Source organism: Scomber scombrus, chromosome 1 (assembly GCF_963691925.1).
Source record: "Scomber scombrus chromosome 1, fScoSco1.1, whole genome shotgun sequence".
In the NCBI taxonomy this organism is placed as follows: domain Eukaryota; kingdom Metazoa; phylum Chordata; class Actinopteri; order Scombriformes; family Scombridae; genus Scomber; species Scomber scombrus.
Genome location: NC_084970.1, coordinates 12,276,036 through 12,420,214, shown reverse-complemented (window position 1 = coordinate 12,420,214; position 144,179 = coordinate 12,276,036). Strand labels below are relative to the sequence as shown.

Below are 144,179 nucleotides of genomic sequence, written 5' to 3'. Positions count from 1 at the left end.
GTAGGAAGGCAGGCGGTGCAGTATTCATCAGAGTGTTTGGGCTCTTATCAGGATTAAAGCATGACAGTGAAAGAGCAATGTATTGGATTTAAACATGTCTTTGATGTGTGGATGTAAGTGTCTTGTATCTTCTAGAAAGTGCGTGAATGCTGTATTTATATTCTTATTTCTGCTTACCATTTAGAAGCACCTGCAGTAAAATAGAAAAAAAATTCTCCTTTAAATTCTTCTTCATTCCTGTTTTAGACCTAGTATATTGTGTCCAGATAAATTATAGCCAGATTTTGTCACCATTAATTTCTCAGTTCACACATGGTATAATAGAATATGTCTCAAATGTGTCTCAAGTGACCGTTTAAAATCAGATGTAGCTCCTCACATTTTATCCGTGGAAAACTGGAATAGCTGCTAAACTAAAAAAACTGATATCAGTACTCCGCCACAGAGAAAATTATTGCATGCCTATTTGCATAATGAATAAAAACTAGGCAGACAAACTCAAAATGAGACAAGGTTGCACACAAAAGTGAAACAAGACAATGCACAGTCACAGAGACGAAGACACACACACACACACACACACACACACACACACACACACACACACACACACACACACACACACACACACACACACACACACACACACAACACACACACACACACACACACACACACACACACACACACACACACAGGAAGCAGTGGAGTGAGATGGGGAGCTGGAGATCATGGCAGCTTGCCTCAGGTTAGGAGGGTGGTTTGCCATGGAATGTATAAACAGCATTTAGAAGGTGATTGTTCACTGTAATTTAGGAAGCCTTTGTTTTCACACAGCACTATAATGTAAGCAAATACATGATCATTCTGAATGTGAGCTGAGTGATCAACAACCAAATCTCTGGATAAGGTTTGCTTAAGTTTAGACAGCTAAACTACTTGTTAAATGTCAGGGAAAGACAGTGAGCATGATTCTGCTAACCCGACATTTACTGTTGGCAGGAGATGGGATTAGTCTCCTGTGGTTTAAGTTTCTGAACAAACTCCTTCATGATATCAGCACGGCTCAGTGGATGGCCAGTCCACTAGTTTGGTCTCAGCTAGAGCTACAACTAATGATTATTTTCATATTTGACTAATCTGTCAATTAGTTTATCAGTTAACCAATTAGTGGTTTGGTCTTTTGTGTAACACGCCAATAACTACTTTCCAAAGCTTAAGTTGCAACCTAAAATGTCACGATCAACAGTCTACAATCCAAATATTAATATTATATATTTTACTATCATAGAGGACTAATGGAACCAGGAAATATTCACATTTAAGTAGCTGGAAGCATAGTATGTGAGCATTTGAAACACAATTATTATCATCAGTCAGATTAATTATTTATTGATTGACTGATTGATTAATCATTTGATCCTTGAAGCTCTAGTCTCGACTGAAATACCTCACAAACTATTTGATGGAATGCTGTCAAATTTTGTCAGGATAAAAGAAACGATGTTCTACTCAGCTGTACTGTTTAGGTCAGATGGTTAAAATATTAATATATAATAGCTGCATTTACCCACCTAGTATTGTTATTGTGAGCATGTAGCATACTGATGTTAGAATTTAGCTCAAAGCACCATATCTGAAAGGAGAACCTCTTCTCAGAAAGCTGCTTTTTTCAGTTGTCCATCTCATGCACATATGATGGAACAGATACAATTTTATTTTAATCAATACAACTTTCTGCACCCATCATGTATCGGCACGCGTTTTCACTCCTGCTTTACCTTTGATTGTGTTTTGAGCTCTGATTGCCACTTTTACCATGCAGGTTGTGCAGACATTGTTTGTTTTGTTTGGGTGAGGACAAACTGGAACAAAGCTTTTGCTCTGCTCTCCTGTTAGGTTTAATCTTTATTGTATGACATGTTAACATGCCCACTGGTCTTCATCTATCTCTCTGTGTTGCAATTTATTTTTCATGATACAACAAATGTTCCTCTAAGCTGCCATGATATTTCCATGATTTATTTTTTCAGTCTCTTCCTTTGTGCAATTGCCTCATCTGATGGAATGTAATAAACACAATTCAGTTGACTCACCAATGCAGTAGCAAAATACTTTTTTTTATCTTATTTGTCTTTCTCCCATGGTCTCCTCCTTTTCGTCTCATTTCCTTGTCACTGTTTCTACTTCACTGGTTTCTTTTTCTCTTCTCTTCTTTCTTCACTCTCTCTCTTGTGCCATCACCATCCATCGCTCTTCCGGGGGATCCCATGGAAATGTTTAATTGTTCTGAAATGTCTGCAGTGAGCTGGACTAAATGACTCAGCAGCCATGTCAGCTGACACGAAAGTCTTAATCATTTTTTAGCTTCAGTTTGTTTGCAGCCATTCATGGGCTTTCTTTGTTTTGAAGGGGACTGAATGCATTCACAGGCTGGGTTTTATTTTCTGCTTCTTCCATAGCTCAAGGCTGTACATAATTGAGCCCGTTAAGATGTCAGATTAAAAGCAACCACTGCTACCCAGGTCTTTTCTATGCTTATTAAGATGTTTGCACATCCATAGTGTGTGTGTGTGTGTGTGTGTGTGTGTGTGTGTGTGTGTGTGTGTGTGTGTGTGTGCCTGTCTGTCTGTCTGTCTGTCTGTCTGTCTGTCTGTCTGTCTGTCTGTCTGTCTGTCTGTCTGTCTGTCTGTCTGTCTGTCTGTTCTCTGTCTGTCTGTCCGTCCGTCTGCCTGTCTGTCTGCCTGCCTGTACTTTTTTGAAAAAGCAGTACAAAGGAACGGGTCAGTCTGTTCTTCAAAGCACATTGAGCACTTTTACTGTTTCATATTACTGTATGCTGCAGTGCTGACCCACAATTGTTATGCTCTCTAATCAGTCCAGAGGTGTTCATATGTGTGAGACTCCTAAGAATTACAGTTTAGGTTTCTCTTGTCTTGTGAGTCAAGTGGATATACTGTATATGCTAACATGTTCCCTTCTCATGTTTTAATTTGCATTACAGAGCATGACAAGCACCGCCTATGCAAAAGTACTGAATACATGAATCTTCACTTCAAAGTCAAATGGTTCCATAATGAGTACGTCCGTGACCTGCCGGCCTTCAAAGGTGTTTCGCCCGAGTATTCTTTGTAAGTGACCTCTCTTTTCACACATGTACTGTACATGTAGAGACACACAAACATGCATACACACATACTGTATATACATACACATTCTGTATGAGGAAAAGTATGCAGACATTACACTGGAGGCCTAATTGGAAACTGCAGAAAGGATAGAATTTAATCTTAAAACAAGCCAGGTTACAAAACACTAAAATGATGATAAGACTGACTGACGTAGAGCAGAGAGAAACATAGCAAAATAATTGTTCAGTTGCTTCAGGATGAAATTTCATTGCAGTTCAGTTTTCATTTCTTAACGTAATTATTGCCGGTCCTTACCAGCTAAGAAATTGTTGGTGTCAGCAAAACAAAATGTTAACAAGACCAAGAGTCTACAGCCATGCTAGCGGCTCTGTTAGGTGCCACTTATGCTCAGTGGTATGGGGGAAGTAAATGCTAAGAAATCTGAGTTTAGCACGTTAGAGTAGCATGCTAGCATTTGCTGATTAGCACTAAACATGAACTACGCTGAGGCTGACGGTATTATGTCATTAGTTTTACAGGTATTTAGTCTTCAACCTCACTGCTAGACGCCAATAAATCTTACACAATGGTCCTTTAAGACTGAATCTGTAAACCTGTCATATTCCGATAATCTGCGGTGGCATTTTATTACACCAAGCCTCTAAACAAGCTGATCATAAATTGTTTTGGATGAGGAGACAAATTTATAGCATAAAAGCAGGTTTTTGTTCTTCTTTTCACATATCCCTGTTTTCCATTATGCATGCATAATCATGTGCAGCAAAGCAGGAATAGCTGCAATATAACACGTGTAATGCAAGCAGGGAATGCAATGCCCTCACCCATCCTGCCAGTCTTTCAGAGTAATGACTCACCCTCCCCCTTTCCAGCACTGTCACTCAAACACCATCCCTAGCAGGATTGATTCTTCCAGAGGCACACACACACACACACACACACACACACACACACACATACACACACACACACACACACACACACACACACACACACACACACACACACACACACACACACACACACTCCTTCTCTTTTACCACACCCACATTTATTGGCTCTCCCTCCTGTGGCATATGCCCTTAGCCAGAGTACAAAGCTGTTTTGGGGGGACATCCGTGGCCTCTGAGGACAAGCTCAGGCATTATATAAAACAAGGAAATGGCAAAGTGAAACAGACAGAACAACATTATTATTCCTATAACAAATGTACTTCCTTACCCGACGTATCCGTCCTGGCCTGTCCTGTCCTTTGCTGTCCTCTGTCTCAGCCTTGCAGTCTAATCTGTTGACACAAACTGAAACCTGATATCAATGCATGCATAAATTGCAGCTTTAGCCAAAACAACACCGAAATCTGCTAGGTCTTTTCGATATACCTTTTTGAGTAAAGTGTAATCAGTTTTCAGTCCAGACCACCTGGGACCGTGGTCAGGGTGTGTGATGTCAGGGTGTATGCCAATTTTTTTTCGTGTGGTCCCTGCTTTCCTGCCTGTAATGCCACTGCCTAAAGTTCATTATATTTTACTACACTGTATGACTACTGCAAACATTACATTTCATTTGAAATTAAAATTTTAATAGTAATGTTAATTGCTCTGGACAAAATGGACATCTGCAGGCCAACCTGGCACCAATGTTTAATTGCTACTTTTCTTTTTTATTCTGTTTTACATCTGTTTTTACATAGCTATAATTGAAACACTTGTTTATTTGTACAATCATTTCGGGAATATCGGGTGCTTTGACCATCTCACCTTTCCCCACATTGAGTTTCCAACTGCCCAAGTATCCCATATCCTTTAACTCATGTCATCTATGCCTACGTGACAAAATGCTGTTACCCTACACTAATTAGCTTATTGACATGTACCACTGATGCTAGTTTAGCCACGTTCTTTGGCAAAAATGTCAGAATGCAAGGGCAATAGATAATACAGATATGTCATAGGGTAGGGTTTGTTTGGCTACAATAGTCAGTAAACCAGTGGTTCTCAAAGGCTTTTGTTTGTTAGCACATTTATGGTGTAGTGTGTTTGCTGTATAAGCCTGACAGCTGAAACACAGCATGAAGCAGAATTGCACACCTTGCGTCCATGCCATGGTGCAGGTGAAGGTATGAGCACATACACTAGGGCTGCAGATGGACTGAGAGCATTATCCAGCCCCACCCACTCCCTCAGCCCCTTCTACATCCACACACAGGCAGCAGCAAGGGTTGGGGTGGTCCAGAATTAAATGAATTGCATTTCCTGATGAGATTTTTTTCCTCTGTCAGAAAGAGTCGGGGCTAGTCAAATAACCCGGGAGCCTAATGTTGACAACGCCAATGTGCATTGGTTTCCGTATGAGTTTTAAATGATAAAAAGCCCTGGCCTTAGAATCATCTTCTCATAGTATACCGTGATACATCTGGTGCTTGAATTGAGCCAAAATCTAGACTTCAAACAATGATTTTTTTTTTGTTTTGTTTTGTTTTGTTAGGTGGTTCGAGCCATTTGTCATTCAGTGGCTTGCTGAGAATGAGGATGTTGCCATGGATTTCGTCAATGGAGCGCTGGAAAGGGACAAGAAAGATGGAGTGAGTACTGCCTTAAATTATTTATTAATATAAAACTTTACATTTAACCAGCTGAGAAACTTAAGACTGCTTCCTTATTCACAAGGAAAACAAATGAAATTCACCTCTTGATGAAGAGGATATGGGGGTTAAAATAAATTTCACACAGTCAAAAACCCTCTTTGCCTAGAGGCATTGTAAGATAAGAATATGAATGAAATGCAAATTAAAAATGGATAAAAAACAGGATATTTTGTTTCAGGGCAGGAAAAGGCACCGAAGGATATTAAGCAATATTAAAACAAAAAGGGGAAAAGATTCACAAAACATTTGGCACAGAAATTGTTGACCCACCTGAAACACTAGTTTTTGTACATATGTGTTCATATGTATCTGAATGAAGGGGTCTGTATGTATTTTTTTTGTATATAATTTCATGAAGAAACACTTACAGTTACTTCTAATAAATGCTCCAAAAGGCATTTTATAGGGACTCCATATATTTTATGTGTCTACGTGAATTTACAAGTCGTGGAGTATCTAATCTGTATTGATTTTGACCATGTCTTTTTTATTTGTCCTTTACAAGTTTTTCTGACTTGTAGTGAAGTGAAAGAGATATTAAATGGCTGCAGTACTCCTCTAAATGTTCCACAGCCTGATTATGAAGTCTCATAAGTTCCTTTAGCTGATAAAGAAAAAGATAACTAAGCTATTGGTTTCCTTCTCAATCATGCTTCATGTCTATTGACTCCATAAAGCTCACATACCTCCTGGCTTTCATTTTTCATTAGCATGAACTTGAAATGTAATCCAGGATTTCCACCGGATACAATTAAAAGTGAAAACCATGAACCATCTTTACTTAGATATATGGAATATGTGATTAAATATGATTTTAATGTCAATCATGAATACATTTTTCATTTATTGTAAGGCCCAACTACACATTTGAGAGATTTAAGTTTCAGAGAGTTAAGTGGCATGTTATTAGTATCAGCTAATCGTACAGACTGTGCCTCCTCGCAGCAGTGCATGGTGAGCAATATACGGTCATTACAGAGTAATTGTTACAACAATTGATTGTTCTCTTAAAGATCTGAGATTTTACATCTGTCATCTCTCTTTTCCTTCTCTCAACCCCTACATCACCCTCTCTACACGCCTGCCTCTGTGTCAAACTCTCTTTCCTGCTACAGTTCCAGCAGACCTCAGAGCACGCCCTATTTTCCTGTTCAGTGGTGGATGTGTTCACTCAACTAAACCAGAGTTTTGAGATTATCAAAAAGCTGGAGTGTCCAAACCCACAGGCTCTGGCTCACTTCATGTGCCGCTTTGCGAAGGTCAGGCTCTTTTGAAAGCTTACAGTGAAACCTGAATACTCCTGTAGGGAGTAATAACTCACAGTTATAGACTATCTAAGAAGACTCTTTGGCATATTTATTCTGTTTTATATAATATTGTTATTAAGTTTTGACTGCTTAAAGTTTCTCAGTATTATCTAGTGCTTCAATAATAGAACAGCAAACAAATTATAATTATAATGCTGTCTCTCTACTTCCCTGCAGACTATCAACAAGGTTCTTCTGCAATATGCTGCAATCATATCCAAGGACTTTCCTTTGTATCTGAGTAAGGAGAATGTGGTAAGTGCCCACTCAAAGTCTGCAAATGTTTATAGAAAGGAATACTTTGAGTTGGATTTTTCTTTTCTTTTTTTTGTTGGTATAAATACAAATATGTTAAGCCAGATGATGGTGCATCCATGATGACTGTCTCTATCTGCAGTTGGCATGGGGACCATATGGCAAATGTTTCAGATAGCAGCCTAGTCTGTTGTATGCTTAGCCCTACCCTGTCTTCCGTAATGCACTTAACAAAGTGTCTCTATTAACCCAGATGCATTTATTCACCCTGTAGCCCATAGCTGATGGGGTAAAGTCATTGGTATTTTCTGAGCTCTCTGTCCATTGTTTAATGTGATGGATGGCTAAACACAGAGCCTTTTGAGTGGCCTAATTATCCACACTGGTTTTTGAAGTTGAAGTGAAAGATAACACATGGGGTACTAGCAGGGGAGGCAGATGTTTCTTAACAGTTCTGACAAGCTCATTACAATTGTTCCACAGAAAACATGAAATGTCTCTCCTTGAGACAGGACTGAAGGGACAGATGATGGAAAAAAGGAAATAAAAGTGGCACATGGAGTTATACAGTGGCAGGGTTACATCAAATTTAAGCTAAACTCTGTAACAGAGGTCTTTAATTGGCAACCGCAGTCCAATGCCTGACCTGTAACTGATGAAAAGTTGAGGATTGCTAAATTTTTTCCAAGCGCTTTATTTTAACAGGCACGGCTTCTCCAGCTATTACGGCAAAAGTGGAGCAGCGCTCAGAAACTCACAGACCACTGTGCATAGCGAGTCTTCTCATGTGATGCTAATCAGCCAATCAAATCTGTGCATTCAGACAGGAGAGCGACTTGTCTGTCAGTGAGATACACACAGAGAAAAGAGGAGAGACAGAGAGGTGGCAGATAAGAGCCAAAACTAAGCACTTTATTTAAGAAGCACGATCAAGCTTTCTGCAATGCACTTTATTGTAAAATGCCATGTTTATTTCATATAAGAAAAGAAAATGTATTTATCTTATCCTTTTTTTAGTCCTATTTTAATTATTTATTTGAATCCCACAAGTTCAGTGTAAATCCTAATAAATGAATTCTACTGTATTTCTATGACAGTCTACAATCTACCCACTAGACACAGATGCTGATGTAACTACAATGCTAATTCAAGGTACTGAAAAAGAACACAGACATTATGATGTTCAGCACCTTCACTTGAGGAAATTTTCACAAATTGGACCTCAATGAATTTTAATTGAATACCCCTGCTTTATAATGTTTTTTCTTAATGATTTAAAAGAAATACAGTGCATGCAGTCATACAAAGAATATGCTTTGTGACCCAAACAATTACTGTAATTCACTTAGTCTGACATGTGGAACAATACTTCTAGTTGCACTCAGAACATTTTGGCAGTGCATTGCTTAGCTATAGCATGCTTGTATGCTTGTCAGCTTAGCCAAGATAGCCTGGTTACTCTGTAGTGTGGCTGCTGTCAGAATGACAAAGTAGAGACCCATATCACTGACCAAATGCATCACTATTATTAAAATATGCTCTGTTATCTCTGCAGTGAAACAATCAACCTTATCTCCGTACCCCTCCCCTCTCTGTGATGATCAGCTTTTCACTCTGCCTTTGAGTGAAGCTGTTCAGAACAACAATAAAAACAATCGACTTTCACATAGTCAAACAGCATGTTGTAAGAACCAGTTCTGAGAGAAAAATGTAGTTGCTGTAACAGAAGTGGTTTGGTTCCTTAACTGATATATTATTATGACATCGTCTGATTATTAATACTGGAGCATCAGTGTGAAAGCAGCATGCTACTGTTGTATCTTATTTGAACTAGGCCTACTTTATATACTGTTAGACCATAAATCAGCATAACACAGTTGTCAGAAGGTGTCCTGACGCCTTACAAGAAATACAAACAAATATATTTTTGGATATTTACAATTTTTAATGATGAACCAAAATGTTATTATACAGCTGGGCCTATTCTGCCCTATTTTTTTCTGCTGTACCAAAATCGTGGTAAACCATAACCTCAAAACTGAAGTACATACTGAACCGTGGATTTTGTGAACTGTTACACCCCTACATATTTTCTCCAAAGTGAAAGTACCAGCAAGGCTAGATTGTAATGTATTCAGTCCAGTTGCTCAATCCACTACTCTATATTTTTTAATCGCTCTCAAGCTAGAAACATGTAGCTGAAATCTATGTTGCTTTTATTCAGATTTGGAATATTTAATCACTCCCATACAAATATGCTCATAAATCTAATAGAGAGCAAGCCATTATGCTGTCGCAGAGACACTATTGGTTGCTTTGTGGATTGAAAACACCAATCATCCTATTTCTGTGGGGCACAGAATTGTCATGTTACTGCTATCCATTACCACTGTCATAATTTTTGGGGTGTTGTATTTTTGTCAGTTGTTTTTTGGACAGATAATGTACATAATATGTGACTGACTGAAAACGCTGAAGAATTACTCACATTCTCTATAAAAAGCAGTGTGATTAATGTCTGTCATCTGTTAAACTTGTTGTGGAGCTGAGAATCAATAATGCCTGACATATTCAGTGCAGACATTTCTCTCCCCATTGTATTATGTATTGCGTTTCCCTGCTGACTGTCAGTGTCACGCAGAAACCTTGCATCTCTGTATTGATGATGTGTCAGGAAATCAAAACCGATGGATTTTACTGTTGTTACCCTTTTGATTTTTCTGATGTCTTTGAATGTGTTTTCAATTAAATGGGCTATTCTCAAGCTCACAAACTGTTACAGTATTGTACCAAGAACTGTAAAATAAAAAATAAAATAAAAAACCCAACAATTTTTTATGTACTTTTTGAGGAATGTCAGCATCATATATACTATATGATATATAATATATCTGACATTCTTCTGGCACATTCATTCAACACTTTAGTTACATTTATTCTTGTATTTTTACAGCCCTGCATCATTCTCAACAACATCCAGCAGCTCCGTGTCCAACTGGAGAAGATGTTCGAGTCTATGGGTGGCAAACAGGTCTGTACCTACATAAGTGTATCTGCCTGCTATATCTGCGTCCAGTTTTGGGACAATTCATTTTCAATTCTATTTTTTACCCTATATAAATAAAATATATATTTTACACCATATATAAATTATTAGAATGCAAATCTGCATTGATCCATGCAGACAAATTCCCTTTACATCTGTGCCCTTCCACTGGAAGGGCAAACCACAAGGTTAGATACAATACAACGTCCCTCAGCTGGAGACTGTCTTGCTCAATGGCACTTCTGCAGGACTGATACCAGTTATATATATGAAGGCTTAAACTTACATCCTCAGATCAGCACTCTGTTGAGAAATAAATGTCATGATTATGTGAACAATAATTTTAGATTACATTTATTTGAAGTGAAAGTGAATTGACCCCATGGGTGTTGTGATGTAATCCCTCCCTCAGTTCTGTACGTTACCATCTAATAGACTAATGTGACATGTACTTCAGTTTGCTAATATCACATTTATGATTACTACGTCGATAAGTATTCTTACCCCATTACTGTTTCCTCACCTCTAACCCCCCCTGTGTATAACATGTGTTGCTTTAACATTTTTGTAAATATTGAGTTAAACACTTTGAATCTGTGTGCTGGGTTTGAAACACCATTGAATATTTCCCCTGTCAACCTGTCAGTCTGTCAGTCTAACGTGAGAAGCAGCCCCCACGACTTCTTATGACTTACACGCATGTTTCTCTCCAGTATCTAACGCCTGTCTTGCCTTGCATTTTGTCTCCTGTCGTTGTGTCTTCTGTTTCCCCCATTTCCTTTTTGTGCTCTCTCTCTCTGTCTCCAGGAGGAGGGGGTTGTGTCCTTCTGTAAGGTGTGTGCAATAGGACTAGTCAACACCCCTTCCCACCATTTACTGAATGATACGAAAAAGCACGCCCCCTCCCCCCTCCCTCCCACCCCTTACGCTCCTACGCTTCTCACCCCACCCCCAACCCTTCCAGCAGCATGTGCCACAGAGCATACGGAATCTGAATTACCCATCACCCCTCTAGACAGGCTGCTGAAGCTCACCATCCCCACATACTGGGGATAGTAGCTCAACCCAAAGGATCCCGTCTTTATTTTTAGCTTGCTTTTTTTCTGTCCGCTGATACTCTGTCCATGGCTAATTTAGAGTTGTGATATTTATTTTAGTTTATTGTCTCCCCTCCTCATTTTTTCCCCTGGCCGTTAAGAGGGGAGTCAGAGACTAACCAAGTTGCTGGCTGTGGTTTTGATCATCTCTATCTATTCCCCAGGCTGCGGTCACAAAATGCTTAAGAAATAATTTTTCAGACCGTGTTTAATGAGCTTCTCAAAAACTTACAAATCTCTCCAGCTGTGCCCTCAGCTGAGCTGATGCTACCTCCTCATAAGCTGTTTTCTAAGATGAACTCCTGACAATGTCCAGAGAATCAGGTCTGGACATTGTCTAGAGTAGCCCTTTCACACATGTAGCACACAACAGGAGACTGTCCGTGTCAGACATGTTCTCGCCTACTGGAAATACTCCATTTGGTTTAGGTGAGGGATGGTGCCTCGGTAGAGCATGCAAAAGGCAGGACATGATGCCAAAAGTGAGCTTCGGTTATAATGTGGCTTTTTTAAGCCTTTCACCAGAAATAAAACAGCTTTCATTTTATGAGAAATCACAAGAAGTCCCATCCTCCATTAGCATTCATCCAACACCAGCTGCATTATAGAAATGTCAATCAAAATCCCCACTCGCTTACTCTGAATTCTCTGACAAATGACCTGCTGTATTCACACATGGGCTCAATCGGACATTAAACAGACTTTGTAATAGGGAGGTGGCCTGGTAAAATCTGTTGAATTTCCTGTCCAACTGAGCTGGACATTTACATTCTCACATACAGCTCCTTCAGCTAATGTCTGGATAACTTCAGGGTTGCAGTACATGTTTGAAAGAAGTTAGCAGATCCCGCCATTATTGTCTGATGAATAATGACTCCCAAAGTCTTTACTGTACATCCCTTCAAAAAGTCAAACTGTGAATATCCACTGTTAGTGGACAATCATGTATATATTTAAGAATGCCTCTGTGTGACTTAAGTAATTTCTCTTGAATGCTAATTAAACATCCAAGGTGTTTTTAAGGTGAAAGTTTTCCATTAGGTTCCTCTCTGCACAGCAGCCTATTCATTACAGAATAGTTCCCTATCAGCAATTAACTCCCAGAGAGCCAATGTAATTACCAAGAGCTGTTATCATAGTGTTACCAATAACTGAGATTAGCAATAATCTCTTACAGTGCCCGCATTTAAAGAACGATCACGGACTGATCTCCCCAGATCGGTATCAGGCTTTATTTTGGTTGTCACCCTGTTTGCTAATATGCTTTTCTCACTTTAGAGATGGTGGTTTATTAAACCTTTATTTACTTGGCATTGTTAGTAATTTAGGACAAACTGTGTTTCAGAGTAACAAACTGCCAGTGAGTAGATATTGTTGAAACAGGCAAAGAGAAGCAAAGCTGGGCTGCTGTTGATAGGCTGTCAGCCAGGGTAGAGTTTGTACATTCTGCAAGACTGGATAACAGTCAGTGTTGAGTGGAACTAGCTGCCATATTGGAGCCACGTGCTTCATAGATTGTAAACTTAATGTTTCCTTTGCATTAAGTTTAATTCCTTGAATAAAAAATGGCTTCAGTTGCTAAGTGCAATAAATGTATAAGAATTTCTTGTGTGTGACATACGGACAGCTTAAACTAGTTTCTGCAAATGGTGAGTGCAAAACATTAATACAGGATCTATTCATTGTACCCCATATATATTTATATAAATGGCATTTATCATTCGATTCTCAGCATCATATCCCATTTCCAGGCTAATCCTCGACTTTATCTCTAACATGACATTTAGAGAGATTAATCTTTGATATTTTCCCTTTAAAAAACAACCTCACTTTGCAAGACATAGAAATGACTTGCCAGTGACATAGAAATGTCTGCACATGCCTTTGAATGAAGGCCCTTCTGATGGTATTGCAGTCTTCAGGTAGACATTTGACTGGCGCATCAGTAACCATACAGAGTCACAACGTAATGTTCTCCTCTCAGTTGGTGACATGTGCCTTGGTTTATCTAACAGCATGTTGATGTCCTTCTCCAGCATTCCCATTAATACACACTGTTCTTGAAAAAACGAGAATCTCAATTTCAGGGACTGCTGGGCTACAGATTAGAGGCCAGTCTAAAACTTTCCTCAGGCCAACAGGACTGATAAAAGACCACGGCCTGCAGTATTTTTCTGCTATCACTTGAAAAGATGTTATCCGTTACTTGAACAGTGAAATAACATCTCCAACCTTTATGGGCAATTTTCTCTGTGACAGAAAAATCTTGCATGCTGCAATCATGTCTATTGAAGTGACAGCAGTGTGAAACATTGGTGCAAGTGAACACACACACACATATATATATATATGGAGGATATATATATATATATATATATATATATATATATATATATATATATATACACACACACACACACACACATAGATCTATTCTGTTTGTGCTGCAGATACAGGCATGTCTGCAGAATCACAATGTCTATAAAAGGTTTAGTTTACACATCCTCTCCCCAGCTGAGCCATCCGCCATTAGCATGTGTGAGATGATGTCTTAGCTTATCAGGTCTAATGCGATGATATGTCATGCATGTGGTACAGTGCCTGGCCCCACACATCCATCTCAGGCACTCAGCCTTAGCAGCGTGTGTTCTCCACCCCCATCCAAAACATCAATATTTGGACATGTTACATGGCAAACATAATTCATATGCACTGAGACAAACAGTAACGCAGATACACTCATACATGCAGGTAATGACACAAATATACACATATGTCTGCTCAGATATTCAATATTCACCCATGCATCTTCTCAGAATCTCACCAAAATCACAGATGAGTACAAACATGAATGCAAACATGACCCAACATACGCATCCATCACATGCACATCCATAAATATGGTGCTCCGGAAAGCCAACACATGCCATGCATGTTTTTATAGAAATTGTGCATTGGAGATTGTGTCTGATTTGTCACTATATCATAGATTTTTAGGCACACAGTACATGAATTTAAGAAAGCATTATACTGCCATCTCGTAAATTAAAACAACATTGAATAGCTGCATACTTAAATGAATTCAGTAATGAAACAAACAAGACCAAAGTTTTCCCCTGCAGCAACAATTTTGTTACTGAACATAAAAAGGCAGCATGAACATCTGTAGATTCTAGGCTTTATGAATATATATGACAGTATGCTTTATTCTCCTGAGATGTTACAATGTTAAGGCTGGCTGACAGCACACTCTTATTGCTGAAACTGTGTAGTAGTGCACAGAAATCTTTCCTTTTGAGAGACCACAAGCTGGCTGTTTCTTTGCTGACACCATGTTTCATGACTCGGCAAACAGTCATGATCGCAGAGCTCAGAGGTGATCCGTCCATTTGTATTCAGAACGTTGCTCGGCACAGATGGCAGGCAGGATGAGTGGGAGGCCACCAGCGAGGCAGGTTACCTCTCTTCTGTGACTGTCGTCCTTCCCAACACCCCCACCCCAGTTGAGGCATCCTCCAGAGTTCTAGTCAGTGTGGGCCAGTGTATGGAGTTTAAAGATTTAGTAACTGTCTTTCTCCCACTGACAGCTGGATGCAGAGGCCAGTGATCTGCTCAAGGAGCTGCAGAATAAACTCAACACGGTGCTTGATGAGCTCAGCGGAGTGTTCGGCTCCAGGTGAGCATTAGTGTGTGCATGCGTGTCTGTGTGGGATCATGTTCATTAAGGCGAAGGTCTCCATCAAACAAATTGTACCACAAGATTGCTTAGGTATTGACAGACATGCACTCAAAATATAATTGACTCCAGCTCTTGCTGTGCGCACAGCAAGTTTTTAAACATCTCAGCTTGAACAAAAGACAACCCTGCTATAATACCACTTCAATAACCTAATAGGACCAACAGGAGCAAGCTTGCAATTCCTCAAAATTGCTACCTGTGACTGCTACATCCTAACATACAAAATGTGTTAAATGATGGTTATGTTTTCCATCACCCAGTTTCAAACCTGTGATCGAGGACTGTGTGAAGCAGATGAACCAGGAGTTGGTCCAGATGAAAGGTTCAGCTAAAGGGAGCAACGCTGCCATGGATGCAGAAACTGTTCTCCGGCCTCTTATGGATCTTCTGGATAAAAAGTGGGTATCTGCTGAATGCAAGGTTTGAGTTTAACCTCTGACATGCAAGACAGTTTTACACTTTGGTCTACATTAAGTACCACCCTCTGTTGAAAGTGTTTGATACAAATATTAGAGTAAAAAGGCTCAGTCATCTATTGCTGTCATGTTTGAGTGTTTTGTTCTCAAAGCTGATGAATAGTTTGAACAGTAATCTATGACACTTGCCAGTACAGCACCCTCTCAGATGATGTTGCTGGGGGGGAGGGGGGGGGGGGGGGGGACCATAGTGATAATATGGTTCAGCTGAGCTCTGGAAATCGCTCTCAGCAATTTGTCAAAGCAACATTGAGGCCAATGGGGTATTACAGGGAATCCTCTTAATGATATGGAAATACCAAATCCTTCCTCCTGTCTCTGAGACCCTACTTGTACAATAGGGTGAGATTAAAGCATAAAGCTGCTGCATTTATTCTGTGACCCACAGGTGTTGTTCATTACTGAATAATATTATTTATAAAGACGTCATCACATGGAGCCGTAAGCCATGTTGGCTTACTTTAAAACATATGCTTCAAGTGTTTATTTGACAAATGCCCTTCTTTTGATGCTTTGCAGTTTGATGTTATTTGCCAAGATTTGTGAGAAGACTGTGCTGAAACGAGTCCTCAAAGAGCTATGGAAGATTGTGCTGAACACCATCGAGAGAACCATTGTTCTGCCTCCTCTGAGTGACCAGAGTGTGAGTTTGATCATTTATCTGTTTCTTTCCCTTCCTGTAACTCTTTCTGAGTGGCCTCTACTTCCCTCATGTTGTTCACCTGTCTGTCTCTGTTGTCCTCCATCGGTTCAGCTCTTTCCTGCTCCCTCATAGCATAACATTTTACAGTGCAGGACATAAAACAACATCTCGAAATACTCACACACTAACAGCACATTTTTTCAAACTTCCTTCTGTAAGAGGCCGGTATCCATTTTTTACTTCAGGAATATCTCATTTACACATTTTGTTGTTATTGTTTGAAACACATTTGCAATTTAATGGCATAATTTCCAGCAGTTTTCAAACACTTCCCTCTCTCTTTTACTTAGAGTTTCCAAAATAACCGTGGCAGCTAAACACTATTACAGATATGAATTCATATTTTGGTCACTTTGTAATCATGCAATGTAATAATTTTTCTATTCATATACTTATCTGTTGAGTCTTTATGCTATAATGGAAAAAATATGTGTTTCTCCAACAGCAAGGGGCTCAGATGATCTTCAATGCAGCAAAGGACTTGGGACAGCTGTCCAAACTGAAGGTAATTTTTAGATAAGCCTGGGGTGGGTGCTCATCACTACACATAGCCTCTACAGTCTGAACAGGGATTTCTAACAACATAGTTGTCATCTCAGTAAAATTTGTATTATGGCTGCAGTCCACATGCACGCTGATCTCTATTTGTACTGAACATGGATTATGCATTGTATAATTAACTGTCTATCACTGACATTATAGATAACTACAGCCCCAACAAGAAATTCACTAGAGCCTGTTAACATGTATGCCTATTCAGATAAAAAAGGAAATATCAGAATTTTACAGTCTGTTATTGGCTAGTCAGATATATAGATAAATATCAATATGAAAACACCATGACAAGTTACCAAAAATATAGATATTTTTCTGTCATACATAATATACAAGTTAAGGGATCTAATCATGCAGTCCAATACATCTCCCATGACTCCCACATTCTTCCATATCTCTAGAGGGATTTGGATCGAATTCAACCAATCTGCTCTCATCTGAGCAGTAAAACATGCAGCATGTTTACAATATTCTGCACTTAGATTTACATTATGTGCAAATTTGGATAGATGAATTATGTCATTTGGAAGCCTACAGAAGAGGAGCTGCTATGCACCTAATATGCTGGTAGCCAGCTGCGGTTAAAAAACGAAAAGAAGAAGAAGAAGCATGTAAGCTATTGTATGCTCTGACATTATACAGTGAAGCTCAGTGTAACACTAGGCCAAGCTGGTATCTAATTGTTGATGTGACCTGAGGATGTTTAATCCCTCGGGTTTTGTGTAGTGAGGCATTGGAATGGATCAATGGTTACACTGTGGTTTTACTAACAACCGTGATATGACAGTACCTCAGAGAGGTACTTTACCTCTGAGTCATAGAGACGATGTGAGCTGAATGTGAGTTTATCTGCATTCATAGCAGCGTGTTTACCAGTTGGTTTGTCCATACTCATGTTTGTGGTGTTTGTGAGGCTCAGATGTCCTTTGAGGCAACATCTGGGTACTACTACACAGATGGGTGTGTTTGTGTCTCCTTCCCAGAGCATTAAGGTGGTTTATCATCCTCTTGTTAGCTCTGATCCTGAATGATCTTCATCTCATTTTAATGAATTATTCTATTCATGTCGTCCAATATGTTTATTTTTATCACTAATGCATTTACTTCAGGGGTTATCATGCAAAATGAATTCCTGTTATTTATTACATTACATTATTTATTATTCAAGTGCGGACCTTTAACCCAAGTAATGGCATAGGTTCATAGAACAGAAGAGCTACTCAGGCTATTATCCGAAGGAAATAATGCTGTGTGCAGGTCCACTTTGAATATCACAAAATTTGACCTCCATAAATCCCATCTGCATATAACAATATGTTACAGAGGGGGATGGCATTGTGTAATCTCCTTCTGACAATTCATTCCTGAATTCATCTGGAGGAGAATAATCTCTTTAAAAAAGAGTTTTCGATTTGCACCATCAAAATTAATTGAGAAAAATTAGTAAGTATTTTCATCAGAGAAGAAGCCCAGTGTCTGCACATGTTTTCACTGGATGAGGAGATTACTGGAACCCATTCAATAAAAATTAAGTGGGCCCATTGCAGTTTTCCGAATAAAACAGATGTCATCTTTGCATAAATCTTGAAGTGTCTCCCTCTAGCTTTCTAAAATCTTTAAAACAGACTTGTTGTTGATTAAATCTACATTGTAGAAAATATGTGCAGCCCCTAATTTTAGGGATGTGAATTTTCACAGCACGGCAGCCATATATGCCTCCTCTAAAGTGGGTATATTATTGGATCTTTTCAACCAGCACAAAGCTTTTCCAAAATGCGGTTACTTTTCAGAACATTTGTAGCAATTCTTGCAATGGTGATTTGGTTCATGGTATCTTGTCTATAATTTATTAAATACACATATGGAAAATAAGGCTGTGTCAGAAGTTGTTCAATGTCATCAATTCAAAAATAAAGAAAACTTCAATTAGAATTGAGAAAACATTTCTCATGGTTAGAATAAAACCTTTAGCTGTGTGAGACAGCAAGGTTCAAATTAGGCAGACACACTCTTACTTGTGCTGCTTTGTGAACAGTAAATGTTCAATCTCATAACTCATGACTCACCTAAGGCAATTACCATAATGCTGAAAAAAACATCTGTGACTTGTCGACCAGCTGTAGTATTTGACTTTATCTGGTATCCTTCCAGGAACACGTCACTCGAGAGGAAGCCAGAAGTCTGACTCCACGACAGTGTGCAGCCATGGACCTTGTGCTCCCCACCATCAAGGTGAGTTTTATGTTGATTATACTGTTCGCTGTAAGAGAGACAGCTGGATGGGTAAATTTATCATATACCTTTATCAACTACAGCACAGCCACACAAATCAAATCAGAGCGGAACTATGCAAATTTACTTAAATGAGCAGTTGATTAATCAAGGACAAAGAAAACCTGTGGGTTTCAGTGTAGGATGTTGTGGCTCATGTAATGTGCGTAGAACATCACACGTTGAGGTTTTATTACCCCAACTCTTCTATTTCCCTCTGTTTCTCTGGTGCATATACATTAAAAAGCAGAGTAAGCATTAATACTGGAAGTTAAGTAGACTTGGAGTGTATTCATGTTTATGTCCAGATATTCATGTTCTGGAAAAAGGTGTACTTTGAGAGAAATTATATTCTTAATGATCACTTTACAAACTACACAGGAGACTTTTAACAAGGGCTGGTACGATTTTTTTTTTTTAATCTATGTACTGTTATAAAATTAATATCTCTTTGATGTGTCTTGATGAGACATTCAGTGGCTGCAAGAAAATGATGCATCCAAAAAACCTTTCAACATTCTCTGAAATAATACCATAATGATTTTAGAATTAATGAAATTATGCTAGGCCCATCTGAGGATATGTAATTGATATCAACAACGAAAGAAAGACGACTGTTTGTTGTGAAGGGATATGAGACAATTTCGAGACCAAACCTCTGTTCTACAGAGACACGAGGAGAGTTATAGTGAGGTACCACTGGGGTGAACACTACATCATAAAGTGCAGAGCAAACTAATTGATACTGCTGTCTCCAAGGAAACTACCTGCATGTTTCAGATCAATCATGTCGCCAGAATTCCAATGAGGATATTCAATTAACACAGTTCAGTAATGCCTTAGGAGAGTTGGGCAATCAGCTCAAAAAACAGTATGCAGAGAGTTATGCACATTATATTTTTCATATTACTGGCACAACATCCTAAAACATTTCATACTGTATGTATGAAGTAGCCAACACACACACACACACACACACACACACACATATATATATATAGACACACATAGACATATATGTGTTCAGATGAATATCAGCAAAGATTATTATTTGTGTTAATACCTCAATGCCTGTTTTCCCTCTGAAAACATTTGATCCAGACTGAACTTTGAACCTGTGAAAGCTAATGGTTAGGATAATTAATAAATGCACTGGCCTATGTAGGGGTCCATATGGGACAAAGTTGCATGCAGTTCATTGGACTGATTCCCAATAATGCACAGTTTGCATCTTTCTTTCAACTCTGACCTATAAGTGATTGTAGAATAAAAACAACTGTTCCATCTGTCCCTCCAAATCCAGCTTTGATATACTAAATACATTTTTACAGATTACATATACAGATATATATGAGAGTATGTGTTACTTACTCATCACATAGACTAAAATCTAGAGAAGAGTGTAGCCCCACATTGTTCACCACAAGATGCAAGCCCCTGTAAAGCCCTGTGAAAAGAGAGGAATAAAAGAAAAAAGTAATCAATGAAAGGAACAAGGAAAAAAGAAAGTAAACAAGAACAAAAAACAGAAATGAAAAAAATGAAGGCTAGGAGGAGGGAAGAAAAGAAGATAACAGTGAAAAAAATAAAGAAGGCTATAAGGACAGAACAGAAGGAAAGTGAGAACAGAAAGAGTAAAGAAGACAAAGAAAGAAGTCTGGCAGGTAATTTTGCCAGAGGCAGTGTGACTTGGTCGACTTGTCCGAGGGAGTGCAGCACTGCAGGCTTGCAGCAACACAGGGCTTCTGACACAATGCAATGCTTTCTCCGACTAATAACACTGTCTTGTCGGTTGTGATGCCATGCCAAATTGAATAAAATGGCATTTGTTATTTGAATAAATGTCATTATAACCACACCTTCTGAGTTTAAAGATGAAAGCAGCAAGATAGTGGGGAAAAAACTATTGAATATACATAAATACTGGACTCATAATTCTTCCTGTATCATGTTGGGAAATCCTGAGTCTGGGAAACCTTGAACATCAGAATGCAGCTTCTACTTACCCAACTCATAATTTCATCCAATGCCACCATCATCAATGGTTTAGAAGAATTACAGTTTTATAACTGTGAGCTTAGCTTTGGTTTATTGCCCATTTGTGCCGAAAAACTATTGTTGTAGTCAAGACCACCTAACCCAAGACCAAGACCAGAGCATACTAAGACCAAGACAAGACCAAGACTTTAAGGGGCGAGACCGAGTCAACATTGTCAAAAAAGTGAGAATTCTACTTTATGTTTATTACTGAGGTTGTACTAAGTGTTGGTGTACTGGGGTGCATTATATTGACTGGTGTTCCTAGTATTTTGCCTCATGTATGTTAATGGAGTGGACAAAATATTAGGAACACCATTCAATATAATGTAATAATACACCACCATCACCCACTATGACCTAAATAATAAACATACAGTAGAATTATCACTTTTTGACAATGTTTACAAAAACTGAACATGTATAAACTTCATAAAAGTAGAATTTAAAGCAGAGATGCTGTATTGGATTGAATTAGACTGCACAGGCGGTGTACCTATTGAAGTGGCCGGTGAGAGTATATAGCATGATGAGAGAAAAACGTTTACCGTTTCATATTTTGCTGTATCGCTTATATCCTGAAATCATACTCCTTACGGCAGTATTTTTCATCATTTGGAATCTTTTTTCATGCAGATTATGTTGTTAACTTTGTGAGTTATATTATGACAACTCTTCACCTTGTCTGTCTCTGCTGCACGGAGGGCTCAGCTCCGGCCCGCTGAGACACAGGAGCGAGCGAGTGAATGAAGAGAGGGAGCGGTGACAGTAAGAAAGCCAGTGAATCAGATCAGTAAAGCGTTATTTTCTGGTTGTTACACAGCGGTTATGTTCAACAGTACAATCAAATTCCCCACACACCTCCACCCAACCCTGCAGCTCTGCCTTTAACCTCTCTTATAGCCTTCTGTCATGTCGAAGTCTGTTCAACAAATAAAAAAATTAAAGATGTAATGCAGCTGTGGTCTCGACTGGTCTTGAGAAAAAATCCCGAGTCCAGCTAGTCCAAAACCAAATAAAAATGTGGTGGATTCCGAGACAAAACCGAAAAAACATGTGGTCAATTCCGAGACAAGACCAAGACCGATCTCGAGTACTACAACACTACAAAAATCATAAAATGTACTTATTGTTTTCAGTCCGCTAGTTCTTATATTATTATGCGCAGTTTCTCTTTGACTGTGTGCTATATTTTTTCCTCTTGATGAACTCCAGCCATGACTCACCCCCTGCATGCCAGATTACATACAGTTCATAAAAGGCACATGTCGTCAAATTTTGTGACTCATAAGTCACTTGTGAGGCAGAAAACTCTGCCGAGTCAGTGCCCAAGTACTGACCTGACACGAGTCAGAAACACGGATACAGTGAGGTTTTTTTAAAACTCAGATCATGACTTGACAAACTCTGCCAAAACCCCAATAACAACCCTCTGTTGTTGTAATGATGTGTTATAGAGGAGAGATAGCTAAACACATAAGAAGCACAAATGAATAAAAGATTTCAAGTTTTTAGAAGAGTGTCTCCAAGAACTTCTTTTCAGTAACACCTCTGTTGTTAGTAAGATCTGTTCATGGCCAGCCTCCTACCTTCCACATGTGGGGGTAGTGACAGCACTTGAAAAGAAAGCAGAGCCTTGTTTGTCCTGAGCTATCAGGCTTATCAGCACAAATGTACATTAACCATCCAAGCATCTGATTTAAATGCACGGTAATTAGCCACAAAAGTGGCTATTACTGCTGTCTCTTGTCTGGTCTCTTTATGTGTTTGCTCCTCCTTGTAAAATACATACTGTCCATATAATCGTAGGCTGTTTCTCAGACAACTGCCTCCTGCTGTTATGTGTAAGTTCAGAGGAGTTTGCCATTATGATCCAAAGTTTTTTTTGTCCTTGTGAAATCATAAATGTGAGTGGGTCTGTCCTCTCTCTTTTTCCTTTTTTTGTAGCAATACTTCCATGCCGGAGGCAACGGGCTGAAGAAAACTTTCCTCGAAAAGAGCCCCGATATGAAGTCCCTCAAATATGCTCTCAGCCTTTACACTCAACCTACAGATGCCTTGATCAAGAAATATATATGCACCCAAACCTCTCAAGGTAAGTCGGCATTACTGTTAGCTGAAAGCAGGCTCAATTACATTTCATTTTAGGAAGTAGTACTACCACAGCATACACAATTGTGAAAAACCGTTGGCTTATTTTCTGTGTCCATAAAAAAAAGTGATGCGAAAAGATGCTTATATGGTGAAAGCACAATTAAAGACACAAACCTGATTCAGGATAATTGTACTTGATAAACTATGGTAGTGAGTTGGTTTATCCACAATGTATTTTTTGCTACTGTTGTTCACCATGTCTGCAGCCTTTCACTCTTATAAGCATATACCTTTTTAAGTGATAAATGAAAAGCCCTCTTACTTCCAGATCGATTGAAAATTAATATGTGACTCCAGTCCTGGCTTGTTTTGACATCAGCGATGTGCTGTTTTCCCATTAGTCGTAGCTCACTTTACAGTATGTGTTTCCTGAGGATCAGGGTGGAATCGCTCTGTGTCACTTCATTTTCTTTAGGCTTATGTGTGCAGTGGACTTTGCAGAGATTGCATGTGTCCCCTCAATGTGTAAGTCGTTTGTCTCTTTCACTGTAAATGGATAAAAAAAAAACAAATGAGCAAAGTTATCTTTGGCCTCCTCATCCCTTACCCTGAAGGGCTTGAATGTTCCCATGGTCCTTTGCCCTCTCTCTGGCTCTCTCTCATTAGCAACACATAAAAACCACATCATGACAAATTTATAAGATGTGTAGTATAAATCTGTAAGGTCCCTCTTACGCTCTCTTTCTCCCTCTCTTTCTCTCTCTCTCTCTCTCTCTCTCTCTCTCTCTCTCTCTCTCTCTCTCTCTCTCTCTCTCTCTCTCTCTCTCTCTCTCTCTCTCTCTCTCTCTCTCTCTTCTCTCTCTCTCTCCCTCTCTCTCCCTCTCTCCGTCATCACTGACCCACTTTTATGTGTTGTTGTCTCATTCATCTGCCTCTATATGAAACTTTTTTTCCCCCCTCGTCTCTTTCTGTAACAAGGCGGAAACACCTCCAGGTGTCCAGAGAGATTGAAGAGGGAATTCAGCCCAGTGTGGCGTTGAAGCTTTAAGCTCCTGGTTGCCTTAGTTTGTTCAGCCTTGCAGAACGCTGCATATAGGCATGCGGCAGGAAGCAGAATGGGAATGGGAGAAAGCTAGTCAGTCAGTCAGCCAGCAGGCCAACCAGCGTTGCCATTCTCACTAACTGACAGATGGGCCTAGACGTGCAATGTTTCCTTCTGTGCTATTTTGAGATTGCTCGATGTGATTCTCTTTCCCGCCCTTCTCTAAATGTCTGGTAGTTTTCGCTGGAAGAGTCATGAGCCGTCCCACACAAGAATCAAACCCAGCATTTTTAAATACCGGCAGCAGCATTACAACCATAGTTACAGCCATACGGCTCAATTTTCTTGCTTTGTGTGTGACAAAAAGCCAAATACAGCAGCAAGTACACCACTGCCTCAATGTCCTCCATTGTTTATGTGTTTTGTGTCGCGTATAAAACGAAGTCACGGCAGTTTCGCGGAGCCGTGCTATGACGACCCCGCCCACGTTGAGTAGGTACTTTTTTGTAATGGAAAAGTAACCGTGCCGAGTCGAGGCGAGGCGAGGCGAGGCGAGGCGAGGCGAGGCGAGGCGAGGCGAAGCGAGGCGAGTTTTGCTGAAACTGTGTAGTGGAAAAGCGCCATAAGTAGAGGTAGTGAGGTGGTTGATGTGCATTAGGTCAGTTAAGAGTGGGGGGATGTGTTGATGCTTGATGTAGCACAATGGAGACTGTTTCATTAATCACCAACCCTAGTGCTCTGACAGAGACCCCGGCATGCACTAGTTTATTCTTTCCAATAGTGCGCTTGGAAGCATATATGTGTCTCTCTGCTTGTTAAGGAGCAGGCTGAGCTCATATTCTGCTCTATGCTTCAATGGAAAAACAGTACTAGAACAAATGTAGCACATAATCATTCATTCAGTCATTTTACATGATCATTTCACAACATCAAAGTAACCCTCTGCCATTTGTCACTTTGTGTGGGCTTTGGGTAACATCTTTATCGTTTGACACAGCAAAAGGGAAATTTTCAGTGAATTAAAGCACAGCTCTGCAGCAATTAATGGCTACAGCTCACCCTTCTTATCTGTTAGTTCATTTTGTTAGCATTTTTCTCTCTTAATCTCCTGACCCTCCTCCCCACCACCTTTGTTTTATCTATGTCTGCTTTCCTTTATCTTCTTTATGCACCATTCATCTTATTAACACCCTGCTGTACGTCCCTCAAACGCTCAATTCTGGTGTCTGCTGTGTGTATGGATGCTCATCATTTCACAAAGGTTCTAAACTTGCTGTTTAGTGTACCAGCAGCAAAATATATTTCTGAAAACAAAGAGACTATATATATTTACAACATCATTTCACTAGATAGCTGGAATAAATGAGCTCACATGTCCAGGGCTTAATTATGCAGCAGCACTCTTTTGCTCAGGGTATCATTACAATAAATCACAAGGCTTGTTTTTTCATTACCAGCCATAATGGGCATTGCATGTTTGGCACATATTGATTAGCTTTTGGATCAACATGCCCCTTCATCAACCACACCAGCAATTGCCTTTCAGTGTTCAACATCTGTTTGTCCTGGTTTGGGTGAAACATAGGGCTTTTTTTTACAAGCAGCTGAAGTGGGTAGGACTGCCTGTATCAGGCAAAGTGAGACACATGGTCAGCAATCAATTTAATTGTTTCCTGGCAACAGCACGTCCTGGTGTGATTGAAACTGTAATGCTGCCGTAAGTGCACAGGCTGTGTTGCCCTGGGTGTGTACCCCTTTACGTTATCTGTCCCCGGTCTACCTTTTTTCTGATAAGTTGTTTTACTTTGATTTCTACTCAAGCTGTCTGCATGCAGTCAAACCCAGTATTCTGTTTGTTTTCCTAGCGCTCAAGAGTTGAGCAGTTTGATGATTTCATGCATAGTACATTATTTATTTAATGCATCCTCCACACCATCTGCCTCTTCCGTGGCCTTCAAACCAGGCAGATTATTTCATGTCCCTTGTTTCATGTGTTTTTTCTTGTTGTTACTGTTGTGCTTGTTCAGCCTGAAGCTAAAGGAACTCTGGATCTGATTGCTACTGGTCTGCCATGGGGGTGAAATGGAGTGTTCTTCCCTTATGTTTTTTCTTGGGTTTAGTTTTTTTAGCTTTGACACACAGAGAGGTGTTTATGCAAAGCTTTTTGGATCAATACCATGGATACCTCATCTACAAAAAAAAGAAAAGAAAAAAGAAAAAGCTGCACCCTCAATTTTCGATTCCATCCTCTCTTAACAATCTCACTATTTCTCTCACTGGCTCCTTTTCTTCCACTCCTCCATTCCCTCTGATTTTCATACCTCTTTCCAATTCTCCTGTTGCTGTTTTGGTGTGTCTCCAGGTCAGTCATCCAACGGATCAGTGGGGGAGGTGTCGATGCAAGTGAATCTCATCTCTCACCCTGGCACTGGAGAGCACAAAGTCAGCGTGAAGGGTGAGCTTTCCTTATAATCTGACTCTGTATTCGTCATTTCTATTCAAATGTATTCACACCTGCAAATGTTCAAAGACTCATCGTGGACAGCTCATGATGATAATCTCATTTGTGCAGTAATCCTGCTGGGGCCACGAGAAGCAGCATTGTTGTGTGTATTGTGGGAACTCCCTTTAGAGACAAAAAAAAGGAAATTAACATCTGTAAGATTGCTGATGACATAATTAAAGTAATTATGCAGACAATCAAGACCATAACCACAATGTGGGTTGTACTGTTTTCATTACAGGCGGTCACTTTATGATTTATATATTTGAAATATCTGTAGTTCTTCACCAACTGAGAGTATGATATGAATGAAACACTCGCCTCATTTATATTAAAGCACAAGTGTATTTTACTTGTTCAGATTCCTGCTGTCTTTTGTATTTACAGATGCTTGTTATTCATTTTTAATGCTTTATTCTGTGTTTGTGTCTCATTGCAAGCTGGAGAGCAATATACAGAGTATTGTGTAATTTCTTTGTTTAAATAAGCAGCCCTGTATTTTAGAAGTCTATTTCTATAATCACACACTTTGTCAGCAACAAAAAACTGACTCAGCTGAAAACATCACCTGCATTACTGCAATAATATCTGTTCCACCTCCTACAGCTGCACCATATGCACTACAGCTGGCAATCAGCTGTAATCAGCCGACAGCAGTGACACGTCAGTGTGAGTGCCAGTTAGGTTACTATGGCAATCACATATCATAATGATAGATATTTAAGGAAAATCCATCCACAGACACTGTGACATGTCGTCAGTCTGGTCAGTCCGCTGCAACCATTGCGCCCATCAGTATCTCTGATGCACATGAAGGAAATGGTGCCTTTTTGAAGTCAGTGCAAAATGGTGAACCTTGAAAAAAATCCTTGCAGTTTGATGCACAGGCACTGACACCAACATATGCTTACCCTAAATGTTCCAGATAACGTGAAAGGTTATTGGTATCACACTCTATTGTACAGGCTCTGACAGTATCTCAGCTTTATCTACATATAGCCAGTTATGTTGAAACAAGATAAATGTATTCTGAAAAAAATGGGGCCAGTTTTTTACACTGCATTGCAAATAGTCAACATTTGACTTGGATTTTCCTTTACTTTCTCCCAAACTATACCTACAATTATGTTGATATTTCCTTCTGCATCTCTCAGTGGTCGCAGTGAACAACCTCATCTGGCAGACCAATGCCATGTTCCGGCCCTTTGTAGAGGTCAACGCCGTGGGACCCCACCTGGCTGACAAGAAGCGCAAATTCAGCACCAAGACCAAGAATAACAATTGGTCACCAAAGTACAATGAAACATTCCAATAGTGAGTAATCCACACACATCCATATTATAATAAAGTAACTTTACCTGCCTGCATACAACCTACAAAACAGTGTGCAACATTAACCTATATGCTACTTTATTCAGTATGCTATTTCCAGACTACAAAAGCAGGGACCTACTGTATATACTACATAATACCAATAATGTCAAAATCCTTCTCATTGTGAGTAGAAGGTGACTGCTTGACCGGCATTTCTGTTCTTTATATTGAAGCAGTTCAAGGAAGTCAAGTGACTGCTTTAGCAAGCTATAGGCTTGCCCCCTCTTAGAGCACTGTAATTCTCTGAGCCAGGCAAGTTGCTGCAACACCAGTGTGATTAGTACAGGCCCACTGCTGCAAGCATATAAATTTACTCCTGGCATTGTCATTTGAATTTTAAGAAGCCGTTAAGTTGCAGAGGATAATTAGAAAACAGCCTAAAGAAAAAGCTGGCTCAGAGTAATGACTCATTTGAATAGAAACATCAATTTCACGCGCAAAACATGATTGAATCGTCTCGTCACAGTCAAACACACAATAAGGCGGCTTTTCTTTGGAGAAATGTCACCCAGCCAGACTCTTTTACTGACACATTATATTCAACTGCGAACAAAGCCCAACATCAGAGTCCAAATTGGTTTGAAATTGGTTTGCTCTCATGCACTATTCTTTTAGAATGAGACTTTGGGCTTCTCATCAAATTTGAACAATTAGAAAAGTACATCAAAGTCAATTTAGTACACCTTTAAGTGACTTACATCTTACTTGATACTTGCTGAAATGTTATGAAGACATTTTCTGGCATTTTTATTTTTAATTCAGGGTAAATCTAAAAAATTCCCTTTTTTAAATACAGATGCACCACTGTCTAGTGAAACATTTCTTATTTTTCATGTTTGAAGTCTTGGAAATCACCTTTCTGACCACTCCCCCTGTCATTTCTCTCAGTGTTCTGAGTAATGAACATGGTCCGGAGGCCTACGAGCTGCATGTCTCAGTGAAGGACTACTGCTTTGCCCGTGAGGACCGCATCATTGGCATGACGGTCATCCAACTCAGAGAACTGGCGGACAAGGGGAGCTGCTCCGCCTGCTACCCCCTGGTGAAGAGCGTCTGCATGGACGAAACGGGCCTCACCATCATGAGGATACTCTCTCAAAGGACCAACGACGAGGTAGCCAAGGAGTTTGTGCGTCTCAAGACAGACACACGCTCGACGGAGGAAGTATCATAATGTGAAGAAAAAATGCAGTATTAAAAGAGTTGTGTTGTCTTAAGTGAGAGAGAGCTAGAGAATGGAGGAGAAGAGAAAGAGTTGTTCTTTCGAGATAGAAGCTGGAAACGGCAGGAGGAGGAGATTGTCCAAAGAGAACGGGAGGAGGCCCACATGGGCAAGGCAGAGAAAGAGAGACAGAGAGAGCGAGAGAGAGTTGTGTTTGTTTGTTTTTGTGCATGTGCGTAAAACATCTGTTGGAATGTTCATTTTAAACTACAGTATGTACAAGTGTTTACTTACCGTATGCTTACTATTAAGTACTATATTCTACGAGTTATGTTAACGAGACATGAAATACCTTTTGTACAACATTTAGTCTTTTTGAACAGAGATTTGTTCCAATAAAGTGCCAAACCAGTGGAAAAAAAGAACAAAACCAACGTATATGAATTATGGTGAACTTAGTACGTTTGAAATTTGCTTGATTATTTTGTCCGGTGTAAGTCATTTTCTGACCGTGTGGCGTTTTGATTGTTGCAAAGTCTTTCATTTTGCACCCTCGTTTTTGCTTCACGTTCTTCCACACAGCACTGTTGTGCATTTCCTGTTCTCGGTCATGTCTCTCCCATGATTCCACAGTGGCCACAGAGCAGGGTCCTGTCCCCTTGCCTTCAAACTGTTTGTATTTTAAGTCGACCTGAAAATAGACCATGTTTTTTTAAATGGCGATGACTGCTATGTAAACCTTCATAGGTGTTTGTAATTTTATAACCATGACAACAATGACGACAGCCTCCAGTGCTAACAGTCTTAGCAGAAAGGATGGAAATGTTTTGTTTTCTTTGGTTTTTGATTTTTTCTTTTTGACCATCAGCTTCCAGCCTTTCTGAATGACCACTGTGAACATGAGCTTTGGAAGGCAAGCTTACATGACATTGCTGACAGTTTGATATTATTGTTTCATATTTTCCGATAACTTTGTTCCTGACAAACTGCCAAAGTTATATAAAATATTTGTACAAAAGCAATCCATTACATGTATGAAGATATGTATGTACGTGATCTATTACTTTTTCAATGCTTAATATTTGATTGTTGATAGGGTGGTAATAAGATTTTATTTTTTTTATTTCCTGTGAAGCTGTTAACCGATATGAAAGTTGCACATGTTACTTTACACATTAGTTAAATCAGCTTCTGTCATTTAAATTATTTTTCTTCATAGAGGAAAGAGTCTAACATTTGGTAAATATGCAACATTCCTATGTATTGCACTGATGGCGAATTGTATGTCATGTAAATATATTTAGTGAGATATTGTACAAAAGTCTACTTTTCTTCAATGTGCATAAAGTATGTGCAAACGTGTTAAAATATCTGGGTCATTTTGAGCAATTTTCCAGTAGGCTTCCCTTTAACACAAAATGTATTATTATCTCCGCCAGGCGAAAGCCTGAAAGGGATCATGCGTTTGGTCGTGTGTGTGTATGTGTGCGTGTGTCCATGTGTGTGTCTGTCTGGAGCTAATCTTGCATACTACTGGACCCATAAGCCTAATATTTTTTGTGCACATTTATGACTGTGTGCTCAAGGATGTCTTGTGGTTGCAGTGATTCACAATTTTTGAAAAACCTTTTTTATAACACCATTTTTTACGAGCCTATAGTAAAGTTTAGACTTTTGTTCTTTCAGCAGTCCTCGCCATTTTACATTAGGCCACATTTTGGCTTTTGTCATTCCTCAAAAACAGAAAAGTTTGGTCTCATCTTGAATCAGAACATTTGCTGATTAATTCCATACCCAATATGTTATGATCCACTTAAGTTATGGATGATACGAGATGAATGAATCCCCCTTTTTTATTATCTTCACCGCCATCTTGACTGTACAAACCTGGTGGAGATCTGCACTAAAATACTAACATATAAATTGAATATTCATACAAATGTATTGCACTTAAATTCTTGCATTTATGTTGGGATACAAAATTATCCAAAATCATAAGAACTGATCTACTTTCAGGGAGTGAGAGTGTGACAAATTTTGCATTTAGGACCATAATGTTTAATCACACAACAAACATGGAAAGTTTTAGCCAGATTGGCTGTCTCAGAGACAATCAGACACCAGTCCGATTGCCCATATTTAAAAGGAAAAAAATTTAAAAAAAATACTCCTGTGTTTAATGTAAAACAGTTTTTAATTTGCAGATTCATGTCCTTGCATGTTAGGTGTGTGATAACCAGTACAACCACCATAAACACAATATTACTTCAGTGTCACAAACATCCCTAAATACACCCGAAGTACATTTGCACCATGAAAAATATTAAAATGTTCTATTCCAATATTGCTATTTAACTTAGAAATGGTAGGAATGTGATGTAAACATTTTTGAATTTATCTAAAACACTCACCTCAGAGACCCCAGAGATACCGTATTCCAAATTCTAATTAAATTCGCTCTTAATTCAGTTTGGGTAAAGACTTGCAGTATGTTTTTTCACTACGATAATGCGCCAAAAAGGGTTAAAGATATAACTTCCATTACTTCTCATTGAATATATTAAATAATGGTGGGTTACAAGATAAGAGACACTGTGCTGCTGGGGAAAAAAGGTTTTGAAGAGTGATTTTCCTATTCATGTACTGTATAGAATACTCCTACGATGTCTGCAAATGACATCAGAGACTAAACTGCATAAATTCTTGTGTTTTGATGCTTATTCTTTTGAAAACCTCTTCTACATCTTCAGATGCTTACACAAGATACTGTAACATGCACAAAAAGAGGCTTTACCTAGACAAGGTTTCTCTTTTTTATGATTTTATGGTGCCTGAAAAGAATACTTCAATCTTCAATCAATTATGTTCTGCTGTCAATCACTCAGCAACCACAGGAAGAAATGCTCATCAATGGCAGGAAATAATCCCACTAAAACATGTCACCTGGCAACATTTTAATGCCATGTTCATGTCATTTTATTTGGTGCATCTGTCGAACTTTGGAGAGGCTACATGGAAGACTTTAGCACAACACTGTAAAGCTGAGATTTATGAGTTGAACGCTAGAAAGTATAATATATAACATGGATAATATTATAGGGAAATGCAAACTCTATAAATGTACACAAACACCCATGATACAAAATGACACATTTTCTCTTTAAAATAACACAACCTGTTTTTCAGATTAGACTAAAAAACTACTTAAACCAGTTCCTTGATCAAAAGCCCACACAGTGTATCTAATCAGCTAGAACCAGGACATAAGAAGGCCAGACAAAGTAAGACCATTTATCAGTGTCACCCTTTTGTCTTTTCTTTACAGCTGTAGTCCAATTGTGGAGTAGAGAAGGACAGAAAAAAATGAGCAAAATCAAGAGAAAAAACTGGGGGGGAAAAACGAAAAGAAGATATGGAGCCATTAAAAATAAGGTAAAGAGATAATGACAAAAAAAACTCTATAGAAAGAGGAAAAGAAGCAAGGGAGATATTTTTAGTCCTGAGCTGTGAAGCGTATGGTTGACAATTAAATCTTCACACAGACATGATGACACTGCTTGCATTCAAAAGACTTAATATTTTTTCCTGCAGGGAATTTCATTACTGACTCATAATGATACATGTATGTATTTCTGTGTGTTACAGTGTTAACTGCAATTCCATGTATGAACATTTTACAGAATAATTCATCCCATGTTATTACCCTGTAAATTATATTTATTTGACAACCTCTCCTCAAGTCAACAGATGTCACTGCAGTCCAGTTTATTTCCCCTTACATCAGTCACAGGACATAATCAGCAACAAAAAGAAAAAGATAAAGCACCCTAAAAACGTCAACACAAAGCCTCTTTTTTACACTAATTCATACAAGAACTATGAGACACAAAACAGCTTTAGAAGTTCAAATACCTAAAAGCAACCATTTAGGAAGGTATCTGCTTTTTTGCCTAGAGACGGTACAATATATCTAGCGGCCACTTAGCTTAGCATAAAGTGTGGAAAGAGGGAGAAAGATAGCATGGCTCTGTTAGAAGTAAACACAATTCAGTTTTGTACACATTTAAAACAAAGTTTAATTAGTGAGCTTTAGAGCTGGTAGATACATTTTCTTATTTTTTGACAGCAGCTCATGCCCCTGTTTCCAGTCTTTAAACTAAGCTATGCTAACTGTCTCCTTGCTGTAGCTTTCATATTTAGAGTACAGAAACTATATATCAATCTTCTCATCTAACTCTCCATAAGAAAGAAAAGTGAAACACTCATAACTGAGATTGCAATTGTTTTGTTCATAAACATCATTTTGGCACATTATTTTGCCTTTATGGATAAAACCCCCAGTTGATGTTTAATTGAATGTGTAGCTTATTGGACAGATGATTCAAATCGATTAATTATTCAAAGCGGTGTTGGCATCAGGACACATTTAAGTGGGTGGCAATATGTTTTCAAAGGGTGGGAAGGACAAGTTAGCGCACAACCATTTAATTGAAATAACTCAAGTCATTATCCAACATCCATAGCTCATCGCTGTATTAGACTACCAGCGCTGATATCAAAGCACACCCATAGTCTACTTCCACTGATTTCAGCACTTTCAAGTTAGACCCCTTCTCAAAGGCCAGCTGTACCAACTGGATGGAACCATGGGATGCATGGCACATTTGGGGTCTGTGAAAACATTTTTCAACACTGAAAAGGAGTTTTCACATGTGTCAATAGAGGCACTATTATCGTTTTCCTCTGATTTTGTGTTTGAAAAAGTGCCATGCTCCAAATAGAGAGCAGCAAGCGCCTTTGCAAACACTGTGTTACAACATTTTTGGCACGGATGAGAGACTGTGGCGTCAGCTTTGACTTAATATTCTAGCAAGTCATTGCCATGAAACCACAAGCTCATGAATAAATGCTTTTTCCCTGTGTGAAACACACGGCATGGACATCTTTCTAATTTAACACGTGCAGGGTTGTCTGTGCCAAGGTCATCTGGTGGTTCAGTTGGGAGTTGGAGGTCCTACCAAAGTCCTCGCCATGCTAGCCTCCTCTCGTCATCAAAATTGCAGTGCATTGTCACACATTATTATTTTGTTTTTTTTAGTTACACAGAATTTTACTAGGATATTTCTTAAACTGTCATAGATAATAACATTTGTTTGTATGAAAATATATACGTATACAACTATATATTTTTTTAATAATCTGTTAGGAGCAAACTAATCTGCATTGGGAGGGGGGCTGGTCCTTTTGTTCCCCCTGTGACACCAGCACTGAAAGTCATGATATATAAATGGCTAATATAATTTAGATATGTATGAATGTTAGAGGCCTTTTTATAATGATGAAATAGAGGGGTAGTATAAGATTTTTTAACAGCAGTGAACAGAGAAACAAGAGAAGAGCTGAGGACTAATTAGAATAGGCTAAACATTCATACGGTTGTTATACAAAAGCACATACCACCATGTGTCATTTTAAATAAACATCTAAAAATAAATGCAATTATATTATATTAAATTACATCACAAACTTCCAGACACCTGAGTCACTTATGCCAAGCACGCCAGTTTGTGTCATCAACGTATAATCTGAGATTTTGGAGAAAACATGCACACATGAGCCAAATGTAAAAGGGAGAGGAAAATACTGTCATTCTCACTTATGTAGTCCCAGAGGGATGAGAAAACTGAGAAAAACACTTACCTGACTGACTCATCCTACGGTAGAGCTGCCAAGATGCCAAATTACATCAACTCTGACTTATACAACCTTGACCTTTAATTAGCATACTGTGAACTCCTCCAGGATTATTTTGTCATCATCTGCAGCACATTTTAAAGGACAAACCAATGGTAGGGAACATGATCTCGGAGGATGACCTGGTAGATATGACTTATTGTTGAATGATGGTCTTGTGTGTGGTGAGTAAAGCATACGTGTGTGTGTGTGTGTGTGTGTGTGTGTGTGTGTGTGTGTGTGTGTGTGTGTGTGTGTGTGTGTGTGTGTGTGTGTGTGTGTGTGTGTGTGTGAGAGAGAGAGAGAGAGAGAGTGAGGGGGCGGGGGGATGATTTCCCTTACTGCTGATTTACTTTGCTTTGATTTAAATGATTAAAATAAAGCCTAGATGAATTCCAGGGGCAACTAATTGAGCATATGACAGGAGAATAAAACACTATTGAAGCTCAACAAGAGGAGGATACATTATCTAGAAGTTATGGGGCACAGGAACATGTCCATCTGTGTGATAATGACATGCAGCCAGCTGTTATGTATGAGTAACAACCCAGCAGACATGAAGCATCCAACCTGGATTTTTCCTCTTGTCCTTCAAAGCAGAGAGCTGTTTATTCTTCGGGGGAAGATTGATGGAGCTCACCTCCATTTTTTTTAAAGCCAAGCCAAAGATCCAAACTGCAGGATTTCAAACCATTGGTAAAACGGTGCATCTACAAAGTGGATATATAAGTTGTAAACAAGGTGTAAAAAGTTAGCAATGCATTTGACTCCTTCAAGCAGTCGGATAAAATAGAGGATGAAAGCAAATTCCCTACAGAGAGGAAGTCATTCAACTGGCCGTCCTTCAACGAGAAATATTTATTCATGTATGAGTCAATTTTGCAGTAATGCAGACTAGACTGAATATGTTAATATAGATGGTATGCGTGTAAATGTTATTTTGATCATCGTGTGGACTTGGATTTAAAAACATTTTAATATTTCAAGCATTTTATGACCTTCAGAGTAAACATGACTTACCTGTATTTTATCAGCAGCTCTTACACCCAGAGCATCAAAAGTGTTTACTTGTTGGAAATGTTTGAGAATACTTTATTTCAGAGCTGTCGTGTATATGATTGTATATTTGTCAGTACTGCAGTAAGTGGGAGGCCCCAAACACCACCACACGTCTTTAGTTATTATTGAAAAGATACTTTTTCACAGCAGGAGTTTTCACTTGTCAGATGCATGAATAACATGAATAATAGCTGCATGTCTTTTAGGTGTTCAAAAGCCAGATTCACTGCCTCTGTTGGAAATAATGGCTGTGCTGAAGGTGTCAATGGTCCTAATCTGGTACAAGGAGGAGGTTCAGGTACATGTCAGTCAATTCTGTACACTTGTACTCAGCCCTGTTAAGAGTCTAATCAGGTAGAGTAATTGAAACACATGTGTGGGTGGATCATAGGTCTGTAGTAGGACCTTTAACATTTACAGTGGTTTCATTTCCATTTAGGTCTGCCAGTAAACCAGACCTGTAGAAACTCATAATGTAATAACTGTGCACAATTTAATTAAAAAAATAACAAAATCTAATAATGTAACAAAATAGTAAGCACAAAATGTAATCACTTTTTGTATATAATGTAATAAGTTATTACATATAGTGGCTACATTCTGGTTAAAAATCAAATAACTCAACATATATTGTAATAACAAATTAAAATCTAGTACTTTCAGGTCCAGTGTGTACAGTGTTTCATACAAAGCACCTTTTCCATCCCAAACATCACATCATGAACTGCAAGATCCAGATTGAATTTGTGCCCCATGTGTTTTCAAGTATAGGGTGACCATTCAAATGCAAACCACACACAATTGTTCCTTTGTGTGCTTTTTTAGGTGTTTCATATACTGAAATAATGAACACTGTCTCAGAATCCACCATAGAAATAGGCCAAAGTCAAAAACATAAACAAGATATTGGCAAACCTAGTTCTATGAATTCAAAGATTGGCAGAACTTGTAATATTGTTCATAAATGGCAGTGCATAATCCTATTATGTAGGTTTCACTGTATGCGTCTTTTCCTCTGGAACAACAACAACAAACTTTAGAAAGTAAACAACTAAAAAGTGAATTCATGTGAACTTGTCAATACAAGAAAAAAGGTTGTTTTGAGAAGACAAACCTCTTATAAATGCTTAGCTTTGATTTGCACAGATGTACACATACATAAATGAATGCTCTTAACAACAGACAGATGGTAGATTCTCGAAAAGGAAAACCTGGTAGAAAATCTTGTATTTTTCAATAAAAAGTAGAAGAATAAAGAAAACATTTCAGATAATTTTAAACATGGAATCAAAATCTTTATTTGTATCATTTTTGTTGAAGCATCAACTATCTCCTAACATGTGGATCTATTCAAATGAATATCTTATCTGTACCATATGTAAATATATGCAGTATGGCTTTAATGAGGACCACCCCAGGAAAGGAAGACCGAGAGTTACCTCTGCTGCAGAGGATAAATTCAGTAGAGTTACCAGCCTCAGAAATCGCTAATTAACGGCACCTCGGATTAAAGCCCACATCAATGCTTCCCAAAGTTCAAATACAAGACACATCAAAACATCAACTGTTCAGAGGGGGCTGCATGAATCAGGCATTCGTGGTCAAAGTGCTGCAAATAAATCACTACTGAGGGAGACCAATAATAATAAGAGAGTGGCTTGGGCCATTAAATACAAGGGATAGAAATCTTTACTTTGGTCTGATGTGTCAGAATTGGAGATATTTGGTTCCAAACATTGTGTCTTTGTGAGATGCAGAGAAGGTGAACAGATGGAATCTGCAAGTGCAGCAACGAACCATCCCATCTGGTTAGCGCTAAGTGAGACCATCATTTGTTTTTTTAACAGGACAATGGCCCAAAACACATCTTCAGGCTATGTTTGCTTAGCACATAATTCCAAATGTTTTATTTCATAGTTTTGATGTCCTCAGTTTTGTTCTACAATATTGAAAATAGTAAAAAAAAATAAATAAATAAATAAATAAATGAGTTGCTGTGTCTAAACTTCTAACTGGTACTGTATGGGTTTTTCATAGTTTTATAAAACGTTATATTTTTCAAATATTCAAAACTCTGTGCTAGTAGTGCAACAGTGTATCTTGTTTTGGTAATAGTAGATCAATAAAGATGCATGTAGACATTTCATAACTACTATTCATCCACCAATATTTATGGACAGAATTACTGGTTAAAGATTCTGATTTCTGACAAACAGTTTGCAGCATCCTGCATAGATTACTTAAAATCATCTGCTCTAAAACAGATTAAACTTTCAATAAATAAGACATTTCCTGGGATTCAAGAAGGTGCTGATGATATATGTTGCTTAGCAGCTGTTTACTACTGTACATTTTACAGTAGTCTTCAGATATGTGCAGAAAACCTAAAAATGCTGCAGATTAGATTAAAGTAATTACCTTTCAACCGAGGTAACTCATACTTTACTTTTTTACTGTGGTGTGGAGATTCCCATCTGGATCCACTCACACATTGTCCAGTATCACTATGACAAGTTGTGAAGGTCTCCGCCCCACTTCCTTTCCCCACGACTTTCCCCCTCTCTCTCCATCACTGGTGCAAGGTGCTTCCCCTACTCTCCTCCAGCTGCTTTAATAAATCATAAGGCCCATGTGTCTGGGGAGGTGTGTGAGTGTGCACCATATACAGTATGTGCTGTAGGAAAGATAACATTGTGTGACCTGCATGTAGGTATATCGTGTGTATTAATGCATGTCCCCATGAACTATATACATAGTATGTGCTTAAATGTGTTTTGTGTGTCTCCTATGGGTGTATGCCTGCCCTGCCCTCTCTCCCTAACCAATCTAGCTGAGTGTAATTACAGCTCTACGTGTCTCAGTGGGCGCAGGTAGCCTGCTCCTCCTCTTGCCATTAAGCATAGAAAAAAAGCAGGTCTACAGCCACAATGGGGACGTAAGAGCCAGCCATTAAAGCCCAGAGGTGGACACTATGCTTGTTGAGCAATGAGTAACACGCTGTCATAGTGGCACAAGATGGGATCTTATGGTCATTAGACACAGCGAGGGATTGCTGTAGCAACTTCTGTACTGGCATGCAGGACAACAGCACAGTGTTTTGACCCTGATCGATGAGATGTTGAAATGAACCGTGACACCGAGAGGCCAACCACTAGTGTGTAGTTGGTGCAAACAATGCCGTAATTGCTTCAGCTGCTTGACAGTTTTATAGCAAACACACATGACAACAAAGGAGGGGGGAACATAATTTATTTCCCTCTGTGATACAGTCATCTGGGTGTAGTTTTCACTTGAGTGCACACAGTTTCATTTCGCAGTTTTTGATTAAAATGAAAGTGCCCACATCTAAAATCTGGTCACCAGATTGCTCAATGCTCAATTACAGTACTTTAATATGAAAAATCATTGCATTTTAAAGCCTGGAGCCGTCCTATCTCTAAAAAATCTGGGGCACTTGAAAACAGGTCAGTTGGGATCCTGAGACAGTAAATATCTAAAATCTCTTGTTTGATCCAGAGCTCCCTTAGTCATCTGTGTAGCTTCCTTCAGTTCTTTTCATGACCCTTTATTTAAAAGGTACATACATTCTCTAAGAGTGTCTCCTTTCTCTTCTATTTACATTGTCCTCACCTGACAAATCGCCAGAGCTGGACTACAACATTTTAAGTCTCTGCCTGTTTAAGTCTCTGCCTGCACTGAGCCACTGAAACACAGATAAACAAAACCGAGGCATAATTTATATTTCTCACTCATAAATCACCTGCATGATTTCAAAGAGAGAAAAAAGGACATAGCACTGCAAGCATTCACTCCATCTTTATCTCGTGCGAGTCCACAAAAAGACTACACAGTACTGCACACCTTTTTTAAATTACTGCTGCAGCCGGTGGATGCAGTGTTCAATTTAATCTAAGAAAAACATTTCACATGTTTTACCCAATAAATGTCTGCCCTCGCAATATCATGAAGTGCTATCAAAGTGAGGAGTCAACAAACTGTATATTCAGGTTCAGGAAAGCATTTTCTAATGGGATTTCTCAGCAAAAGGATATAATACAATGAGTAATTTTGTTGTTTTTTTCTGTACAGCTCCAAGACTCATATTAATTGATATATAGAAGCCAACCTGTCGGCCACCGCTTCAGTGTGGATAATAAGTGCAACAATGCTTTAAGGGTAGCGAGTGCTCAGTATGCTACAGGTAGTAGGTATCAGTGAAGGAGGGATTGAGGGAGGAGAGTCCTGCAGCAAGGCCATCTGTTCATGTATAATTACAGCTTTGGGTCTCAGTTCGATTTCTCTCTGCTCAGCCTGAATCCGGGGCCCCCTGACCAACCTATAGCCTGGCTCTGTCTCCTGTACTGCAGCTTACATGGCTTCAAGTCAAGAGCGAGCCGTTAAATACTGACAGGATTTGAGCATGAAGGATCTAACAGTCCAACAAAGGAAAACCTTATCATGTAAGAGGATCTATAACGTCTTTAAAAGTTGGTTTATTGAGTATTTTTCCTGCAATTGTACACGACAAACTGCTTATTTACTCGGTCAATTATTTCAATACACCAATCATTACAGTGATATCTATGTTAAATGTAAATGACGTGAAGATGTTGCATGTGTATGCATGCTCTGCCTTGCAAATCCACCACCAGTGTGACATAGCTTCATAGAGTGGAACATATTTCTTGTATGAGGGCACTCAGCCAAAGCTGTTATACAGGGACAGTTTTGCTATTAATCATAATCACTGGAGCAATGCCACCTTTTACACTTCATACTCACTCTGTGTTCCCCCATTTGCTCAGTGACATGTAATACAATGTTGTTGTTGTTTTTTGCATATTTTGTGTACAGGATTAAGTGTGTGCGTGTGCGTGTGCAGGGGCGGACTGGGACAAAAAATCGGCCATGGCATTTTGGACCAGACCGGCCCACTACATTTGATAACGCACACCTTTTCGCTCTTTTCGGTCTCTTGAATGTGTATACCAACTGTGCAACTCCAGAGGTGTTCACAAGTCATTCTTTGCAAGTCCAAGTCAAGTCTGAAGTCTCTCGCCAACACTAAATCAAATTCAAATTCTGACCTTAGAGCTGTACAATCCTTCATATAGGACAGTATGAAAATTGATCAATTGTAGGGTCACTATAGTGAATCTAATGGAATGTGATGTGAAGAAACACACACTAAGAATTATTGAAATTTTCATCAAGAAAAAATAATTATTTTAACAATGTTGTAAAATACAACAAAATGAACAAAACGCACCAACCATGGTGCAAGAAAATGAAAAAGTTATACTAACTTAAATTACGCAACTTTGTGTGTTTTTTTAATAATTAGTAGAAAGGTTAAGGTGAAAGGCAAAAATAGCATCAAACATTTTAACAGGGGGGCGGGCTGAGTGAGAAAGGAGGAAAATCAAGCACAGTTGGGGCGTTATGTGAAAATTGTGAATGATTTTCCAAAGTGGGCAAAAATTGAAAAAAAACAGCAGGTGTCGAAAAAGTCAAAAATGGGGAAGGGTTGGCGATTGTCCCAAACCTTGCTAAAAGGGGCCAGGGGGGCGGGCAGAGTGAGAAAGGAGCAAAATCAAGCACAGTTGGGGCGTTATGTGAAAATTGTGAAGGATTTTCCAAACCCTACAAAAATTGAAAAAAACGACAGGGCCGGTAGTGTCGAAAAAGTCAAAAATGGGGAAGGGTGGGCGATTGTCCAAAACCTTACTTAAAGGGGCCAGGGGGGCGGGCTGAGTGAAAAAGAAGCAAAATCAAGCACAGTTGGGGCATAATGTGAAAATTGTGAAGGATTTTCCAAATTGGGCAGAAATTGAAAAAAACGACAGGGCTGGTAGTATCGAAAAAGTTAAAAATGGGGATTTTCCCAAACCTTGCTAAAAGTGGCCAGGGGGGCGGGCTGAGTGAAAAAGAAGCAAAATCAAGCACAGTTGGGGGGTAATGTGAAAATTGTGAAGGATTTTCCAAAGTGGGCAGAAATTGAAAAAAACGACAGGGCCTGTAGTGTCGAAAAAGTCAAAAATGGGGAAGGGTGGGCGATTGTCCTAAACCTTGCTAAAAGGGGCCAGGGGGGCCGGCTGAATGAGAAAGGAGCAAAATCAAGCACAGTTGGGGCGTTATGTGCAATTGGTGAAGGATTTTCCAAACCCTGCAGAAATTGAAAAAAACGACAGGGCCGGTAGTGTCGAAAAAGTCAAAAATGGGGAAGGGTGGGCGATTGTCCAAAACCTTGCTAAAAGGGGCCAGGGGGGTGGGCTGAGTGAAAAAGGAGCAAAATCAAGCAACGTTGGGCGTTATGTGAAAATTGTGAAGGATTTTCGAAACCGGGCAAAAATTGAAAAAAACGACAGGGCTGGTAGTGTCGAAAAAGTTAAAAATGAGGATTTTCCCAAACCTTGCTAAAAGGGGCCAGGGGGGCGGGCTGACTGAAAAAGAAGCAAAATCAAGCACAGTTGGGGCGTAATGTGAAAATTGTGAAGGATTTTCCAAAATGGGCAGAAATTGAAAAAAACGACAGGGCCGGTAGTATCGAAAAGGTTAAAAATGGGGATTTTCCCAAACCTTGCTAAAAGGGGCCAGGGGGGCGGGCTGAGTGAAAAAGAAGAAAAATCAAGCACAGTTGGGGGGTAATGTGAAAATTGTGAAGGATTTTCCAAAGTGGGCAGAAATTGAAAAAAACGAAAGGGTCGGTAGTGTCGAAAAGTCAAAAATGGGGAATGGCGGGCGATTGTCCCAAACCTTGCTAAAAGGGGCCAGGGGGGCCGGCTGAGTGAGAAAGGAGCAAAATCAAGCACAGTTGGGGCGTTATTTGAAAATAGTGAAGGATTATCCAAACCGGGCAAAAATTGAAAAAAAACGACAGGGCCGGTAGTGTCGAAAAAGTCAAAAATGGGGATTTTTCCCAAACCTTGCTAAAAGGGGCCAGGGGGGCGGGCTGAGTGAGAAAGGAGCAAAATCAAGCACAGTTGGGGTATTGTGTGATAATTGTGAAGGATTTTCCAAACCGGGCAAAAATAAAAAAAAAACGAAAGGGCCGGTAGTGTTTAAAAAGTCAAAAATGGGGATTTTTCCCAAACCTTGATAAAAGGGGCCAGGGTGGCGGGCTGAGTGAGAAAGGAGCAAAATCAAGCACAGTTGGGGCGTTATTTGAAAATAGCGAAGGATAATCCAAACCGGGCAAAAATTGAAAAAAAAACGACAGGGCCGGTAGTGTCGAAAAAGTCAAAAATGGGGATTTTTCCCAAACCTTGCTAAAAGGGGCCAGGGGGGCGGGCTGAGTGAGAAAGGAGCAAAATCAAGCACAGTTGGGGTATTGTGTGATAATTGTGAAGGATTTTCCAAACCGGGCAAAAATAAAAAAAAAAAACGAAAGGGCCGGTAGTGTTTAAAAAGTCAAAAATGAGGATTTTTCCCAAACCTTGATAAAAGGGGCCAGGGTGGCAGGCTGAGTGAGAAAGGAGCAAAATCAAGCACAGTTGGGGCGTTATTTGAAAATTGTGAAGGATTTTCCAAACCGGGCAAAAATTGAAAAAAACTACAGGGCCGGTAGTGTGGAAAAAGTCAAAAATGGAAATTTTTCCCAAACCTGGTGACAAGACTCTGTATTGCACTTTCAAAATAAAAGCAAGTGAGTTAAAAATGTAAAGAAATAATTTTAAAAAGAACTTTTTTTTGACGAATGCAATACGCAGGCAGGACCAAAGCGAACGTGTTTCACAATGTGATTCGGCCAGCCCAGTCTCAATCGGACCGCTGATCTACTGGTTTTATGGGCTGGTCAGACCAATATACATTTTTTTTTTAAAGTGTCAGGACTGTTGGCCCAAATAGCACGTCGGCCCACCGGGAAAATGCCCGGTATGCCAGATGGCCAGTCCGTCTCAGTGAGTGAGTGAATGAGTGGGAGAGATAGAGAGAGAGAGAGAGAGAGAGAGAGAGAGAGAGAGAGAGAGAGAGAGAGAGAGAGAGAGAGAGAGAGAGAGAGAGAGAGAGAGAGAGAGAGAGAGAGAGAGTTTGTGTAGTTTGACATTTGGGAGTCCGGCAGGTTGTCAGACTTGCAAATATCAGCTGTGACAGTTTAAGATGCACAACTTCCTCGTGGCAACATCTCCCACTCCAACCATCAATAACCAGGCAGGGGCACACTGCCCAGTTGGTAGACAGTATGTCTCAGTTTCAACATCAGGTCACCGCAGTCTGTTTCTGTCCAGACTGCAGAGGAAAGCCCTGTGGCAGATGGTGAGCGAGAGGGGCTCCATCGCTCTCCACCAAACTGCTTAAGTGTCTGTGGTTCTCAAAATGGACATGTGGCAATACGGTGTCCCAGACCATTCATTCTGTACTCTACAAAATGTCTATTTCCAAGTCAAAATTAGGATATGGAAGAAAAAAAAACATTAGCTCTTCTGTATAATGTAAATGAAATGCAACATTTTAAGATGTTTGTATTTTAAAAACATTTCCTTTAAATTCAAATTATACTTAAAAACCAAATGGAATAAAACATTTTAGCCTTGCTAGCAGTAGGTCACTTTGTTACAGAATGAAATATCTCAGCAACCATTGGATGGATTTCAATGTAATTGTGTGCAAAAATTCCTGTCCCCCTGAGGAGGACTTGTCATTACTTTAGGGATTCCCTGACTTTTCATCTAGAGCCATCATCAGATCAAACTTATTTGCCCAATATTTTGACCAAACATATTTCCAAAATATGTTAAAAAACTTCCAAAAAGGTTTTATGGTGTTGATTTTAGCATGCTGATTCAGTGATTAGTGCTGAAACCTACTGTACCAGTGGTACAGTAGCAAGTATGGCTGTAGACTCCTAATTAGCCCTCGTGTTGTCTTAAGGGTCATGTGACCTATTCATGGGTCTCATAGAAGATACGATTCCCTATAAGAGATTTTTTTCATATCATATTAAATTCTAAATATGTGATCATTGCTGAGATTGTAAAAATCATATTGCAGTAGGAAAACAAAATATAATATTATGGTCCATAAATATACACATACTGTATACAACATACTGTCCAGGTATAAATTAAGAAGCACAATAATGCTTTGAGCAGCTTACCCATTGTCCAGGTTTTCACTAATATAATTCTTCTCTTGCTTTCTCTTGCTTCTTGTATCTTCCCTTCCCCTCTCTGTGGTTGAGATCACAACACTGCCACATAAAGCAAGATTATAAGGCAAACTAATATCTCCCTAAACTCTGGCTCACAACCCTTGATGGTTGTTCACTTTTATGTCAGGCACATCACCATGGTTACTTAGACTGCAAGGCTAAAGTACCCACAGCAGATCATTGTCAGGCAATCAAATCAAGATGTAGAAGCACATCCTTACTAATTGACACTCTCAAGTTGACTTAGGTGCACCATGAACATTTTCTTTTTTCCTTAAGGGTTCATTATATCAGATACTGTGTAGTAAAGTGTTTTGTATTTACAGACTATTTGGCCACACTGGTTACAAAAACATAAAGTTTAAATACCATAGAACATAGTTGATATATTTGACTTTTAGTGTTTCTAGCACTCTAAATGCACTTAACTTCAACAACTTTATTATTTCCAAGAGTGATGCAACAGACTGCATCTGTGTTCCTAGTCATCACAGCCCCTGAGGCAACCTGAGGCCAACTCTTAAATTGAAAATAATATCTGACTTAATTTGATTGCATATTATTTTATCAATGGAAGGAACTTCTGCTGTGCCTCAGTGACTGGATATCAACAAATTGATTTGCTTATGCATTTACTCTATCTGAAAATTTCCTCCAGTATTCTCTAGGCCTGCAGCCTTGCATTATTACCTTTTTCTATTCATAATCCTTTTATCACTTCTGTATTATTACTTTTGAGATATGGCAAATATTAATCCATGCCTGACATCCCTCCAAATGTATGTCTTTGCATTATTTTGTATTTTAATCTCTAAACTTACATTGTATTTCATATTCCCTGAATGCATTTACCTTTTCTGCAACATTGACCTAATTTTGCAAAAAATAATGAATACAATGTAATCTTACTTTAAACCTGCTGATTATATGTCCATATGTGCAATTAGCTGCCATTTCGACCAATTGTGTTCAATCTCAATTGATGTACTGGAAAATTCTTGGGTTGACAATTTGTGACGGTCAGTTAATAATAATAATAATAATGCATTTTATTTAAAAGCGCCTTTCAAAGCACTCAAGGACACCTTACAAGGCACATAAAACACGACAACAGTACATCAAACAATAAAAATCAGGTAACGTTTAGTGCAAAGATAAAGAAATAAATATGAATGTGACTATAAAGTGCATCAGTACAACAAATAAATAAGAACGTGATTGCATAGTTAGTGTGAGACAGAGTATGCCACTCTGAATAGATGCGTTTTCAGGCGGGATTAAAAGGTGGCCAGTGGAGAAGTGCAAATGTCTGGTGGGAGAGAGTTCCAAAGGCGGGGGGCAGATTGGCTGAAAGCTCTTGACCCCATGGTAGTTAAGTTGGCAGATGGGGCAAAGAGCTGGTTGGCAGAAGAGGATCGGAGAGTTCGGGAGGGTGTGTAGATGTGAATCAGTTCGGAGAGATATGATGGTGCCAGGTTGTGAAGGATCTTGTAAGTGAGGAGTAGAATCTTAAAGTCAATGCGGGATTTGATAGGGAGCCAATGAAGTTGCTGCAGGGCAGGAGTGATGTGTTCAATAGAGGGAGTTCTGGTTATGATACGGGCGGCTGCGTTCTGTACCAGCTGGAGTTTGTGAAGAGATTTCCGCAGGAAAACCAAAGAGGAGAGAGTTACAGTAGTCCAGACGGGATGTGACCAGGGTGTTTACCAGGATAGCGGTGCAGGTTGGTGAAAGTGAGGGACGGAGACGGTTGATGTTCCATAGATGGAAGTATGCAGTCCGAGTAACGTTATTGATGTGGGCTTCGAAAGATAATGTGCTGTCCAGGATAACACCCAGGCTCTTTACCTGAGGGGATGTAGGAACAGTGGAATTGTCAATGGACATGGAGAAAGTGTTGAGTGTTGCTAAGGTTGATCTGGTACCAATGAGGAGGACCTCAGTTTTTTCGTTGTTGAGTTTAAGAAAGTTGAGTGAGAGCCATGATTTCATTTCCATTAAGCAGTCCTATAGGGCGATGGGTGGCAGAGTGGAAGAAGGCTTAGTGGAAAGATAGAGTTGGGTATCATCAGCGTAACAGTGGAATTGAATGTCAAATTTCCTGAGAATATGACCAAGAGGCAGAAGATAAATAATGAACAGGAGGGGGCCAAGGACAGAGCACTGGGGAACACCACTAGAGACTGAGGAGTAGCCGGATCTCAGGTTCTTGAATTGAACAAACTGTGTGCGGCCAGAGAGATATGATCTGAACCAAGCCAGAGGGATGTCAGTGAATCCAATGGAGGATAACCTGTCCAGGAGGATTTCATGGGAAACGGTGTCAAAAGCTGAGCTCAGGTCAAGGAGAACCAGAATGGAGAGAAGTCCAGAGTCAGATGCCATCAGGAGGTCATTGGTGATTTTCACTAGTGCTGTCTCGGTGCTGTGAAGGGGACGGAAGCCAGACTGAAATTGTTCATAGAGATTATTGTCAGACAGGTGGGTGTGGAGCTGGGCTGCAACAGTTCTTTCTAGTATTTTGGAGAGAAATGGCAGGTTTGAGATGGGTCGGAAATTGTTCAAATCATTCAGATCAGCGCCAGGTTTCTTGAGTGTTGGTGTTATTGCAGCAGTCTTTAGTGATGATGGAACAACACCAGAATTCAGTGAGGAATGTATGATGTCAGTTATTAACGCGGACAGGGCAGGTAGGCAGATTTTTACCAGGTGGGTAGGTAGGGGGTCTAACTGGCAGGTAGATGGCTTGGATTTATGAATGAGACCAGTTATTTCAGAGACAGTTGGCAGTATGAAGCTGGCGAGCGGAGAGCTGAAGGACGATGTAGGCCAAAAGTGCGGAGAGGATGCAGTTATTTGAAGCAGTCAGTGTCTGGTGGATATTTTCAATTTTGGCATTGAAGAAGGTCATGAAGGCATCACACTGTGTAACTGTGAGTAAGTGAGGTGGTAGAGCATCAGGAGGTTTCAGAATATTATTGAGAGTTGAAAATAAGGATCTAGTGTTCCCATCAGCTGTCCTGATTAAGGTTGAGTAGTATGTGGTCTTGGCTGAAGAAAGAGCATCCTTGTATTGAAGTATGTGATTATATAATAAGTTAGCCAAGAGTCATGAATAGTTTAAGCCAGCAATCACCAAGATACCCTAGGAGTACAACTGTCAGGTCTTATCTGCCGTCATCAGGTCATGTCTTGTATTTCCTTTTCAGTTTAAATTATTGGTTTTATAGGTCACTTCACTTCCTGCCCCCTTGTGTTTCCCATGTGTTTGATTACCTGGCCCTGCCATAATGTATTGGACCTATGTCTAATTGTCTCTCTGCCTGTGTTTATAAAACCCAATGTCTTCTCAGTCCCCTTTTCCAGATCGTCTTTTTCTACTTTTAGTGAGTGTTCCAGCATTTTTGTTCTTCTTGTGTTTCCTAGTGTTTTGACCCTTCCTGATTCCTTGGATTTTTGCCTCTGCCTAGCCCCTGTGATACCTTTGCTCCACTGACTGACTCACCATGTTTTTTGACCATTGATATTAAAGCATTTTTGAATCTCCCTTTGTGTCATTTAGTTGTGCATTTGAGTCCTCTGGCTTTAGATTCTAATAATGGCAATCTGTTTGTCCAGTGTTACATGTTACTCCTTCAAAAAAATTGATGCCGGACTCCAAATAATCCATGCAATTAAAATGTTTTTTTTGGTTTTCAAGAACCTGAGCAAGCTGGCAAGACAAATTGTTCATTGCAGATACCAGCTGTTTGTTGAAACCTTGGCTACTGGGTTAACATTTAAATTCACCTTTATACTGGATGCAATAAAGCCTGAGTGGGCTTTCATCCATTTTACTGTTGGCAAACAGCAAGCATCCTTTTCCATTCAAGAAAATATGAAAGGCTGCAGCACTAGGGCAGCGGTCAACCAAAACCCAAGCAGAAAAGGAGGTGTGAACTTTCTGATCATTTCTGTAGCTGTCCACAAACAGATCTACACTACTTTTCTGGGAAGTCTGCCTTCCACAAAACTAGAGCTCATTTTTTGGCACAAATCTGATGAAAGTGAGTTTCTGCTATAGTATACTAGTCACACATTTTCCCATCTTTTATTATTTTCATGCAGTGTATACCAAAGGGGAGTGAGCACTGAATTTCCCTAAATTAAATAATAACAGTTTTTAATAAATATAGGCTATCTATCTGGGATTGTTGAAAGTATGCCTGGTGGAAGTACTCTCCTTTTATTGTGACATCAATAGTTCATGTTTTTCAAATGTTACAGTAGTTTTTTATGATTTGTCAACAATGACTGTAGAAGCTAAGCCAATGCTTTAAGCCACTGAGGCATTTCAACAGGAAAACTTATTGACACGCTTTGATTTTGCATAACGGATGAATGAGAGTCCAGTTGCTTTTTAGTATAGATGCAAACAATTCCATTTATTTGACATCTTATGCTTTAAATCATACATTATCTCATATACATATCCGCATGAAGCATACCGTGCGCAGCGCAGCACAGCGCAGAGAAGCGGTCAAAAACTGTTTTTCCCTCTTCCGGTTGGAAAACACCTGACGAGCCCCCAAAAGGTTACACATTATATAGGCTGACCCGCAAATCATAATCGGACCATGACACACAAGACAATTAACATCAAATCTGCTCTTACAATGACAATGACAACAATTTGACATGTCAACAATGCAAAGAGCCAGACAGAAATTAAAGAAAAAAAATCTTTTCTGCACTTTTTGCATCTTTATACCAACTATAAGATTCCTCAGTGAGGCAGCCTCATGATTTAGTGGTCACAAATCATTGAGTAGACAATGCAGTGTCCTAAAATGGGGATTGGTTGCCTTTACCTGCATTGCAAGATCTGATCATTTGTGCTGTAATGTTTTTGTATATGATTTAGTTGAGGCTTGTCCTTAGGCTTAAATCGATGTCTAGGTCATAAATCTCTATCATGAGAGGAGCTGGCACAGGTAAACAGGCCATGTTAAGGAGCTCCCTTCTACAGATGATGCATCATCACCAGCAGACTGCCTCTTTACACACTCATCTTTGTTTCACACCTGACAGGACCCCTTAAACCCCACAGAGCTTCAGAAGGCCAGAAACAAGTTGTGGTTAGACAACAGCAAAGTCCCACTCTGGCTGACTAAACCTTGTGAATACAGATGACATACGTTTTTATTGCTTATTGAATGATATCTATAAGGGGAAGGCAGGGAAATTGTTATTATGGGATTGTTTTCTCTGCCTTTCAGCATGGAATTGGACAGATGACTCGATACAATATCACAAAATACTGAACTTTAAAACTAATGCAGGTACTGGATTGTTTTCTGCTGTCTCATTACCAACATTAATCAGTTAGGAAGGAAGTATTTGACATGTTGGGAAATATACTTATTTGCTGAGTGTACAAAAGTGTTATCTACCTTCTGCTCTTTGCAAGAAAGCAAATGAGTATATTTATCAAAATGTCAAACTATTTCCTTAAGAATCAACCACTCATCTTTAAGGTAATGAAAGTTTTTTTTTAAAAATGCTTGAATTATGGATTTGCGCAGCAGGAATGTTAACATTATCAAGCATTACCTGTTAGTTACTTTAAAGAGAGTGTAGGCTCAGCCTCTGTAAAATCTTGTGAGCCCTATTTCTATGGAGGTGCAAGGACCAGCATAAATAGTGCTGCGACTGTTTGGTATTTTCCTGACCTTGACACTTGCTTTGTGGTACTGTATTTTGGTGACCAAACAAAACAGATGTCTCAGAACTACCTCTGTTTCTGGTGTCAATCTGCTAGTGATTTAATCAACAAGAGCAAACTGAATATTTGCTGCAAATGTACTGCAATAACAGATTAACATTTGAAATATGAATAAGGTATTTCAATTAAACACTCTCCAACCAAAACTGGCACAGAAAATAACATTTAATGTGCTTAAAGAAGGAAAATCAGTTCAGTAAATCAGTCAGCATTGATCTATAAATGAATGTGGGTGATTCTTACAGTATCTGATGTCCACAGCTGGTTTATACTGGCTTCTCCTTCAGTTCATTAAGTCCCTGCAGCATCTGGCAGCAGAAAAGATGCCCTGATAAATCTGCAGCCTCCGATTGTGTTGTGCGCAAGAACGCAGTGCCATTACGTGCAGCCGTTCACTGTGTTTAACTTAATTGAATAGTCTGAAAACAACACTAGCCTGCTACAGAATAACCACAACTCTACACACATCAGACTGGTTGGTTATAACTCAATATTCAGCTTTTTTATAAGGGAGACGTTGGGTTACAAGGGCTCACTAGCCTCTTTTGCAACTTTCTTTTTACCAAAAGTAGTATCTCATGTTTGATTCTTGAATCACATAAACATAAATAACTAAACTATGTGTCAATTTATGAGGTGAAATATATTAAAATTATTGCTGAAATAGCTTCAGTTATATGCAATCATATACACAACTATATCAAATCTATTTTTATTTTTTAGTTCTATCATTATTATAACAACTAACTGATGAAACAACATACCCAATCTGGCTGAAGATTTGTAGAGATGTGTGTTTATGTGTGTTTAGCACTCTGTACTGTCCAAACTAAGACCCACAATTTAATAAACTGGTGTTATATAGAGTTGTAGCATGATAAATAACACCTTAAACAGTTCAGAGGAAACAGATGCTACGGCACATTTGGGGATAATACTAGTCAACAACTACCTCTTTTCAAATTTGGCCTGTAAAGACTGGTAATTACACTGATGTTCGAAGACTTCACACTAGAATTAACCTCAATTACTCAATTGCCAAAATCACAGGTAGTGAAAAAGGGGGAATTTAAAAGGCTAGGGTCTTAATCTTGTTTACTGATTATGCCTGCCTCATGGTGCAAGGAAAAGAAATGGAATAGTTGAGAGTGGTTGAGATCAATTTATTGTTTTTAGAGAATAGAGGTGGTAGAAAGATGTGAAAGCATCCAGTGGGGAGAGTGTGACATATCCAGGTTCAGAGATTGGTTTTCAGCTCAAGATGGAAGATAAATGGAAAATGGGGGGTGACCTGGCTGTACTGAGTTATGAGTAATACAGTTATAGGATGGCCTTTGAAAATCCAAAACCACCTTTTCATTTGATCATTTAGTCTTAGGTCTAACATCCTGAAAATAAGATGTGGCATGCAGCATATGCAGCATAAAAAAACACTGAAAACTTTGATCACAGATTGCAATGGCAGCTCAGATGTGACATGGACCAATCAAATATGACTCCATTTTTTTATTTTTTATTTATTTCAAACATAAAAATAAAAATAGATAAAGCGGACAAACAAAACAAGAATAACAGTGTTATTTATTATTCTTTTACTGTAGGGAAAAGTATTTAACCCCTTCTCATTACTCTTCTATTAACTCATATAATTTATAAACAGCTGCTTCAGGATATAGAGATATGCATTAATTATCTGTCCTAACTGACAAAGACAATTACCTGTAGATATGTAGACTAGTTGAAGAGCCTCTAATATACCCAACAGCAAGTTCATGGAATTAGAGTCCTTGTTGCAAGTACAATATTAACTATCCCTGAATCAATTAAAGGCAACCAGGAAGCTATACCCAGGTTAAGTCCTTGAAGTACTAGTTTCTTATCATACCCAGTCCAGTCCTAAAATAAACTGACAGTTTCTTACAGTACCCAACAGCGTTTACTGTGGACAGAAAAACCACAGAGTTTATCAATTTCTAAACAGCTGAAGCCATAAAGAGTGTAGGCCATCTTTACCACCAGTGTCTAACAGGAAATACAAATCATAGAAACTGTTATAAGGGTCCTTCAGAAATTTCTATTTTAAATCATGTAAGGAAATGCTCCCAGAGAAAATCAACCCTGGCATTGTGCTGCAGGGCTCATTGAAGAGAAACGGGCCATATGCAGCTTACCCTACAGGAAATGTTACGGTGAATAGTTAATGATGGCATGGCTGATGGTTTGTTTGTTTCAGCTGGTAACGTGTTAGCACATTAGAATTTCGTTAGAGCTATTGGTTGTATTCAGCCGGGGCTGCTACTGTTGTGCACTAATAAAATGCTCTGGAATGAGGCTGTGATGACTTGAAAAAGGTTAGCCTAGAGGAGGACAGGTGTAATTTCTCACACTTCTATTGTTGAGCTTTCAGAAGCGCTGCTGTCAAAATAAATCTCACTGATGACCATCTAGCTATTGATTGGCCACCACAGTTATTGGTAATGAATTGATCGGATGATTTAAAGTGCACTAAGCCATAAAGAACACGTGCATAATAATTTATTCTTTAATTTTCCATATCCGCATATTTCTGTCCAGGGTCGCAAGGGCAGGAGATTATTTGGACTATAGTACTCTGGTGGAGGCAAAATCCTGGACAAGTTACCAATCAGAAACAACCCACATCCGTCGACTGTGGGAGACAACTGTCTCACTGAGCAAACCTAAGCAAACACATGGAAAACATTTAAGCGTCACACAGAGTAAACCAGAGGCAGATCTGAGTTTACAGCCTACATGATGTAAGGTCACAATGCCAACAATTGAGCCACCATGTGTCACCTATGTCCTTTACAAAGATATAATTATACAGCATTACAGTATAATTTCAGTTAAACAATCCGTGGTGAAACTGATCTTCCAACAATCACCCTTGCTTCCAGCTATTATTTTTCTATAAAAAGGATACTAAAAAGGAAAATAATGGCAGTAATTATTGATTCATCATTAATTCAGAGCAAGAGAAAAATCAAAGCTCTCCACCTCCAAAGTGTTGGTTCAATGTGCGCATCAGTGTGATTGCATGTAAGGTTAACCAAGTAGTTTAGGACAGGACACAGAGGTTACTCATATAGAGATTCATTGCCTTTTAGATTCTGATCATTTGTCTTCTAAATGAAGATTCATTTAACGAGCCGTGCAAAATACCTTTGGTGCTCTCCTAAACCACAGCATATTGGTGCATGGTGACTAACAATAGGCTGTAGCTCCAATAAACACACAAAGAAAATGATTTTACATGACAGAGTCTGGGAGGATCAGTGCAAAGGAGGGGGGATCAATTCCATATCGATTTTCTTCAGACCTCAGAGTACCTGCTCACAGTCCTTTGGCAAGAGCTAGTCAGGTTCTTGGTGGGAACCACATAGATAGGCTGATATGCTGTGAAAAGGCCAAGCTCAACCTTAGATTAAAAACGGATATAAGAGACAGTGAAAGTGCTTGGTGCTGTATTGAATTGTGCTGACTGGTTGTATACAAGTGATCCCAACCCCCTTTGAGGGATTGAATTGACAATGCAGCAGTTAAAAACTCATCTGTCCATGGTCTCTCCATGTGGCTGGATGTGGAGTGGTACAACACCTCTAATAACCTTTATGGTACAGCTTGGGGCCCAGGGAGCCGCCTGCATAATCATCTCAGCTCAGGCAGAGCTCTGAAATCATAAATCAGCTGAGCAAATTCTAGCTAGGCTAGTGTTCTCTTGGCCTCACGGCACATGTCATCTATTTGGCTGGGAGTGTCTTTGTGCCTTCTCTCTAGGACAATGACACTCCGTTAATGTCCCCGTCTGAAAAATAAGTCTGAGATGGGATGCTTGTAAAATGATTAGTCCTTTTCAGTATGTCATTGCGTCCTTATTGTGCCGACCAAATCAAATAGTGTTCACAAATACATTATCTAGCTTTGGTCACTAGATTTTTAAACGGGGCAATTTAAAGGTATGGCCATTATATTATTTGAGAGTCAATCCAGTAAAGTATTCTATGATTGACAACTTGCCGTATCTACCAGTGAAACAATACTCATGGCAGAAGTCACCAATTTGCAACAGTTTCCTCTCAGTGGTGTGCAATGAATTTCAGCAGCCTTTGAGATACGCTTGCTCTTGTTTGGTGAGTATGTCAGAGGTGTAACCAATATATCTGCAGCGAAACCCAGCTGAGGCAGTGATTTATGTGCATACAACAGTGTTCCAAATAGCCATCAACACACCATCGAAAACATTTTGCCGCTCTGAACATACAGTGCATTTAAACCTTAACTTTCAATCTTGTCCAAGAGTGTCTCAAAAGGGCCACACAGAATCTCATTTATCCACTATACAGTAGTAAATAATACTTTGCAACTGAATATTTAATGTACCATTATATGTGGTAAAATAAAAAAAAGAAAAGGAGCATATTCCTAATACAGTGCTTGCCAAATATCTGTGTCATTCTACATTGCAACTTAAAATGCATATCTAGAGTGTGTCTGACACTGCCTACCTTGAAGATTTGTTCATTACAAGGTGTGGGGTATTTCTCCAGGGTGTTGGCCAAAACTTGACTTTATAATATAAACTTAAATGAGGGTCAAGCTCAGGCCATTCCTGCATCAAGCCACAGTGAAATTTCAAGCAGATGAAAGATTCAAATCACCCAGCCTCTGTTTTGTCCTTTGTTTTAATTGCTTTGCAGACAGTTTCAAGTGAGACCCAGTAGCAAACGGCCTATAAGCACCTTCTGAATTACAAGTGAAACAATGAAATTAAAATAATCTTGTGCAGACTCATATGCATCTCTCCTGAAGGTTTTCTAAGATCTGATGAATCTAAAATCAATCAGAGAGTTGCAGAACGATGCAGAGCACGCACTGCATCTCAGATATGTAATTAACCTCTGCTCTTTTTCCCCCCAGTATCCCTCCACACAATACACCAGCTGTTCTTGTCAGGGAAGTGGAGGTTTAAAGGTTTAAAGCTCATCATTATTTTTAGTACTCTGACTTCCAGATGCCTCTACTTGAATATATACTCTGTATGAAAACCATTTTAATGCACTTATTTATTTATTTTTCTAAGACTGATTCAGATTCAGATGACTTGATTTATCCCAGTGGGCAATTCAGTTTTACAGTACATCTCTGTCTGTGTGTCTGCCTGCCTGTCTGTCTGTCTGTCCATCAGGCATTCTGAAATAGTGTCAAGGTCTACTGTTGACATGACCACTCAGCTTGAAGAGAAAAAGAGAAGAACTGAAGAGTGCAGACTGAAAATTATCTTATGACTCCCCTTTGAGTCTCTGTTGTAAACATTGCGAGGTCGAGGCTACACATGGTCCCTGTCGATGAGTTATATGCTTTTAGTCAGCAATGACAAATCATCCTCCACCCTGACAGTCTTTTGCATTAGCAGTGTAAACCAGATTAGATATGGACAGTATAGATCACACTAAGGGGCCGTTTTCACGGCAGCACTTTGCATCTCATACATCAAAATAGGCAGGTCATGCTTGTCTCCATGTTTTCCTTTTTTTCTCTTTAACTATACCAGACATGTCTGCCATTACCCTTAATGACTGATGCAATGACACACAGAGGTTGCCAAGTAACGAGGCTGACAACCCCATTATTCCTAACACTATCCCAACACTTTAGCCCTGTGTGTGAATGGTATGGCTATAATAATAATGGGGCAGATAACACTGCAATTCCATAACGCATTTTACATGCACGTGGCCCTAAAAGCACCTCCCGGGCATCTAGTGTAAATAAGCTCAGCAATAAACAAGTCATGCATAAATTGCTTAGCCCTTGGGCAATTTCCTTGACTGGTCTGTGTGAGACTTTTGGGTCACTGCTAGTTCAGTGCAGCTTGAGCAAATTCGAATGTAAATCTAAAGTTTATGGCGTAATTGTACAGTATGTTATTGGCACCCAGCTTGCTAATTCAAGTGCATAAACTGACTCTGTGTGGGTAACGCAGGGGCAAATGTCTTGTCCATCTCTGTAGAGAACCAGGGTTATGTGTTCCAAAGAAAACAACCAACTGTATTTGGTGGTGGGAAGCCAGTGAAGTCCTTGTCTATTTTGCTGCACTAGCCATGCACTATTGTACCTCCTGTGTCAAGAAGGCAGCACCTTACCAACAGTAGAGTTGGCAGTGACAAGACTGCAGTGCAGAGGGAATATGACATTCAACAGTAAGAGAAAACATGAGAAAAGCTTTTGTGAGTGACTGTATCTTAGTGTTTGTGGGATGTTTCAAAACACACTAAAGACAGTAACTGGCCATTGCTATTTTAATACCACCAGAGTTAAATTGACCTTGACAATTTGTATCTGTCTGAACTTGAGTGTTCTTTAATTGAGCTATGTTCACTCTTGATTAGTCTCTGCAGTATAATCACCAAATTTTATTAAAATTTAACTGAACAGTGCTTTTGCGGTACAAGATAGTTTACCACTGTTTCTATTGTATGTTTCTGTCTATGAAGATACACACAAAATGCAGTCCAACTTTAAAAGTGTTGTAAGACAGCAGGATGTGCTTAGGTCTGTGTTGTAGAAAGACAATACTGACCACAAGGTACACATTGGGATAAACCTAATTGATCTTATTTGGTGCACTCATTCCCAGTCATGAGCACTTGAGGTCATTTGCATGCTATTTCCTAAGGAGTCAGTTAGGGTACAGACTTCATTGTCTCTTTTCACTCTTGTGTTATGTAGCAGACTTAGTTTGTCCTAGTTTTGATTACCTCTGATTTGTGTAAAGTCCCCCTCCTCTCAAAAAAATATTTTTCTTCTTGTTCTGACATTTGGATGTTTGAGCTTCACTGTGCAGAATGATATACGTGCAGTATTTGACACTAGCAGACTGTTTTCACATTCATCTGCTGAAGGATGAAAGTATGAAAGTTTCTCTCTGCTCATTAGAAATCTGATTTTTAGGAGTGGGCCTATGAAAAGGATTTCTGACATCACAACTAGTTTTGAAGCAAATTGTTATCCAATATTCAATTTACACAAGTGTGATGCGAAAAGCATCCAGTGCACTTATACTGAGAAATGACTTAACAGTGAAGTAGGAAACATTTTGTGTCCAACAAATAAATGCTAAAAAGAAAAAAAAGAAATATTTATAGATTCTAGAATTTGTAACAAGGGAAAAGGAGTAGATGCCATTTTAAGAATGTCAAAGTGGTAACTCAGCTTTTTTTGTGGAAAAATCATATCAGACACACATTATTGCAGTTTCTTTTGTATATGTCTTAATACATGTCTGAAGGGAATTTTTGAAGATTTTTCTGGAGTATTTGGGATTACTGTCCCTTGATAGACTTGCTGTCTCATATTTTTGCAGATGTCCTTCTTTCTTTGCTAGTGTGAAGATCAGAATTAAATAGAAAATACATTACAGTGCGAATAAAAAAAAAAGTGTATTACCCTAATTCTTGAGAAATATACCAGTTATTTATCTTTGCATCTTAAAATGTAAGCAGGCATGATATACTGTCGGACATGTGTTACTGTTTCTCTACAGGAGATACAGTAGAAGATACTGGTGGCATAACTGGCATTACATAACATGAGGTTATGAGCCAACACGAATTATATCATCATCATAGTCAAGACTGCTACACCAACAAGACTACCTCCACAAGCTTGTCATGGTAATATTTAGAATATGTAAAATATATGACAAATTATTTTTAATGATGCTGATATTCTTCAAGATATGATGTTCATGGCTGGCATGCGTTTCTGTTGTCTCCGCCTTTTGCCATGTGAGGCTGGCAGTGACTTGAGAGTAAATCTAGATAACGGCCAAGTGCTGTGTGATGTGCAGCGCACCACGCTTACAAGTACTTGGAGAGCTGAAAAGTGGGTCACCCAGCCCACTGAGATTTAGTCTGTACCATTCACTGATGTGGAAATAAGTCTTCTGCATCAGGCCCAGCTAGCAACGCTGCACTACCAAACACTGCCAGCTCTGTACTACACAAAGCCATAAAAGATTGGCCATATTCACCAAATCATCGTTATTATGCCAGGCTAAAGTCACTGTTTTGCTAATTCTCAACACATGCTTGGAAGATAATGTCTTGAGCTGAGAAATGAAAAAAAAAAAGTATGCTGCTCCAAACAGCTATATTAATGTGTTAAAAATGGCCACTTCCAGATTCTCTCTTTCAATAGAAAATGTACGCAAAAAAGAAAATTCATCCTAAAACTCCAACAAGTTACATATTATTAACACACTTTAGATAGGATAGTAAATTATAATATGTCATTTTATTGAAACTCTGGGGACATTTCAATCGGGTTCCATTTGAAATCAAGGAAGCATGCACAGCAGAGATGGAAAACATACTGTCATGATAGCTTATTTATGACCATTTTCAACATAAAGAAATAAAGCAAATAAGTAGCCAAATTTAGCTACTTTATTTTAGTAACACATTTATTCTCAACCATGAATCGCTCTCTTTATGGCATGTTCCTGTTCAGTGTAACGTTAGGTGTTCTTTGTAAGGCTAGGCTATTTAACTTTTGAATGTTAGCTGCTAACTAACTCTCTGTGTTAGTGTGTAACTCTCTGTGATTTTCGCCAGTGCACATTCAAAGAATCACGTTTTTAAAGTTATTGTTATGTTACATGGTTTCCTTTTGTTTCTTGTGTAGTCTACATAGGAGTTTTGTATCTCAATGTCAATATGTGTGCTGCTGCAGAACCATGGGTGACTGACAACCTTCTCCGCCACTTGAAGTAGGCTAGTTCTGGCTCATGTTGTTTTCTTAGAAATGTACCCAAATAATGTTCTGCTGTTGACTGTATTTAGCTTACACAATATGTAGGCTACATTAAGCAACAATCATACAACATGCCTCAAATTCGTTCTCCCTCAGATTCAGATTCAGAACGTGATTGGAGGGAGAGTTAGGAGTAGCAGCGACCTGTGAGGAGAAATGAGTGAGAGAATGGGAGGGGAGTTGAACTGGTGGAAGCTTGTATGTTGCATTTTTGACACATTTACAGCTGTGTAGCATTTATAATGGTATTACAGAAAAAAAGCATTTATGGATGCTGATTCTGAATATTTTGTTTACTAAACTTCAGGAATTATTAACTTTGAGCATGGCGACAACCAGATTTTTTTTTTTTGTATTGACATTGATAGAGGTTGTGCACACACCAGTTTCAGGTGTATACAAAATGATTCAACTGGGATGAAACTCACCATAAGATTGGTAGTGATGGTGTTAAATAACTGAAAAGGTTAAAATGCTACCTAGTTTAAATTTCTAAATAAATCATCCATTTGGATTGTTTGTCTTTGAGTTATTGTCACTGATTCATAGTCGGCAATCTATTACACCAAGAGAGTAAATAAGTATACTTAAGGAAGGGTTCCTTGAGTTACCGAACATTTCTCAGGGCAGAGGTTTATATTGGGATGTCTCTAACATGAGGGGTCAGCATATCTAATCTGTTGACTGATTATGGGAGGAGTCTCTTGCTTTCAGATGTTTTTTCCAGGTAGTGTAAAAGTGAAGGGATAGATGAAAAAGGCTATTAGAGAAAGGTTGTTTAAAAAACTGCCTTGGGGAAAGAAGTATTTACAGTATTTTATTTTGATACATTTTTTGGCTGCTGTATTTTGTAGCTTATTTTGATACATTTTTAAGGTGGGTATTTGGTATTTTATTTTGAAATACATTTTGATGTATTTGTGCCCATCCCTGACCATAAGACCCGCCTATTCTACTACCGGAGAATGTAGCAGTGCAAAACCATCAACCAACAACACTTTTAAAGGCACAGAAGGTCTGTTCACAGAATTAATGTTACCATAATAAATAAAATGGTAACGTGAGCATGAAATTGTCGTTTGACTGCTGCACATGACAGATGCACTCATTATTATTTATTTTAATTGTAACATTATCAAAAAAATACAGGTGTTTCCTTAGAATGTACGACACTAAGGACTTCAGTACACAATCAAAGCTCATAAGAGAATCATAAGAAACTTGTCGTACAGAATGTAATTGATATTATAGGTCAGACATCAGTTGACACAGGTGTCAAGCTGTCAACACCTTGAAACCTTAAACACACATCAAACTGATAACCAAAGGATTGATTATAGAGTGTGACAAGGCTTCTCCACTCTTTGTTAAATGACCTTAAACACATGATAGAAGCTGTGTACCGCTTTTAGAAGAATGTTCCTTCCTGATGTTTCAGTGAAAACCAACTGACAAAACCTAGGGTTTAGACCAGATTACTCGAGCTAACAGCTAATCCTGCACTTTGAGCTAACCAGGAGGCTTTCTTTTTGGGATATTGAAAACTTGCTGTGCATTACTTAAACGACTTTTATGTGAGAATCAGTCTGCAGCCTGCAAGACTGCAAAATACGTCCCCTTCTTTCTAAAAGGTGTATGACCGTTAGAGGGCATTATGACTTTCATCTGTCTCTCATTGCGCCGTTCCTGTTTTCTTTCGTCTGTTCACATCTTATTTAATTAGCTATTACAAAGCAAAAAATAACAGAAGGAACAAGAAACTGCAGAATTTGCACATGAATGACAGATTTGACAAAATGACATTTTTGCAACTCTATTTATGAGCGGTGGTGGTAATCATTCATCAACTCATTGAACAAAGGGAATCAGGTTTAAAACTATAATTTTTGTCCTCTTGTGTCCACCGGCTGCTTAAAAGAGATGTGATGATTCATGTCATTTCACCACAGAGCACTGATGTTGAGATGTCTGCACACCTAAAATTCTTCTCAGCAGGTGCAAAAGGAGAAAGGCAAAAGTGTGCAGAGCAGTGTGCATTCCTCCACCATAACTGAAAGTGTTATTTGTCTTAAATGTCCAGCTGTCATGAATATCATCGATGAGTATGCACTCTGTGGACAGCATAGTACTTTTCTGATCTAAAAAGAAGACAAATCTCCATTACTAGCACAATCACACAATCACACATTGAAGTAACTGGCTATGGCAGTGTATACCAACCTGTAGGCTATAACAATAAAATTACTGCACATAGGCCTAATACCTGAGTGTACAATTTGTCAATGTCAGTATTGGCAATCTCTAATTGTATAACAAACATGCTCTCCCTGAAATGTTCTTTTGAACGGAGTTTTATAATTAACTTGCCTGACAACACAACACCAACAGTATCTGCATTATTTTCTTTCAAAAAAGAGCAAGAAAAAGGGGGAAAAAACGCTCCTCCAATGGCTAAAATGCCCCTTATTACAGTCTATGCATTAACATGAAAGATGGTGATTTGCTGTTACATCTTTGATCTGTTTTTCTTGTTTACAATCAAATTACAGAATGTGCATGTTGTTCTTTTTGGGTCTTGACTTGAGTATTTTTGGGTTATTCACACAGGTGGTTTCCGGCTGGATTTGATGAGGCAAGAGTGTCATCATTGTTAGGCAGTGTAATGACTGTTGGATAAATGCTGGAGGCTGCAGTGGCAGTGGAGGCTGCAGAGGTACCAGAGGGTGCAGAGCAGAGGCGCAGGGACCTGCTGGCAGGTCAGCTAACCCACATTTATGGACATGGCTCAAAAATAAATTTTCCCTTGGCTCTAAATTAATAATCCTCCTCACACAGTAGTAGTAGTGATAATGGTGGCTTTTGACATATCCACCGCAGCGTTTGTACATTTTATATCCTACAAACACAGAGAAATCCAGTTGAGTTTGAACAAGACTGCATACCTATTAACATTTGGATAAAATGCTTCACACTGGTGAACAGATTTTACATTTTACATCTGCCACATTTATTTAAACTGACAAATGCCTCCATGATTAATAGCTGACTTCTTATGTGATAACTTTCCTACAAACTGTTGGAGGTAGCTGAAAGAAAAGTACATAAACTAACACTTTCCAAAACTTTCAAAAAGAGTCAGTTTCCCTGAGGGTGTAATACACCAACATAATTTCAGTAAGCTGATGAAGTTCTCTATTCAGGCTAAAGGGCACCTCTCTAGAGTGACACAATTGGCACTTTTATGATTCAGGGAACTATGTAGTTTAGTCACCTCAGCAACGTAACACAGACCTACATAACCTCAACCTAACTAATGAGACAAAATAGATGAAATCACATGTGCTACCATGGCATTTTCATGTCAACATCCAACTGGTAATCACAACTAAGAATCTTTTATTACTCAGAATACAATAAGATATTCAGTTAGGCCAGGGAGAGGAAACCATGTGCCATGGAAAGCCATGAGTATGCAATTTTTCATTCCAGCCAAAACTACAGCAGAACATTTCACTGATTGGTTAATAGCCCGGTGGTAAATCTATCCAGATGTAATTTTCCACTTAGGGTTGGTATAGCTCTCTCAAAATGTTTTAAATGTTAATACCAATGTTCTTTGCTGTTTTCTATTGACTTAAATTCAAGGTAAAATGTGAAGCAGATTGTAAATGGGCTGCCATTAGCCAAATAAACTTGTGCAGATTTTCTACTTGTCCCTGTTGGAAAAATTAGCAGAAATACATAACTTTGTATTGCTAGTATAAACACCGCTGGAATGTCATGGAGCTGTGTGTTTATATGACTCTGGCCGACCTGGTGTAATGTATGCAGAGATCTCAGCTTCTGCAGCTTTGACATCAGGTCAGAGTTTGATATAATGTAAGGTCAAGTTAAACCTGTGTCGGATGACTGATGGCCAGAAGCCAGCACTTTACTCTGTGCAAGCCCTTACTGGCAGACAACAAGCAGGCTTTAATCCATATGTGGCATCCAAAGCTGTGGGTTTTCATTGCCATGGCTCACTCACAGCTATAGCTCACCGTTGGCTCAATGTAAAGCCAGTGAGACAGGCATGCTGTCAGTCCATTACCAGATTCAAGACATCCAACTACACAGGCATCTTATCAGCTCTGGACTTTCTTGGTATGGACTGTAATTAGGAGACGAATGGTGAAAGTAAAGACTAAAGATAAAAAATAACCCTACACTGGCACTAAAATCATCATAACAGCATACTAAAGCCTGCTCTATCTTATACATGACTCTACAGTGTCAAGGATGAACTATTTCTTCACTCCAAATATCACTGTCACACCTTGCCCCTGGTTGTAGAATAGAAAATTGGTATACAGTGAGTTTAAAAGCTGCTCCCCCTCTGGGGTCCTATTGTGTCCAGCCAACAGTGAATGGAGAGCAGCATACAGATCACAGGGGATAGCAGAAGCTGGGGTAAACAGTACAGAGCCATTACTGGCAGCTCCCTGGTTTCCCTGTCAGTCATGCCCCTGTGAGTTCACCTTTTACAGCTACTTTCTAAGGTATATTAAAGCTTACTGTAAAGCACAGAGGATTTAATATAATTCCAGAGATATGTAGTCCAAATAAAGCAGATGACTTCCTCCATAGCCATCCTCCTTTCAAATCCCCCTCTCCCTGACTCCATTCATTTATCTCCCACCTTATCCTCCTCCATTTTCTTTCTCCTAAGGCTTTCTGTTTAGTTTGGGGAATATTTGATTGGCAGGTTATAACCCACAGTAGGGCTGACACTGAAAAAATGTCTTATCTGTAAGAAGTTTTATTTCACAAAGTAATTTCAGAGAATTGCAAAATGAATGCTGGGAAAATGAGTAGACATGTCAATATGGTACAGATGCAGTAACAAGCACAAGCAGGCAACGTGTTGAATTTGGTGGGATTTTCTGTACATTTTCACAATGGACAGAGTCTCATGTATTTATTTATTTAATTTTTTGCCTGGGACTTTTGCTGTGTTTAGTGGAAAACAGCAAGGACAGTTGAACAGAGATGGAATGACACTCAGCCAAGGTCTTGAGATCCTTAATGTCACCGCCACATGTCACACACCTTGAACCACTCAACCTTGAGAACATAATGTCAGTTTTTGTAATTATATGTTAAGATTCACAAACAGGATGGTGTTATTTAGTCACTCACATATGATAAAAGTACAATACATCATGGGGTTCTGATATATAAATAAAAAGTTTTGTACCACATAAAAAAGGTACTTATGTATTCATTATAATTCATTATTGTAATTCATTATTATCAGGCTGCCCTAACAAGTCTCTAAAGACTCTCCAACTGGTCCAGAATGCAGCTGCACGCGTTCTGACAAAAACTAGAAAGAGAGATCACATTACTCCTATTTTAGCTTCACTGCATTGGCTTCCCATAAAATCAAGAATAGAATTTAAAATCCTTCTCCTCACTTTTAAAGCTCTTACTGGTCAGGCTCCATCATACCTTAAAGAGCTCATAGTACCTTATGTACCTACTAGAACACTGCGCTCCCAGAACGCAGGCCTACTTGTGGTACCTAGTATCTCTAAAAGTAGAATGGGAGGCAGAGCCTTCAGTTATCAGGCTCCTCTCCTGTGGAACCATCTCCCAGATTCGGTCCGGAGGGCAGACACCCTCTCTACTTTTAAGAGTAGGCTTAAAACTTTCCTTTTTGATAGAGCTTATAGTTAGCAAGCTCCTAGTTTATGCTGCTATAGGCTTAGACTGCCGGGGGACTCCTACCCCCATGATGCACTGAGCTCCTCTCTCCTCCTCTCTCTCTCTCTCTATCCATCCATCTATATCCAATAACATTCATGTACTATTAATGCATTCAGTAACCTACACTTCTTCCCCGGAGTTGTCTGTGCTTTCTCATCTCACAGGCAACCTGGGCCTGTAGACGTCCGGATGACAGATTCCAGTCCCGGACCTTCTAGCCTCAATGTTTATTTTCAATGTGCTACTCTCTCTCTCTCTCTCCTATTCTTCCTCTCTCTCCCCTCTACCCCAACCGGTCGAGGCAGATGGCCGCCCACTTTGAGCCTGGTTCTGCCTGAGGTTTCTTCCTGTTAAAAGGGAGTTTTTTCTTGCCATTGTCGCTAAATGCTTGCTCATGTGGGAATGTTGGGTCTCTTTATAAATTAAAACTTGAAGAGTACGGTTTAGAACCTGCTCTATGTGTAAAGTGCCTTGAGATAACTTTGTTGTGATTTGGCGCTATACAAATAAAGATTGATTGATTGATTGATTGATGATGTAGTTGACCTCATCTTTCGTTTATCTACAGTGGCTGACTGTTACTAGAACTCACAGTTTCCACAAGCACAAAGAATCCTCTGCAAATACCTATCAACCCAGGAGGTCTTCTACTGTATGCTTTGAAGAGAGCACACACGGTTCAGTGATAAACCGTGCAGGGCTGACGCTGAAGGTAGAAACTTTAGCAGTGTAGTAGCAGAAGCAGGAAGAGGCAGAATGAATGGGCTGATTCAAGAACTTCACACAGTTATTTCCCCACAGGCGGTGAGCTCTACCTCATTAATACAGCCCTCACCTGACTCTCTGTGCTCCACTCGCCTGCCTCTCCGATGAAATATGAAGCATGCTGAACTAGCCTAGAGAACACTCGGAAACACAATACACACACTAACAACACGCATTACACATTCAGACACTTTAGTGAGTACACTGAAGTATATGAATGCATGCATGAGTGTTTGCATTTGACTATTGTGTAATATTGTGTGTTCATGTGTGGGCTTGTGCATATGTGTCCCCTCGAAGACCTCTGCAGAGGAGCCTCGCCCTCTGATTAACAGTGATGAGTGGCTGAAGATAGTGAATCCAACCCCTCTGCCGCTCAGCGCAAGCTTTTATCTAGCTCTTCAGGGGATGCTGCCATGTGATGTCGCCTCAGTGCTCCTGTCTTAACTCTCTGCCCTCATCTCACCCTCTTATCTCCATCACCTCCCTTTCTTGTCTTTTTTCAGGCTGCCTGTCTCTACTATCATGTACACATACCCATACACACAAAGACACACAAACACACACACACACACACACACACACACACACACACACACACACACACACACACACACACACACACACACACACACACACACACACACATATGCAGACATTTCTCACACCATTTTGAAATGTGTGTTTGTTTTTTTTGTTTTTATTAAAGTGCTGTGGCAAAAATCTCCCTGTATTTTTTTCCACCTATACATGAAAAGCAATATAAATTTGCAAGGGCAAACAGTTTTCTATATTTCTATATTTGCACAATTCGGTAGCCAAAGCAGGTATGAGGTCAGAGCAGCACATGAGGTCCAACACTCAACCGGCCTCTCTTCTGATGGGAGTGGCACCAGGTTATGATAAGAATAGTTGGGAATGACCACACTGCCCCCCTGTGGTTCATATATGAATGACAGCTTTTAGTTTGACTGATTAGCATCCTGAGGCTCTCCTGGAGTAAAAAGGGTGGGGTACAAAGGAACTGAGGGCATGTTACCTGGCTAATGTGTGCACCCAAAGGGATGCTTGGAGGCTAGTTATTACAGTGCAGGATTTATTTCACTGTATGCTCTAGAGACAACATGTCTTATTATTCTTGTAACCAATTATACCTCTGTAGGGCTGGGCTGATGACTTATAGAAAACAACCCCATTCAGTTCCTCTACTTTCTGTATTTAAAGATCTAGTATGCAATTTAAACTACAAAATATTATTTGAATTAATCAATGGCAATGATCAAATAGGACTATATGCTATAAATAATTGCTCTAAGCAAGTATATTTAATACAATTTTATTTTTAATTTTACATATGGCATAATGTTCTTGACTCGGTTAAAAGAAAAGCTCTGAATCTTACAGCTGTTCACGGAATAGTTCAACATTTTATGCACCTTCTTAGCCTTTTTATTCAGAGTCAGCTGGTTTTATCTGTCCTTTAAATATGAGACTTCAGCCAGAGGATAATAATCTTAGCTAAGATTGAACACAGGAAGCAATGGGAAACACCTAGCCTTGTTCTAGCCAGACAAGAGAGCTCTAGAGATGCCGGTAGGTGGATTTTGCTACCTTTGGAGAGAAATGTTTCCCTCTGTTTCACTCTTTATGCAAATCTAAGTTAACTAGCTGCTGGCTGTAACTATATATTTACAATGAAGATGTGAGAGTGGTATCTCATCTATTCCTGCACTGGCAAAAATTGGCTGCAAAAAAGTGAATTTCCCAAAATGTCACATTGTTGCTTAAGGGCACTGTAGAGTTACATATTATGTAAATTGATATGAAAGCAAAATGCACCTAGCAAAAATACATGTTTTTTTAACCTCTTAAGAAAATTGTTCCTGAAGAATGCACAGCTTGGTGGAGATCAAAAGAATTACACCGAGCCTAACTTTCAAATTTCTTTGATGTTTATTTACAGAAGAGTAGTTTCCACAGACATCTTGAGCGTTGCTGTGAGTTTTGACATTTTCACATATGGTAACACAGTGGAAATATTTCTACAAACCACAACTACCTCTCTGTGACTGATTCCTCTGAACAAGCTATGTTTCTATCACACATCATGGCTGTGGTGGCCATGACTAACACTGAGTAACCCATCTGTCGCCTTACAGACTAAGAAAATTGCACTTCTAGTAATGTAAAGATGACCTTGGAAAGTTGCTTATGGCCAGGAATAAGTGCTTCTCTATTACGTGCTCCTACAATTGCTCCTACAGTTGCTCCTAAAGTTGCTCCTACAGTAGCGTCTTTGACATGAATGAGGTCTTGTTCGGCACACAATGATTACAGAGGTGTCTAAGTAGCTGCACAGCGTCACTGATGGTTCTTGACCACAGAGTCTGCACTTACACATTCTGAGAAGCACAACTGAGCTGGTACACACAAAACTAGAGCAGACGACGTACAAAAAAATTCACGACAATGTGACATCACTGGACAAAGCAGCTCACCACAAAGCACCAGAATGTACTGTATAGAGAAAAGACACAATACACTGAGCGATTTGTACAAAACAAAATATCATCTGTGCATAAGAGTTTCCTTGATTTACTTTCCAAAAAGGACAAAATGAGGCTTTGTTTGACAACAAATGACATGTATCTGAGTTGGATATGCTGGCATGATCCTCTACAATTGTATGCAAAGATGGGGCACCTGAGTAGAGAAGAGACAATTATTTCTAAATGGCTGTCTGCACTGAGAGGTATGACCTGCCTGGGGAGGATGTCCCTTTAGCCCTTCTTCCTGCTTAGTACTTCATTCGCCTGGGTTGTGTCAAAGTGGTATTTCACCTAAAACAGACTTACGCTGTTATTCAGCAGGAGCACAGATTTGGTAATAACTAGTATTGCCAATTAACAATGTAAAAGTCTGTTTAGATTACATCCGCTCACCTCTTACTCCTGTTATTTGTTTACCCCTTCACCACTAGACTAGAGCATCCAGGCCACTGTAATGAGTAAAAACTCACATTGAGGTAAAACATAACAGTCGATCCTGTCCTCCATGAAAAACGTGGCTCACAAAACAACAGGATGCTCATATTCTACTTGTTACAAAATGTGCATTATCAAGAAACTGATCAGAAACAAATCAACAAGTTACCAACATGAGGTATACTGTTTAATATAACCCTTACAAAAAGAGGATGAAATGAAAACAATTATCAATGTAATTATCATCTCTACGAAATGAGAGCACGAGTCATTTTCTTCCCTCCAAAAAAATCTGATTGTTCCAGCCAACAAAAAGACAAACAAAAAGGAAAAAAAAGTTACATGTATTTCGAAGATAGTGGTTAAAAGAGTTAAATAGAGCTCCTATAAGGAGAGCATACCTCCTTTTTGCTGGAGGCAGGTTTCAGGCTAATCCCCATTACAGACCCTCTGTGTTGGCTCCACACACCACTACTGCATCAAGACTTAAAAAATGGGCAGAACAGCGTGATTTAACTGAAATATATGTGGTAAAAGAGAACATGAAACTTCTAAACTTAAATACTGTGTGATACTATTGTCTATATTGAACCATTGCAATGTCCAGCTAGGATTTTTATTACAGATTTTGGTAGCTACATTGTCATAAAATCTAACTACTGCATCACAGATGTGAATTTGTGAAATCGTTTAACTGAATAACACCCAAAAACTGCAACTCACGACGGCACAAAACAACTCATTTCAAAATGTGTTAAATGTCCATCAGAACAAATTGGTGCAATGGTGTGGAGAGCAATCTCTGGGCAGAAAAGCACTAGCAAATAATATTATTATTTTATGTTAGCCTACACAAGTGCTAAAGGGCTGTAGTTGGTTTGCAATGACAAGAGATTTTTCACAGAAGGCTTTTAAACATCTGCTATATTGGAAGAGACAACAGCTGTGATGGGCAAAGCAATGGTTTCTTAGCATTCAATTGTGAGAAATATATATAAAATACAAAATAAAAACGTGTATTGTTTTTGTTTTTTTGTGTGAAAATGGTCTTGTTATGAAAAACACAAAAAAATCATGTTCCGTGAAAGGACTCTACAGGCTGAGTGTCAAAAGGTTTAGACAATCATAAGTCATCTTTGTTACTGGGACTGACTATTTACTTGAAACACTGTATGTACTCTGATTCAGTCATCCACATTCACTTGGTTGTCCAAAAACTACAGATTTGACTCAAGTATTTGCAAATGTTTAAGTGAATGGATGAACTGAAGCCAGAATGGGATGAAGCCAATCAGAGCAGCAGGAACACAGTCTGGGGTTTTAGCATTCCTCTGCTTAAGGTAGCATGGCTAATCATGGCCGACCTGGACTAAGAGAGGTATTTTAAAGATATAATACTGGAATGCTTTTGAGAATATGCTTCTTTCTGGATTTGGGACATATATGCCTTTGAGGATGATAAAAAACAAAACAGTATCTTTATAGAACCTGGGCCATATAGACAAACAGTTTTGGTGGTTCATTTTAGCATACATAGAGGGGAAAAGATCACTAGAACACAAAACTGGCTGCACTGCTCACTATTGTTGCCCAAATCAATGATGTGACAGCAGATGTTTTTTTTTAGAAACCTGCTCTGACATCACTGATTGGAGTGGCCACAAGTAAAACATGCTTGACACTTTAGATCGATGAGTTGAGTGGTGCAGCTGCAGTTTCCTGCCATGGGTGAACTTGCTGTTGAATTACTCTTCATGTACCATTTAAGTGTGGTTTGCGATATAGCACAATACAGTGAGTGCCATACATTTTTTAAAAGTCTAATAAGACAGTATTTAATGAACATTCCTGTAACTTACAGTAAGTAACATTAGAATTCTCCTGATATGCAAACCCTGCACTAACCCGCCAAAAAGATTCCCCAGATCTGCTGAGACCACATTCACTTCTGTCCCTACATGACTGCTACAGCAGTAAAAATGTCTTAATTGTGTTGCAATGTTAAGAACATAATTGGCAAGGCTTATAAAATAATAATAAAATAAGTCACTTTGAGGTACCAACCGTGCATTTTGATCGGAAAAGTTTTAGAACAAACACAATTATGTTGGTAAGAAACACATCGAGAATGTTTCCTACATGTCATGAGAAACACTTTACATTTCAGTTCTTGGCATGAATGAGTTGAGCTGGTAAGATTTAGACACTTGCAAGGACATACATACAAAAAGAAGTGGTCTCCAAGGCTTGCACACTCCCTTTTCACTGCTGGATGACTAAAGACAGCCACCTGAGAGGAGAAGAGACATCATGTACAACAGAGCTTGACTTAATGGTCTGCTCATTCTGTCAGTTTCTGAAATGTACTATTATTATTATTATTATTATCATTATTATTATTATTATTATTATTATTATTATTATGTTTCACATCGCACCTATACAGAGAAACCCTTGCCCTTTGTTTCCACATGAGTCAAAGTATTGGGTTCACATCCTTACAGGTCTTCTTTTACATGGGAAGCACCTATAAAACCATCTTACACACTTCTAATCAACTCACAAACTCACTCATTCACATTAATATATAGACATGTCAGTTATCACCTCCCGCATGAAAGAAAGTTAAAGCCTTTGCAATTGTAACACTTCTGCCACCTGCAAGCAATGCAGGTTACAGCTTTTTTCTATTTTTGTAGTTGCTGTTTTCAGTATGTATGTGCATGCTTTGTTTTAGCCTTAGGTTTTACATCTTGCATTGCATGTGAGATAAAATTAAAATGTGTACCCTTTAAAACATCCACCAGACATATACTCGAACCAAATCTGTAAAAATGTGAAACTGCTTTAGTAACATTCATTGCCTGCAGGTAGCACAAGTGTCAAAATGCATAAGCGATAACTTACTATGCCTATAGATGGCACTGGTTTGACTTGAACTTCAGGTCCAGAAATGCAGGTCTGAAATTGTTGTGACTCTGCAATTTGGTGAAACTGGCTGGGCCTGGTTTCAGGTGCTTCACATCAAAGACACTGTTCTTGTTTTCTGTGGGCATTTTACAATACTGAGTGACACAATCTAACTGAGATCTGATAGGAAGCTGCAATGCACTAAAGCGACATAATTTGCTGTTTGACTTATCACAAGAACATACAGTCAGTGTCGGACGATTATTTCTGCAAATACCAAAGGCTTTAAAATCAGACGAGTTAAGAAAAAGATTTTAAAAAGGTGCTAGTTACATAAAACTAATAAAACCTCACTGGAAATCGTCCTGAAAAGAAATGAGGTAGTGTTGTTGATTAGGAGTAGGGATGCACCAGTTACCCATTTACACTGCAGAAACCAATAATGACTAATTGGTTAACCATGAAAACCAATCTAATCCAATACTTGAGTATCACAGATTTAATTGTACATTTTGGGTCAATATAAAAAGTATGGATTATATTTCTGTCTTTCTAAACATCAAACTCCATTCCTACCTAGTAAATGTAGAAATATCGATGTCATCATGGAAAAAACACAAGTTGAATTTCCTGCAAATCATGGCAAGGATTTCACTTCAAATTATTTTTAATTATATCAAATTAAAAATGACAATTGGCTCCAACTGATGGCACAATATATTAAGAACAGTGTGGACATTGGTGCATCCCTAATTGGGAGCCAAACCAGGAGAACCATCTTCAGATGGGTTGCTGTCACATCTAACATGTAAATACTTTGATTCCAAAATGAGATATCCGCCATCTGAAAAACAGCAAAACCACTTTTTTTACTACTCAACTGAGTCCCTGGTTGATAAGATCATTCCACCTGGATATATGGCATTTTGGAAAATAATACTTCATGTGTACCAAATCTGTATATCTGCATGTGTGTTGTTTTTTTATTTATTTTTTTATCATACTGACATATGTTTTTTACTTGTACTGAATATAATCATCTATAGAAATATACAGAGGTTATAAACGCACCTAGAATAATTAGGCACCTGAGACCCCCACACTCCAGTCGGGAAATGTGTGTGTAAATGTTTATGTTCGACCATGTGAGTTTATGTGAGATACCGTAGAATCAACACAGCTAAGCTTTAGCTTACTGTATGTGTGTGTGTGTATGTGTGGACCCTGAGACAGCAGGAGGCTGGAGAGAGACACAGGTGCTCTGCACTCTCAGAGTGTGCAGGTACTCTTTAAGGCTAATTCCTCAGTGCCACAGTAAAGTAGCATCCACTCAACAAAGTCCAGGGAGACCCATTGGAGCCTGCGCTTCCACTCCTCTCGTCCAAGATGATGAGCCTTTCGAAGTGCTCACTCACTCAGGGAATGTTCCAGGCTCTCTCATTCCTGAGTGGAACAGAGCCATATGTGACAAAGTGGGAATAGCCTCTTTCAATCCACTTCCATCTGCTTGGTTAATTTAAAATGTTGTTTTCTTTCCTACGGACAGGACAATGCTAGAGAATGCATACCCATATATACAGTACTCTACCACTAAAAATATACTGTATACTGTATATACACAAGTATGAAACAATGGATTCAAAGTATTTATAAAAACTTTGCAAGGAAGAGAAAGAAATCCAACAATGAGGTGCATAAAAATAACCCTTGGGGATCCTTCCTGGATACGTAAAGGAAACTAAATCAGTCTGATGTCTGTATGCGTGTGTAAGGGTCGATGCCCTACATGGAAAGGCTACGGGCACAGGTAACTGTGTGCCGCTGAGGTAGAGTGGACAAGGCCGGAGCTGACAAAGGGGGCAGGGGTCAGTCTGGAGTCCCCGTTCTCCAGATGCTCTGACCTCAGCACAGGCCGCATTGTCTTAGGGGAGTGGAAGCCATTGGTTAACCCCATGTCCTGCTGTGGCTCTGTGTCTGCATTCGGATGTTGTCTCATGCCTTCCAGGTCCCCGTTGTGATTAGCCACCAACTTTATTGTGGGAAGACTCAAGGGGCTCTGGGCCAGTGACAGTTTTTCAAGAGGTTCCTCCTCTCCTGGCAGGCTTGGCTGGCTCAAAGGGGAATATCTGTCCTCTGATAATGAGGGTCCCCTGGTGGTGTTAGGCTCCTTCACCCTTTTGCTGCCTGCCTCTGCTTTCTCCCTCCCTGGATCTGACAGCTCTGAGTGAACAATGACCTCTGCCTCGACCTGGTTAGTGCACAGAGATGTACAAAGACGATCCTCTAAGTCCTGCAACACAATAATGTCACTGTTACTTCAGGTCATTTTGTCAGTTGATTTACCAAAGTAACACTTCACGCTTTTTGTCTAGATACACACACAGTGTATCATAGATACTGTTTAGTACACATCTAAGGTTACATGTCGCATAAATATCAGCAGGAATCACTGTTAGAAATTCCATCTGACTCGCTGATCCTAAAGATGATTTAGCCTCCAAAATGTGCCTGCTTGTCAGACACAGGTTGATAGCTGGATCAATAAGTAATTATATTTAGTTCATACATTTACCGTGCCGTTATCATTAGTGAGCATGTTGAGAGCTCCATTAATGAGTTTTGGAGAGTCTTCTGTTATGGTGTCTCTGTATCTTGTGATTCTGTTGGCCCAGTTATGACTCACAGAGCCGTTCCAAGCAGCCTGTAAGATTAACAACACAGCAGATGCACAAAAATTAGAGCTATTATCCCTCTATCAACATGTGAAAAAAACATCAAAATATCCCAAGGCCCATCTGGAAAAGAATTCCCCTCTTGCAGGTTTTGACCTTGGTTTCAGGTGTATGGGCATCCTCCCCTTCCTCTGGATTTGCACTTGCCATTAGGCTCTGCTCCTCTGGGACCGCTGTTAGCAGCAGACCAGACTCTTGGCTGCCTGGGGGCATCAGTGTCTCCAGCTCGTGGCTATCACTGCACTCTGGCACATTGGGGGGAACGGGGCAGCCTCCTCTCCTGTACTGAGGGGTCACAGCTTTGGAGTCCAGGCCCCCAGATACCTCCCTATTTGGAGCAGATATAAGCGGGAAGGATAGAGTTTGGTACTAGAGAAGACTGTTTACTACAGTAATACATTTGTCTGAGTCAATATCTGACTTTATGTTTGTAACACAACATGTGTTCTGGGTGAGTGTAACAAGTAAGAGATAAAGATGGCAGCTAAATGAGTGCAAAGGTACTGTATAAGTACAAATGACCATACCTTGCCTTGCCATTGCGAAAGCTGAAACACATGCAGAGAAGGATGCATATCAGCCCCAGACACACACCAACTATGATGCCTGTCACTGCATGGATGTCCAGCTCTGTTAAAACAACAGACAATATAGAAAAGGAGGAAGAAATGTACAGTAAGAATCAAGGTAAACCACAATTAGCAGCATTAGATTATACTTGCTTGGAGCACCAGATTAGTAGAGTTACCTCATCCAAATAACATCAGGCACTTTAATTAATTGACAGAAACTGCTCTTCAAGGATTGCATTTAAAAAGGATGTATTTTGAAATACTATTTGGCTCAGGCCTGATGTAAAGCGACTCTGTTAGAATATATCGATTCCTTCATTTAAGACAAAGTTATAGCACAGTAGCAAAGACATACGAGGCAAAATTCAAGTAGGGAGAGCAGACCTTCATTGATATTAATTTATGCTCGTCATCTTTGGCAGTCTGGACATGGAGAGGAGAGGAAACAGATGGCGGGAGCTCTCACCCACCCACCAACCACCACAGTCCCATTCACACTGCATACTGGCAACACTATGACAGCCAATATTCACATCCACTCACCCGTATTGCTAAGGATTTAGGTAAAAACAAACTTCATTCTCACAGCTTATTGCACTGGAAAAATCGAGCACTCAGAAACTAACAACACAAAAAGGAAGGAAATGCATAGGAAAGGGATAGTGGGGTGGGCTGGGTTGGGGGTGGTGGGGGTAGACCTGTGAGTGATGGGAGATCCTGGTCAGCCTGTTATTGTTCTTATTGTCACTTTATGTTACTTGTTTTTCTCACTTTCTAATTGCCTCTGTTTTTGTTTTGCTGTCTTATTTTGTTTCAATGGTATTACACTTGATTTCTTCTACCTTATTTGAATCAGTTATGAAAATGTGTTCTGAATGCATATGTGGAATGTATGTTAAATTGAATTCTTCAATAAAAAGACATTTTAATTAAAAAGCAAACTTTAATTATCATATCTTTTAACGATAAACTCATGACATGACATGTCACACATGAAACATAAATGGTACTTGTACACCCCTGTACGCAGCAATATTCATTTAACATGCATATGACAAGACAAATCAAATACTTAAGTTCTTGAAGGAAAGTTTACATCGATTATTTCCTCCACCAAGTGCCCCATATGTGCCTGAAAGAGTTGAAGGGGCTCATGTTCAATAATTGTTCTGTGGGAAGTTAATGGTTCCATTTTCATGACTCCCTCTGTTTAAAGACAAATTATTTAATAATTACAGGTAATGCTAAAATGCTGACTGATGGGGAATTATAAAGTGCATAATGAGATTGCGAGCTTAAACACAAAGTGACATGGGGGTAAAGAAAGTGCTTTTCATAGCAATTCCTGCATCGTACAAAGAACAGTAATTCAAAGATCTCCCCTGGGGGGTCACTGCTGAGGCTGCCCCTTTGATATCCACACTTATTATCCTCAAAATGCACCAGAGTAGGAGAAGCAAAATAAAACTGTCCTGCAGTGCCACACTGTCTCTCCTGGCAGGGACAAATTACCCACTTTAATGGGAAAGTCTGTCTATGAATGTGTGTGTGCCTGTGTATGGGCGTGAAAGTGTGTTTGTGTATAAGAAAGTCCTATGCAATAAAAAAGCATTATAATAAGAAAAAATATGCAAAAAATACCCAGTAAGTTAATGATGCTTCCTGCTCCTCCTTTCAAAGTTAAATGTTGGTGGATGCTAATCTTTAAGTATCATTGCCAGTGTTTAAGCCTCTGTCTTTGAATGTGAATCCTAATTCCTCTCTTTTGTTAAACCTATCTAAGTTATAAACTTGTTGTTTTTTTTCTTTGAAATTGATCTCTCTACAATCCAATGCTCTTATAGCATTATTTAATTTGGTTTCCATACCACTGAATCCAACTGTCTTAAAGGCTGACTTTATATCACTTGTTGGTCTGGGTTAGGGTTAGGGGTAGGGTTATCTTGCTTAGATGGAAGTCTGCAACCTCACAATCTCATGGTCAGTTGATGAAGGATGTGTTGCACCATGCGAAGCTTGATAAACAAGGTATACACTGAAAGGCTCCATAAGGAAATATTTCAGTGTGGAAAACCCTTTATGCATATGTTGAAAGTGTATTTATCATTTCTGGTGTTTACCGAAATGGTGAACCTTCTCCCGCTATTCTGAATTTTTTTTTACAGCTATTTTTTTTGTTTGGGTGGTGGATAGAGTTTGTGTGTAGTGTTGTTGTAATTGTTGTGACTCTTGTAATTTTCATAATTTCTATCCTCTTTTAAAAAGTTCAATAAAAAAGTTAAAAAATAAATTGACCTCTCTTTACTGAATTACTGTTACTTCCACAACCTTGATTACTACTGCCAGCGCTGCTATTAATTACCTTCATATTTACTGTCACTTATGTGCCACATGACACGTACCATATTGCTGAGGTGGGGTGTGAACATCCTTTACAGGTGAATAAGGCCCCGGTCCCACCTCAGTAGATGCTCCCAACTTAAAAAAGTAATGGTTGCCACCAGACAAACCCTGGACCTCCACACTGGTAATGCTCCCTGAGAAAGTGAGAAACAGACAGTGCCAACTTTCTGAAATATGTTGAAAAAACATATTACTGCAACAACAGTATGACATGACTGTTGCATTGAAAATAAAGTTTGGAGTCAGAAGTTCAATTTTAATTGTTTTGTGTGCAGAGAATTCATGTCATGTTAGCCAGCACTCACCGTCCTGAGAGAGGTTTTTCCACAAGTAGTCAGGCTGGCTGAGGTTGCCACTGTACAAGATCCTGTAGCAGACGATGATACCATTAGGCTCCAGCGGAGGGCGCCAGCTCACCAGCACGGAGGTAGAGTCTAAAGCACTCAGCTGCAGCTCCTCCGGAGGTGTGGAGGGCCCTGGAGGAGAAAAGAGGACTGGGTCAGTAATTAGAGCCCAGAAATGAGGCCTCACAGCTGGGGAATGTATATTGTCTTAGTGGGGGATTTGACATGCTGTGTGACAACCATCTGCGCCCTCATGTCCCTGCCACCTGGGTACTAGAGAGAGGGGATGAGCAGGCCAATGGGGGCATGGGCTGGGGCTCAGGTGATGATACATGGTAGTGGAGAGCGTGGCAGGGTGACTGGTGGTGATAATGTCATTAAAAGCAGCACACTCTCCACTCACCTAGCCTTACTTGGCTGATAAACAGAGCTGCTAGCTAACATGAGTGCTACTACTATACCTGTTTTTCTTTATTGGGGCCAGCTATCAGTCATTGATGGCAACAACTAATTCCCATGTGCACTGGCCACTGGCCAGCCAGCAGGCTGATCTACACATGAGCTCACTTATATGCACAGGCACACTGAAGGATCTCTTCAAATGGTCTTTAAAAGCTAGCTGAATAAATTGATAGAGCACAGCAGAGACTCACTGTCAGACAGAGTGGACTCCTCCACTGTGGCACTAAAGGGTCCCACCACATCCATTCCATTAGACTGCACTGCCAGCTCATAGCGGGTGAAGGGCTTCAATGCCCCAAGCAGTATCTCCTGAGCAGAGCTGCAATACACAACAGTAGATTTGCATTGTATGTTTTACAATTTGAACTGAAATATAAACAAATATTGAATTAAATTTAGTCAGTTTTTTTGTTAGTTTGCATTGTTGGACCAAGCTAGGCTACAGTATGTATTACCTTTATGCTGTTACCTCTTACCACTGTTACTACCTGCCTGTTGCTTGACAATCATTTTTTATTATGCCTCAAAGTGTTTATACCATGAACTCCATATCTGGTATCTCTTCTATCCTCATAATACCTAAATAAATATACAAATAATAGGGAAGAGAAGATATAGTCCTAAAATAAGCGTTTAAGGTCAAATCAATGCAAAAACCACATTATGTGCTGTACTGTGTGTTGTGACACTTTGTGTCTTGCTATTCACCGATAATTCAAAATACAATAGAACCCTCACAAGAAAAAAATGCACGTTTGTTTAGTGCTGGACACAGAACTAAGTATGAATGTAAAGAATTGGTGAGGGCAAAGGTATTCTCCTTAATAACAATGATAAAAACTGGCCACTTTCATTCTTAAGCAGAATTGGAAGAAAAGCTATACTAAAAGCCTTTATATAGTTATATAAATATTATATAAAGTGTTTAATTAAATGGCCTCCATATGATTTTAACCTTTCATCTTTTCAAAAAAAGGACAGCAAAGCTAAATAAACGCTTTTAATACACAATTTATCCTTGCTCTGCCTAAGAGTGCCTCAAGAATATTTCTTTTCGGGGCCCAATTTTTGTAAGTAATATGATATTATACAGGAAATCTGACCATGAATATAGGTTTTTAGACACACAGGGCCAGTATCTCTCATACACTTTAGACAGGATAAAGTTTCAGTTGTTCATCCTGGCTTCTGACCTGGTATGGTAGGAAACCAGAGAGGCATTGGTGGTTCCCGCCGGGCTGCAGCGCACTGTGTAGTTGATGATGCGTACGTTGATGAACCGCGGTTTCTCCCAACGCAACCAGATGGAGGTGGAACTGTTGACCATGGCCTGGATGCTGCTTGGGGGCAATGGAGGGGGGCGCATTGGCAGTGGTGATGCTTTAACACAAACATGCACTTCTTTAGAAAATGTAATTAGTTGTTCTATTATAAATCTGAGAACACAGCCATGTATTTCATTCATTTATTTATTGTATACATGTACACATGCAAAAGGAACGCTTACTTCTGTCATGAGCCTTGTCTGTCCTTCCCTTCCACACAGCAGCAGGTCCATCTATCTGCTTGTTGAATGCCCAAAGCTTCACCTCGTACTGATGGTCAGGGACTAACACACACAAAAGCACAGGAAGGCAGAGGGAGAGGGACAGAAAGAGGACAAAAATAACATTATGAGATCAAAACAATGATTATCCAAGCCATCCTCGCTCTCATCCCATTATACTGGAATCTGGTTAGTGTGTGTTTGGACAAATTAAAGCAAAATATGGTTAAAAGCAAGTTGACTCTGGAGATGCTTCTGTCACCAACTTACCCAGCCCAATGAGGAGGTGATACCTGGCCTTCTTACGGAGCTTGATGGTGTGGGTCTGTGTTTTCTTTTCTCCATTTCCTGATTCGTCAGCTTCCACCTCTCGACAGGACAGCTTATACCCAGAGATCAGTGTGTGATTGGGTGAGGGATGCCATGTTACATTGAGTGTGCTCACTCTGGCTCTGACTTTCATTTCAGTAGGGGCAAAGATTACTGAAAAAGATTGAAATTTGGAAAAAAGTGTGACCAACAAGTCTACATGATGTTACAAATTAACAAGACACTGCGACTTACATTTTGACCTGTCGTTTCTGAAAATGTCCCAATCCACACAATTTTGCTACTAATTGATATCCCACGTGTATGCTGTACATGGTTTCAAATTAATTGTATGCCTGAATTACAAAAACATGGCAGTTATTATTTCCCATTTCCAGGAAGCAGATGTCGTCTGGTCTTTAGTTTGCTGGTTGTTTGGTCATCATGTGTCTAACACCTCTTACAGACCACAACTTTTGATATATGTTATGAGCGGCTTTACAAATCTTAAAACACATAATCTTCACAAACTTTAGAAATTTTTCTATATAAAAATGTATAATCTATTTTAATTTGGTATATGAGTAGCAATCAAGGTAAGACTAGTACCTGTGCATTAAATAATTTAATTATTTACTTCCCTACAGCAACGCCGTCAAACAAGATGGTTACTGCTTTTATGAGCACTACACACAATTTAAAAAACTCTTCTTTAGATGGTCACAATTTAAATCTGGCAGGCAGCTGGCCAAGCTCAGAAAAACACAGGGGTAAGTTCTGTCCCAGGATAGTGAAATTCATGTATGCCTTTCTTACATTAATACACATGCATGATAAGACATGTTCCGATATTCCTGCCAAAAATCTTCAAAATTCCATGACATTCCAAAAAAAACCCATCACAACCAGTCTGAACCCAGGGTGAAAAATAAGGAATTTAAGGAATTTGTAAATGCTAAGTGAGCCACGTCTGGTATCTTTCTTACCCATGCTGTGGTCGCTGTGGTTATAGTGGGCAAGTGTTTGGTGTTGGGCCCACTCAGATGGAACCCCAAAGCCAACGCCTGTTCCAGCTGCTATCCTCAGTCTGTAGGCCTGGTTGGGCTGCAGCTCTCTCAATGTGAACTGGGTCTCATTACCTGCCACTTCCACTGAGAACACAGTGTCCACTGTGGGAACACATCAATACACATCAGATGCTCTGAATGTCTTATTTTGCGAAAATGCGTAGCAATATTTCTTCCTCTAAACAAAAAAACTCTTTCCTGTTTTGTTTCTGCAGTGTCTTGCTGTCTCTCAAGGACAACCTCTAATGAAAATTGCTCTCAAGCCATTATGAACAAGCTTCAGAAACAGCATAAAAAACTTACATAAAGTATAGTAATTTCTGTCAAGAAACTAAAAAGGACAAATCTCGTGGTATGTGCTTTCACTGCCTGCAGACAGTTACGGTTAACTTGTTGTATTGGCCAGCAGGGGTTACTCACCCTGATCCAAAGTGCTGTATTCAATGCGGTAGCGGGTAACAGCTCCTCGACTGTGCTGCGAGGACAATGGATGCCACATCAACCTGATGTCTGTGGGGGAGGTGCTGGCTATTGACAGCTGAGGAGGTGCACTCGGCACTACAGGAAGGAATAATGATGCATATTCAAGGCACATCCTATAAACTGCACAGTTGTAAAACACACTATAACAAATCTCTACGTAAACCTTTAAAAGGGTGCACCAAATCAAAATGGGGGAAAGGGGACTTTCAGTGAAGCATAAATGTAGTGATTCTATAATAAAATAAAACATAACTTGTCAGTAAGATTTAAAAGCAGCTGTAAGCAAATGCTCTGTAGTGTCTAGTACTACTTTTTCAATGGCTACATAAACTGAAGCTTCATGAACTGATGATACTGATGATTCATGCACCTCTTAAAAATCCTGAGGAGTTACAAGGTTGGCAAAATAACATTATTTGCTCTGTGACTCAGTAAAACATCCCAGGCTGGTCTTATTTTACTGGTGTACACAAAGTTTGACACTCACCATCCTCCAACATCTCCACAGTAACAGGCATGGATGGGCGACTGGCACCCATGGGACTGTAAGCCACTACAAAGAATGTGTAGGCAGTGTGAGGGTGTAGCTCTTTGACATGATACTCTGTGGTGTCATTGTTCATGGCAAACTGGTACTCCACATTATCTGAGCCTGAAAGAGATGAAAATATGCAAATAGATGTGTAAATTTGTTAGAAAAGTTGAAAAAGCTTACTGTATGCCAACACACCCTTGTGACTATACACACACCTGCGGCTCGTTGGCAGTGCAAAGAGTAGCCAATGATTTGGTCAGAGTTATACTCGGGTTTCTCCCAGGTGAGCAGGGCCGTTGTGCTGGAGTAGGGTGTGGCAGACAGGTGGCGAGGGGAGCTGGGCAGACCTTCCCTCACAATGACTGTCAGCTTGGCAGTGGCACATGCTGTGCCCAGACCGTTGTCTGCTATGCACTGGTAGTAGCCCGCATCCTCCAGTGCCAGCTGGTTGATGAGCAAGACTCCGGGGTTTTGGGTCTTCACCCGTCTGAATGACTTGATTGGCTGCCCATTCTTTAGCCAGTGCAAGACTGGTGGAGGCTCCCCAGAGCTGTTGCACACAAACCTGGCTGTGTTTCCCCTGGAGAGAGACACTGTTTCTGGGGGCTGGAGAATCACTGGTGGCGCTGTTGGAAGTAGGAAACAGAAAGCTCTGACTTACAATAGTCATTGATTATGCACACAATACTAAAACAGAAATTTAACCATCTTGTATTTTAGACTTGTCTCTTTAAAAGATACTAAAAACATATTTTCTCCTTTGAACACAATTTTCTGGTAAATCATTTTTTTTGTGTTAAGTTTCTGTAGGCCTATTTGTGTTTGAAAAAGACTCTGCAGTGTTGTTTGCTGGTGGTGTCACGCTAATGTCAATCAAAGCTAATTAAACAACACTCACAGCCCTGAGTGTAAATCTCAATATATATATATATATATATATATATATGTATTAGACCAAAACTTAGTGTTTTTTGTGCTTTAAAAGCCATTAAAACCCAGTTTGAGTTGTGAATGGACAATTATGTAAAAAAAGGAAAAGAATTTACACAAATCAGTCCTGTGTCTACTGAGATTGTATATTTTATCACTGACCGATTTGTATAATTGAAAGCTTTCTTTACTCCTGTAATCTGAAAGGCTTACTTTATTTGCACTTCACTGAGAGACCGGTAGACCTACCTGCAGCTGAGCTGGACATTATGGATTTTGGACAAAATATGCAAGTTTTCCATACCTTTCTACACTGGTATCAATTACATTTGTTGACTGTAAAGTTAAAGAAAGAAAGAAGTAAAAAAAGAAAACAGACATAGCCAATGTGATGTCACCCATTGGTTTGTGGATTCTGTGAATGTATAAAGATAACTGGATACAGCATTGGAGGAGGGGCCCCATTCATTGTAATGCTCGAAAAAATGTATCCATTGATTTACAGATGCTCACAACGTAAGTCTATGTGAAAAGGTCTTTCAGACCCAATAGCATCATATGACATTGTAATTGCATGGTTTTGAAACCATGTCAAACTGTCAAAGCCTGGTGCTCTTCCTGGGATCTTGGTGGGCTTCTGTTTTGAAGCCTTGAGTTTGACATTATAAAATGTCCATCATTGATTTTTTTGTAGCTAGAAGTGACCATATTTGGACGAGAAGGTGGAGCTGACCCTAACACTAGCTGCTAGCTTGATTAGCACTATGCTTACAGTCTATTGTTAACTGTGAGACTAATTTTTTCTATGTGAATTTACTGGAAAAACTGAACATGGACTCCTTGGAAGGTCTTTTAGTACAACCAAATGCTGAATAAGACTTTTTTAGGTGACCAAAATGTTATGATTAACTTTCATGAACTGAAAACACACAGTGACACAGAGAAATAGTGACGCTACGGCTACACCTATATTTTGCAAATTTGGGGTTATAGCATGGTTATATAACCTAACTAACGTTGTCGCTGTGGTAGCGACATAGCCATGCCCTATAGCATACCCTGCTTTATCACTAATTTTACTCTAAATGGGACAATATTTTACAAAATAAACATCATGCCACATTGAAGAATACTTGAAACTAACAATCAAAACAATAAACTCAATAAACTCATCGCGAAAAAGTTTACTGAGGTAATAAATTAGGTGACAAAAAGGGTAATTTTCTCACAGACTTCCATACAATCAGACATCTTTTTTTGGAGCAAGTTTTGCTGATCCCTGCTGGCCATTAAAAATAATGTAGGTTTAAGTCATTTCCACATTGGCAAGGAGGAGCTACCCTATTGATTATGTTCCAGTTCTAAAGTTCTACTATTCCCACCACCATATGAAGGGGTAACTTAGCATCAGAGACTCTGTTGCCACATACAGTAAATAACATGACTCTTACCAGGCACATGAAGCTCAGCAGCAGCAATGACAAACTCTCTGGTTTTGGGCTTGTTGGCCCTGCAGACATATACGCCAGCATGATGCCGTCTAGTGTCCCTAATCACCAGGTTTGTTGCGAGGACGACCACTTCAGTGGAAATTGGCTTTCCATCTGATTAAGAAGAAAGCAACACAGAACAACAGAGGACAGTCTCACATGATACGGATGAAAGGAGATTAGTCTTGAGATAGTTTCTCTGGCTTTCAGTTGGCTGAGAAACAATACAAAGGAAAGGAACAAACAGCACTTTGAGGAGTTGAGGATTTGACCTGTAATCCCATACTGTTACCAACAGGTGGCTCTGTGACTTTTCAGTCAGGTTTCATAGAGGCATCCACTCCTAGACTGAATATAAAATTATTCATAAATCACTATATTGAGCACTATTTAGTTTGTCCGCCATTTTGTAGTGTTGTCATTTTGTTTACTGATAATGATAACCCCAAAATAGTGAATTACTGTATCTCACTATAGCACCTTCTAAAATGTATTGAACAAGATATGGTCACTGACAAAACACCTTGCACATGACTTTAACAGTGTAATGCAGTTTATGAAAACTGACACAATGTATAGTCTTATACAGAATTCCCCGTACAGAGGATTAGAGGTTAATCGTCAATGAGGGAAGAATTTCAGATGCAGCACAAGACTCCATGAAGACTGTAGAGATGTTGCCAAATCACAGCATCACAATGACATTCAAAAGTTTCACATTACATAATTCTTCCCAAGACCTTGCATGTGTGTGTGTCTGTGTGTGACAAATCATCTTATGTAAAGCATGGCACGATGCACAATTGAATAATGGAGAACTAGTTATTAGTTATAAGTTAGACAGCTATTATTAGTAAAACAAAAACATTACAGCCAAAGGTATGCAAATGTTTGTTCTTTATGCATGAGAGACATAGTTAGAAAGGGAGACACAGATAATGAAAGAGTGATTGATGCAGAAAAAAGGGGTTGAGAACTGGAGATAGAGATGGAGTGAGAACATTTGGGAGTATTACCTTGTCTGCTCCAGGACACCAGTGGTTTCGGTTGGCCTTGTGCCATACACTCCATCACAGCTGGACGGCCAAGCACTACTGTTGCATTCTGAGGTGGTGCCACAATCACAACTCTGTTCAGGGCTTCAGTGGAGCCTATAACAAGAAAGAAGTGTATACTTTTAATACATTGAATCCACTGATTCAGTGCTATTAGATTTGTCCCAGACTTCTGAATCACTTTCCACATCTCAGCGATTCAAATAATTCATTCGATACTGAGGTGCAATAAAATGGCAGTTCAGCTTCTCCAGAATTTCTGGTTTAATCCATAGCATGTGAACAAGGAGCTTGCATTCTCTACAAAACACAGCAAATAATTGTAGGTTAAGATAAATGGAATAAGGTGGTAACCTCATTGCCTTTTTCACACATCTTCTGTGCTTACACTTAAAGCTTAAGTTAGGTCTAGGGTAGACCATAATTAGACAGGTGATCGGAACATGCTCTGTGATCAGTGTAGGTGGTATACACTTATGTATTTTAGCCACTAAGTGCCAATATACTGTACTGGGACAATGGACAAATGAGACATAGCAATGTTTGTGTGTGCCTTAATTTTCACTCAACAAAGACCATGAGATGATAATTGCAGACATAGCTGTGTTAGCTGCCATGAAAACAGTAGACTTTCATCTTAAAAAGGAATTGCAGGTAAGTACCAATAATAATCACTTGCATTAGCATGTCACTAGCACAGCTTCCACAACAGACCAGCAAGTCAATTCATCATAAAACTCACTCCTATATTATACTGATATGATCGAGGATAAATCAATTCTTGTTTTTTGTGTAAGAAGAATTGCTAGGAAACAGGCTGACAGCAAAGTAACATTACACTTCCACAGTGTCCTTCATTGAGAGCCTGCACAAGGATTTTATGAACCACCATTAACCATGAACTAAAGAAGGTCTCAATGAGGGGAAGTGGTAAGATAGAGGAAGCTGACGATCTTTCCAAGTGTCAAAAGACAAGGGATAGCACAAAAGAATTTGGGGCAGAGAACGAAAAGAAGAAAAGAGAATGCAAAAGAAAGAAGCCTTTTGTGAGAGAAAGGAATGCCATTAAGTTGCTCTATAGATTGTCACCACTTTCTCACCTCTCTCCTATTCACTAAATAATGACATTATTCAAAGAATATTGTTTATGCATTGAACGGACAGAACATTAATTTCTTGAGTATCAGTCACAAAGGTACCACTGGAGAGAGAGGGCCTTACCTCCCTGCTTTTCTACTCAACCTGGGAAGCCTCAGGAGCTCATAATGCTAATCACCTTCAGAGAGAGGCCTGGTATTCTTTAGACACATCATAAATTAATCACTAAGATTATATAGCGAAGCTCCGTCTATGCAGGTTTTAAGTAGATCAGTCTCCCTTTCCAAAGACTGCAAGGCAAGGTGCACCTTCACAGGGGATGGGTGTAGATGCAGAGTTAAGTATTTAAAATAAGGGGAGAGTACGTGAAGTAGAAGAAACACAAAAAGCAAGCAACCAAGGATTGGAGGCAGCTGAATGTTTATGTGTTGAAGGGCCAGAACACTCATTTTTGTGAGTTAAGGACATTAACTTGAAGACTTCAACATCAAGTTCAAGCTAGGCTATGGGTGTTGAGGTATTCTATTAACAGAACTCTGAAGTGCAAGGGAGTGACTGATGGCATTTGATCAGACATTGGCGTGTAAGTGTATTCTTTCTATTCAATCCACATCAACTCTGACCAGCATTCAGTGTCTCTGTCAAGAAAAAAAGCAGCAGCTCTGTCAGCAGCAGCTCCTGTCCAGCGGCCGACTAACTTGCCTTGACCAGGCTAACTGGCAGCAGAAATTTAACCAAAATATTCATGTTGCCTCCATGGGGCGAAGAAATCAACAGTTTTGTATTTATTCACACATTAATTTTACTTCCCTGCCCACTGTAGCGAGTGAAGGGAATCTGCCTGTAGTGCAACAGGCCAGCCCACAGACAGACTGGGAGCCTTGATGGATCAATGTAGATACCCTTAATAAGTTACATATAGTTGGATATTTGACAGATGTATGTGCAGAAAAATGCAGAGTCTCTGTCATTTGTGCAGGTCTGAGAGTCAATGTAGATTGATACATTTAATAAAATGGAAGGGTATCTGGTCCATGGGTTGTATGCGTGAGTGTGCTTCTAATGTGCTTCCTATGTGAATTGGCCGTTAAGTAGTTTCCTTTCACTTGAATATTTTACCTTTACTGTGGAGAATGATGTATGTTCAGAGTTTAACGCTAGAAATCGGTTTTCACATTCAGCTACTGAAAGTGGAAAGTTTCTCTGTGTTTACAGATAAAGTTTACAGATAATAATTGTACATGTCTTAAAACATGTCTGGAAGGGATCTTTAAAAATATATTTCAGCAAAAAATGTCCAAAATGCAGACTGACTGTCCAAAAAGTAGAGCACCTGTTGTGCAGAGTCTCTTTTGTACAATAGGTGTATAGTGTATTTTGTATTCAACTGCAAGAGCATGAGAACAGACATGATAACACTTTCTATTAACAATGCCATATGGAGCTTATTGTTTAATAATGAAAATTACCAAGGCAGTGTTGTTAATGATTTTCTAATGGCGCTTTTCCACTACACCGGTCCAGCACGACTCGCCTCGACTCGCCTCGGTTCTTTTTGCGTTTCCACTAGGGAAAATACCTGGTACCTGGTCCTTTTTTAGTACCTGCTCTGGTGAGGTTCCAGGCGAGCCAAGCCGGTACTAAAATGTGACGTCGACACACTGCTGGCCGCTGATTGGTAGTTGTCGCTGGAAGAGTCATGAGCCGTCCCACACAAGAATCAAACCCGGCATTTTTAAATACCGGCAGCAGCGTTACAACCATAGTTACAGCCATACGGCTCAATTTTCTTGCTTTGTGTGAGACAAAAAGCCTCATACAGCAGCAAGTACACCACTGCCTCAATGTCCTCCATTGTTTATGTGTTTTGTGTCGTGTATAAAACGAAGTCACGGCAGTTTCGCGGAGCCGTGCTATGACGACCCCGCCCACGTTGAGTAGGTACTTTTTTTTAATGGAAAAGGAACCGTGCCGAGTCGAGGCGAGCCGAGGCGAGTCGTGCTGAAACTGTGTAGTGGAAAAGCGCCATAAGATGGATGTTAATCCTTGTTTCAAATTTCACATCATATTTTATTGTAATTATAGAATCAAATGTGAAAAAGTGATACCCCACCTGAAATCTATGTATGTTTCTTGAGTAAGAAACACTCAGCCCCCATGGATTTGAAGGGGCTGCAAAAAGATTGTAAAATCGTTAAAAGTCCAAATGCTGTATCTGAACTGCTTGCTTTGACGTCATCTGTCTTTCTCTCCCCCTCTCTCCTTTTGTCTTTTAAAAGACACAAAAGCTGTGACTAAAAAAGCACACAATGGTTTCCACAGAACAGCCAATTTAAGTAGACTGATCTCTAGCTTGCTAGTGACAGGGGCAAATAATACGACATGGCTTTAATGTGGTCTGCTTAATGGTAATGTCACATCTAACAGCAATATTCTCTGATTCACTGCACCATGTAACCCACTAATGCAAGTTCGTATAGTTTCAGTCAAACTGGGATTTTAAGCAAAAGAAGGGTGTATGCTGATGTCAGAATAGTCAAATAATGGTTATATTCGATAGATATTCAGAAATTGTACTAATTTAACTTAATTGCTAGCATTCATTGTTTGGAGCATAATCTACAGTTAAATGTAGTATGAATCCTTTTTCATTGTCATGTTTTGTTGATGTACTTTGAAAAATAGAAAATAATTTGTATCAGAATTGCATAACTTGGAATTTATCATGCTCAAATGTACTCACTAACTCAAATCATTGAACAATTTGCAATTATTCTATAAAAAATTAGCCTTGATATCTGGCTGAACAGAAGAACACAGTACAATGCACTGATAGAGTGCTAAATTAAATGTGTAGGCTCAATGCCAGTTACCATATAAAACATGAATTTCTATTAACACTCTACACAATAAAGAAACTTTATTGTGTAGAGTGTTAATAGAAATTCATGCAATGAGTGTTAAAGCAGCAAATTAAATCTGAAGGATAGTCGAAGTAAATGTATAGTATATATATGAAAACAGCTGAAAGTGTTACATAAAGAAGAAAATGCAATAAGAAGAGCATGAAGGTATAAGAAGAGCAAGAAAAGGTATATAAATTACATTACATAAAGGACATATGGAAAAGGTCACATAATTTTTTGTAGGCTGCAGTCTCATTAAAAAGGCAATTGCGAATATGCAAGTTTTCAACAGCAACTAATCAGAGTTTTATCATTATCAATCAATTTTGTTTTAATCATGGGAAGAGTTGGCAGTGTGGCCCCAGATGACCTGAATCTAAGACATCAGACAGAATCAGAAATGCCCTTTTACTCAAAACCACTGAAGCTATTTCTAATTGTTTTTAATGAGTCATGTTAAGAAAGTTTCATTAACTCTGTGTCTTAAACATGTTTTTATCTGCTGTCTAACTTGATGAAAACAGTGGCAAAGGTAGCTTTTTTTAATGGAAACAATGAAATATTTAAAAATCTGGTCTATTTTGCACCCACCCTCTACAGTCTGTCTTCATATTCCCAAATCCCTAAGCCACATCATGCGATACTAGTGCATTTCAAAGTGTGCCCACTCTTAGGGGCAGTGGAGAATTTCAGGAGAGTCGCAGCATTAAGAAAAAATAACTGTAAACATCTAGTTATAGCTAACTTCAGGTATGCATGGGGCAAAATGGATTGATTTGTAGTACCTACAGTGAGAAAGGAGACAGAATCTGGGATGAACAGAAAACAGACAAAGTATGACCATGATTATTTCAAGTTTGTATTTTCATGGATTGGTCTTGATGATGCTCCACTGCCACAGTATGTTTTATCTACAAAGAGGTATTAGCTAATCACAGTATGAGACCATTTACACTCCGATGTCATACTGAGAACAAACACCCAAGTTTGGGTTTTGAGTTTTTTGATAGACAGCTAAAGGAATTACGGTCACAGAAGAAAGCAACTGAGGTATTCAGCATTGTAAATACCAACAGAAGCATCATATTGCATGATGTTATGCAGGTAAACCCCACAACATTGGTGAAACATTACTCCTCCTTGCTGCTAAAGACATGTTTTTGGTAATATTGTAAGAAGCTGCTGCCACCAAGCTAAATGTGACCCCATATGTCTGACAATACCTTAAACATGGCATCTGATATGAAGTGACTGAGAGCCCTTTCTTCTACATTAAGCTGGATGAGTCTATCGACGTCACTAACTGTACTCAGTTAATGGTGTATGCGTGCTATATTGAAGAGCTGAGTCCCCAGGAGGAGTTTTTGTTTAGTAATATTCTGCTAGCTTGTATTGGGTTAAGGTTAGGGTAAGGATTAGGGTCAGGGTTAGGGTAAGGGTTAGAGATCTTCAAGGCTTTGGCAGATTTTATTCAGGAGAGTCATATTGACTGAAGCTGCTGTTTGGGAATATGTACTGACGTTAAAAAGGCAATGACAGATTGCTGCAGTGGTCTGGTGTAACAGGTGCAAACTGTTGCCCCAGCCGCTGTTGGAAGCACTGTATCATCAATTGCCAGGCCTTGGTGACCAAGAAGATGCCCGAAGAGCTACACATGGTCCATGGTCCTGGATGAGGCAGTACAAATTGGAACCTAATTAAATCGTGTACCATTAATGCCCATTTCTTCTCCATCTTTTTCAATGATATGGGCACTCACTTGCAACAGCTGGGAGGGGGGAGTCTGTGTCATCGCGGTCATTGTGTAGCACAGGCCCCTGTGCTACACAATGAAAGCGATGACAGAGGTGCTTGATTATTCTGTGTGATTCTGCAATATTTTAATCACAATACACCCATTGTTTTCCCCTCGGTCTGTTTATATTATAAGGGAATAAATTCAGAGATACAGTACGTACAGATATTATGATATTCCCATTCACTGACAGTAGCTGTGCAGCACCAACCTTTCCTGCAGCTGAAGTTACCACAGTCTTGAAATTACCAGAGTAACCAGAATATTCACATATGAATTCTCAATAATAACAGATCCACTCTATTCTGTTGTACTCCTTTTCAACATATCTTTAAAGCTCCACTGAAAAACGGGGATTTTAAATTGTAACTTCATGTGAATGTTTGAGCTTCACTGTGCAGAATGATGTAGTAGAGATGGAGAAGATGTAATTTATTGAAAAGTTATTGCAATTTTTTTATCACAACTTCTTAAAACAAGCTCAAAAAATGCAAGTTGCATATTTGTTAGGCAAAACTGAACAGAAAACAGAAACAACATTCTTTAAATTTAGATTATACTGGTTACAATAGTTTCAAACACACAAAACAAACACTGGATTTCATACAACACAATATGAGAGAGAGTACCATTTCATTACCACTGGACATACCTAATAAAGTGCAAGTATTTAGTCCTAAACTCACATTCAAGTTTTTGGGATTGGCATGGCAGCTCCCAGTGGGGCCTGGCTGCCTATTCAAATACTATGGAGTACTGCAACAGACCTCACCTGTGGTTACAGTGAGCCTGGCTTCATGACTGATGTCCTTCCTGGCAGAATTGGATGCAACACAGCTGTAGGCACCCTCATCCTCCTTGGTAACCTCCAGAATCTGCAGCACCCCGTTAGGAAGGGAAATGAACCTGTTGCAGAGGAGAGGTTACCGAGGGAGAGAGGGTAAGAAGGTGAATGTGAGAGGCACAAACAACTGAATAAATGGCTTAGTGCTGTGTAGAATGAAACATTCAGCTAATCAACTCTGCATGGGTCCTGCTGGGTCTTCACAGGGCTCCATCCTTTATTCAGGAGTGAGACTATTGTGTGAAACCACTTCAAGGAAGAATTATAATTCAAGGGGAAAAAAACCCTGCATTATAGGAACATCAAGGGGAAAGTTGTTTTCCGGACAGAGAATCACAGTGATTAAGCTTGCATACGTTGTCGTTTAGCGTCACCTTAATTGAATCTATTTCGGGTCGTGGGTAAGAAACAACACAGGGACAGCTTCTTCAGAGCAACTTGTGTACTTTTAATCTCTGCTCAAGAAAAAGACAAGTGGCACCATGGCAGCACCGGCAACAAACTTGATACATGACTTTACTGTGTGGTTTATCACTCCACCCAATCTAAACTACGGTAAACACTATGGACAAACTACATAGGAAGAAGTAGTTCCCAATCTGAATAACAATATAAAGAATATATTTATCAAATCATTAACTATTCTGAAAATCATTTAAAACATCCAACCAATTACAAAATCATATATTCTTTAAAACAATTATTCACAAAAATAAATCTCATTTTACACTATGACTGCTTATGTGCTTACAGCTCTCTACTTATTCCTCCTTTATGGAGGTCATGCTCCAGATGTATTACTCCAGGCCCTAAGGGCCCTAGCCAGGCCTGCACAATAAATCAAATTTTAATCGCGATCTAGATTTTGTCTTCCCACGATCAAATTAATATGATTGAGCCCTCTGTCCATAGAGCGCTCCGCATCAAAGCAATTTTTCCACTGTGAAGCAAATGAAGCGCTCCTTAGACCACTGTCTGATCACGTGTCTGTGTGAGCCAATCAGAGCTTCTCCCAGCACCGCGCAGCCTGAAGTTTCTTGGATGCAGTCTGAAAGAGTGACGACGTGTGAGCAGCGGGTGAGGAGCCTTTCCCTCGAAGCGGATCATCATCATGCTTTGTTTGGAAATATTTCGGTTTTAAGGCAAAGAGTGCTGGGGAGTTGTGTCAGCGCCACAAAGCAACACAACTAACTTATTCAACCACCTGACGTGATTGGTCTAATAAGCAGCAACACAGATCTATCAGGACACTTTGCTCTCACACGCGCTGCATTGATAGTCACACAAACACTTGCGCGCGGTCACTCTCTAGTGCGCCCTCTGGCTCGCTCGCTCGCTCCAGATTCCGGGAGATTGTAGCTAATTTGCGGGAGTCAAGGAGCCGCTATCAATATGAGGGAGACTCCCGGAACTTCCGGGAGAGTTGGGTTGTCTGAAATAAATTATTATAAATATTATTATTACCAATTTATTTTAATGTAAAGATTTGCACATTAAGGATCAATATGGATGTGAAAGCATTTACATTTATGACAATAAATATATTCTTTGTCATTAAAATCAATGAATAATCGTGATATTAATCAGGATCTCAATATTGATCAAAATAATCGTGATTATCATTTTGGCCATAATCGTGCAGCCATAGCCCTAGCAAATGTAATGCCATCCCACAATCTATTATTGCTGTTATTATAGCATTTTAATCCCACCAAAATGTGACCAGTGGTAGCCAGTTTGGCGAAGAAGGGAAAGGTTTGATTGATAGGCAGAGTAGAGGAGGTAAGACACAAAGAGAAACAGAGAGGGAAAATAAAGAGTAGTGGATGAGTGGTGGATGGGAAAAACAAAGAAAGAAAATAAGAGACAATGAGAAACAGGAGGCCATGAATGAAAAGAAAACAACGACAGAGGATTAACAGGAATAGAAATGGAAAGCGGATAATAGCAGAGCATGAAAGATGGCAGACGGGCTAATAGAGAGGAAAAGGCACATTAAAGCAAGAGAAAACACACAGAGAAGAAGCCAGTGATGTATCAGTCATCCTTTGGCTCATCTTTGTGAGAGGCCATTAACAGCGCCTGAGGTGGGAGAACCACATCCCGCCAATAAGACCTCATAAGCAGGGAGCTATTTGCGGGTCATGCAGGGCTACAGCAGCTATTAGCGCTTAGTTCTGTGCATTAAGACTGGAAACTAATTCCAAGGCGCCAGGGCCAGCAGAGCCACAGTGAAATGTCAATATCGTTAAATTGCTCAGCAAATGAGAATATTTGTGAAAGAGAACTGTGAGACAGACCTGACATACATAGGTCAAGAATGTGGCAGATACCTTTTTTTCTAATCTGTAAGAGCACAGAGGGTTCATAGTGAATGTAGTTTGTTTTAAACTTGAGCTAATTCTTCAGATCCCATAGCTGCTGAATAGCGACTTAGATAAAAGTTCTGTACTTAAATGTATCTATTCTACTCAACATTCAAAGCCACATTACTGTAAAATGGGAATAGAAAAATGAGAACATTTAAAAAAAATAAAATAAACATACATGTTGTAACTAAAGGTTCTGTTCATTAAGCTAGCATATTTCTATGCATTTAATTGTAAAGGTCAAATTAGAGTGGTAAGCTAACAGTGCACTCTGATTCCTTCACTCAAGCTTTAATTGCATACACTATGTGCGGCAGAAGAATATACAAAGAGGATGAGGTAATGGTGAGGTTACACTTAAGTGGCACTACATGATTTGAATGTACATGTAGGCTTCATATATTTAGTAAGCATAGAAAGAAAATGTAAATGTCAAACTAGAGTATTTTTAGGTTTTCTGGTCCAGGTTCACTTTACAATGCGCTCACATTCACAACTTTCAATTTCAATTAAAGTTAAAAAAAGAAACTTTAAAACTTGAATGTAATCAACAAGTATAACCCTGATGTTTCTCTATCTTTTCTCTTTGTTAAAGTGGGTGATTCTGAAATAATTTACAATGTTAGAGATGGATAAAGCTTTTGAAATGAACTGCAGACAGTGACACCATATTTGTTATTGTGAAATTAACGGGGTGACTGCAACAGTACTAGCTTTTATTTTTACTAGGATTTAATCTTGATGGGGCTTAACCCAGAAGACCAATTTATAGCTTTTGAAAACTTAATGAATTCAGCAGCAGATCATTAACCCAAATGTGCTGAAGGAGCCTGAAAGTATTTCAGATTATGTTGTGTTTTTCTAACTATACTAAGTTTATTTCCTTTATAAAATTAAATTATGGTCATGTTACTCTAATTAAATATATGCATATAACTTATCATGTATGACTTTCCTTTTGTTGCAAGATAATCTTTTTTTGGCATTATGTGTAAGACAATACTAGGATATCCTAGTATGTCTCTTCCTATTTCCCTCATTTACTGTCATCTCTGGGACAGATAGGTAGAGGATCTAGAAGCAGACATAGGACAGCACAAGTTGAATGAAAAAAGGCTTTAATAAATCACAGTAAAAAAACAAGCATAAATGTCCAAAAAGCTGGCAGGTCAAAAACAGACGGATTGTTCAAACCATAAGCAATGGCAAGAACAGATGAGAGACAGGATCAGAATACAAAATGACTGAAGACAAAGGTCCGAAGGAAAAACACTATAACAAAGAAACTGGCAAGGAATGAATGACTGAGACCGGTAAATGTAGAAGAAGAACAGGTGAGTGGGGGGGGGGGGACAAGCAGGAGCTGACTGTCTTAGGAAAGAACTGAGAGCATGGCATGGCTAAAGATGCTAGATGCAGGGTATGTGTGAAGGGAAAACCAGGCTGGGAAAGAAGCACAGAGAGGAAGCCCAGAACAAACAGAAAACCAAATCCCAGGAAAACAAATTAACGAAAGGAGTAGGACCATGACACTCCCACTACCCACTACTAGAGAAGAGAGAAGAGGAGAGAAGATCTTAAGAATAAGATGAAGGATAATAACAACAGAAGCAGAGTCACCTTGTGTCTTCAGGGACAGTCACTTTGTCCTTTTCCCAGGTAATAACAGGTGTGGGAACTCCCTCAATCTGGCACTCAAAGCGGGCAGCACCCCCAACGGGCACTGTTTGGGGTGATGGCTCCTGATGGAACTGAGACAGACCTGAGGGTACAGAGACAATGGATCAGGAAATATCTAAGCTGAATAAGGCCCTGTTAACACGACAAGGCTCGGGGGGGTGAAAACGACAAAATATTTTATCGGATGTGCCTTTCGTTTAGACGGTGACAGCGTTTTTGAGGCTTAAAAACGCAAAAAAGTCAAAACACCTTCCAGAGTGGAAATCTTAAAAACCTGTTCCCGTCTAAAGGGTAAAAAACGCAAAAGTCTGCCTTAAATGCAGTGGAGTTTTTGCTGCGGTCTGAAGCTGTAACCTAGGTTACAGACGCTCTTCCATGTGACGTCACATACCTATCCTTCTGCTGATACCTGTCTGCTGCAGCGGGGCCGACAATGACAGAGGAGGGGGAGAGAAGTGTAGTCTGAGACAAAATGGTCAGTTTTTGTTCGCTTCTTAGCCATGTTTTGGTTTTGGTTTTCCATTTCGCGCTACTAGGGAGAGAAGTAGAGGGAAGGTTCTACACAGGGCCACAGACTTTGTGGTGTTGTGGCCGCCTGGTGTGCATACAACATTGAATTCCACAAACTTTTGCGTCACTGTATGCACGCAGATTTCCCCCCAAAAAACAGATTCCGTTTCCGTGTAATCATAGCTTTAGCAAGATACAGTAGACACAAAACTTTGTACTTTACTTGTGTTAGTATTAGGAGTCATCAGTATGCTGGTACCTGAACTAATGCTTTAGTTATTGACCTTTTTTTCATTTAGTGAAATCATCTACAGGTACCTCTGATATGGTGACAGTGACAAAGTTTGTTTGATGTAGGTCTCACATGATTTGACATAGGCAATTATCTCAAATCTGGAGTCCATACTTGGTCTCCAGCTCCCTTTTCGCCAGTGCCAACATGGACAGCGTCATGACCATTCTAGTCACAATGGAAAGTTTTCTGTACACTGACTGTGTATGTCAGAATTGTGGGTCCATGACTTAATACAACATCAAAATAAAACTGGTCCTTAAAGATACAATTCATGTGAGAGTTTTTTATTTCACATGCTTGAAACAGTTTAAGTATCTTTGCATAACACTGCTATTGTCTCAACTTCACAAGTTACAATTATTGTATTCAAGCCATTGTGAGGTTTTTAAAGGTAACATTTTGAAATGTATAATTTAATTAAAGACTTGTTCAGACCCTTTAAATACCCTTGAATGTCCTGATTAGGAGAAATTTCGGGATTTAAACAGGCTTGGCTAGATTATTTCTCCTCTCTAGGTGTTGGCAGAGTCTTGGCAGCGCTCCAGTTTTCACAGCCTCAACACATTCACACAGCATACTACTGTAGATAATACTGAGCACCAGGGGGCAGCAATGAGCACTATCTGAGGGCCTCTAACCTCTGACCCCAACAGGCTGTCAGAGGAGAGAACAAAACTGGTTGGCTGTCCCAACCACTTCGCCTGTAGCCCTGCCTGAGGAGTAGAGAGTGGGGGTGGATCAAAGGACAGAGTAGAGAAAGAAGAGAGAAGGCAAACTAAGGCGGGGAGAAAGCTGGGAGGTAACGAGAGAAGAATCCAAATCCCAACTAATAGAACTGTGTGGAGAAAATTCAGTATATATGTAGCAATGGCATAAAATACAAGGTGAATCATTATATCACATATTTATTGTGTGCAGCAAAACACAACAAAACAAATTAATCTATTTTAACACAAAGATATTTGGTAGTTTGGTTTCTGCATCTAGTTCTGTAACCCATTTACTTCATATGGAGCGCATCGCAGAACTGATTCAGACCAGATTTGTTGAGTTGTTCACACAGCATGAAAACATGTAAAGACTATCCAGCAGTATCATGTACAATAATCTGCTTTGCAGGAAGGACAAAGCTGATTCACACATTTCAAAAGACTACCAGTAGTAGTTTGGAAGTAATTGTAAACATAAAGTAGAGCTGAAGTTGAGAGAATGTCATTATAGATTTTCAGGTATTTGACCTGATGATGGTGCTAGAAAGTGATCAAAGTTATCTCAATGTATCCCGAGGGGGGCATGAACGCTTGTATCAAATGTCATGGCAATCCATCCAGCCATTGGCAGGATATTTAAGTCAGGAAGAAAGTGGTGGACCGACTAAGAGACAGACAATGCCATCAACAGAGCTAAAAAGCTGTAAGAGTGGGGACACAGTGGAATGTCATATGAATTTAAACAAACAAAACAATGGAATAGATGACTGTGTGGATCCTTGCACCACTGTAGTTCTCTAACTTGTTTTAGAGTTGGGTGTTGTCAAACTTGCAGCCAATAACATGGCCGAACAAGAAAAGGAACAACTTTTTAAAAAATGTGTTTAGGACAACTAGGCTGAAATCACATTTCTCAATGAGTATGTAAATGCTACATGCTTATACACATGTTTGGCCTTAGTATCAGAAAGCATTTGAATCATTTCAGAAAAACAAACAAAAAACATGTAAAGACCGTTGCTTGGCAAGCTTTGCAGGAGGAGTTGATGATTAACCCCTGCCATTTCCAGCCATTACAGCATGATGCCCTCATGTAAACACACCACCTGTTACACTACCAGAGTGCCTGATGGGGTGCCAGACTCACTGTGCGTGTCTGTGAGTGTGTGCACGTGTAAATTTGAGTGCATGTGTGCTGAGCTACTTGTACCTTAGTGTTTACTCTGCTGTGTGCCTTGATGCCAGTGCACAGTCTGCCTGTGATTACATTTCTGGATCACTGTGTGCATGTGTGTGCATATGTGAGTGGTGAAAAACAGCTGATCAGCGAGAGTGCACATTAGCAGATATTAATGCAAAGGGGGATGGTGGGTGTTCAGAGAAGACATTTTTGCCCATGCTGTGAGGGAACAATGGTGACTGGCCAAGCTTCCACCTCCGCTCTGTCAAAGCATAATCATATTAGTCTTTTCCCAGGACTCCATGATTTCATTGCAGTCCTTAGGCCTGCAATGAAATTCCATGGCAGATCTGTTCGGCACCATGCAGAGCACACATTCAGATGTTGCAAAAGTGACACTCTTCTTCTCAGGCAGGTGGTGGTGATACGCTAGGCAAATTTTCAGAGTAACACTCCCAGTAAAAGGTGTCAGGGTTACAGGGTAAAAAATATGTCTCAACGCTTCCTAACAACAAGATCTTTTTATGTTTTATAAAAACATTTTAAGGCAGCTCCTTGGGCACTGCACTATGTAAAGTGTGTAACCTTTCGTTGTGCTACATAAAAATTCACAATCTTGTCTCTTTGTTCCCTCTTTTTTTCTTTTTTCATTGCTTCTCTCTTTCTCTCCGTCTCTCTCTCCTGCCCTTGACTTTACCCCGACTCTTTCTTTGTCTTTGTCCATCCCTCTATCTATGCCCCACTCTTTGGCCCCACAGCTATCAGATTGCAGCACGTTTCCCCTCCCCTTGTACAAGCAGATAGTTCCACCCATGACCTCTTTGCTACCCAGCTTTCAGGCTGAGTAAAACTGTGAAAACCTATCAAGCATTCCCCCAGCCTAAACACATCTTTGTAATAGCTACTGGAAAAATGTGTAATATAGATGTTTTATATTTACAGTAAACAAGGGTGACAATGAATCCACTTAAAGGTGTAAATTAGTCATACGTGTTTTTAAGTAAGAGCCAGCAAATAAAACAGTAAATGTACTTGAGCTACCATTTTTCATCTAAAAGTGATTCTCCACATCCTCTTTTCTTTGGGAATGGAATGCATATTTTGAGGGATAAGAGACATTTTCGATGCATTTATATCCAGCTGCCTCAAAATAACTTACTCAAATCATGCAAGAGGCATAACGAGACAGAGGAAACACACTGCAATGAAAGCAACATATACATTTAAAAATATGTGTACCCAAACTAGTGCAAAAAGTGCACTATTAAAACTTTAAATGAAGAGGATGTGCACATTTCTGTTTTAGTTCCATTTGAATATGGTGCTGTTAAAAATGCATAGCACTATAATGAAGAAAAAACTAGCACATTTAGTCTAGTGTCAGTGTTTTTGCATGGAGAACAGAAAACACTTTTCATGGTTATGACAGCAGCACTGTGATTGAATTCTGGCAGGAATTAGGAAACATTGACATTCACCTCAGCAGTCTCATAATGAGAAAGGTTAATTGGTATAATTAATGTCAAAAGCTGTTTTTTCCAGTAACATAATTTACCCACATATGTATTTGGGACATGTAATGTGTACGCTGTATGCTGCCTCTGGCATTTTGCCGAGAAAAAATCAGTGAGAGACTGAACGGCTCCAGGCCTAAATTCATTTTTTTTTTTTATTTAAAGAGAGCAGGTCTCTTTCGTGGTCTCCCTCCCTCTCCCCGACACATCCACATGCTTTTAGACAAGGCCACATGCATCATACACCGCGACAGGGAAAAAGGAGCAGGTGGCTTTCATAATGTGTTTTCACAGATGTGATCTCTGCTACATTCTCTCTTCAGTCTCATTTCTGGTAGTGAAGACACAGTAGGAAATGAGAATGTCCGCTCAATGTCAATGTTAAGGCAGCTCGGCTCCAACCTCTTGCACACTGGTCCCATCTATCTCATAGCCTCTCACCACTGATTTAATTCAAAAACCACACACACACTTAATACACACGCATACAAACTGAAGGTCATTCCTAATGGTCTCTGAAGCCTTTTTTCCACCATCACTACAAACTCTCTTCAGCCTTTTCCACCTTCCCACCATTCATCCAACTTCCCCCTCTCTCCCCTTATTGTCCCTCAAACAAGAGGTCCTCATAAATAGGCATGTGACAGCTGACAAAAGAGGGAGCATCTGCAGAGTATACTGTTTCATTTTACACAAAGCTAATGACTAAATAAAGACTACCACTTAAGACTGAGAGAAAAAGACCTCCTTGGAGGGGCATTTTAAAAAGCTACATTCTGTCCTCTCATCCCTCACACCCACCTCCTCCTGATCGTTTCTCTCATTTTCACTCACACTTCCTCCGTCTTTCCGAGCCTTTTAACAAACGGTTGTTTAAGAGTGTACCTGTTCCCAGGACACTTGTTAGCAAAAGAAACAAGTTCATCTCCATCCATGCAAGGAAATACCCTTTACAAAATTCTGACAAATCACATTGATGTGTGTGTGAGTGCATACCCAAACTAAAATTCAAACCAGTGTTCTGTCATTTATATTAGCGATGTTACAAACTACATTTTATCTGCCTATTTCAAGCTTTTTGACCACCCGAGCACATGTGAAATGATAATAAAGTAGCTGTGGTGAACTTAGATATAGTATTTTCAGGTAAGAGTGCCTTTATTATATAAGCTATTTCCTGCTTCAGTCTAACCATATGAACATAACTTTACATAGGGCTGCAACTAACAATTATTTCCATTAGTGATGAATTGGGCTATTTCCTCGATGAATAATCTGGCCCATTTAATGCCAAAAAATGGTGAAAAATATCCAGTACTATTTCACAGAGAACAAGGAGGTATCTGAACCAAACGTGCAGTTTACTTTCTCAAAACACTATAAAAGCAGCAAATTTGCACATCTGAGTAGCTTGAACTGCAGACTTTTTGTTGTTGTTGACATTTTAACTTAAAAATAGACTTAAACAATTAATATTTTAGCAATTAAATTTCTCCAACCAATTGATTGACTGATTAATAATCAGCTCTACTAATGATGTAATGAAATAATTGTTTAAATATGCATCAATCTGTCCAATAACTTTCTACACTCTTGTTTTTCAGGATGTAGGAGCATGTACTGGTTAAAATGTCACCGGACCTACACACCTAGACAGATCAATTCACCAACTCACATTGCACCATTTTTTAGCTTCCAACTAGCATGTGTTTTAAACAAAAGCACCCAAAAGAAACTAAGGTGCACCAGGTGTTACTGGTCACTTACTTGTCAGGAGCACGTTTACAGTCCGACTGGTCAAGGCTCCAAGGGCACTGGCACTCACGCAGCTGTAGCCCCCCTCCACACCCTGGGGAGGCTGGCCATCCTTAGCGGTGGGCAGCAGGAGGAGGGATCCGTTGGCTAAATACTGCAGGAAGTCACCCCCCTGCAGAGGTAGGGGCTGTCCATCCTGAAGCCAGGTGACATTGAAAGGTGTATCGCTGGCCCCCAGGTTGCAGTGCAGCAAGAGGGGTGATCCCGGCTCCAACACTACATGGCTGGGCCCAGCCCCGCAGCTCAGCTCCACTGAAACAGGCTTTTCTGTGGGGGGGCAAAGAAATCAAAGACAGTTAACAATGACCTGAATTACACTAGTCTATGATAGGCTTAGATTAATAGATTAATAGATTGATAGATTAATTTATATATCATATGCTGTATGTGAAGCCTTTTATTGGTCTGTGAACACTATCACAGCAACTACAACACAAGTTTATGAATGAATTATTTCCTCAATTTATCCAATTATTGTTAAGTTCTTACATCGTCATCATTTTTATTTTTGGCTATTTTTGTCTACTTTATGAGTTTACGCATTCGGCAATTTGTCATTTTAAAGCAAAACTTCTATAGAGTCATTAATGTTGGCAGGACAGATGGATAGTCGTAGTGCATTCCAGAGGCAGGGTTTTTTGGGGACAGAGAGGAAGCCAGAGTCAGAGGAGGAGGAGGAGCTCTGAAAATGAAATGGGTGCAGTGGCATGGAAGGATTTGTATGTCAGCAGAGGGACATTAAAGTCAATGAGAAAGCGGGAAGTCCAGGAGTCAGAGGTTGACGAGATGAGCGGCTGCTTTATATGCTAAAGTCAAATGAGATTTTGCTGTTGATTGGCCTTGATCATGTTGTTTGTTCATTTAAACTAGACGACATGAGTAATTTTCAATCATTTCAATAGCCTTTAAACATGATCAGTATTTCATTAAATACAAAGCAATTTTGAGGAGTCACATGACGTGGGCAAAATGTTTGTATGGGGCTGAAACAGTTTTTTCTCAATTAAAGTGAAGAGAAAGCAAATCACCCTCTTGCATGGAAGATTATTAGCTATAATCAACGCAAATCATCTGAAGTTTCTACAAGAAACTGCCCAAATAGAGCAAAGTCTGGGCTAACTAGCACTGCTACTACTAACCAAAAGGTACAAGCTAACTGCAAGAAGGGTAGGCCCCCTCTTTCCATGCAACATCATCCTGCAGCTTCTCCACCTTGACTATCCTGACAGACTTGAACTTGACAGAGGTCACAGGTCCCTGAGACACAAACCCGACAGAGAGCAGCTACCATAAGCTTTCCTTACCTGGTTCCTGCACTTCCAGGACAGAAATCACATTGCTGACGCAGTGTGGAGGAGGGGCAGAATGACATGGAACAGGCATTACATCATGGTCCTCCCAGACTTCTCAAAATGAGTGGTTGAGATACGGGCTAAACAAACAGCTGCTACATGAAAGATAGATCAAATTTGATGTCTTGTGACGTCTCGTGCCCGTCAGCATTGGACTTCATGCTTTCCCTACTTCGTCCCAGACCAATAAATGACCAACCATCACTGCTGCTTTTAATTTAGAAGGTTAGGGCTAGTATAAGACACACACAAGCAATATTATTTTGTGTGTATGTATGTGTATGTGTGTATTAATGTTATATGTGAATACGTGTATGAATAGATATATATATATATATATATATTTTATTTCTTTTTTCTCAGGTTATAATTGTATATGTATGTTTCACTGTAATGAGTCAACAATTCATAAGCCTACTTTACATCTTTTTTTCTTTTATTTGTGTGTGTTTGTGTGAGAGTGTTGTCACATGTGCATAGTGTGTGTGTGTGTATAACTGTATGCATGTGTATGGGTGCACGTGTATATGTGCATTTTATTTGTATTTCTCTGTTTTTTGCTGGTGAATGTTACAGTAGTCAGTGAGGTCCGTGAACGCACCACTGTCACCAGCTGGATGATATTCACAGCAGCTGGTACTGTGTCTCTGGGCTGTCCTCACTTGCCTTTTGGGTGAAGTTGAACAAGGAAGAAGGAAATGGTGATCAATACGTGTGTGTTCAGTGTATTCCTATCCACATATGAGGGAATACTGCAAGACATACATCTTTTAACTGGAGGTTTGAACCATGTGAGCCGGCCCGTATGAGAATGGAGGCAGCAACCACAGTGGGAGGTCAATCACTGTTCTCATACTTGTCATGCCAGGCGATATGTGTTTCTCACAGTGTATCGCCTGGCATAGTGCACATGAGTGTGGTGCAAGGGTCCATCATCCACACTTTTCTTTGTGTAGTAAGAGAGGGGAGAGGAGACTCACCCCCTCTCGTGTGTGTGTTAAGTGTATTCCTCATCACAGGAGAGTGAATAGCGCCAGACACTCCTCTCTTCACCAGAGGTTGAAAGTGTCCTGTTCCTGACAACATTTTACCAAGCATAGTAAAACACAATCTACGCACACAATCCACACACAATATAAAATTTCAACCCATTTGTCACCACAACAAGATTCAAGGGGTGTGTGCACAGCTGCTCTCTTCATTATCTTTCCTCCTATCCTACCCCCTCTGCTGCTTTTGAAACTAAAATGTAAAAGACGTATGAAGATAATGTCATAAGAGGTTACTGATATAAAAGACAAACATAACTTGCCATTTTCAGTGTGTAGGTTGCTAGCTTAGAGGTTGTTATTACTGTTGCTGGTTTATGTAGCAACAGGGATTTTAAAAACAGTAACTTTCAGATAGTGGAAGGCAGGAGAATGTCACCTGAAATAGGCAAAATGTGGCAGGCTTATACCAAAAGTCTGCATCCAATGTGTTAGACCATTCCCATCCCTACTTAACACGATTGGCCACTTCTCCAAATTGTCTGGGTACAAAGTGGGTCACTTTTCCTGGGCCATAGCATATTTTGGTGTCCAATCAGCCCCACTGCACTAAGACCTTGTGCGTCTTCATTTTGAATTCCTCCTGAACAATTCAAGGCTCCCCCCTTTTCCTCTCACTGTGGGCCAAGGCAAATGTGCTTAAAATGAACTGTGCACCAAAATTCAATTATCTTTTACAGACAATACCTATTGAAATTCTTTCAAGTATTTAAAAAAATGTGAAAGCTTGTGCAACATATTTCTCTGGAACATCAAACACAGAAAAAAATTACACAGACCAGTGGGCAAAGGAGGGTTTGGCATCCCATACCATTGACAGTTCTTTATGAAGACCTATACACACTATTAACTTTATCATAACTAAGCTGACAGTAGTAAACAAACTCACTCATTCCTATTTCATATGCAGTGGAGGAGGATTACAGCTATTTGTGAAGTGGATTCACACCACAACTTAACAGCCTCCATTTGGTGAAACCAGAAGCTGTGCATAACCATAGACTGAAGGCGATCTGTATGAGGGGTGCACCATTAAGTTTTGACACTCAGTTCTCTAGGTATTTGCAACTCAGACATCTGTAAGTCCAAACTTTTGCTTGTGTTTCTACACCTCCCCCTAGTGCTGACACTCTTAAGCATATAGAGTTCTTTGATAAAGGGCTTCTTGCTATTACTCAATGCTTTTGAACTGCTCAGATAAAGCAGCCTTTTCCATGAAAGTGGTGTGTGAGGCTGACATGGGAGTTTCATCCATAACCTTTGAAATACTGTATTTGACCTTCATAGTCTGGTATTATTGTGTTTTTTTTTACCTTTGTCTTATAAAAGTAAGTGATGTGAGTGACATTTTTTCATTAATTTCCGTGGAAAACATGATGGCGAGAGGAAAGGGTAGAAAATGTGCAGAAAAAAGAAGAGAGCTAATGAAAAAAGAGGGTAAAGATCAAGACAGAAGGAGATCGGCGATAAAGACCTGAAGACTGATTATCTTGAATGACATACGTGACAGCACTTAATTATCTTTTATCAGGGGGCCGGTAAGTATGAGAAACACAGGGAAGATCATGAAATAAGTTGGGGTCAATTGTAGCTCTACATTTTTTTGCACTGCTTTCAGAAGACTACACATATCAGTCTATGCTTTTTCAATGATTACTGCTTTTAAAGAACACATTTTTCTTCATACATTATGCACTAACATCTGTTTCATAATCTGTATGAAACCAGAGGCAAATCAAATCAAGACCTAAGAACTAAGGTCATGTGGATCTTTTCAAGTCATGATCATTTAGATGCAGTACGAAAAAAAGTTTTCAGCTGTTTGAAAAGGGAGATCTACACATAATGTAAACATGCTGTACAAAATAAATTAAATTTGAAGAAATGATATCACAGCTACTAACGCTACATTCCTATGAAGGCCTGAACGATACTGGATTTCTGGGGCCAATACTGATTTTAAGGAGTAAGATGTAAAATTCCGATCTAAATATATTAGCTAATAATACTGAATATATACATAAACACACTTTATTTTTTGCAGTGATCCCCTTAAATGTAATGATCAAACACTGATGGAGGCAGGATATCTGAAGGTAAACAATACATTGTATAAAATGGCATCACTGAGACATTAAACTTTACTTGGAATGTAATAAATATAAATTACTATGAATTTTAAAAAAACATACATACATACATATATATTAAACTCAACTACACATAAAATGTAACTTCAAAAAATATGCATGTGTGTATCTGCACATATCGGAAAACCTATATGCTGATGACAGACTGATATATCTGTCAGGTTTTAGTATCTATCATAACTCCTATGGTTACTTGTTCCTCTTGGCTTGTCTCTGTATTTGACAAAGGTAGTTAGTGTAGTTATTTGTAAAACTGCTTACTTATTTAGCTGAAGCATCTCCACTTTGGCACAATTTTTCAAGTTGTTAGTTGCCTAATGTTACTTTGAAACCTCATTTAAGTTCTAATCGTCTGACTTCTTCTGTAGCTTGCAAATACTGTCAATTGAGGTTAAGTCACTTCAAATGTCTTTTTCATGAAGTTATATTATTGTATGTGTAACTGTGTACATTTTAAGTTCCCTTCCCTCTATAGTTCATTTGAGAAATCTATTTGTCAATTCAGCTAAGAAACACACACAGGCAGAGGCAAAAACACATACTGTACACACACGCAGGCAGGTTTCCTTCAGCTTCTCTTTCTCTGGCATTGGATTAATTAAGTTAATGGGAGATGGAATTTTTTCCTTGATTAAATGAGGCCTGACCCCCACCATCACATCCTGATGAAGAGGTTGGGTAATGCTGAGCAAGGCTACACAGCGCTCTGGCACACACTTACACACACAAACACAACACACACACTCCTGCCATGGAGACAACATGCATGCACACATTTGCACTCAAAACCAAATACACATGCAGAGACATATACAGACACACATGTAAATAACATTAATACATGAACACAATCTTGTAGGAACAGACACACTTGCCTACATGCGCGCAAACACACATGGACACAGATCACTTACACAGCTCCCCTCTTCCTCTCTACCATTTCAACTAATTAGGTCTCATTAAGTCATTAAAACATTAGCAGCCATTTCCCAGCTCACTGCCAATAGTTTCACTTGCAAGAAGTGGGGATCATTCTTCGTTGGGTATGTAAGCCATTAAACCTCACAAAACTGAAGTAGAGGTGTGTTGAGTAACATGCAATCGAAAAAAAGGGAGGAAAATGGTAATTTTAAGTTTTGACACTTTAAACTATTATAATATAGATACATAGATACATAAAATGCCACACTGTCCAAACTAGTTGGACAAAAGTTACTGTAACGTTTACTAAACCAAGGACTAACATGACCTAGTATACTTTTAAAAAGTATACTTTCATCAGGGAATACCACACCGAACACACAAACACACACACACACACGCTCAACATGCCCTAGATTTGTGGCCATGTGCCACACACACACATTTCACTAACATGTACCCACGCAAACACCCATTACAACACACACAGACGCATGTACATCCACATATAAACTGTCAGTGTATCATGTGGACACAATGTAATGAAGAGGGGGGATCTGTGAAGTGGCCATTTTGCCATTTTACCGAACAAGTGGGAGCTGCTGGAAAGAACAGGGTAAACTCTGGGATATAGTAGCGGCTGTGCGGTCTCGCTGAGCTGTAGTGAATGGATTGTGATGGCACTGCGCCAAGAGGTTCATAGCTTACTCTAAGTAGAGAGAGGACAGTAGTTTACAAAAAGGGAGAGAGATGAGAACTGAGATGATGATGAAATAGAAACAGTCAGAGTACAGGAGACAAGCAAATATTTAAAAAAAAGAAATAAAAAAGCAAACATTTCACTCATGAATGATACTCAAGCCCACCAGTAATAATTAAAATACTTTGTCTGGAGTAAGAGTGCAGTGGTGGTATGATACTGAAGATTTTGCAAGATCTGATAAGTGATGTTTGGTGTACCTACTGCTTCCATATATCAGGTGGATAAATATAAAAATGGATAGACTAAAGACTGATTTGTAGTCCTTTTCACAATAAAAACATGAAAAATAGATTGCAGTGAAGCAAAATACAAACACAGGAAAAAAAAATATCCGTCCTCGTTATTTAGAGAGAGAAAAAGAGCGAAAAGCTTGGGGAGATGGAGTTGTGAAGTTGTTAGAGCAGTTCTCGCACTAACATCAACACTTATTCCGAAAGTCCATTTCTGTTAATGGATCACTTATTCACAAAACATTTGGGAGAACAGAAGGAGAAAGAGGAGGAGTAGGAGGAGGAGTGTGACCCGGCACAGCCCATATTTCACCTGGCCCAGCTCACTGTCAACAGAGACTGGGCACCCCGTGACCCTTAGGCTACAGCTCAGGTTTCCACAGCCTCTCAAGTGAAGCTATGCAATACGCCGGGCCTTTCATGAACTACAGATACCCACAAAGAGGCTGGGCTACAAGAGCCCCCCCCCCAAAAAAAAAAAAAATCATGTAGAGAATTTTCTTTTTATCCAATGCCCCACAATGACATATGTTGCTGTGGGTAGTTTTTTTTTTGTGGTGCTGCTACTTGCTACAAATTTCGCAACAGTAACAATTAAATTTAGCCAGTCCTGTCATATCCATACCACAACTGTACATTATTATTAGAACCATGTCTATGTTGATTGTTTATGAGGCTGACATCTGCTTTGCACAGTTGTTACGTTGTTCTCATATGTACATCATATGTTTTTTATATATTTAGCTGTGTATATTATCAAGTGGAAAGTAATTACTTTGTAATGCTGACAGACATTAAAAACAAGCTAAGAGTCTACAGCCACACTAGCAGCTCTGTGAGGCTGCACTGCTGCAAACATCAGCATGCTAACATGCTTACCATGACAGTGTTAACAAGCTGATGTTTATGTTTAACATAGTCACTGATGAAATTGTCTTTTGTATTATGGGTATTTATTCATACACAATAGTATTGGAAATGTTTAAATTTTGACCTGATGATGGTGCTAGAAGTAAAACTAAGACTTAATCACCAAAGTGATAACAGAACAAGGATATATTTACCAGATTTCATGGCAATTGATCCATTAGTTGTAATATTTCACAAAATAATATACATGTTCAACTTCATGGTGTCACCTAAGGAAAAGTTAGGTTATCGCCAATATCAGTAGGTTTCAGATTCAGATTCAGCTTTATTTATCCCCGAGGGGCAATTCAGTTTCTACAAGCCCAACCTCACATAAACAAACAGTAATCAACAACATTCGTTCCTACACAACAATATCAGAGGAGGCGATAAATGACCAGCGGGGAAATAAAATACAATACAGGTTTCATCCTCTTAAGACATGAATGTTTGAACAATTTCATGGCAATCCATGCAGCAGTTGTTGAAATATTCCACTGTCATGAACAGTGTGGTTAAAAAAACTCTAAAAGTGTCACAGTGCTACATGAACATGACTTATGTGTCAAGCAGGCTTAAGTTTTTTTTTTTTTAAATGGCAAAAGGTGGAGAGGATGAGGTAATGGAAAGAGAGAATACAGGACAAAAAGAGAGACCGAGATAGATAGAATGAAATAGAGGACTGAACAGCGCAGATAAGATTAGGACATCCTTGAGACTCAATTGAAAGAGAGCAGCAAAATGTGATTACAGAAGCTTTTGTGAAGAGGGACCACTGAAGCACTCAAAAGCAGTGATAACCAGATTGCCATGTATATCTGCTAAATTGACACAGAGGCAGTAGATAATTGCTATGAGCCTTTCCAAATGATGTTAGAAATATATTGCATTGCACAAATGGGTGGTACTTGTCTCAGAGAAACAGGGTTATAAGACATCACTATACACTAAAGTGTGATTGGCACTAAGTAGTTTACAGTAATGCCAGGAAAACTCTGTATGTTGCAAATCAAACCACAAACCAAGTTCAACTAGTGCCTAGCTTATTGTTTCAGTGTTTGTTTGCTAATATCGATAACAACAAGGCAAAAAAAATACCCCTTACATACATCCTACTTACATGTGCTCGCAGCCAAAAACAAGCTAGCAAACCCTACAGGGACAATGAAACTCTCAAGTTTTGGTATGCAGGTGAAAAATAACAGGAGAAAGAAGGTCGGAAACAGTGAAAAACAAACCTTACTACTGTCTACATATTTCAGTTTTTATCTCATAGGCTTCATCTTTGACTTTCCATGCAAAAAATGTTGCTTTGGGCAATGGTTATTTTCTGTAAAACACTGTCAGGAGTCTAAAGTGTACAGCACATTCAACCCACTTGATGGCAAATTAAAACTCTGTTTACTAGTTGAGCAATGCCGCATACAGAAGCCTCGACATTTCACTGAATCCACAGTGAGGCTATGAGTCACTCAACAATGTGAACAGCTGCCGTGTCAGGTGTTAACCGTTCCAGCTGTGTTTCCTCCCATGATGATACACCAGGGTTCTTCTCACACCCAGTCATCTAACCGCAAACACACACATACACTTACTTTCACTGACAGCAGGCTGATGCAATCAAAGGTTTTAATTTTTTTTAATGTTAATTAACTTTGGGTGAGTTGATACGAACAGACAGCGTTGAAAAATTAATTTTAAATTTTTTTTATTTGATTGGGAGAGTTGTACTTTTTTTCACTTCCTTAATTAAGTATTCTGCTGCTCAGGATTTCTGACCTCCATATTGAGTAGAATATTGTAAATCTATATTAAAATTCAAATGATTACCTCCCAAAAGCACATTATTGACATTTTAAGACAAGTGAGAAATTCTTCACTTGCTAAGTCTTTGTGTATTTGTCAACCTGCCTTTGCACCTGTCAGGCTGTATTTACATGTACAACAGCTGACCCATGACCCGTAAGAGTTTAGATCCACGTTTTATACAGTCAATCAGGTCTGGGTCAGGAGGGAGCTGGGTACACATTATCCTGAGTAGCCTTGAGGCTCTGAGGGAAGATGGCTACCATAACATGACAGCAGCGTAGCAGCTTTCCAGGCAAAACATCCCAAGGCAAGTGTTCTTTCTTCACCAAGGTGTACAGTGTACCTAAGTGAGAGCGCTTGCCTTGTCTTGCCCAGAAAGAAAGTTTTCCCCACTGTCCTCCGTGACTGGCTTCCTGGAGGATGAAGCAAGGGATCTTTGGTAGCCTTAGCCACTTCCCTGTCCTTTCTGTAGTAACCAGCCCTAGGTAAACAGCTTTATGTTTTTTTTTGTGTTAAAATGCCAAGGGATGAAAAATAAAACTAAAGATTTGTACTGCAACATATCATTTTATTTTATTTTAGTTCAAATGGATTTCATCAAATTTCTATCGAAAATTACCATTCCGAACCGGTATCTAAGTCATGGTATTGGTTCACTTTTGAACAATACCAAACCCAGCCCTAGTAACGAACCACAGACCTGACATTTACAGTTACTATTATTTATCATTCTGTGACCTTCTTCTCACAGCCAGTGGAATGACAAATGGCATACCACTGTACAATGAAAAGAAGAGGGTTAGTGGTGAGACAAACATGGCTCCTGTGTCCCATTGAATGTATGTGCGTGTGTGTGTGTGTGTGTGTGTATATATGTGTGTGTGTGCGTGTGTGTGTGTGTGTAAGAGTGAAAAAGGGAGCCAAAAAGAAAAGGAGGGATAAAGAATGAGAGAGGGGGCGTACCAGTGCAGTCCCTCATGTCTCCTGCTCTATGTACAGTGCTCATTCATCCCAGTCTGGCTTCCTCCAATCACAGAGCAGCATTCCTGCAAACAGGGCCTCCCAGCAGCATGGGGCCTCCACATGGCCATGTCAAGTGCCAGGCCCACTTGCATGAGTCAACAAAGCTGGCAATAAAACTAACATGGGAGTAACACAGGAGATCCGAATCAGAATCTGTTTATTCATGCAGCGGTGCGGTGAATGTAAAGGAATTTGTGCTGGTGACATTGGTGCATGAGATGGTATACTGGCAATGTGAAAGTTCCCAGTATGTAGAGACAGTATGTGGGACATAGTGGTAAGTATAATAATAATAATGGATACAGATGAAAATAAAAGACAAAACACAAAGGCAGGTATATGGAAAACATCTAAAAGCACTTCCCTTATTCCTCAACGCTGTCTGACGCTGCTCTTTGAAGTGAGGCACATGGACTGTATAATGCTTGTGTGCAAGGATCAGTGTTGAGCATCTCACACAAGGTCAGAATGATGACTGCTATGTGACACTACCTGGTACATGCCGTGATGAAGGGCATACTGCACTGAGCAGGCCTCACATATTATGCTTCCACTATTGTTCTCAATAATGACATTTTTTTTATCACAGATGTGAGAGAGAATTCTCATTCTCATACTGCATTTGATCGAGAACTAAAGGGTTTGGGATTTGCAGAAATTACTATTCAGGAGATGTGATAATGTGCGTGTTTTATCGTCTGATGGTTACATGCAGTGGAAGTGATTTAGGAGTTAAAGCATTGTACTTACTGCTGCACTTGCACCATATTTTGCAAGCTTATTTTGACTTCCTCTGTAAGCATGTGGATATTCTAGGACTACTTTTCCCTCTGCAGCATGTAGTCTCACTTTTAGAATACTGTAACTATACAGCTAAACCACAACTTGAGAGTGACATTGCAATATTTATCTACATTTATCCTCACCTATATGGTCACCTCTAGTGCTATTCCTCTACCCTAACGTGACCAAGCAGACAGCGGGGAGGAATGGAAGGAATGTGGTGCAGGTCTCAAACAAAAGCATACATATACACACACACCAATAGAACTAAACTGCTAGAATATTAACCAGAGTAATGAGACAAATATCAGCCAGTTATAAAGTTTATCTTACCACATACAGTTTACCAGTGCCATAAGTTGACATTTTACATTTGTGGCATATAACTACATCCAAAAATCCCTAAGTGAATGTGTGGTATAGAAGAAATCACTGCTACAATAAAAAGATAACTGACTGCCTACCTGTTTGTGCAGTAAGGCACTAAAATAAAACAAAAAAACACACACACACACGCACACACACACACACATACACACAAAAAGGTTTGGAGAAGCAGTGACTATATAAATAAGCACATTTGGTGTTCTAGGATGCGATCCACATGTACAGTAGATGCAGATGATGTTCTAGATTACTGCCAGAGTCAATGGAGTTGGGGCCACAGATCCAAAAGAGGTTATAAGGCCTTGGACTGAGGCTGGTGATGGCTCAAAGCTTTCGTAAATTCTATACTGTACAACTGTGACATTACCCTAAACATCAGCTCAAAATCACATCATTATATATATCACATTTCACATCATTGTTACCCTATGTAGCAAACCTCCATGCCCTAGTATGCCAGCAGGATGAAATATTGCACTCTCTTTGCAATCTCTTTGAGTTGTATCATTGCAGTTGTAATATCTATTTGTGCTCTTGGGATCAAAGAATTAATAGATAGCAGCATCACCAAAGAGCAACTTTTAACAGCCTGACACACCAACATTTAATCTTTATACGCAGTGGAGGTGCAACAATGTGAAAACCAGATAAATTCAGCACATTACTTTGAAGATCCCAAGAGAGCAAATCCTCCCCACGGCTCTGAAAGCATGGAGCAAATTTCAAACTTGGCGATATTTGGATAAACTGACCATATATTAGGAGACTTAATGAAGACATACATACATACTTACATATTAAAAATCCTACAGAAAAATGATAACAGCTTTTAGCCATGCATGGGTCAAGATGCTGAACATGATGTAATTTTCCCAGGAAATCTGAGAGGAAACCAATCATTGGTGGTTGAAGTAAAATGCATCACTACCAGTGCGTCATACCCAGTGTGTAATACATTACAAAAAATGTAATGTATTACACATTACTTACAAAAAAAGTAATACTTAATTACTCCCTGTGGAAAGTAATCAAATACTCGTTACATTCGTTATGCGTTACTCGTTAACAATGCCAGAGATATCATGTAAAAGTCTTGGCCATCATAACACCATGTTGTACAAATGATAACTGCCTCAACATAATATATAGGCAACCTGTTTCTCCTCGGAGTCAGCGCAAGACTGGCCAGGCTGAAGAGTCTCTACAAGGGCACACCAGATGGCGTTTCCATCCTGGCATAACACCGGTCCAGTTAGCTCACCAAAGTTTTCCTGTCTGATGGCAGCTGTCTGTTCACTATTATCTGTACTTTTATCTGAGTTTCTTTCTGAAAGACGGAGATTCCTCTGTACAAACGAGCAACACAAATTTTTGCTGCTTGGTTTGGGTCACCATACACTCAGCTTGAGCATCATTGTTGGTCCGTGAGTGTTTCGTTACTAGCTTTGTGTTAGGATGAGAGGTCAGGCAATTGTTGCGCAAGCGTGCATGAAAAGCACCTTTGATTATTTTTTTATCCGCCCAATTTGTACATAATAATTGAAGAACTTAGTAAGTAAAGACATACTTGTTTGTTTAATAACTGTAATGTCTGAATGTAGACACTGTAACACGTTACACTACTGCGTTACAGATAATGTAATGTGATTATACTAACGCGCTATATTGTAACACATTACACACAACACTGGTCATACCAGACACCAGATTTAAAATGACTGTATAATGTGAAAAACAGAGATTAATCTGGTGGTGATAAGCTTAATCAGCATTGTGTGAACTCGTTTGGCAAGGGCTTGAATGTAACGGACACTCATTTATATGTAAAAGTCCCGCACTCTAGCTTCAAGACTGCCTCCCTGGCAACTTGAATTGGCACACACAGAGCACCATAAAAATCAACATATTCACTGCACAAATATACCCAGCTGAAACTCGGCCCAGGGCATCTTTAAATAATATGTATCCTAATTTAGCATGAACTCTCTGGGGAAGGGATCAAGATGCACTCACAAATCGCAGCTGACACACCCACGCTTATACAAGCAAGCATGCACACAGGGTGTATGTAGCTACCTCAGCAAACACACACAGATACTTAATTTACCGCTAATGTGTAATGAGCTATTCTCTACAGGCACTGTTGTCCGACAAGCTCTGGTTTTAAGTCTCAAGAGCTGGGTATGTGTGTTTGTAGAAATACTGAATGGGAAAGTAGAGTGCAATAAGTTATAGAATAAGTTATTAGAATATAATCAGTAAAACATGACATAAATACACCATTTACAATGAAATTATAAATGTAATTACATAAAGCCTTTTAGGTGTTGCACTCACAAAGAGGAGATCATTCTGAAGTGTAAAGGCCAATGCCAGCCATATAGCAAGCTGAATATATCCCTCTACAAATTCAGTGTTTAATATTCTGTAGCTGCCACTATACGGAAGACTGAACAGCTGGCCTCTGTTGTAGACACAATGAACTAGAGCTGAACACACTCGAAACATTAAAGATGATGGTAGAGTTCAGAAGGAGACATGGATAACAACTCTTAGGGGGCCTATAGGTGGACACCAATATTGACTCCACTGTATGAGGGAGCCAGCAGATGATACACTTCCTGTAATGGCTAAGGAGGTTCAACCTACCACAAAAAACTCTTGTCTCAGTTCTACACAGTAATAATTTATTTGATACCTTTTTTTAGTATATAATGTGTTTCTTTGTTAGTATGTATGTGTTTTTTGCAGGAATATTGACATTAAAAACTCAGTGTAGGTGTGTGCAAAATGAGTCGATACAATGGATTCTCATCCCAGTTCGTAACATCTCTTTGATACTAAGTATGATAAGCCAGAATGAAGGATAATTTCCAAAATTACTACAATATTACAACACGGTCCCGCAGCAATTTGTGAAATGGTCATGAAACCAAAACTATAGATTTTTGTACATGGACAACAATTTTTTTTGTTCGTGACACTCAGCACGTTTAAGCTAATGTATTTAAATTGGAAGTATAGTTTATATGAGATTATGATTTCATGTAATGTGAAATGGTTGTTAGTTCGTGTTGGGTGGGCGCTTGTCTCTACAGAGTTATGATTTGGTTTGCCACTTAGAGCACACTACTTAAAGCAACACAACAGAGATGATGTACACGAGTGGCTGTGTGGAAAAAGTCTAGATATTTAGCAAAGCAAACCAAGGCCAATGCAAGAGCATATTGGAAAAGAAAACTCAAACGTAAGGCCCATACTGATTTGTTTCTGTTAGATGTGTAAATGAACTACTGACATGAAATCCATACATTATGAATTTTCTTCTGGCGTATATCAAGGCTATTCCCGGCTGCTGTCGCACATTGCAGTTTCAAGTTGCTATGATTACGCCATTGTGAGAGTTTGTTATCTGGTTTGTTTTGTTAACTTTTTTATTTACCTTGAATTTGCCAACAATAAATTATTTATTAACCAGCACATTCAGCATTTGGTCGCATAATGCTTTGATATTACTTAGGTGTTTTGACAATCCGCGCTTGTATAATGCAAGTAAACACAGAATTGAAAACGAAGTAGGATATCTAAAAATGTGTGTAGTGAAAGTGTGTGTTGGTCTATGAGTGAAGAAATTCCTCTTATGCGTCACACAATTCAGTGAAACACACACTAGGTGAGACTGTCATGCAGAATGTCATTAAACTTTATCGCAGCTAGTGAGGCAACTTTTGCGTCACATGACTTTAATTTGCTCTACGCCATCATTTGTGCCTTCTGTGGTTGAGCTTCAACTTAAATTACGTGAGACATCAACTTTATGAAGACATCATACGATTCTTCAAAATGTAATGATGCCAAACTCAAAATATTCTCCTTTGACACTGTGCCAAGCCGAAAATGTGACCCCTTGTGTAACTTAACATCCCCATGATATTTAAGCTAGAGCATGGACTTTGCTCCAGAGTACCCTGGTGCAGTGTGTGGAATAAATGGTTGACTCAAAAAACATTTCCCTCCCACCACCATGCCTAACATTGTACAGGGTCACTTTTAGCAGTAGGATTCCTACAGGCTAATGTTCCTAGGGTGCTCAGTGGAAGTATTCACTTTGTATGAAACAATCTGTTGAGATGACCCTGTCTGACATAAGAATATTGTTTTTGCCCAGAGCAGTTACTCAGAGTAGATGTTGAGCTGTAGAGTTATCCATCTATTGCACACTAAGAGAGAGCAATTGAATCCTTCCTAGAGCTCAAAGCATGCAGAAGTAGTCTTAGGTACTTTCAAAGCATGCTAAAATAAGACATCCGGAGTGTGGTGATATGGATGGGCTCGCTCACAGCCCTCACAGGCATGTCAAGCACAAGTGAGTTAAAGCTGCTCTTTTGGGTACCTTTATTTTTAATGAAAATCATCACAATATTCACTTACAGTGGCTAAACTGGGAAATAGAGTTACCCTGTATCACATATTCAGTGACCCACATTATTTCACTTTGTCTGTCATTAGAAGCAAATGTAACACAACAAGGATGAGGAAGCTGTGATAAACACATAATGCAATCAGAGACAATTAATGGGTGTGTTGTAGAAGGGTTGCAGAAGCCAGGAAGAGCAGTCAGCAACCACGTGCCATTGAGGGCCAACAATCTCTAGGTTTTCTTAGCTTAATTTACTTTTCTAGCTGCAGGGTCAACATTTCTCCTGAGTCATTAAGTCACCACCCTCACAAGCGCTCCTTAATTTCCTTCAAATGAATTTCTTAAAACGAAAATAAAACTAAACTAAATGTAATTGGGGCTTAAAACCCAATTAAATGAAATACACAGCAAGAAGAAAATGCCACTGGGGTTTAAAAAACATTGACTTTAAAGGCATTGCAACAGCAATTAGAGCTAACTCATTTAAGCTCTTTCTGCCTTTTGCTTTTTGTTGTTTTTTCACAGCATAACATGTAAATGTAAATAACAAGGCAATAAAGTAATTTCTCTACTGAAAAGGATAAAGAGTAAAAATGCTTTCAATCCAGGCCAACACTTTTCTGTGAACAACATACTGAGATTTTTGACCATTTTTATCTTTGGTGCAAATATCTCTCATGTAATCTCTGACACATGCAGGGCAGATTGAAGAATCTGCTATGATGTACAGGTACAAAAAGGCATCGGCAGGCTAACATGCTATGCTTGCTTCAAAATAAACACCTTACATTCACTCTTTTTTTCTTTTCTTTTTTGGTGTGGTGTCTTTCTGTGTGATGTTTGCAGGTTCTTGTTTGCACTGATTTCCTCCCAGACATGCAGGATAAGTGGTTTAGAGAAAATGAATATGAAGTACCTTTCCCCTTAATGAAGGCACATCACACTATTGCTGCTCCAGTGGAATTGTGCAGTAAGCAACTGCTGCAGAATGCTGGGCATCTCCCACTTATTAATGTATATGTGAAAGAGTTAAGCTTCACAGTGCAGAAAAGCATCACGACCTCAATCAACACTTGCTGGAAAAAAAGATGACTGCTGAGACATTTAATGACACTAAATGCAAACTGTTGGCCTGTTACTACATACAAATTTGAAGACAGTCTATGCTCTTTCCAACACAGTACATCTGGTTCTTCACATAATTGGAGCTTCCAGGGTAAATTAAATAATGTGGGATTCTCAGTTAGTAGTACTAATACTTCCTCATGTAACTGCTGCTGTGTTTACATTTTTCATGTGCATATAAAATTTGCCAATTTGCCCCACGAGCACCATAAATTCATGCCTGCCCCCCCCCCAATCCCTTCCCTCCACTCACAAGCTTAAATTCCCACAAAAAGCCCACAAGTACCAAAACCCACCACACTCATGCTCCAATTTCTGAACCAAACAAGAAGAACACAACAACAAACATGCACGCATCAAGTCATTGTGTTGTTTCCTGGTCTTGGTGATGACTACTAACAATGCAAAGTAATTATTTGGTAATCATACATGAAAGACACTAATACGCTCATTTAATCACAATGCATGGTACTGCTGTCAGTGTTTTGCGGAACTCATTAATCCAAATGTGACTTTTGATTTGAATTTAAACACTTTCTGATGCCAATATATTTCTTAATTATTCCTGTACCATTCTGTGATTTGTTGAATGTTCTTTTAACCATTGTATGAACTGAAAACTGTTTGGTACCAACTTTCAATGATAAATCTTACAGTGCAAATAAATCAATTTCCTCTTTGCTGTTATCACAGACAACCTCCATCAGAATCGCCATTTACCTCCACAAGATTTCATCACCTGGATGTGATTGCCCCCAGCATGGCACTCACTCTACTGTCAGTAAGATCCCAAGGGGAGTCATTCCTTATTCTGTCTCTGCAGGAGTCTGCAGGGCATGGTAATCTAACTCTATATAAACTGTATCCTCTGACCTTTTACTACTATATCAGATGAAAGTCAAGGAGCTATACCTCTAGTTGTCTCCTTTTTAAATCCCTTAAATGCATAATTGAACAATGAATAATGGATCTTATGTAATAAGATTACAGTATATCTCAAAGGGAGGTATTGCCTCCCCAGATGCGTATAAGTACTTTAGAGCTTCTAATCTTCATTCCACCACGCTTGAATTTTCAGCGCCATACCAATCCTTGCGCACAATATTGCTTTATTTCTCATCATCATATCATCATATTAGCAGCAGTCACTGCATCGTAGCTACAGTGCAGGCAGGCTCCAGACATGAGAAAAACTTTAAACAGTACAGCTGCTCTAAACAGACTCCACTGGTTGATGAATGAGAGTGAGAGTGAAGTTAAGGTGAGCAAAGATTTATTAGGGCCCGAGCACTGACAAGTCAGTGAGGGACCTATTGTAATTGCCGGAATTATTATTATTATTATTATTATTATTATTATTCAAGTGCCGCGTAATGAATCGCATTTTTGGCGGCTTGATCATAAATGAAAACTCATGAAATTCTGCACACACGTCGCAGCTGGTGTAAATTTATTTAATTCAACGTGATTGGACGCAAGCGTGGTAAGGGGACTCGCTAGCGCCCCCTAACGTCGGGTCATGTGACCACAAATCTTCTCTGATCGGCATGAAATTTAAATATGTTACAGCTCTCATCGGATCATACGGAAATTAATTTTGTGGAATTTTTTTACCAAACAGGAAGTTGACCACGCGGCGTGGCGTGCACCGATTTTCACAATTTCGCACACCGCTTTGAGGACTTTATGATGTTCACAGAATCATGAAACCTGCCACGTAGGTTTCAAATCATGAGCTCTTTCATCTGATACCACATTTGCCCAATATTTTGCCCCAACAGCTCAGTAGCGCCCCCTAATGCCTTTTCCCACTTAGCATGTACTGACAAGCTCTAAAACTCACCAAATTAGACACACTCATCAAGACTCATGAATATTATTTTTTGGTATAACCGCAACCTTTTAAGTGCCAAAATGACTCTACAGCGCCCCCTAGAACATTAAAAGTTGAAGCCCCGCCTTCTACATGCACGTACATGCACGAAATTTAGGCTTCATATATATCATGACCAGACGCACAAAAAAGCCTCTTGGACCCATACCCTAAGTCCAACAGGAAGTCGGCCATCTTGGATCACAGGTGCATTTTTTCCGCCACAGGTGCATTTTTTCAGCCCGCGTACTTTAACGCACTCCTCCTGCAGTTTTGACTGCAGAGACTTCAGATTAGAACTGTATCATCCTCAGACCTTGATTATGTAAACTTGATGACAGATTTTACCTACGTTATACCAGGTGGGCGTGGCAGTCGTTTGTTTGTATAAACAAACAACTCCTTATAACTCCTCCATACATTGTCGGATGTTTATACATGCAGCGCGTGAAATGTCACACTTGGTGACGCCGTTTCAATTTCAACATCATTGGGGGTGGGTGTAGCAAGGGGTCTCCATAGCGCCCCCTAACAGCAGGTCATGTGACCACAAACTTTGTCTGATCTTCGTGAAATTTACAGGACTCATAGCACTCCTGGGTAAACCCCCAAATTATTTTTTTCAAAATTTTCGCTCTTACAGGAAGTGAGTTATTGTGCATTTCCTGCGTCAATTTTCCATTTTTCCCTCTGCCTTTAGAGGACTTTCCCGTCTTCACAGAATCACCAAATTGTACACATACGTCAACAGTCACACATATTGCCTACTGACAAAGTTTGGGATTTTTAAGTGAGAAAATGACTCCACAGCGCCCCCTGGAAGATTTCAAAGTTTAACCATTATATGAATACCTCATCCCCTTTCATTTGTGCTCTTAGACTGCCATCTAGTGGAGACATTAACCATATCACACAATGTTCCATTGAAGCAGCAGGAGCAAAGACCTTTACATGGCTGCTGTCAATGCCCTGCGACTGCGACAAGCACTGACGTTCCTGCGTAAGAAGACCTCTACCTGCGCGCCCTCCGACTGCGCCACAGTCCGACGTGCGTGGATGCGCGAGGGCCCTTCGACACTGCTTGCAGTTTTAATTATTCATTATTTTTCACGTTCTTATGCCGTGTCAAGAATCGCATTTTTGGCGGCTTGAACATAAATGAAAACTCATGAAATTCTGCACACACGTCGCAGTTGGTGAAAATTTATTTAATTTAATGTGATTGGACGCAAGCGTGGTAAGGGGACTCGCTAGCGCCCCCTAACGTCGGGTCATGTGACCACAAATCCTCTGGGATCGGCATGAAATTTAAATATGTTACAGCTCTCATCGGATCATTGGGAAATTAATTTTGTGGAATTTTTTTACCAAACAGGAAGTCGCCCACGCGGCGTGGCGTGCACCGATTTTCATTTTTCGAACAACGCTTTGAGGACTTTATGATGTTCACAGAATCATGAAACCTGCCACGTAGGTTTCAAATCATGAGCTCTTTCATCTGATATCACATTTGCCCAATATTTTGCCCCAACAGCTCAGTAGCGCCCCCTAATGCCTTTTCCCACTTAGCATGTACTGACAAGCTCTAAAACTCACCAAATTGGACACACTCATCAAGACTCACAAATATTATTTTTTGGTATAACCGCAACCTTTTAAGTGGCAAAATGACTCTACAGCGCCCCCTAGAACATTAAAAAATGAAGCCCCGCCTTCTACATGCACGTACATGAACGAAATTTAGGATTCATATATATCATGACCAGACGCACAAAAAAGCCTCTTGGACCCATACCCTAAGTCCAACAGGAAGTCGGCCATCTTGGATCACAGGTGCATTTTTTCCGCCATTTTCCCCATTTCCAGGCCTTGCACTTTAACGAACTCCTCCTGCAGTTTTGACTCCACAGACTTCAGATTGGCATTGTATCATCCTCAGACCTTGATGATGTAAACTTGACGACAGATTTTTCCTACGTTATACCAGGTGGGCGTGGCAGTCGTTTGTTTGTATAAACAAACAACTCCTTATAACTCCTCCATACATTGTCGGATGTTTATACATGCACTGCGTAAAATGTCACACCTGGTGACGCCGTTTCAATTTCAACATCATTGGGGGTGGATGTGGCAAGGGGTCTCCATAGCGCCCCCTAACAGCAGGTCATGTGACCACAAACTTTGTCTGATCTTCGTGAAATTTACAGGTCTCATAGCACTCATGGGTAAACCCTCAAATTATTTTTTTCAAATTTTTCGCTCTAACAGGAAGTGAGTTATTGTGCATTTCCTGCGTCAATTTTCCGTTTTTCCCTCTGCGTTTAGAGGACTTTCCCGTCTTCACAGAATCACCAAATTGCCCACATAGGTTCACACTCAGGCGCACTTTAATTTGAGACCATAACTGCCTCTGGGCGTGGCACAACAGCTCAATAGCGCCCCCTAATGCCTTTATCCATTTTGTACATTTTCCCAAACTCCTACACTCACCAAATTGTACACATACGTCAACAGTCACACATATTGACTACTGACAAAGTTTGGGATTTTTAAGTGAGAAGATGACTCCACAGCGCCCCCTGGAAGATTTCAAAGTTTAAGCCCCGCCTTCCACATTGACATAGAAAAATGAAATCGACAAGGCCTATGTATTATGTCCAGACGCACAAAAAAGCCTCTTGGACCCATACCCTAAGTCCAACAGGAAGTCGGCCATCCAGGCTAAAATTTTCAATCTGGATAATTAGGGCCCGAGCACTGACAAGTCAGTGAGGGACCTATTGCTTTTGCCAGGATTCTTATTATTATTATTAAGCACGCTCTTATGCCGTGTAATGAATCGCATTTTTGGTGGCCTGAACATACATGAAAACTCATGAAATTCTGCACACACGTCGCAGCTGGTGAAAATTTATTTAATTCAATGTGATTGGACGCAAGCGTGGTAAGGGGACTCGCTAGCGCCCCCTAACGTCGGGTCATGTGACCACAAATCCTCTCGGATCGCCATGAAATTTAAATATGTCATAGGTCTTATCGGATCATTGGGAAATTAATTTTGTGGAATTTTTTTACCAAACAGGAAGTTGACCACGCGGCGTGGCGTGCACTGATTTTCATTTTTCGAACACCGCTTTGAGGACTTTATGATGTTCACAGAATCATGAAACCTGCCACGTAGGTTTCAAATCATGAGCTCTTTCATCTGATACCACATTTGCCCAATATTTTGCCCCAACAGCTCAGTAGCGCCCCCTAATGCCTTTTCCCACTTAGCATGTACTGACAAGCTCTAAAACTCACCAAATTGGACACACTCATCAAGACTCATGAATATTATTTTTTGGTATAACCGCAACCTTTTAAGTGCCAAAATGACTCTACAGCGCCCCCTAGAACATTAAAAGTTGAAGCCCCGCCTTCTACATGCACGTACATGAACGAAATTTAGGATTCATATATATCATGACCAGACGCACAAAAAAGCCTCTTGGACCCATACCCTAAGTCCAACAGGAAGTCGGCCATCTTGGATCACAGGTGCATTTTTTCCGCCACAGGTGCATTTTTCCAGGCCTCGTACTTTAACGCACTCCTCCTGCAGTTTTGACTCCACAGACTTAAGATTCGCATTGTATCATCATCAGACCTTGATGATGTAAACTTGACAACAGATTTTTCCTACGTTATACCAGGTGGGCGTGGCTGTTGTTTGTTTGTATAAACAAACAACTCCTTATAACTCCTCCATACATTGTCGGATGTTAATACATGCACTGCGTAAAATGTCACACCTGGTAACGCCGTTTCAATTTCAACATCATTGGGGGTGGGTGTGGCAAGGGGTGTCCATAGCGCCCCCTAACAGCAGGTCATGTGACCAAAAACGTTGTCTGATCTTCGTGAAATTTACAGGACTCATAGCACTCATGGGTAAACCCCCAAATTAATTTTTTCAAAATTTTTGCTCTAACAGGAAGTCGGTTATTGTGCATTTCCTGCGTCAATTTACCATTTTTCCAACAGCGTTTAAAGGACTTTCCCGTCTTCACAGAATCACCAAATTGCCCACATAGGTTCACACTCAGGAACACTTTAATTTGAGACCATAACTGCCCCTGGGCGTGGCACAACAGCTCAATAGCGCCCCCTAATGCCTTTATCCATTTTGTACATTTTCACAAACTCCTACACTCACCAAATTGAACACATACGTCAACATTCACACAGATTGACTACTGACAAAGTTTGGGATTTTTAAGTGAGAAGATGACTCCACAGCGCCCCCTTGAAGATTTCAAAGTTTAAGCCCCGCCTTCCACATTGACATAGAAAAATGAAATCGACAAGGCCTGTGTATTATGTCCAGATGCACAAAAAAGCCTCTTGGACCCATACCCTAAGTCCAACAGGAAGTCGGCCATCCAGGCTAAAATGTTCAATCTGGATCATTTTTATTATTATTATAGTTGTACGCCTTTTTGACAGCCTAAACATGCCCCAAAACTCACCAAAACTTGCAATCATGTCCGATCCGGAGAAAACTTTGATATTTTAAGGAGCGCGGAAATGGCCGACGCAAAAATTGATTAATAGCGCCCCCTAGAAAATTTAAAAAATCAAGCCCCTCCACTCAGATTGACGTAGACAAACCAAATTCGGGAAACACATGTATCGTGTAAAGACGCACAAAAAAGCCTCTTGGACCCATAGCCTAAGTCCAACAGGAAGTCGGCCATCCAGGCAAAATGCTCAATCTTGATGCTTTTTTGACCCTTCACCCACATTCCTTTGTGCTGAGAAGTCACCCAGACTCATTTGTGGTCTTAGTTTGCCATCTAGTGGAGACATAACCCCATCACACAATGTTCACTTAAAGGCACAGGAGCAAAGACATCTACATGCCAGTTTTGACAGCCCTGCGACTGCCGCACGCACCGACGTGCATGTACGGCGTTACAGTTGGGGGGAAACCGGGGGGGTGCGAGGGCCCTTCGACACTGCTTGCAGTTTTAATTCTATTTACATCTACAAGCAGAGCTGTGATTTTCTTCCATCAATCAGAGGATGTGTAGTAAAGCCATGGGCTCTACAACCAATCAACTAGTACAACATATCAGCAATACAATAATACATAATATATTGTGAGCACAGGTATTACAGGTATTAGGCACAGGAAGTTAAAGGTAGTCCGGTGTGTTTGTGTATTTGTCCTCACATCAGGACATTTGTTCATTATGTTCTGCTGCAGGACTTATTTTTTCAGAGGCGCTGATAACATGGAGCACAGCCTTATTTGTATTATGCCTAAATAAATATTACAGAAATTATGTGAGCCACTTCCCTATCAATGTATTCATTTTGTCTGCACTGTAAAATGTCAGAAAATTGTGAATAATTTCCCGGAACCCAAATTGGATTCTTCAAAATCCTTGTTTCATCTGACTATCGGTCCATGACCCCAATGATAACTAGTTTACTATCATATATGACAAATAATAGCAGCAAATCCTCACATTTAAGAAGCTGGAACCAAACTGGTATTTTATGCTAAAAAAAGATTGAATTGATTATTAAATTATTAGCAAATTAATTTATTCTATGGATGAATCAACTAATTAACTGATTTAGCTTTAATTAAAACTGAAAAACAATAAGGTAATATTAATTTGGAGTAACCATGTCATTTGTCCAGCCTAAATATGAATACCAACTCTTCATGATTAAAGTCCACAGAAGACAAATCTCAAAGTTCTCTCTCCTTGTCACACACACACACACACACACACACACACACACACACACACACACACACACACACACACACACACACACACACACACACACACAGACACACACACACACACAATCCACTTGTCTGGCCCTTAAGCTCTTAACAGATAAGTACCAACTTGTTAACATGATGATGTTGCTTACATCAAACTTCATGCAGCTATGAACCTTTTCCTGAATGCAGTCAGGTTCTTACAGGTTTAGGAACACAGTCAATGTGTCAACTTATGAAATGTGTCTTCAGTTCACCCTAATTTCACTCCCTACAGTCTGCACAGAGATAATGTACATGTTGATGGAACTATTTGGCTTCACAACATCATTGTTACTGTGTTACCACCAAACTTTCAGTAGTTTTATGCAGCCAGGAATGCACACATGTTCTTAGATGTCCATGTTGAAATCTGTGAATGCAGACTATTTTGGTGAATTTCAAGAAGACAAACCTCATGGCATAGGCCTATTCAATTTTTTAATGTTATATAAACCCCTTCCCTGGCCCTGACGAGCATTAACCTCCACTGACATTCAGTTCTTTCTCATGTAAATCCTGTGGTCAGGCTTTCACCCACTCATTGCCTGTGACTTTCTCTCCTCTGCTTTCAGCTTCCACCACAATGTCTCTCACGATCAGCTCGCAGGCATATTTTTCTTCAGATTTACAAAGTACATACACAGTTGAAGATGATCTGTTTAATGACACTTCCCACTAAATCCTCCTCACTCAACTTTCTGAGTCAGTGGCTAAAACCAGGCGTCCCATGCGCACACACAGTCTTTCTGGGTTATACAGTGTGAGAAGAAAAAAGAAAGTTCTGATGTTTTATTGGTAAAGCAATCAGCACAATTAAGTCTGAGCTGCGTACAGGATGCTCTACTTCTGTTAAAAGCCGAGACCGAGACTACATGTCTTCATAGTGAACCCCGATCCATATTTGATCCGAAACTTCCTCGGTTGGTTCAAAGCGCCCTGGCAGCCCTGTGGCAACATTCAGGGCTGCTCCTTTGCTGGCAATGTGCAGCAACTCCGTAACGCCAAAGCCTACAGCGCGTCCTGGGAGACAGCCATGAAGTAACAATACACCCCTACCTCCCTAAAGCACCGCACCGGAGAGGCCACATGAGGTGAACACAGAATACGAAGGGGTATTTCACAGACCGTGCAAGGTGCAAATTCACCAAAGTGGCTCCCCTGTCTTTTATTATAGCCCACTTCTGTTCTGAGCAACTGCACTTTAGGGGTAATATGAGTGGCACACTGCCTCACACATGCATTCCCCTGAAAAACATGCACATGATTAAAGTGAGAGCTTTACCTTGCTTGGATGGACCACAAAACAGCGAAAGAAGACAGAACAGCCAAATTGTACTCTCCACCGCCATGTACAGCCTTTGATTTCCACCAGTGGGGTATAGCAGCGTGCGTCTATACAATCAGCTATACCGTTATAGCGACATGCATATGTTGGAATCCGCTATTGTCTCCGGTGCGTAAGGGAGTCTCTGTGAATGTTTAGGTCTCTTTGGTTAACAGTCCCTTCGCTTTCCTAACAATAAGGTTGCACTAGTCGGGGGTGAGCCGTCGTGTCTCTCGGCGATTCAACGCCATGTTGCGAGCGAATGTTAAGTGTGTGACTGCTGGTCTACACACGATACGCACACGCATGGACGCACACATGCGCGCGCACATACGCGCACTGGCACGTTCACCAGACACTGGCTGGCTGGTCGATGCTGGAGTCCTGAAAAGCTGTCGGTGATTCTAACACACCCCTTCTTCCTCCTTTTTTTTTGTTCAACTCCATGCTTTCTACTAACACTTGCAAGATCAATTCAAAGCGGCTAAGCTGCTTGAAGACTTGCAATACCAAATATGTCCAAATGTATTTTACCCCTGGAGCCTTCTGTCTCTGTCTGGAATGATGGATTCGTTAGGGGAATGCTTCATTCACTGCTTGACCAACTGGTAGCCGCTATCTGTATGACTGAATGAACCCAACATTGGGAGACACCAGGGATGTTTATGAGCACTCACATCCAAGTACAAATGTTTCTGTGCAGATATCATCCTCTCTTCACGCAAAATCAACACTCATTGGTTCATATAGTTAAATGTAGCCTATATGCTTTTAGATTTCACTCAACCTATGCACATGCACACTCGTGTGTCTATGGTCGCATGAACGCTTGAATGTGAGCAGGTCTGGGTTAAAAAATGGAGAGCAGGGAAGGCACATGTGCTCCCTTCGCAAAAACAAGAGGAGGAGGCAAAGGAGGTGGGGCGGGAGGGGTAGTGGTGGTGGGGGGCGTGCATCCCAATCAAACAGCCAGCTCGCCTCCTGCACTGAGTGCTGAGGGACCCACTGACTTTTGCATGCATACACATAGCAGGAACCAGCTGGAGCCCAGCCTTCCCTGAGCAGACAAAGACTCGCCTCGTGTAGCATTCTCAGCATCACTGATACCAGTAGCATCCCCACATTCACCAGTATACAAACATAGTGCTGGAGAGAAAAACAAAGGCTTTAATCAGTCAGATATATACAGAAGTACACATATAGGGAGAGTCTCAAGACAGAGGGTGTTGTATTGCTGTGCAGACTGTAAAGGGAAATTTGTGATTTTTCATATTGGGTTATATATAACAATACAATTTGACTTGACATATACATCAGAGCTGCTACTTGTTACACTGCAATAAACAAACAAAATCCACCTTTTGATGATGTTACATCAACTCATAAAATGCGTGTTGGTATAGCAGGAAAGCCCACAATGGATTAGTGTAGAGTTATTTTGTACCATTTGAATTTCAGAGAGCAATCTGTGCTTTTTTTGTAACTCAAACTGATTGACCTACAGCATGTAGGAGTGGGATGCTCTATATATTGCCAACAACATGGAGAAAAAAACACAGGCAAATCATAAAAGGCTGTAATGAAGAACGTCCCTTTTGTAATAACGTCTTGTCCAGCCACATTTCTTGTTCTCACCGAATTCATTTAATGCTGATATGAAACTGATTTGGGCTGATGAAATGAAATTGGATGGATGCATTTCCCAGGTGTCTGATTAAAGCACATGTCTGGGCCATCGGATTATGTGATTGCATTGGAAAACTAATAGCATTGCTGTGTCCTCTGTGATTGTGGTCAAGCTGTAATTTCCCTGCTTCTCCTTTTTCCTCCCCAGCTGCCGTAAAGTAATGAACACAAACTACCAGCTGCTCACAAATCACTCTACAAAGCACTACGATCTGAATGCACAAACTAACTATAAGAAATAGCTTCAGTTCAGTTGTGTCATAATATGTTGACACTTCACTTTTTGGATTGGGGTTTTGGCTGTGTGCCTCTGTCTCACAAGGTGCATATGTGTGTGGGTGTGTGTGCATGTGCATGTGTGAGTGTGTGTGCGTGCACGTGTGCTGTTCTGCTGTATAGTTATTGTATAGAGTGTGTACAATAAAAGCAGTACAAATGTGCAATGAAGGTCAAGATTACACAGCATAAATGTAAGCTTATGTTGCAGTGCCAACAGTCTAGACAGACAGAAATGAAAGACTTGTGTCCCCTCAAAACCTCAAGAGGTGATCCAGTGCAGGGTACAACCTGGTCCATGTTATGTTCCTTATTATAAGTAACCTGATGCCTTTAAACCACAATCCAACTGAACATGCTGCAGCAACAGTTGAAACCCCATCTGCAATTTGTTACCCTCAGCAGACATGGCTGGCCAGTAGCACTGCGATTGAACATTGGTGTCTCATGACCATATTTAAAACAGTTTAGTACAAGATGAAAACAATGTGCGCCAGGAATTACAGAACATTCTTCCAATGGGCACATCTTTCGTTTCACAGTCAAGCCAGAGAAAGAAAGCCAGGACAGCCAAACAAAAAAATGCTGAGAAAATTATTTGCACATTTGATGTTCTGCCCATTGAGACCAATTAGGATAGTAAACTTGTCTGGCTTGAGTCAAACAGCAAGAGGTTTTAGTAGTTTCTCTTGGCAGTAAGTGGTAGGTTGGTGTTGCTGTTTTTCTTTGAAAACAAATTAGATTTTTATACTACAGACGTTATTGTAAATGGCTTGTGAGGAGCTGAGCAACTCCACTGCACTCCAGAAAGTGTCCATAACTGTTAGAAAAACCACGTACAGTTAGTATCTTGAAATAAGTGCATAGCATAACACTGCAACTACGCTGTTTTGAGAATATTCGTGAATTGACTGACAAAGAAGTTGGCTTTTTGTCAAAATACTGTCATGATCATTGAGTTTGTTTTAATTAAGGTCAACATTCAAAATGAATTAGTACTTATTATATGTCACTTGCATTTCTTACACAAATCTCATCTTGTTTTACACATACTGTATGTGAGCTCAAGGTAAAGGGTAAAGTCTTCAACATAACAAGCTTTATTTTTCAATGACTGTACTATCTAATAGCACATTAGGTAAACTGCCAAATGATACCATGCTGATTATATATTAACACCACCCTTAGAAAGCACATACTTTATGCTTATTAATAATTATAACACATGTATAAAGCATTACACATTAATTTATCCACAAGTACTAGCTGTTATTACTTTTTAATGAGAGATTTCATGAATGTCTGTTATAGGAATTGGTAAAGTGTAAAGAAATGTATATTAATTAATTTATCATGAGGACCATTAGCTTATCTGCACTGCAGGGATATCTGAATGTTTAAGTTCTCATATACCATCATAATTACATATTCTTTTGATTACCTTAAAGGTGGTTTAATACATTCATTTTCATTATCCAGAGTAGAAGGAACTTCTGATGTCTGAAATAAAGTGCTGGCTTCATAAAGTAATCACAATGGCTGTGTGGCATTCAGTCATTGCTACAATTATAGCCACAGTAAAAGATGATGGTTAGTTACCATTTCTTTGGTTTCATTATAATTTGGCCTTTCAATTGGTGGCCTTTCTATTTCAGAGATATTTAAGTTAGTAAAAAAATGACTCTTTTATGTATTGTACTAGGTTTTTTTTAATGGACCCGTTTTTAAAGGTGAGCAGGTTAAAATGATACTACTAAAGCACATTAAAAAACAAAAAACAAAAAAAAAGCTTGTGATGTAAAAGAAAGCCAAAAACAAATCTGCAGTTTGAAAAGTAGCAACTTAAGAAAGTAGTCCAGCAAATATAGCAGTTATAGTGGTTTTTTTGTTTTGTTTTTAAAAGCTGTTTGTCACTAGAGGCTCTGACTCTGTCCACTTGCTTCCTCCCCTATTTGTTTGTGTCCTTGTCTGTAGGCCACAAGCAATGCTGTCTTGAGTCTGTGAAGTTTTTGTATTTGAATGCCTCTGTGGTGGCTCAGCTGTCTTTCACTTTCCTCAAGGGCAGAGACACCCATCTTCATCAGACAACAGAGTGTCTCCTGAATTGATAAGGAATTACCACAGACTGACTGACAGAGAGTGAGAACAGTGCCCCCAGCTGGACATGCTGAGGAGAGACATCAGGCCAGACACAGGCATTCATCATTCATGTCAACAGTACAAAGGGGGAGACGATGATCAGAATGCTGAGCGATCACAGTGCACAGTATATTTTCTAGTAATAACCTTTTTTGAGAAGAAATGTATGTATTTTATTGTAAGTTCCCTTCCATTTGCTTTCCGTTAGCTTGCTTGTATTTATACAGTCCATATTTAAGACTTCACTAAACCTTAGTTTTGATTTAAGGAAAATAATAATCATATATCTGTCCTTCACTTCCAGCTGAGTTTAATCAACTACTGTGACATGTTTAGTGAACAAACACTGTATGCTACGGTCCATGGTTCATGTTTGGATATGTAAATGAGGTTGGTGTATGATTGCCTTGCCACAATGTTATTCCACCTCCTACCGCTGGAGGGGTGCCCTCTGCATGCTTGGTCTGGAGGAAAGCGTCTCCATAGAAACTAAGACAACGGTGGCACATGGGCTTAGAGGGTGACTGGGCAAATGTTTTTTCTTTTTAAGAACAATGACTCTGGGGTGCATTGGCACTGGGACGGAATTGAGAGAATCAAGCAGGGATATTGAGTGTCGAACAACGGACACATATTTTTATCTCATTTAAAGTGCATTTACACACCCAGTCATGAAGATAAATAAATGTATCCATGTACTCAATAAGAAGTGTATGTGTGTGTGTGTGTGTGTGTGTGTGTGTGTGTGTGTGTGTGTGTGTGTGAATGTGTGTGTGTGCGTGTGTGTGTGTGTGTGCGTGCGTGCGTGTGTGTGTGTGTGTGTGTGTGTGTGTGTGTGTGTAGTAACTCTAAATGTAACAAATGAAAAACTGTGACAACATTTAACTAAAATATTTTTAAAACAGAATGGGACACTTTTTAAAGGACATGATCTCGGAAGACAAATCGGAGACACAAATAAATGATTAACTCTTTAGTTCAGTTGGAAATTGGTGGATTATTTGTGGGTCATCTGAATGACCATTGCAAACAAAACTCCAAGAAATCAAGTGCAGGATGTCTCTACCTCTGATGTTCAATAAATGTTGATGCTAAGATGTCAGGCCCATCTCCTTACCCTTCATTTCCTCCTTTTCTCTTTTCCCCTCCTATCCCTCTCATTTGCTCACTGTCTTGCTTGATACTTAATATCCTGCTTTCTGTCTCCACCCAGTCCAGGATAAGGACAAAGTATGCAGCAAAGAGGAGCCAGAAGAGAATCATTGTGTTGCATCAATGCTGTGTTGGCAAAGCTTATGGGGGAAATCTGACTTTCCCATTCTAATCTATGCAGAGTGAAGCACTATTGGTGAGCTAGAGTGGGAGGGGGTAGGTGGGCTAGAGGCTCTGTTAATACAGAGTAGCACCATTACTCCCTGAAAGAAGCAGTCCTTGTCCTAATTAGCTTAAAAAGTAAATTCTGAATTAGAATCTCAGTTAAAGATTGCGAGGCGCTAAGAAAGGAGCTCATCTTAATGGTCCTGTCAATGGAGCCTTGTGTGGTGTAGAGATGAGAGGGGTAGAATGAGGAACTGAGTGGAAAAAGACAGATGCAGACAAAGAAACAAGAAACAGAGACCACTTAAAGCCAACTCTTCTGCAGTTTTCTGTGTAAGCCCTATAGCTCGATTGCCTTAGAACAACCTGTCAGATGATTGTCTAGACTGAAACTACTTCAGCTAAATATTAATGGAGATAGAAAGATGAAAAAAGAGAGTGGCAGGAGTGACAGTGTTATTTATATAAGGGGAAAGAGAAGTGTCAGCTGTACCAGCTATACGTCCCAGTGGCCTTAATTTGACAGGAGAGATTTTTTTTTTTTTTTTTTTTACAAAATCATTAATTGATTTTCCAAAAATTGCTCAAAAAATGTTTTGCCACTCTTAGTGTGTTACCTTGCATTGGTTTTTCGGTTGTGCAGTGAATGTATTGAACATCAGAGCCAGGATGAGGATAAGGATAAGCAGTTTGGAGAAAATGGATGGATGCTCAAGCAGCCTTGCATGTAGATGTAGTGCTTATGTGGCTCTCGTAAAAGACACATGAGATGACAATTCACCAGGATCCACTCCACTCTTCCACTCCCCTCACATTTGTCTAATCAAACAATTGCAAATGTTTCTTCTTCTACTTGGCTAACTTCGTTTATTTTTTCGTCATTTTACCACTTTTACATTTCTGTTTGCAGCGTTGGAAAAAAAGATTTGCAAGTGTATCATTGAGGAGCTCAATGTCTTGTAGAGAAGGACACACACTACTCGAGACATTGAGAGGATAGTACATACCACTAACCTTTTGGAAAAAGTATTTTTTTCTCCAAGAAATGTTTTTGCTACTCATTGCTCATTTCCAAATAAATATTACTGATTACAGAGTCATGTGTCAGGCTACTATTTTTGTGCAGTATAAATGATTGTGCCTTTTACTTTGACAATCTGAGAACACGCACTTGTAAATGATCATGTTAAGTAAATATCAAAGTGCAATCAACCTTATATAATAAAATTAAGGTTCCTAGAATGCACACACTGACAAAGTAAACATTTCTGTAAATTCTTAATCATGTATTTCCATTTCAACTAGAGCTAACAATTCTAACAAATACTTTTAAAGAAAAACTATTGATGACGGTGCTGTGCCGTGCCATGTGTCTGTTAACTTCAGTTTCATGTTACCATTCAGTGAGTAACTGTGAGGATATTCCATTTCAATCTTAATTAATAGAAAGATTGCATTTTTGGGACTCACACACCCGCATTATCTATCTACCAGTAAGATAGTGAGCAAGATGCTTAACTCAATTTTGGTTAACTTTAGCTGCTCAGTGGCAACATACAACTGTGTATGAGTAACAATCTAATCAACATAACTTAGTAGTTTGTATTGTCCTACAACTCACGTCACTCACACTATTTATACCCCTTACCTTTAGGCACAGAAAGTGTTTATGACAGAATAAGGTTGTTCAGGGCCAAATTGCATGGTGCTGCTCCTGCTCTTCTGCCTGTGAAGAAGCACCACACAGTTACAATTGATTTTATGATCAGTTATTGTCATTTGAATTACTACTCTTATCTATGCAGTGCAGCAGAGGCTTCAGAAACCACATTTGTATCTGATGGCTTCATGTGGGCAAGGTGAATCCTTTCTTTTGGGTCTACACTATTCCGTACATGGTGTACATCTGTGGCAAACCTTTGACACATCAGTCTGCTGTGACGTATACAGTATGTGTAATCAAAGACAGAGATTTCAAAAGCTGAAAGAACATTTTTCGGAGTTACACATACCACAAGTTAGGTAAAGAGAAAGGTGAATATTTGGAGAGAAGCCCTGAGAAAATTGAAATTGTCTCTAATAGTCTGACCAAGGTTGAGACTTCAAATCAAGGTCTTAATAGACCTGATTCATTACACCTCACTAATCAGGCCTTGTGTGCTGATCAAGGTGCATCATGTCTGTTATGTAGTTGGATATTTGTTAATATATATTATCCCCGGAAGAAAGATGTTGTTTTTTTCTCTTGTCCACCTCCACAAAAGTGGGTGCATAGCAGCTGTAAAACAGCACAATGGCATAGTAGCTAGTAAAGGATCTTGCCCAAGGACACTTTAGTAGGGAGGAATCCTTCCTCCTGGGTCAGCAGTACTTGAATGACTTAAACGTTACAGTAGTTTTAATATCCACCATGCCTCACTCCTTCTCAAGGATAGAAATGTGTTGGATTGAGTTTGAAAAAGAAAAAAAGTACAGGAAACCATTGTGATTACCCACATGCCATATAATTTTACATTGCTTTTCAAAGCAGCCACACACTATGTCTGCAGTGACACCTGCTGTACTATACCGGGGTTGGAACCATGTTCTACAGCACCACACCAAACACATGTGACAACATTCACACAACTTAACTCAGTTTGCTAAATGGAAAAAAAGCTCCCGCTTACAGTAGTTAGCCAAGCTTAAGTGTACCAACAAGTGTGTGTTTACTACCAAGAGATTGTGTCCTGTGGCATAAACCAAGTTACACTTTCCCTCCAGAGTAACTCACCGCAGTGAAACAGCAACCCCAGCTGGAGAGCTGGAGCTAAGCTTGTATCTAGGTCAGCAACAAGCTGAAGCCTCATATTCACATTCAGACTGATGACACTGTACCATGTGGGGTGTGTCATATCTGAAATTGCTCAATATAAATTAAATCACTTTCAATGAACCACAATTATATTCCTAACATTACTGGCTGATTTAATGGTCTTTTTCTGCATCTGCAAATCTCTGAAAGCAGAGACGTTCTGAATATATAACCCGCTATGTAATTTTAACATCATTTTGACATCGTAACTCTCGTTTAAACCCTGCACCTGTCACTTTCATATATTTCATCAAACTGAACACTGCATTCGACCTCCACTGTTACATAATTAAATTTATTACACGTCACATTTAATTTTTGCTCTTGTCACCTTCATTATTTTATACACTTCATTTTTTTGTCCATATTTCCTTAGTACAGTCAATATTACATTTCACATTTTATATCTAATTTCCTAAGTATTACCATTACATTATGTTGGTTAACAGAGTTCAATTGTGAATTTTAAGCTTTAATTTTATTTTAGCAATACTTTGTTCATTTCATTATGTTGTTCATTACACTTTGCTAAAAAAACATATTCTAAAGAGAAATATTAAAATGTAAAACAACCAAGAGCTGTGAATCTATCTGTGTGACTGAATCACACATGTCAGATTTACTGTAAATATGTTTGCAAAGTGGTTATTATGAGTGACAGATGAGGCTTCTAGCTGGCAGTTTAACACTACACTGTTTACCTCCGTCGGTGGACCGGGTTCAGGACCATGGACAGAGAGCCGAGCAGTGATTGGATCATCAATACAACGTCAAGGATTAGCGTAATCTGCCTATTGGTCTGGATCAAAGTGACAACTGATTCAAGGACGCTGATTGGTCGAAGGCTGGGATAGTTCGGATTTATTTTCCATGGTCATACAGTACAGAAGAAAGTATTTATGGTAGTAATAGTCTCATAGTTTGCTTGTAGATATCACCTGATAGTCAGTTATACTCCATTCAACGCGCAGTTGAAGCCTCCACTGGAAACGGTGTTGTGCAAACAGAGAAGCCGCTGCTCTCTGGAAGAGGTAAGCAGATTATGTTTACTGTGAAATCCGTAATTCCTGACTATGATGGTCAGCTCTATGTCTAAATAACTGTCTACTGCCGTGCATACAGACAGTATTGCTGGGTCATTTTCCTCCAGTGGAGTGAAGCTTTTATGTGATTCCAGCCAGCATGCGTGTCTGCTCTCCTGGGGTGTGTTGGCACTTTCTTGTGATTTCGCTGAAACCGGAAGGATTCAGTCATTAAAATCTTATTACCACCGTTGAGACGTGGCTGGAGGGCTCATACATTAGCTAAATCCCCCGACAGGACGTCTTAATAGCCACGCCTAGCTTAGCCCCCTCTGTTAAACGCATTTTGTCCATAATGTATGTTGATTTGGCAATTATTTAGTAAAGACTTGACCCCATAAGAAATAATGTGGCTATCAAAGCAGCTGCAAATTACCGCACATACAAAGATTGTGGAAATAACTCAGTGTCAATGAGGACTAACTTGTAGTTTCTTCTTTTTGAATCAGGCTCAAGAGACCCAGGAAGAAAAAAATCTGAACAGCAAACTCGACATTATATCGATATGGCTGGTCAGTAATAATATAAGTTTACTCATACACTGGAAACGCTTTTTATGCAGCATGCAATGTCTAACTGTTATACAAAATTTGTTGCAGAGCCTAACTTCCCCCCACTGCCTGAATTCATTCCACTCAAGCCATGCTTCTATCAGGACTTTGATGAGATCCCTGAACAGCACCGCAGCATGTGCAAGAAAATGTACCACCTGTGGATGTGTGAGTGGCTAAATGTGATGTTGCATTGTTAGGCTATAAGAGTGCCATGGGATAACCAGCTCTTAAATGCACTTATTATATACATACACTTAATATACTAAATAAGGTTAGTCCTACATTAGGTTTCTAAAGTTTGGAGCTTAAATTTAAACTATGAAACTTCAAACAGGCTTTTATCTGCATAGACTGTCTGACATTGTGATAGAACAGCAAGTGACCTCAAAAGATATTTTTTTAAATTATCTGAATTTTTCTGGGTGTCCCATGAACATCTCCTCCAGCGGTTAGCTCATAATAAGAGCTAACAGAATGAAATAGTTTACAAGGGTCCTTTTGCAATAGGTCATCCAAAAGATTTTGTTTATTGGCTGTGGCTCTGATATCTTGACTGGTTTATTTGCTAATGAGTCACAGTGCTGACCAGATGGCCTTGCTCTGAGATGAGTTGTTACCATTGGAATTGTGTTAAACAATTTTGTGCCAGAAGCACTTTCATCTAAATTTATTATGCTATAAACAAGCAGCACAATGATGTTTTTGATATTGCTCCGCTCTGGATGCTCCCTACTCGCCCATGACGGAATACGAGGAAGCAAAGGGCAGGGAGAGTTGCAAGAACAAGCTCAAAGCTGCTGCAACATGGACATAGACACTATGACATTGTTAGTGTTTGGCAAAAGAAAAGAACAATAATGTAATTAAAAGTAAAACATTAACATAAAAACAATGAAGACTAATTGGAAGGTGGAATGTTGATGCAAGAGTGCTTCATGATGGGTTAGTGGAGTGCTCAAGAAGACCAAGTGATTTGACAGTGAACAATCAACTGTTAGTGTTTGGATACATGTAGTCAGTGGAGGGGTTATCTGATTTTGTGGCTTCATTATTCAGTTGAGCAAACAAAGTGAGTTTCAATGGGAGATTAATAAAATGTTAAAACTATGTTCAAATGAACAACTATTGAAAAGAAGTGATGTCTGCTCACTATCTCAAGTGATTTTAATGTATAACTGACATTTTGACCACACTCTGTCTTTCTAAAGGCAAGTTCCACATGAACAAATATGCGAAAGCAAACCCACCATCGAACACCATGCAGTTATTTTAACAATATCAGTTCTGCAAGAAGAATGATTGCACTGAAAGAGAATACCAATGGATTTGGGCCAAATAAGGCACATGCAGAAGTGCATCTTCACCCCAATTTCCCTGCTGCAGAGCACAGTCTGTTTGACACAGTTTGACTAGAATTGTGATGACACTTCATAGAAGAAGCTGTAGTGCTTATAAGTTCTGTTAGTTTTGCTTTATTATGTTTGCAGTGCAAAGTCGACAAAGCTGAAAACTGTAGCTAGAAGCTGGAATAATTATTTGAACCCAGCATGAGGATTGTATCTGTTATTCTGAACTATGTTTCAATGCAGCTAACCTCTTTTCTTTTTGCAGACCTCTTCTTTTTTTGTAACAATAAACATAAGAAGGTATTGAATGTCCTAATTAGTTTTTATTGTGCTATTTTAGTTTTATTTATTATTATTTAGTAATTTACATCAAGTTTCTGCAATTTTTTCATGCATTTGTCATTTTCCTTATGTCATATGGTGGTGTTATGGCATGCAGATTGCTGTTTTTACACCTTTTTTTTGGGGGGGGGGGGTAATGTGTATATTGTTGTGTACGTAACTGTGTTCCTTAATGGCTATAATGTTCAGCTGTGTTTGGCTTCAGAATTATCTTGAATAGCACTCTGCAATTTCTCTATAGACCAAAATTCCAAACTGATTGGCCTTCTTTGCTAGTTTAGAAAAGAAAAATAGGACCAAAACACAGAGCTCCAATTACAACCAAATGCAATTTAGTTGGGGAACAGTGTAGTTTCAAAACATTACTGAAAATTAATAGAAAGGACATCTGCAAAAAAAGGCTATTCAGGGAACACAGGCCATTTTTTGAGTCTATTATATTATGTATTTCACGTTATGTTAACACTGGCTGTCTTCATATCCATCTTCCATTTTTTCAAACTCTTTTCTGCATGTGCATGTGTGTGTGTACCAAGTGGATATACCATTTTGTACATCAATGACATATACGTTTGTTGTGGTCTTGCAGTGAATAGTATAACGCTCGCTGTGAATCTCATTGGCTGCTTTGCTTGGATGTTTGGAGGAGGTGGGGTGACCAACTTTGGACTGGCTATCATATGGCTCATCATGTTCACTCCCTGCTCTTACGTCTGTTGGTTCAGGCCTATCTACAAGGCCTTCAAGTAAGTCCAATTTTAAGTACTGACATTCAAAATATAGTTTTTGTCAGAGATGCAACAGTAACTGAATTGTCACCAGAATTGTGTATTATAAACCATAATGCATAATGTGTTAACAAGAAATGCTGAGTGACAGAGAGAATCTGATTGGCTTATTGTAGTTCATTTACAATGATCTTTATTGTTTTTATACATCTTTTCGTTTTAAATTTGTGCAAGTTTGAGTAAAATTTGCATGTCAAGAGGTGCAATTGAGTCCTCCAATTAGATGATGATCTGGGCATCAGCCAGTAGAAACACATTACACCTCCTTGGAAGAGGTAGAAACATAATCCCTCTGTGTTTTAGAAGACAGTTTAGCCTTCATTGCCCCACAAATGGGCACATAGGAGTGACACAAGTACTGCTAAATAAAGACAGCTTGTTGTTATCACTACATTAACTAATGTTAGTTAATGTATTCTTACTGTAAAGTGTTATTGTGATAAAATCAGTATGGAAGAGTAAATATTTTGTGTTCTTTTTTTTCTTTTCTTTTTTTTCTCAGGAGTGACAGCTCTTTCAACTACATGTTGTTCTTTTTTGTGTTCATGGCCCAAGTCGGCATCAGCATCATCCAAAGCATCGGCATACCTGGATGGGGAGTATGGTAAGAGTCAGAGATTAAAAGTACTTTGGAAAAGTAGTTTTTAAATTTTTTTTTTTTATAATTGCTTAAATTTTTAAGTAATAATATTCAGAGTATAGAACATTTTATGGTAACAAATGTTATTTAATTATATGTTCAACAGTCTTTTATCCAATACATGTATTTATATATATTTTGTATACATATATATATATATATATATATGTTTATATATTTTTTTCTTACTCTTACTAATGTTCTTCCAAGAATTGAAGAATTCGTCTCTCCAAGTATAAACAAAGCTTTAGTGTCAGTTATGTCAAGGGCAACTTATTGTCTGGTAAATCTATTTATCTATCTATTTATATTTCATATAATTTATATTATATTTCATCTAATTGTAATCAGTCATGTTCAAAAATGTACTTAAGTAAATGGAAATGAGGACAAGGACTTGTCAATTAATAGGCATTACACTAAGGCACAGAAACTCTTATACTGAGAGTCAGTCTAGTACAACTCAAATACCTGAGTCTTTGCATAAAAGTGTTTTAATAAGGCTATAAAACCTATCTTTGAATGAAACATTTTGAGCTCAAGCAATAAGATAAGATTGTATTTTTTAAAGACCTCATTTGCTACTTTCATTAACATGACAGTGATGGACCATCAGAAATTTCCCTCATATAACTTTTATGATAGACCTGTTATTAGACTTTGAGAGGTCGTTAAAGGGACCCTCAAAATGTCCCCTGACTCAGGCTAATGATCAGAAATTAATATTATGACAGCCTCCATAAAGTTAATAACTGTCACCATGTACAATTGGATATCCATGTATGAGCTATAAAACTTTTAAAATGTAATCTGCAGCACTTAAAGTGTAGACAATTATTAGCATTTCATTTCCAGATGTTTGGTGGTAGTATCATTTTAAATAATGCCTGATCCAATGACACATAATAATTGGCAATGCTGTGTTCAATGTGATAACAAAAAGTTTAATATTAGCTAGTTTTTGAGCAAATTGTGTGATTTGTGTCTTTTTTAGTGGTTGGCTGGCTACCATCTCCTACTTCAGTTATAACATTTTCATAGCACTGATCATGCTGGTCCCTACTATCATGTTCACTGCAGTGGCATCATTGTCCTTTATTGCCCTCACAAAGGTAAGAATTTGAATGGTGCACTCTGCAATGTACAGGAATTTTAGTTTGAGGAGTTTTCTTTTAATCCACAAGTGCAATTATTTCTCATAACAATAATTATTATTTATTATCAGTTTGATTCCATGGAGAATAATGTAGTGGGCCTTTATAAGTCCAGAATTTGACATGTTTATTACTGTAAATGCCCAAAATTTGTGTAATCCTTTGAGGTATGTAAAAAACTAAACAAATTAGTACAATTATACAGCGCTCCTAATGTAAAAGTACAGTAGAACAGTAAAACTGCATGAGACATCAACTGCTGTAACCTAATCCACATACTTTCCACCCATGATGGCTTATTTATAATACTTGTGAACCACACCTTGCCTGCAGATCCACAATTTCTACCGTGGCACTGGGGCCAGCATGACCAAAGCCCAGGAGGAATGGACCACAGGAGCCTGGAAGAACCCTCATGTACAGGCAGCAGCCCAGCAGGCTGCCATGGGGGCAGCTGCTGGAGCCATGCAGGATCAGTACTCTAGCCCACAATATAATGAAAACCAGATGTAGCCTCTTCAGGATAGAGGTGTCACAAATATGTGACAGTTATGCCAAAATTGGGGTTAGGAAAATCTTCCCATCTCTCACAATACTGTTGAATATTCAGTTTTAAAATTGTTGTCAGTATATTTATTAATGATTCAGAGACGCTGCAATTGCACATTTTGACATATTCAGGTTTAACTTACTTAAGTTTCATAATTTGGCAAACAATTACCTGAACACCTGTATTACTGTTGAGGGCAAAATAATCATTTGTAGTATTTTATATTATTTCATATGTAAAGTTCATGTTTTTCTGTTTTGGAAAGTGAAATGAAACTAGTTTTGAAAGTATATTATTTTAGTGGCTTCATCGTGGGAGCTGTATACTAATGTTATCTTTGTGTTAATGACTGAAGTTCTAGCAATTTTTACAACAGAAAACATGTAATTTTGTTTTTCTTAAAGAATAGAAAAATGTATATGCAACAACTTTTGCTGTTATATAAACTAAATAATTAGA

The 144,179-nt window shown here is 39.4% G+C and overlaps 3 protein-coding genes across 4 annotated transcripts in view; 2 read left to right on the top strand and 1 right to left on the bottom strand.

The window, feature by feature from the left end:
• Positions 1-29,466, top strand: part of LOC133979611 (protein unc-13 homolog C) — a 102,365-nt gene extending 72,899 nt beyond the window's left edge. Inside the window, exons 19-32 of the mRNA XM_062418165.1 lie at positions 3,005-3,131; positions 5,634-5,730; positions 6,909-7,052; positions 7,278-7,355; positions 10,309-10,386; positions 15,086-15,174; positions 15,498-15,635; positions 16,233-16,356; positions 16,862-16,921; positions 19,123-19,203; positions 23,227-23,374; positions 26,778-26,870; positions 28,073-28,232; positions 29,181-29,466. Coding sequence (XP_062274149.1) covers positions 3,005-3,131; positions 5,634-5,730; positions 6,909-7,052; positions 7,278-7,355; positions 10,309-10,386; positions 15,086-15,174; positions 15,498-15,635; positions 16,233-16,356; positions 16,862-16,921; positions 19,123-19,203; positions 23,227-23,374; positions 26,778-26,870; positions 28,073-28,232; positions 29,181-29,466 — 1,703 coding nt within the window. The remainder of the gene's footprint in view (positions 1-3,004; positions 3,132-5,633; positions 5,731-6,908; positions 7,053-7,277; positions 7,356-10,308; positions 10,387-15,085; positions 15,175-15,497; positions 15,636-16,232; positions 16,357-16,861; positions 16,922-19,122; positions 19,204-23,226; positions 23,375-26,777; positions 26,871-28,072; positions 28,233-29,180) is intronic.
• A 41,833-nt stretch (positions 29,467-71,299) lies between these two features.
• igdcc4 (immunoglobulin superfamily, DCC subclass, member 4) lies at positions 71,300-129,342 on the bottom strand. Of its 2 annotated transcripts, none has more exons than XM_062420667.1 (20): positions 128,951-129,342; positions 103,000-103,314; positions 96,964-97,105; positions 92,903-93,036; positions 86,293-86,427; positions 85,238-85,390; positions 83,072-83,482; positions 82,809-82,973; positions 82,259-82,396; positions 81,758-81,940; positions 80,733-80,945; positions 80,424-80,525; positions 80,110-80,296; positions 79,108-79,235; positions 78,416-78,586; positions 78,110-78,244; positions 75,663-75,765; positions 75,232-75,463; positions 74,970-75,104; positions 71,300-74,693 (listed from the first exon to the last, which is right to left on the bottom strand). In XM_062420667.1, the coding sequence occupies exons 1-20, from the start codon at positions 129,015-129,017 to the stop codon at positions 74,199-74,201; spliced, it is 3,744 nt and encodes a 1,247-aa protein (XP_062276651.1). In that variant the 5' UTR covers positions 129,018-129,342; the 3' UTR covers positions 71,300-74,198. The 2 variants fall into 2 exon arrangements, with proteins under 2 accessions (XP_062276651.1, XP_062276659.1); XM_062420675.1 differs by having other exon boundaries at positions 74,976-75,104.
• A 9,572-nt stretch (positions 129,343-138,914) lies between these two features.
• On the top strand, positions 138,915-143,683 carry LOC133979603 (secretory carrier-associated membrane protein 5-like). Its single transcript, XM_062418155.1, has 5 exons — positions 138,915-139,065; positions 141,178-141,334; positions 141,879-141,980; positions 143,011-143,128; positions 143,504-143,683. Exons 1-5 carry the CDS (start codon positions 138,915-138,917, stop codon positions 143,681-143,683), a joined length of 708 nt encoding a protein of 235 aa, XP_062274139.1.
• Positions 143,684-144,179: the final 496 nt, after the last annotated feature.

What these genes read in the sequence shown, in the direction of transcription:
- igdcc4 (XM_062420667.1), bottom strand. Translation starts at nt 129,017, where the DNA reads ATGGCGGTGGAGAGTACAATTTGGCTGTTCTGTCTTCTTTCGCTGTTT. An exon ending in GGAGTCCACTCTGTCTGACA is followed by an intron (nt 78,587 to 79,107) that starts GTGAGTCTCTGC and finishes TTTCTCCTCCAG; the next exon opens with GGCCCTCCACACCTCCGGAG. An exon ending in ATGATAACGGCACGGTAAAT is followed by an intron (nt 74,694 to 74,969) that starts GTATGAACTAAA and finishes ATTGTGTTGCAG; the next exon opens with GACTTAGAGGATCGTCTTTG.
- LOC133979603 (XM_062418155.1), top strand. Translation starts at nt 138,915, where the DNA reads ATGTCTAACTGTTATACAAAATTTGTTGCAGAGCCTAACTTCCCCCCA. An exon ending in AATGTACCACCTGTGGATGT is followed by an intron (nt 139,066 to 141,177) that starts GTGAGTGGCTAA and finishes GTGGTCTTGCAG; the next exon opens with TGAATAGTATAACGCTCGCT. An exon ending in ATACCTGGATGGGGAGTATG is followed by an intron (nt 141,981 to 143,010) that starts GTAAGAGTCAGA and finishes TGTCTTTTTTAG; the next exon opens with TGGTTGGCTGGCTACCATCT.